Raw genomic sequence first — 144,179 nt, 5'->3', positions numbered from 1 at the left:
TATTGATAATATTAGTTATGGTGTCATGGATGTGTAAATTTCATGCAATGACACCAATGTCATAAACCCAACCACAATGGTGGGTATAAATCAGCATAGCCTTACATGGACAGAGATGCTCAATGTAACAATGATGTATCATTAATGATGTATTGAAGAAATATGTACACTAGTTGATCGAGACAATCAAAACCCTAATCATCTGAACCGACCTACTTAGAGAGTGAAGATAATCTATAAGATTATGAGCCAAGTAGAATCATGTAGCGATAGAGTGGACACTTGTTACATAACTTCCTAATTAGCAAGTGTGATTTCTACACTAAGTTAATGCATTTAGAGGATAGTTGCATCTAAATTCAAGGTCTAATAAGGAAAATCAAACTCTTATACTAGGCCTCACATAGCATCCATTAAAGTGATCGTAAAAAAGGAGATGCCATCACCAAAAATTCCAAATACTAAGTAGAATAATGGGTTATCCATGTCCAAGAATTCTGATTTTAATCACAACAATGTGGCCACCACGTACAAATAATTATTTATGGGAGTTAGTTATGTAAGAATTTATTATTGAATATTATTATTAAAAATAAATTTTAGATTTTATGTATTAATGACACTATTTATTAATTATCAAAAATAATATTTTTTTTAAATGAATATATTTTTTTAAATTTATTCTAATATGTATAAATTTATTGTTTAAATTTTAAATTCATTTTCTTTAGTTTGTTGTGTGTTTGTGAGTTCTTTTTGTGAGATATAGTACTTTGCAAATAGAGATCCTCTTTCTCTTCTATCTTCTTTTAGTTTGTGTTTTCTTTTATTGACATGGAGAACACAACTTTTCATATTTTTGTAGCAAGTTTAGAGAGTGATCCTATTATTAGGACTGTGGAGGGACGTTTTTTAGTACTAAACTTGATGATTATGTTCGAATGTTATGTACTCATTCTGGATTGAAAGCTTTTGTAATCAAACCACAAGATGATGGTGTAAATTATCTTATATCTATCCAGTCAACTAGACTCGTTGAAGAGGAACCATGGTATATCTTTGATAAAGATATAACAACAAAATACCTTGTTGTTCCAATAATAGGAGAGTCAAGCAACACTACAATAAGAACACTAAAGTAACACTACAGCAAGCACACCAAAGCAAGTCATTATTGATCTTACAATAAAAGATTCTCCCACAGGCACACCCTATCAGAAGAGTGTGGTCAAATACTTATTATTTGAGGAATCTCATGCAGGTATTCTTCATAGAATGTTATTGGGTGGAAGCATATTAACCTTCTCAAAATAGCATGTCCATGGGAATTACTTACAAGCATTTAATGTTCTTCTTATAGGAAAGAAAGTTTTTGAGTTGTCTATTTACTTAAATCCAAAATTATTCAAACAGAGTGAAAAGTTTTTTGGACCCCTTGTGCATCCTGTAGTGCCTCCTTCAAGATAAGGTGTTACCTTTGGAGCTATGTTCTCCATGCTTGAGAGAGAGAGAGGGAGGGAAAGAGAGAGAGGGAGGGAGAGATCAGTATGGGTGCCTCAGCAGCATTCAAGGTTCTTAAGAAGAGTGAGAGAGAGAGAGAGAGAGAGAGCTAAACCCTAAACCTAAGGAGCTTCTCTCCTCCCTTAGGACCTAGGATTGATCTGTTTGTGTGCTAGAGAGAGAGAGAGAGAGAGAGAGAGAGTAGTGACTGTAGCACCAGCTAGAGAGGGACGACGTGGGTAACGTCGTAAAACAGGAAAAGCTTTTTTAAACTACTCTCCCTCCATGTTCCAAATATTAAATTAAAGTATACAAGTGGGTGGACAAACACACTCCGAGCGATGACTGAAACCAAGCAGGAAACATCTTTGAGCAAGTCCCATAAGATCCAATGCAACGGCTGAGAGAGGAGCACCAACCAGATAATGAAGATGATCATCACAAAAACAAAATGCATCAATGGCAACTGGATTTACTCCCTTCCCATTAGCCTATTACGGCATCAAAGTAATTGTACCAATGGAATGGGAGCCAAGCAGAGTATTCAATCAGAGAAGTCCACAAGAAAATTGTTAAAAACTAGTAACCTGATGTATAGCTAGCACATAACAGTTGCCACTCTTGAACAGTAATCATATTACATCTAGTCATAGGTTGAAATAATAAAACACAGTCTTTGTAACCATGGATAAATATGAAACAATCATCTCAACTCTCAGCTTTCTAATGCTCCTTATCATTCATAAAATATAAAACACTCATGCATAACGTCGCAAACAAAATTTTGAATAGTGAAGAAACTGAAAGAGAGTAACAATTTCAGAGATCATTTGCATTCAATAGTTCCATTCTCCAAAAATGTCCAACAACACAAGAGAGTTAGTTATAAAAGAATCAACTCTGTTAATTCTAGCCATACTACAATGAAATCTTGAGTCCAAAAGATCCTTATTGCCAAATCCATGTATTCATCCTTCCTTGCAGCATTCCCACTAAAATAAGTTACACTTCCATACATTTATGAGAGAGAGAGAGAGAGAGAGAGAGAGAGAGAGAGAGAGAGAGAGAGATGCGAAAGCAAATAATTTACAAAATTTATAAAGTATGTTGTGAATCGTGAGATGCAAGGTTAAGATACATACAACAACATGCACACTCTCCTAGTCGTCTCGGTACCATACCCATCCTCTCCCTATTAATTTTTTTTATAAAAATAAATAAATTAGTAAGCTTAAAACTTTCACATTTTGTGCTATTAAAACTAAGTGTAGGATGTAGGACATATTGCCCATGAACCAAAGAGAGGCAACTCGTCCACTTCCCTTACCTCCCTCTTCTTCTTCCCTTGCCATGGTCATGGCTGCCCACTCTAAAGGATCGACTATGGCCACGGATTTCTAGTTTGGAGGATCAACCATGGCCATGACATATTCAATAGGGTCCTAGAGCTAGAGATTTGAGGATTGAAGATTGTTGGTTCTAGAGGAAAATTTGAGGGTCTAGAGAACAAGAATCAGGCAAAGGTCAGCAAGAAGCAATTAGCTGAATCAGATTATAGTCAGGTAGTGGACAACTAAGAGTTGGTTACGGTTAGTTTAGGTCAGCAGGTTGTCAAAGAAGGTCAGCTAAGGAGATAAGGTTAAAGATCAGGGTTGTTCAGAGTCATATCTAACATAAGAAGACATTTTAGAGGATCGGTTGATTCAAGTTGATGAGGGTAAGGTGTCAAACTATATCAGCAAAGATTCGGAGGATAGTTGAAGGTCAGCTAAAGTGAAATAAGTGATTGTAGTGTTCAATCTTTGTAGGATCTGAAGTGTTTGAAGGTCCATGAGTGTCAAGGGACACAGAGGTAAGGAGATCTGAATCAGCTGAATCACTTTTGTCACACCTGAGTCAAATAAGAGAGAGTAGAGGACAACTGATATATTCAATAGGGTCCTAGAGCTAGAGATTTAAAGATTGACGATTGCTGGTTTTGGAGGAAAATTCGAGGGTCTGGAGGACAAGAATCTGATAGAGATCAACAGGGTCAGCAGTTATCTGAATCAGATTACATTCAGGTAGTGCTCAGCTGAGAGTTACTTGGGGTCAGTTTAGGTCAATAGGTCATCAAAGAAGGTCAATTGAGGAGATAGGGGTGAAGATCAGGTCGTTCAAAGTCATATCTGACATAAGAAGACATCACCTAGAGCAGGTTTTTATCGTCGCTCGAGTTTGGGGCTTTCTCGGTTATGTTCGCTCGATGTCTTGTAACACTCGATGCACGACTGTAGAGAAGCCATTTGTTTTTTTGGAATGTTAGTAGAAGGCACAATTCCACTGGGAGACATTGAACCAAATTGAGTGGCCTTGGCTAGTTTCTCAGGTCAAAACAATTACTATGGTACAAGTATATGTGGTTTGGCCAAATCTATGTTTATAAGTGGGTCATTTGATTGAAGTACTGTATACAATATATTGTTCTTACCATTACAACATTACAAGTGCATCAAGAAAGTCCTGGTTGTGCAAGCATCAAGGACCTAGAATCGCGTACCATCATCAGACAATATGAGGTTGCAAAAAAGAGACAATAGTGGGAAGAAAACAAGCGTAAGAGGGAGGTTGATGTGTATGAGATTGGTGAAGACAAAAAGCAAAGAATCATCATTAATATGGTGAAGTTTTTCAATGATAGGATAGTAGGCATGGGGACACAACTCACGTATGAAATGTTCGATTGATTTGCACAACATCCTGTGGTGCAAGGGTTATGGGAACAAGTGCAAGGAGTCATCTTAGCCAATGTCCTCAGACATTGGCTACTATATCAAACAGCCAACAAACAAACATGAATTATTTTTAAAGAAGGCCATATTGACTATGGTGATGAACTCAACTCAACACATGCCACTTTCAGAGGTCTCACGAGTCCTTCTGGTGTCTTGGCATAGCTTGCACGCTGCAAGATCATGTGTCCATGCTCAACTTGATCAAGGAAATCAATTGTTCTCATTGGTAGCATGTTGGAAGCAAAACCATATAAGAAAAATTACAAATGAAATGAAAGATCTTATATACTCATTCTGGGAAACTGAGTCACGTGTTTCCCCCAACAAAAAGGATGTTTGCTGAAAGAGAAAAAGAATAAAAAGTTACATCAAGCACCCAGTGTATCTACTTGACGAGTCTCAAGTATTAACTATGCAATCAGGTAGGTGCAATCGATATGGTGCATCATCATGCTGCTTACTAAACAAGCTGCAACTTTTAGCATATGTGAGATAGCGTTTTGTATTACTAATTTTGTGCTAAGTAGTGGCTATCAAAGTATGCTAGCGAGCACTTCTTACTCACTGCTAATTGCTAGTTAGCATCTATTGGTAACTACTTATTAGCACATGCATACTGGTAACTACTTATTAGCACATGCATACTGGTAACTACTATTAGCACATGCATACTGGTAACTACTTATTAGCACATGCATACCTCTAATATATGCTTGCTAACACCTACAAACCATAACTTATTACTAGCAAAGACATTGGTAATCACTAATCAGCACTTGAGAATTGCTAACATATGCTAGATAGAATCTTTAAACTATAGTTGTATACTAATTAGCACCTACAAAACTCTGTGAGTTAGCATCTTCAAACTTCAAGTACATGCTAGTTAGCACTTACAGAACACTGCTAGCTAAACCTTATTTTTTTAGAGAAATTTAAGTAGCATTGAAGGAGCATCGTAATGCTTCTAACTATAACATGCATCTTCTAGCATATGTAAGATAGCACTTTGTACTACTTATATTGTGCCAAATAGCACCATTAAAGCATGCTAGCTAGCGCTTGTGACTCACTACTAATTGCTAGGTAGCATCTACTACTAGCTTCTAGCTAGTATATGTACACCACTAATATATGCATGCTAGCACCTGTAAGGCACTGCTAATTAGTAGCAGATACATTGCCAAGGACTAGTTAGCACCTGCTAGTTATTAGCATATGCTAGTTATAGCACCTATTTGCACTACTATTTGCAGGGATTATTGGATGGTGGTAGTTAGCACTTGCTAGACTATGAAAAATACTAGTTTGCCTCTTCATATCATTGGTAAATACTATTTCACTCCTACAAATTACTATTTCCTTCTACATTTAGCACCTTCATTGCATGGATACATGGTATTTATTACCGCTCCCCTGATAAAGTTCCCTCCAGCGTTTGTAAGCTCAGGCCATACTAACTCAAATCATCTTTTGGCTACTTTTTTGGTAGGTTGAATTTTTTCATCAATTTAAAGTAGCACATGCAGAGTGCAAGATACAACTAAGATCATTTGAGTTGCTTAAGCCTTTTTTTGTTCATCAAGATTGAGGGATAGGTATACATGTTGCTGTGAATACCACGTCCAAATTTCCTTTTTGAAAGATGCATTGAACCACATGCGCTCTCATAACTTTCGCACATCCACGTAGCGGGATGTCATTGGCAAATGCAAAGTTTGTAGCACTAGGCATAGGTTGTTCAGCCTGAGGCCATACTTTGAAGGCCATCATGCAGTTGTGGGAGTCAATAATCTGCCCAATAATGAAAGAGGACACAACTTTCCATGATAGGAAGTGTCTACTGGGGGAATGCAAAAAGTGTGGTGTAAAGAAGTTGGCATGCTGCCCTTTGGAGGCCAACAAGCAAGATAGAACATAACTGTGAAGTTTTTGAATATGTGGAGGTGGAAGACCAAAAACAAAAAGAAGAGAAAAATGTCATGAATAAGGAGATGTGTTGGCAATTTCAATAATTCCTGAAGGCCAAGCTGAAGTTTTTCATCACGCACAATTATGTTGCTCGATGGAGTAGGCACAACAATTCAAGGAGTGTATTCTTAAATTCCCAGTTGATGTGGTAAAGTGGAATTGTGAGCCTATTAAGCAATGCATGGTATTCGTGGGGTGATGTCATAACCCTCGAGATCCAACAAGACTTGCAACCAGGCAATTGGCATGCTTTTGTGATGCATGCATGCATGGGCATTGGAATATATGTGTCAACAAATATGTGTATGACGATGCTACATATGAAGGCCATCATGATGTGTTAAGCAATGCACTGCGAGAGTTGGTGACACTTTTGTAGTGAATCCAAAAACCGCAACCAATGAAGAGGGTGTAGACTTTTACTTGATTAAGTGTATTGCAGTTAAGCAACATGCTGAAGAGAGCTATGTTGTCATGAGTGGGAAAATTAAATTCCCAAGGGGTCTTATTTCATTGAGGGTCTATACTACAAGAAAATAGAAGATGCTTATTCTTTTAAACTGCTCACTAATATGCCCCTAGTTCACATACTTTTGCACCTTGTGCATTGTATCAAGATACCCATGGAACGGATTCCAAAGAGAAGGAAAATGTACACTATCACTCTAGAAACCTATGAGGCAATTGATAATAGCATCCCCTTTGAAATTGACATGTAACCACCTTCACTATTTAAACATGGTGTTTTTGGAAATTTTGTGTGCATTTATGTACTTGCTGCCTTTTTTTTGTTGTGAAACTTTAACTTATTATGATGAGTTTTGATGACACCTAATACATACTCTACACAGTGTATCTTCTACCATGCTCGCATCAGAAGAACAATGTGTCAAAAAACACATGCAAAACAAATCTGGTAGTGCTGCTAAATACACAGGTAAAACAACAATGTCCCGATACATACAGGCTTAATAGAACCAATAAAGACTGCTAATTAACACATGCACACACTGATGGTGCTGCTAATTAGCACCTGCACACACTACTAACTAACACCTACAAGATAGCACTTAATGGTGCTGCTAATTATCACCTGCACACATTGCTAATTAACACCTAAACAATGCTTAAAGAACACAGTAATTACTAAAAGTGAAAAGGTAGATGGATGAGGATTCCAATACACATTATGATTTGATCAACTTAAAGTATTCACTTTACAAAATCTCCAATGTTTGGAGCATCAGCTACTACAAGGTATGTAGTTGCAAGAACCCCTAGATTGGAGTGCAAAGCATACATATGGTGACCTAGAAGATCAAGCACAAAATAGTTTGGGAAAGGTGTATTGATTACAAAAGGTCACAGGTTCCCCATAGATCTTCCTCGTACCATCGAGCTACTTCACTTTTGGACTTCAGGTCGAGGGCTGCTTTGAAGATTCCTCTTCAAAATGCCTCTACATCTCCTCGTGTAGCTTCCTTTCCCTTTCTTCCCAAGCCAACCTCTTTGCCTGAGCATCTGCCTCCATTTGTCTCCTCCAATTTTCTTGTTTCCTCTTATCCTCTACTTCCCTTATAGATTGTTCAAGTAGGTTGTTCATCATAGCATCTAAGAATTTTTCTTCTCTTGCTTCAAAGGTGTATGTTTTAGTATACTCTTGATTATTGTCACTCTTCTGTAGCCATAAAAATAGCCAAATCTCCAGGTCATCCTTCAAGAAGCATTCTCTTTCCTCTGGGAGTTTCATGGTACATCTGTGGGAGTACTAACCACCCACCTCATTGTGACACACCTTGTAAGTGCTATCGTCGAGTATCAAAGTGTTTTGCTTATTGAACTGAGGGTGGATACGTAAAAAATTCTCAAGCTTTTTAAAGAACACTGGTGTACCTTGCACTGTCCAGCTGGCCTCTACACAATCCTTGCACTGTCCAGCTGGCCTCTACACAATCCTCTTGTGTGAGAAAACCAACAAGCATTTTCCTTTATTGTGGAAATATTACGTCAAGTATACCATAGAGCTTACGTCTCCTACATACGCTCCAAACAAAAACATGGAAGAACTGGATGCACTAATTCAAGAACTCATGGGAATCTTTCTGACAAAGCACATAATGTTGGTGGTTAACTTTATAGTGGACCCGGTCTCACTGCTGTAAGAAGGCTGCTTTACGCTATATTGGGTTTCAACAATACGACACAACAAACCATTGAGGTCTAGAATAATAGCCCTTATTTCATCTTCTTTACACTTGGATACCCATATTGGGTCTGGCAAATAATACTATCCTATGAGGATAACCCCGTCTAAGGAAGCACAAAGAACAGCTTGGGTTCAATTTCTTGCAAACGATCACGACGCTTCTCCAGTTGATGACGCACAATTTGGACCTGCTTGGACATCTGACGCACCCATGCTTTGTGATGATAAGGCAGCTTTTTCATCTAGCCCCACCCCACTGTCAATCAGTGGAATGTCTTCACCTGAAAAAAATCCACAAAACTTTTCTTTCTTATAGGGGCTTGGGGGGGGGGGTGGGCCTCTGTGAGACAAATACTCTAATGCAAACATGAACATTGTACTATTGCAAAAAACATGCAAAAAGAGCATCTTTCAATAGATTAAACTTTTTTAAAAGGTGAAGTAGGTTACAAGGTTTGATTATAAAAGTGTAAGTCGCAAACAAGAAGTGTGGTGATATTTGCCTAACAATGGCAAGTGCAAAACAGGCTTTAAAACAAACATAAGAAATCCCAGCTATGGGAACAATGTCATAATTTTTTGCAAGCACGTGGTTTGCCAGACTTCATTTCATCGTTCGTGAGCACTTATAGAATGGGCTTTGGCTTTTTTTTTTTAAATATGTGTAACCCATGGTGTGTGCACTTCCTTGTCTTTCTTCTTACTTTTCTTGTGCAACAAGTGCTCCAATGGCAAATCATCTCCCACTTCCTTGTTCAAACACGCCTTGTCTTGACCTCCTTTGGTGCTCCCACGCACTTCTGCAAAATAGGTTTGGCCTGTGATGCGGCTCCCACATCCTTGTTCAACTCACGCTTCTCTTAGCCTTTGACCATAAAGGCTTTCTCATTATTCATGAAACGAGTTTGGGTAAGCGAAGCATCTCCCACCTTGTTCTGCTCACCCTTCTCTTCGCCACCTCCTTTCGTGCTATGCTCACCCTTCTCTTTTTCAAGAGGTTTGGGCAGTGAGGTGTCTCGATGCTTGGTCAGCTCTCACCCTTCTCTCTATCTCCTCCTTTAGTTTATGCATTTCATCCCCACAGGTTTTTCTCCCGCCTTTTTGCCACCTCCATCTGTAGCTCAACTTTCCTAGCTCCTACTACCTTCCCTTTCTTCAATGCAACATTTCCTTCTCTTTCTAATATGTCTTTAATCACTTTTGTTGCATGGTCCTTGTCTAGCTCACCACTTTCTATTGCTTCTTTCATACCTATCTACACTTCAGATACAACAACTGCCACAGACTCATTAATATCATCTTCCTATGCATTACCCTATGGCTTGGCTACATCCTACAAATTCCTATTCTCTACACCATGGGCTATGGTCCCACCGCTCTCACTAGATGTACTCCGACCAGCCTCCTCCGCCCTCTTGTCTACGCATGTGCTCTCCTTCAGTTCCTTTCCTACTAGTGATGGCTCCCATTTGTTATCATCATTATTTTCAGAGCTGTCATCTTTGCTATCCTCTCAGCTATCATGTCCATCACTACTATTAGCTTTAATGTTGATTGGTAGTGGAACACGAAGGTCTTTAGTCTTAACAATGGTCCCCTTAGCTGGATGCTCATTGAAGGAGTGAATCCCCACATCATCCTTGACCATTCCACCACTCACATCATCCTTGACCACCAACTTTGAGGCTACCTAGTCTTGCCCATCTATAGATACAATCTCTTGATGCCCTATTCTTTGAGCAATCTTCTCTGTTATTGTATGTTTTGTAGATGAGCAAGGATGATGACCTGCATAGTCAAATAAAACACATTATAGCATTACTCCTTGGAAACACAAGAAGGGGACCTTGTTAAGTAGCATATACAGTAAGAAGATGCTAATTATCACCATAAGAGGAATAGTGCTAATTAATATATACTATAACTTACCATTGAGAGAGATATTATTATATGCTTCTACTAGGCATACATAGAGGTATGTTGGTAGCTAGCTCATAAAGAAAGGTGGGTGCTAGTTAGCACATAATTTATCTTAACCATTGTAGCCACCCTCACTGCCCTGGTCGGGCACCCAAGCTCGTGAATTCCCAAGATCAGGCACCCCCAAGGTCAGGCACCCCAAGCTCGTGAACCCCCAAGATAGGGCACCCCCAAGTCGGCACCCCAAGTTCGTGAACCTCAAGGGTGGGCACCCACCACAAGGCCACCCACTAGTCACAAGGTGGGAATTTTCGACGGCCCCACTCCCCAAGTTTGGCTACCCACTTGACCAACGGGAAGCGGTGCTCACCTACTTGTGCTCGGCATCTCTCACCTAGTCCAATGGCATCTCTTAGTGACCACTTTTAGCACTTGGCTCGTGATGTACCAAGGGGCCATGCCCATTGTATATAGAGAGACTCTAGTGTATTGAAAGGGGATCCCCATGCAATACATGTTTTTGTGCTGTCCCAACTCTTGCCTACTTCGGCCTTGTGTTGTGTGCATGTCACTCTAGGTAGCTCTTGTGTGTATTCCGTTCTTGAGTTTGTGTAAGTGCGTAGTGGAGTGGGACAAAGTTGTCGCCATCTCCCTAGCTCATGCCAACTTTTAAGGGTATACTACCCTAGAGGTGACCCTAGTGAGGACCCTAGCTCGTGCCAACTTTAAGGGTATACTACCCTAGAGAGGACCCTAGTGATCTTGAGTGTGCCGACGCATCGCCAATCGAGTCCACTGCTACAACAGGTACACTAAAAATTTAGCGATCATTCTGGAGACTCTTGTGAGTCATGAGTTCCCAAATTTTTGATTCTGTGGTAGTTCATCATCTCTACATGCCCAATACATGCTCTCACATGAGCTCTAGTTCTATCAGCCCCATCAAGAGTTCCCTCTCTGTCAGGTGCTCAAGCCGGAAGCAACTAGTCAACTTTGTGCCCCCCAGAAGTCCTCCTGCTCCTCTACCTCTACCCATGGCTGCAGTGAATCATGGTCACCCCGGGAACAACCCTCCAACTCCAGAACCCTTGTCAGTGGTGTTGGGCTGAATTAACATCAAGTTTCCCATGTTCAAAGGCTCCACCTCGGAAGATTGAGATGACCACGTGCGGCGCTTCATCTCCATGTGCAAAAGCCGTGTTGTGGAGAGGGAGGTTGGCTCTATTTCCATCCACTCTAGAAAGCTCCGCTGACAAGTGGTTTAGTCTATTTGCAAGTGACTGGCCCACCAACTTGAGGGATACCTGCCTTCGCACCTTCTGGTCGGGTAACTATGAAGACCGAATTCTCCAATACTTGGGAAGATTTCAACTCTTGCCTGAGGAGAGTGTGTCTGAGCTAACGACACGAACAAGGGTCTTGGTCTCCCATCTGCCAACCTACCCCGATGACTTCATGTTCAAGCAAAGGGCCCTGCAAGCCTTGCCTCAATCCACCCAGCAAAAGATCAAAGAAAGTAGGCCTGCACCTACCACCTTACTGGACTTCCAAGAGCTGATATATCTAACCCTCAAATAAGATATATACATATATAGTAGTAGTATATATATGCATATAGTAAAATGGCATGTACGTTTCTTCATAATGGAGAGAAAAAAACGTTTATGGGAGAGAGAGAGAGAGGTATTAACATCGGTAGAATGCAACACGAGGGCATATACGACCAACGGTGGGACTTGAACTCGGGTGGATCATGGCCTTTATAAGGGTCCTCGCACTAGAGAGAGAGAGAGAGAGAGAGAGAGAGAGAGAGAGAGAGAGAGAGAGTAGAATTAGTATAAACAAAATGTTTTTTGTTTTGTTTTAAAGGGGAAAAAATAGAAAAGAGTGAGACAGAAAGAGAGAAAGAGAGAGAAGGGCAATCAACCCACCGGAAGGCGAGGGTTGGCCACTTGTACATATAAATACATATTATCTCTCTCTCTCTCTCTCTCTTCCCATAAATATTTTTTTCTCTCCATTATGAAAAATTATGTATTATATATATGTATATATAAAAGCTTGTGTGTGTTTGTTGTATATATATAAATAGCTAAATATATATGCTACATTAGACAAAAACTTGCATCCATTACAAAAAATAACATACATAGATACTTACAAGCATATTTAAACACCACTATATATTTGGGATATAAATTACAATAAGCAACTAATCTTAGAAATTCTCTTGAGCACCTTGTAGCTCCCCTTCCTTGAATTCAAAATAAGAAACGATCAAATGTTTTTTAACTCCTGCTCAAGAAAAAATAAAATTAGAGAGAGAGAGAGAGAGAGAGAGTGTGCACATGTGTGGTGTCCATATGTGATGCATGCATCCATGTAGCCATGTGTGGATGTGTGAGAGATAGACAAAGAGCAAGTGTGTCTGCGTGTGTAGAGTGTGTGTGTGTGTGTGTGCACCGTGTGTGGTTTGCATATGTGATGCATGCATGCATCACATATGTGTAGAGTGTGTGTGTGTGTGTGTGTGTGTGTGCATGTGTGTGGTTTGCATATGTGATGCATGCATGCATTTGTCCATGTTTGTATGTGTGAGAGATAGAGAGCAAGTGTGTCTGTGTGTGTCACACACACATGCATGCTTTGCTCTCTCTTTTTTTCCGATAAAGGAAATCTCTCTCTCTCTCTCTCTCTCTCTCTCTAAAGAATTAGAAGCATATTTAAACACCACCACATATTTGGGATAGAAATTCCTAAAACAATAAGCAACTAATCATAGTAATTCTCTTGAGCACCTAGTAGCCCCCCTTCCTTGAATTCAAAATAAGCACCAAGAAAAGCTAAACGACGATCAACTCTTTTTTTTTTTCACTCTTGCTTGAGACAAAAATAAAATGCGTGAGAGAGAGAGAGAGAGAGTGTGTGTACGTGTGCGGTGTGCGGTGTGCATATGTGACGACAAACATGCATGCTTGGCTCTCTCTTTTTTTTTTCCGATAAAGGAAATGTCTCTCTCTCTCTCTCTCTCTCTCTCTCTCTCTCTCTCTCTCTCTCTCTCTCACACACACACACACCCCCTTTTTCTATTACTAAAATTTATCTCCTTTTTTGTGTTACAAAAGTACAAAAACTACACACACACGCGCGCACGCACACACACACACGCGTGTGCGTGCGCGCGCGCACACACACACATACATATATATAAGAATACATAGATATATGCATACATAACATAACACATTTATATCATACATAAGTACATAATCCATAACCCACATATATATAATACATAATACATATATGCATACATAAGGCATGCAATGAATACATGTTCCTCTCTCTCTCTCTCTCTCTTACTAAAGATAAAATTTTCTTTTTTCTATTACTCTTTTTTTCTTTTTGTTTCAAACAACATTAATGATATTTGACTTTTATTCAAATACAAAAACACAAAAACTACACACACACGCGCACACACACACACACACACAAGAATACATACATATATGCATACATAACATAACACATATATAACATCCAGAAGTACATAATCTATAATCCACATATATATAATGCATGATATATAAATACATAATCCATAATCCACACGTATATAATACATAATACATAAGTACATAATCCATAATCCACTTATATATAATACATAGTACATATATGCATACATACAAAATATATTTTTTTCCTTTTTCTATTGCTAAAATTTCTCTCTTAATAAACAACGTAAATGATTTTTTTAAGGTATACATTCATGATATTTACCTTTTATTATTCAAATACAAAAACACAAAAACTATATTCATATATATACACATGTAAAAATTCATAAATATTTGCATACGTTTCTTTTTCTTTTTCCATTATGAAATCTCTCTCTCGTGTTGCATTCTACTGATGTTAATACCTCTCTCTCTCTCTTACTATCTCTTTATCCATTATGAAGATCTCTCTCTCTCTCTCTCTTTCCATTAACATTTCTTTTTATTTTTCCATTATGAAAATCTCTCTCTCTCTCTCTCTCTCTCTCTCTCTCTCTCTCTCTCTCTCTCTCTCTCTCTCTCTCTCTCTCTCTCTCTCTCTCTCTCTCTCTCTCTCTCTCTCTCTCTCTCTCTCTCAGCCTGCGCCCAGGTAGGGCTCACACACACACACACACACTCATGTAGGGCTTAAACAAACATGCACCGCGGGTCAAGGCGTTGAGTAAGGCAAGGCGGGCATCTTCTTCTTCAGTACTCCAGCTTCACACCTCACAGGAACTCTTCATGCAGCAAGCACTTTTGCTACAACGTGGAGAGTTCCCTCTAAGATATAGGAATAGTCTCTCTCTTTTTCTAATAAAAGTATAAAGTGTATTTTTTTATATTGTGAAGGTTTATTTTAGGGAGTTCCCCAAGAAGGGGGTGTATTTTATTATAATGCAAGGATTATTTTTAGGGAGTTCCCCAAGAAGGGGGTGTATTTTTTTATATTGCAAGGATTATTTTTAGAGACGAAATTGCCCGAAAACATGCCACTAGCAGTAATTAGTGACATCAATTAAGATTCATCACTATAAATATGTTAATTTTTATTTTTCAAATAGCAAAAAAAAATTACGAGTAGCTTATTTTTTTTTTCTGCTCGACCTCAGATATCTCAAGTATGTATGCTATTGATGTCTGTTGGTTGATTTGATTTTCTTTCTGTTCAAACGGTAGCCGAAGCTCTTCGTTGCCGCTCGTAGTAACGGTTGAGAGAGAGAGAGAGAGAGAGAGAGAGAGAGAGAGAGAGAGAGAGAGAGAGCGCCATATACTGTGTCACTAGGCATAAGCTTCGCTTATGTTGTTGTTGCCCTGTTTAGTTTAAAAAACTGGAGGGTTTTCTTTAAGTACATCCTTCTCATATATGTGTGTGTGTGTGTGTGTGTGAGAGAGAGAGAGAGAGAGAGAGAGAGGGTTTTCTTTAAGTACATCCTTCTCATATATGTGTGTGTGTGTGTGAGAGAGAGAGAGAGAGAGAGAGGGAGAGAGAGATTATGAACGTGTACAAAAGACCCTAAGGGCCTGTGAGATCGAAAAGATGTGATCCATTAGTAAAGTGGATGTCAAGATAACATGAAAAATGAACAAACTAGCCCCTGAAAGAAAATGCAGGGCCAACGTACTACATAGCCCCTATGTGCACAATATAACAGGCAACCACTACTTGTGGCGGTACCTCTCTGCGTTGTTAAAGCAAGTCCTGGATTCAGAGGTAGTGGGTGGAAGGTTTTGGTCTCGGGTCTGGCGACGTCTGGCTCTCTAGAGGACCCGTGCACTCTCTTCACAAGTGCATGGTCCATGGGCCTAGGGGTGCTCACCAGCAGATGTTGATGCTTGGCTCTATCATGGTTCATCTGCCCTAACGGGGCTCATATGCGTGTGTTGGCCGAGGCTCTTTGGTAAGCCTAAGAAGTTGGTGATAGATGTATGTGTGGTGTCTTGTCTTTGGGGTTGCTACCTCAATAGTCTGTCTCTATGGTGCCTCTGCTCTTGTAGGTTTAGTCCTAGGCTCTGTAATGCATCACTTGTGGCAAAGGTCCAAATCCCTCGTTGTAGAGGGAGTGGTAGCATCCACATTCTCAAAGTAAATTGGGCATCTAAGTATACAATGCTCCTTTGACTCTTATCTCCCTGATGTTGCATAGCTTGCACACCCATCTATTATGTGGGATGCCCTTTGCTCTCTCTGTCACAATCCGAAGGTGATGTGACGGCACCTTGAGCTATCGAATGATGATTCTCATGGCATGGGGCATGTGCTTGTGGAGATAAATGGGCCTCTCAATGAATCTATCCTCCATGACTTTCAATAAATGCTCTTTGTAACGTTGAAGCTTTGGGGAATGCTCGGTTGGCTATGTCCGGTTTGTATGAAGTCCGATCAAATATAGACGGATGATGTGGTTGATCTTCTAGAGAGAGAGAGAGAGAGAGAGAGAGAGAACTATATATGTGTGTGTGTGTGTGTGTGTGTGTACACATATATATATATGTGTGTGTGTGTGTCACAAAACCTCTCATTGCTTCTATTTTCTATTGTGCATGTGTGGCATATGGGGCTTGACATGACAATACATGTGTGGCTTATGGAGCCTGACATGATAGTACATGTATGACATATGGAGCTTGACATGGTGTGTTTTCTCCCAAGACTAGCTATCCTGGTGTTCACTCTGTATTTATGTTTTAGGAAGGTTCCGAAAGGATTTTGAATCCCTGAACATTTTACCTGATTGATACAACTGAGGAGATGGGTGTTTCTTCCAGTTTAATTGCATTCATGTGTGTGTGTGTGTCCTTAATTTTATTTTTGGATGACTTGTTTTGTTTGCTTGGACAATGTCTGAGATTACTGCATGTGTTGTCCATGGGACCGGGGATGCCTAGGCACCCCGTGGACGTGTGTGCACACTTGTTTTTGGTCTGACAGGTGGTCTACATGTGTTTTACAAGTGATAAGTGCTCTTGAAACTCAATTGACAGCTTTATGTTTTCACATGCTAATTATTATTGATGCAGGTACACACTCACTTATAAGTGACTGGACAAGTTATAAGCTGTACATATTGGGTAGGATTATTTTAGTACACATGTTGGCCAAAGTATCGGGCATTGGGCATCATATGGGCCTTTTGCTTGTAGGCGCTCCCTTTTGGTCTAGAAAAGCACACGAGTTGCTATTTTTGGCAAAAAGCTCTATTACATGAGAGAGAGGGTGTGTTTGATTAGTGACATGCTTTGGGTTTGGGCATCGTTATCTAGTGGTTGATTGCTTCCAGGTGTGGGGATCTGTTGGTCAACTCCTAGTGGTGCCAGAGGGTTGGTCGACTTTGCCTAGTTGTGCCAGAGGGCTGGTCGACCTGTTTTGCAGTCTCATACCTGCTGGCTGACTTCTCTAGGCATGCAAAACTGTTGGCCGACTTCTCCAAGCATGCAAAACTGTTGGCCGACTCCATCTGAGGGTATCTGGGGACAGGTCGAATATTGGTACAACTCCTTTTGAGCTGGTTGATTTCTTCTTTTGGCTTGGCAGCATTGGAAACAAGCATACAGGGTTGTCTTGGGCTAATGTGGAAATGCTGTGGGAGGCTGTTCATAGTTGTCTTACATGTGCTTAAAGCCGGTAGAGCTTCCCTGTTCTGTATTGGAGCCTCGGATTCAACATATGTTTTATTTGTGTTTTCATCTTGTACTGGAGGATTCAGGTGCATGTCAGTGGAGAATCCCTGGGCACCCATGAGGTTGTATCTGAAGCAAACTCCTTTTTGGTAATCTAACAATAAAGGGAGGACGGGGGGTCAGCTCATCTTCTGGCCCCTAGTGTGGTGTACTGTGTAGAATTGTCTTTCATCTCTCTTTCTTTGTCATGTTTGTGTTTAATCAGGGTTTAAGATAGTTAAGATTTTCGTGTTACAATTGCCCTTCCGTTACATTGGTATCAGAGCTTGGTTTTCTACATAGCTTATGCCTTACATGATGTTGGGTATGCCTGTGAGGAGTCATTATCCATGAAAGAAGGTTGGATTCCGAGGTAGCCCTCGTCTTACTGTCGTACTCTAAAAGGAGTTACCCTTGGTTTAAGCGGCAGTGAGCGTGTAGAAAGACTTCGTGGCCCTCCTATCTGTGCAGGGGCACTGATGCACCCTTGTAGTCTATTCAGTATTATTTTTGGAAAGTTGGTAGGGAGCGGTTTCAGGCCACGGAAATCCTTTTTCTATTTGAAAAACTTGGTAAATACATCATGGCCAGTCAATCAGATCAATTTGTGGAGGATTCTATCACGTGTGTTCGCCGCATGCGGGAAGAGGATAGAGACAGAGACCATGCTAGGGCTTTGGTAGCAAACAATTCACAGCTAGTTGCTAGGGTTGAAGATCAACAGGGCATAAATGCTTTGATGAAGGTGCTTGAAGAGCTTCATGCTTTACAGAGGGACCTTGATGTACAAAGGGTTATTGAGTCGAAGTATCAGGCTAAAGTAGATATAGTTACTTTTGATGCTGTTGTTCAATAGATGGGGGTTGAGAAACCTCGGGAGTTGGCTATTGCATATTTGAAAAGCCGTGGCAATGTTGTCTCCGATGATGAGGGCAAGTGGGTTTTTCACATGGCAATCCCACAGGCAATCCCATGAAGGGACTTTTGATCGCGCAGATGTTATGAGAGGGCATGCAGCAGTTGATATGAGAGGCATGCATCCCGAGGTGATGATGTACATCGGCATGCAACCCGAGTAGATGAAGGGTTTTGTAGCATGCAGCGGAAGTATTCGTAATTAAGGATCTTGTCACACAAATTCTCACACCGCCTTTTGTATCCTGAGTTTCGCGAGTTTAGCAATCCACTTTTATGACTTCAAACTGCACACCGTATGGGTTCCCGAATTACCCACTTAAAGACTCCCTATTCCGTTACCGGAATAGTATTTGCTTTATTACTTTGAAGAGACTGACTGTGGACTGACGATAAGCCAAATGCAAGATCTCTGAGGATCAAGAGTTGGGTTGAATACACGGCTGTAGAAGCACCAATGATGACCAATCTCGAGCCTACGCGCTCTTCCCAATGGAATGAGGGAAGGCTGCAAATATGAGGCTGAGGTAGGGGCTGATTGAGACTGTATGTATGCTGAAAACGCAAGGTGACCTGAAGGGCTGAATGCTGTAGATGCTGCGTTTTGATGAATGAAGGCTGAATGCTCATGCGTTGATGCTCCTACGTGCTGATGGATGAAATGCTGAGGGCTGATATGTTGAATGCTCCAATCGCTTATGCTCCTTGGGCTGAAGGCTCCAAGCGTTGATGGCTTGTTGGCTGAATAATGATATGAATGATGAATGGTGCAAAAGCAAACCTATTTATATGCTCCTAAGTGCTGGTTGGTTGGCTGTGAAGCTGGCCGACCGTAGCTATTTATGCTACACGACTTGTTCATGATAAATAAATGGTATTAAATGCTGAAAATTATGGAAAAAATGCCAGATAAATATTAATAAATATCGTAAAAATACTAGATGTTATTTGAATTCTTTTGTAGTGATCTATATGCAATGGATGAATGACATGCAATATGCAGAGTGCTTTCTAATGCAAACCCTAAGGTTTCTACTGACTCTACATGCATGAATGAATCTCTTCAAGTAGGTTAAGGGACTTGATTGATTGACTGACTCGCTATGGCTGAGGAATGACCTACGCAGCTCATGCTTGACTCATCCTGGACTGAGGATTACAATGGGGTCATGGCGTACGACAATTATTATCCTATAGGATGCTAATACTGTACAATGTTGCACTGATGATGATGAGCCATCTTGTCACCATGCACTACAGTGCAAAGTGCATGTGACATTCCCTCCTACTTAGCTTGGCGGCAAGTTCATGGTTTCCAAGTAGTCTGCCAACAACTGGGGGTACTCTTGAAAGAATTCCTCGTCTAGCCAAACGGCTTCGTGGGTACCTCAATCTCGGAACTTCGTGTAGAACTGACGTATTCTTCGACTGGGACCATGCTTCCAATGATGATGAAGGATCTGCTCAAGCTCGATGACTTCTGCTTCGTCTACCACGTCTGGCTGCTGTTACCACGCAATATCTCCAGCGAGATACACGGCACCATGACCGGGCAATCTAGTAAGTATCTCAACGTATCTCAGGCGAGATAGGTAGAGTTGCTTGACTAGATTGCTCGGTCATGGTGCCATGCCTGCTCATGATGTATATTTAGATCTCGAGCGAGATATGAAAATCGATAAAAAGTTTCTCGAGCGAGAAAATTATATATTTATCATATCTCAACAAGCAAGAGACGAGAATATAAATAATTATATATTTATCATATCTCGAGCAAGATACAAAAATATAAATAATTATATATTTATCATATCTTGGGTGAGATATGTATATCGAAATAATTATATATTTATCATATCTCGGGCGAGATATGTAAATTGAATTAATTATATATTTATTATATTGCAGAGGCAAGATACGTAAGTCGATGCCACGTATCTCACTCGAGATACCTAAACCCTAAAATTCTCAAACTTTTCCCTTTCTTTAATTTTATGTCGTCCTTTCCTCATATTTTTTTGTACTGCTGTCCAGCTGTTCTTTTTGCTATCGCCATCACCAGATCTCGATCATGCTATCGCTAGGATCTGTTGTCAATCTTGCCGAGCTACTGTTGCTACTTTCATTGTTGAACCCACCCTTTTGCCCAGGTAGGCCTAAATCCCTTTCTCTCAAAGAAGAAGATCTCTTTTTTTGTTTTTTTTCGATCAATAATAAGTATATGTATTAATTGAAATCTGAATACCAATTACATCCAAAACTACATGAAAATGCACTAAAACTTGAAGGAAATTACTAGATAATAGATGTCTCTTTGGGAAAGGTAGGCATGCACAACCTTGCAATCTTGTATGCTGAATGGAGTGATTCACATGCACCTATCTTGTAATCATTCATGAGGGATAAAGTGATTCACATGTTTACTTGTGCCAGCAAACTCTCTTGTGTATGCTGAATGGAGTGATTCACATGCACCTATCTTGTAATCATTCATGAGGGATAAAGTGATTCACATGTTTACTTGTGCTAGCAACTCTCTTGTGAAATAAATTACTCTCTTTCTCCTTCATCTCTTAAAATAGTGATAAGTGGAAATTTATTCTATAATATGTTTTATATTAAATTTTTGGATCCATTAAGTATTCTTTTAGGGCTTCAACATGTTGTATCCATGTAGTGTAGGCTTTTAGGGTAGCCTTATAAAATATTCTCTTTTTTGGAAGTATGCTATACATATCTAGTGTATAGCCTTTTAGGGTAGCCTTATAAAATATTCTCTTTTTTGGAAGTATGCTATACACATCTACTAGTGTAGTTATTTGGGATATTTAGGCATATTTTATATGTGTTGAATAATGCAACCAAGGTTTATCTTTATTTCATTCAATGATGTCTAATTTTTAAGCATTTTCACACTCATGTAAGTTGTGTATTTTCAGTTGATATATGTGCTTGTCATTTGTTCCTTCATATTTTTTTGTTTAATGTTTTATGTTTTTTTGTTTAATATTTTACATTTTTTTGTTTAATGTTTTACGTTTTTGTGTTTAATAAGTTTTAGAAGATAAGACATTATTTATAATACACTTTATATCCACCTCAAAAAATACAAATCTCCTTTTGTTTTATGATGTACAAATACTCAAACATGTTTCCTCCAAACCCGAGTGTAGACGTTGGGGCAATACCACTTTTTAAACAACCTTATAGGTTGAGAAAATCTAAGGGGATGAAGAGATTAGATATATTGAAGAGTACTTATGGATAGGGCATTTAGGCCTAGCAAGTCACCACATAGGGAGAACTAGTTCTCCCAGTGGTGGACAATAAGGATATACAAAAGTGTGTGTTGATTATAAAGGACTTAACATATTTAATGTAAAGATTAAATATCCTTTGTTGTGAGGAAGAATGAATTTATTGATTGGCTTTGTTGAGTGTGATACTTCAAAATTTTTGGATATAATGATATGTTACCATCAGTTTAGGTTATTTGAGGGTGATGTCTTTAAGATAGGTCTTAGAACTAGCTATGGGGGAATTACGAGTTTATGGTTTTTACCATTCGGATTTGCCAATGCCTAGCTATTTTCCAATGGCTATCGTGATATGAATGTTAGAAAAGTCTGAGTAGTATTGATCCCATCTCTCTTTAGTGTAGCTGCATCACAAAACTATTGAGAATGAGAGAGAGAGAGAGAGAGAGATGACTTTTCAGTTATGTGGCACCCTGTAGTTTTTATCATGGCTTGAGCCATGTCTAGAGACCATCCCCAAGATGGTCGCACTCTTAGAGGCTTCATGCAGTTAGCTTTGCGGACAGAGAGATCCACATCCTTCCACCATGCATCTTATTGCATCATTGGAGGGCATTCTAGAGACTCTATGTTTCCTTGACAACGTAGAGTCTTTGACAGCATGGCTAGAGACATAGGAGGGTGGACGAGTATGTCACAACTTGTCTCATTCAGAGGTATCCCGATTGCCCTCTACTATCAGAGAGAGAGGACACTACAGCTGTTTGTTCATGAGGATGGGTGAGTCATGACTACAGGGCCGCTTAAGGTGGCTTGGTGTACCCATGCAGCTATGGCAGCCCATATTCTGCCATGATATGTGGCGTATTATGGTGCCTTACCCCATCATGGGATTTTGATCTACTTTGCATAGCAGTTATAAGCAGAGTTCGTGTTGGGGCTCGAGGTAGATTATCATGATTGTCGACCCGATGCTGGCCATGGTGTGGGCTGGCTTCAAGACCATGATAGAAGGCTTGGTGACTAGGCTAGGCATCTCTCCCACCTACACGTCGGACACCTCGTGGATTGGAGATGCTACCATTTGCCAAAGTGCATGAGCGAGGTGTGCAGATCAGTCACCGATTCCATCATGCTACAGAGTCTATTTGACACGCCATGGCTCTCTTATCAGAGCCGACCACCACTAGCACGATATTCTCCCAAACCCTTCTATAGTAATTCAATTATGATGCGTATTTCTACATTCGGGACTTATCCACCTAAATTTTATCCTATAGGGCCCCGCATAGTTTCACACCCAGGCTTCTACTTCAGGCCAGGCTGAGGTGAGAGTTAGGACAACATCACCTTTACCAGCACCCCCTATCCATGTGAGAACATTGTCTAAATTATTTTCTTATTGCTCAAGTATGCTTTCTTGTATTTATCTTAATATTGATCACTTTTACTTTTTAGGATACTGAGCTAGATGAGCTTTGCCCCGACAGGTGTCACAACTCATTGTGGAGTTGGAGGAGTCACACCAGGAGATTGAGCGCGAGAGACAGTTAGTCCTTGAGGTGGACGTGGAGAGACGGATCGCATACTACTATGTGGCACTACATGAGGGAGTGGATGAGACTTGGCAGAGATGCAACTTGCCATGGTGTGATGCAGAGCATTGCTATCTGTTCCCTTTTGCCAAACTCTTTGGTTGCGAGACCACATGTGGACATTGGTACTACAGTTTGTGGAGTTTTCCTCTTCGGCAAATTAGACACTTGGGGGTGGTACACATTAGGGTGCCACCACCAATTTCATCTTTAGTGCCTTTTTTGCTCATTGTTTGGGATGACTGTTAGGTGTCCAACTTGTTGTTGTAGTGTAGACGACTTGTACCCAGGGTCAGCAGAGTAACTATGGATCTTATTTCATGGAGGCCCATCGGTAGCACTAATCATCGACAGGCTATCCTAGATATCATGGTAGATGGATATGTTGCTGAGGATATGCATGAGGATTTTGAGATTCTCGTAGTAGACAAGGATTTATCACCAGAGGAGGAGGAGGCATAGAGAGTATGATGGGACTGCATCGATGAGTTTATATTGTAGGCAAGCAGGTTTCTTTATGCACCCCAATTGGAGCTGTACGTATTAGGTCGGTGGAGAGCAGACTACACGACGTGACCATTTTGCTGCTCGTGTGTATGCTAACCTCCGCTTATGGAAGATGAGGCATGATCATAGAGGCCAGGTGATTGACCAAGAGCTTAGTGATGCTGCTGCTATGGTGAGTCCTCAGCCATGGCAGAGGAGTGTCCTACTCAGAGGACCATTGCAAAAAAAGCGGGTTGTATAGGAGCCGAGGATGAGGTAGTGGCACATCATCCTGGAGCTAATAGGTCCTCTCAGATGAGGATTAGCCATTATGTAAATGTATATTGCATCATGTTTTTGTATCGACTAGTCTACATGCCATTTGTATTTATGACCTCATGTTTCTATGTATGACATCCACCAACTGTATCACATTTTATTTTATATATTGGACTATGTCTTTTGTGATTTTGTATTTCTATAAAGTTTTATATATTGGACTATGTCTTTTGTGATTTTGTATTTCTAAAAAGTTTGTACATGTAAGGTGCCATGCTATTCTTTGCATAGAGGACCCCTTACGTACTATGCAAAAAATAGTGGGTGGCAGCACACTGTCCCGCCCATTCGACGATGGTGGTGAAACTTTTTGAGTGGAGGGGTAGAAGCCCCATGACCCACTTGCAAAGTTTCATCACCCCATCAAACACCGTATGACAATGATGCCCCACCCAAACCCGCTATTTTTTACATAGGGGACCCCTTGGGCAGCACTATGCGAGAAATAGTGGAAGGCAACACAACGTCCCGCCCATCCGGTGTTCAATGGTGGTGAAAGTTTGCGGTAGAGTAGCATCCCCATGGACCCACTCACAAAGTTTCATCACCATCTAATGCGGTAGAGTAGCATCCCCATGACCCACTCACAAAGTTTCATCCCCATCGGTTGGCAACACAAAGTCCCGCTCATCTAGCATCTGATGGTCTCATGAAACTTTGCAAGCAAAGGGATAGGAGCCCCATGGACCCACTCCCAAATTTTCACCACACCATCAAACGTCATATAATACTGATGCCCCACCCAAACTCGCTATTTTTTGCATAGGGGACCCCTTGGGTACTATGCGAAAAATGATCACATAAGACACCTTCCAAATGATATATAAACACCACATAAGACACCTTCCAAATGATCGCCCACCACCACAACAAGAAAAACATCTTGGTCAACCACCTCCAAGAATGAAGGCTAGTGACTCGTTATTAGAATCATGTAGTGACACTTGTGTTTGACCAACCATAAATAGATTATAAATTAAGTAAGGAAAGACAAGCTCGAAACTTGGATGTTCTTGATGCCTTGTACAAAGGGGTTAATGCCAAATTTTATACTCCAGCTTCTTCTAACAATGTGTCTTGTCCATCATGAAGTTCTTTGTCTCCAAAGAATGTATCAATCGTGTTTTCTATCCCTTGTTCTTGTATAATATCCTCCCCTATATATGTATGCATGCCTTGAACCACCGAGTACTCTTCTCTTGGTTCTTCTATGGATGTTGATTGAATTATGTCCCCCTTGTTATGCCTCCCCTCTAATGCCATAATTATACTATCAGATTCGGGTTGTACTTGCATGTGGTCTCTGTATCATCCACATTATAAGTAGACGCAATGATTGAGAGAGAGAGAGAGAGAGTATGTGTGTAAGAAAGCAATATAGGAAAGGGATAAAATTGATTGGTTGTAGTCCTTATTACAAACTAGACTTAAAGGCTAGAGTCCACATAGGTTGCTCCTCATGCCTAGAGTAGCCATAGGTTCATGAAGGAAGCTATGAAAGCTTGGTCAAGAGCTAATATCTCCAAGAAAAGGTAAATTGTATATTATGTCAAAAAGGTAATGAAGGTACCAAATACACATGACATGTGCCTTTTATAGTCCCAAGGACTATGTGCCCCATGTACAAATGACCCTTTTATAGTCCCAAGGACTATGTGCCCCATGTACAAATGACCCTAAGACCCCATGTGCCTAGGCCCATCCCCCCATGTGCATTTGAACCTAAAATTACTTCCTTACAAACCATTCCCTCCGACAATGCTTTTATCCTCAAAACTAAATAAACAACATATAAAAAAGGCTATATATAAAAGGTAAATAAAGAAAAGACCTCTCAGATCAAATGGAAAGCCAAGTAGTCACCTTACCATAACCGTAGATCTTGTGCCACCTACATCAAAAGGGGAAGTCATATCACCCCAAGTTGTAATAAATGTACGCCCACCTGGATCAAACACAAAGTGTCGCCACCCAACTATCGGAAGGTAATCACCAAAATATGCCACCGAGATCAATATCTACAGGATAAAAAATGAATGTGTCATGGTAATAGGATATAAAAATGTCCGTGAACTTATTTCTATCATGTTTACTAACCAACTTCATGGAATTATTTAAAACACATGGATTGCAAAAATAAAAGGGTTTCTTTTTTTGTATTATTAGGTACATAGTTAAGGAAAATTGGGATTTCTAGGATTTTCAATTTCATAAGAATTTATAGACCAAATTACAGTTGTAATGCAAAGCTGTTTGCACTATATTTGGATCAAAGGCTTTAATTAGCCAATGTCTCATTGCTGTCCAAAGTTTTTGGATATGCATTTCTTCACAAACATATAAATGGTGCAATACAATCCATCTTAGGCTCAAAAATCAATTATAACTCCAAAATTTAGGTCTTAATGAAAATTCTAGGTATTTAGCTGTCTTAAAAAAATAAACTTGAGGATTTCTATGGCTAATTAAGCAATCATAGACTAGGACCAAATCTATAACCATACCCATCTTCACTAATAAAGAAATGTCCATGTAATAGATAAATTTATGAGTTTTTATGGTATAAAAATCAATGATTTCCAGCTATGACTACTTCCCAGCAAGTGGCTTGTTTTTGCCAAGGGTTAAATGAACCCTTAGATAAGCAATGAGGCCAAGCACATTACAAGATTCTCTTATACGAGCAAAGCCCCTTTTGAAAGAAATGAGGACTGACAAACCTAAGCATCAAAAGAGATCTTACCCTGAGGCAAATCCTAAAGATCAACCCTACAAGAAACCCCAACATAATTTTCCCTACTACAACAAAGGGCGACAAGGCAACTCTTTTGTCCCCCGCTCGTATGCTGCTTCTTCCAGAGAAGGCCCTCTGTGTTTTGAGTGCAATGAGCCGGGACACTTTAGGGCCAACTGTCCTCCCAAGATGGCAACATCATTTCCCCAAGGTGGCAGAGGAAATCAAGGCCATGGAACCCCTATCCACCAAGGTGCAAGAGGCACGGTGGACATGGCAGAGGCCACAGAGGAGCAGTTGCTAGGACCGCATGTATTATAAGTGAAGAACCAACCTTGGAAATGGCTGAAGAAGAGCGCGCCACCGTCCATGCGGTAGTAGAACACCAAGGTCCGAACAAACAATTTGGTGTAATCCAAAACCCAGCCACTCATCACGGTAAGCCATTTCAGCTTTTGATTGATTGTGGCAGTACCCATTCATTTCTTTCTCCTAGGTGTTTGCAAAAATTAAACTTGGGTCAAAAAACAGCTAGAAGAATGACTGTAGAGTTAGCCAGTGGGAAAGAAGTAGTATCTCGCCACTCTATAGGAAACCTTGATTTTGAGCTGGGTAATGAGCGAACTCATGGCCACTTTAGAGTCTTGCCATTAGGAATTTATGATGGAATCCTTGGGATGGATTGGTTAATTACAAACAAAGATAGCATTCATTGTAACCAGGGGAGTATCACTTTTGAAAATGAGCATAGCCAAGTAATATCCGTTCAAGGGATAACAGGAAAACCTAAATCTAGGGTAGTCAAGGCAAAACATCTTCTCAAGGGAACACGTAAGGGTCAGCAAGTTTTCTTAGTCAAGCTCAACAAAGCCATTGAACCTAGTAAGGAGACATAACCCTCTTGGCTCCAAGAATTCTCTGACATCTTCCCTGACGAGCTTACAGAGCTACCGCCTCCTCGAGAAGTCGATCATGAAATCGAGGTGATCCCTAGGGCTCTCAACCCGTCTCAAAAACGCCCTATAAAATGTCCCTTCCTAAAGCCATTGAACTTAAAGAGCAACTTTCCCAACTCATTGATGAGCAAGGATTCGTACGCCCCAGTAGCTCTCCTTGGGGGGCACCTGTTCTTTTCCAAAAAAAGAAGGACGGAACTCTCCGCCTCTACATAGATTATCGAGGACTAAATCAAGGCACTGTCAAGAATAAGTATCCTATCCCTCGCATCGATGAACTTCTTGACAGGCTTCATGGGGCCAAAGTCTTCTCAAAAATAGATTTAAGGTCTGGTTACTATCAGATCAAAGTCAAGGAAGCAGATATACCCAAGATAGTCTTCAATATCCGTTATGGCCACTATGAGTTTACTGTAATGTCATTCGGGTTAACCAATGCTCCTGTAACCTTCAACCGCCTAATGCAAGATATATTCCATCCTTACTTGGATGAATTTGTGCTTGTTTTCTTTGAGGACATCTTAATCTACTCCAAATCAATGAAAGAGCATGAGGAGCATGTGCGTAGAGTTCTACAATTGTTGTGCAGACACAAACTCTATGCCAAGAAGAGCAAAGGTACTTTCTTTACTCATCAAATTGAGTATCTTGGGTTCATCATCTCCAAAGATAGCATTTTAGTAGACCCCGCCAAGGTCAAAGATATTCTGGAGTGGCCATCCCCTAAATCAGTTCGTGAAGTTCGTGGGTTTTTGGGAATCATGAGATAGTATAGGAATTTTATCAAAGATTATGCCTTGGTAGCTGCACCTTTGATGGATCTTCTTAAGAAGGATTGCAAAATAGTGTGGCTGCCAATCCATCAAAACAAATTTCATCAGCTCAAGGTCATTATTACTTCTGCCCCAATCCTGAAACTTCCTGATTTCACCAAGGAATTTGAAGTGGTTTACTGATGCCAGTAGTCTAGCACTTGGTGGTGTCTTAGGCCAAGAAGGAAGACCAGTCGCTTATACTTCCCGCAAGCTGAAGCAATATGAAGCAAATTATGCCACCCATGATTTGGAGCTCTTAGCAGTTGTCCATTGCCTAAAATTATGGAGACATTATCTCTTGGGGGGCAAATTCCAGCTTGTAACTGACCACAAAAGTCTAAAGTGGATCTTCACCCAGCCTAACCTCAACATGCGGGGCAAAGGAGATGGATTCAAATTCTACAAGAATATGACTTCAATATCAAATTCCGCCCTAGGAAAGATAATGTGGTAGCAGATGCACTTAGCCGCAAATCTTTCTTGAGTGCAATTTCAATGCCAAATAATCCCATACTGGTCAAGGTGGAAGAAGTCTCATCTCATGATCCAAATTATCAGAGGATGATCAAGTTAATAGAAGAAGGGGGAAATTCAGAGAAAGAGAAGAATCTAATCAAGGGATACTCCACTCATGAAGGAAGCCTCTACTTCAATCACAAGCTATGTATCCCTAAGGATCTTGCTTTAAAGAAACTAATCCTCCATGAAGCTCATGATAGTCCTACTGGGGGACACCCAAGCTATGCAAAAACATTAAATGCCATAAGAAGGAGCTTTCATTGGGCAGGCTTAAAAAATGATGTCCTTCGGTACTTGAAGCAATGTCTCTCATGCCAAAGGATCAAAGCTGAAAGGGTCAAGATGCTCGGGAAACTTCAACCCTTGGATATTCCCCAAATGAAGTTAGAGTGCATTAGTATGGATTTTGTCACAAGTCTCCCCACTATTCAAGGAGGATATGACTCCATTCTGGTAGTGGACTTACTTACCAAAGTAGCTCACCTTATACCAGCAAAGAAGACCTTCAAAGCTTCTGATGTTGCTCGAATATTCATCAAGGAAGTCCTCAAATTTCATGGTCTCCCAAAAAGGATAGTAAGTGACCGGGATTCTGACTTCACTTCAAAGTTCTGGCAGTCCTTATTTCAAGCCCTGGGAACTCAACTTTGCTTTAGCATAGCTTATCATCCAGAGACCGATGGCCAGACTGAGAGAGTCAATCAAGTAATTGAAGACATTCTCAGAGCATATTATGGGACGGGAGCCAAGAAGGTGGATTCAATACCTTCCTCTGGTAGAATTTGCCTACAATGCATCTTATCATCAGAGCATAGGAATGTCACCATTCAAAGCACTCTATGGGCAAGAATGCTTGTCTCCTCTAAATTTCTCTGATCTGACCATAAGAGTTGAGGCATCGAGGAAAATGCTCGAAGAGATGGAAGAACAAACCAAGGCAATCTAAAAGGATATTAAAGCTGCCCAAGATTGACAAAAGCATTATGCTGACACCAAGAGGTCTGAAAGGATCTTCAAGGAAGGAGACAAATTTCTTCTACGAGTGCGACCCAAATGACAAGCATTATGCTGTCCACGTACCGCTACGTGGACACCCATGCTACCCCTGACCAGATAAGGTACATGCGTACCACTCCTTTCCCTATTAACCGACATCGTACCTTTCCCCTAGACCCATGCAGGCCACTGATCTACAGCCTTTGTTGCTGGTACACCATTCTTTCATCCTTGCTTTGCGCAGCGCCCGTACCCGTACCCCACAGTTATATAAACCCTCGGGGTGCTCCATGGGCAACACGCATTTCTGCATAGCGTATGCTCTGTTGTGCCGCCGTCTGTCTCTATGCAGTGTACTTGTTGTGGTACAGCCGCCCCTTGCAGCCACCCCTCTCACACCCCCTCATTTGCCCCTTTTCAGATGAGGTAATTTTCCTCTATCCCCCTCTTGCTAAAGGAGGCAATTTTCCTCTATCCCCCTCTTGCTAAGGAGGCAGTGTCCTTAACTCTTCTCCCCCCGTGTGAAGAGACTTACAGCAATCCTCATCCCTTCTCCCCCCCATGTGAAGAGACTTACAGCAACCCTCATCCCTTCTCCCCTCCCGTGTGTGTAGAGACTTACAGCAGCCCTCATCCCTTCTCCCCTTTTGCAAAACGTTTTTGTGTTTAAAGACATCTCACAATTCCCCCCCCCCCCATTTGCATGGACTTTAGTAAAAGGTTTTAGCCTTAAGAGAGGGTTCGTGCGCTACGGTCTTTTGCTCATACGGTGAGCAAACAATCTCAGAATTGAGATCCGACTGAAGCGTTTCGACCGCGATAGGCGAGCCTTACAAGACGACATCCAAGATGGCCCCTTCCCAAAAACGTCTGAATATTACCTCGGGAGGAGCGCGCAATAATGAGATTAGGGAAGATGCTCCCGATGCGACTCCAACCCTCACTTTACAAGCTCCTCAAGGAAATGGTGGCCAGGTTAGCTTGGTTATCTTTTAAAGAAAAAAAATTTTATATTAGTGTTAATAAATGTGTATCTTTTCCTTTTAAAATAATGACATAAAATTGTATGAAGTTACGAATTGTCTGATGCTGTATTCAATAAATTGCATTGAAATTGTTATCTTTAAAGAGTGCAAGTTTTTCCTGGCTTCGACGACGCTAACTCCGTTCCGTGCTTGTGTAGCCGGGCAGCGTCGTTAGCAAAGCTCGGGAGGAATGGCCCAAGGTATCCCTCATACCATTGGGAGAATAAGGTTGGCCGATTGAGGTGAGAGATTATGATGCTGCCTAGTTCGGAGGGCCCAGGCTAGTGCGGTGAATAAGCCCACCCTAGTGTGCAGACATCCCTCTGCAGGAGGATCGAGGAGGATCGAGCAATGGAGCCTGGGAGGGCGACAGGCTGGCTTGAGTCTTCGCCGTCAACAATCGACGATGAGGTGTATGGTCCCGTAGGGTTTTGCCCAACATGTAGAGGCTGGAAGGCCGAATTCTAGATCATCGGTAGTATAAAGGAAAAGAATAAGAAAGCCAGTTTGGCTTGTATGAAATTGATTCATGTATAAACTTTTTTATAAATCTTGTCTTTGGCATTATTGTACTGTGGAAAAAGGCTGTTTTAACAAACCTTGTGAAAAGGGCCTTAATTAAGGAATATGTTTATTTATGTCAAACAGTGTGGTAGGATTAATTAGAAAACAAATTGACATGTGAGTAGGGTGGAAAGTGGGAGGATGGAATGCCCCAACGACACCATCCTACAGACGGCGTGTGGACCCGATTAGTCGGGTAGCTTTCCAACAAATTAAGTGAAAGCCCTACGCTAGATAAATAGGTTCTTGGGCAACTCTATTCTAGAAGACTAGGCCAGCGGCCTGTGCCTTGCATGGATGAGGAAAAAAGCGTTGCCTCTAGAAATCAAGTCTAGTAGTTACCCAATTTATGATCAATTACCCTATGGGTGATTTGATTTTTAGAAGATCACATTCCCCCTGCGAGATAGGACTAGGTCTTACCTATGAATCGTATCCTTGAATCTCTACATAGATGAGGAAAAAAGTGTTGCCTCTAGAAATCAAGTCTAGTAGCTGCCTAATTTATGATCAATTACCCTATGGGTGATTTGATTTTTAGAAGATCACGTTCCCCCTGCGGGATAGGACTAGGTCTTACCTATGAATCGTATCCTTGAATCTCTACATGGTCAAGGTGTCGACGATAAATAGGAAATTTTCTCCAAGTTAAGACTTAGTGGACTATCTTAAGTGTTTCCCCTATGGGGGAACCTTACAAAATCTAACACACATGTTCTGTATAATGTTATGCTTTGCTAATGCATCATGTGAGAGAAAGACAAATATACGCCTATCCTTTTAGGCACTTTGTTTTAGATGAAAGTTTACAAATTTTGAACCATATTTATTACTATAAATGAGAGACTAATTCACACATTTTTAAATATCTCGTAAGGCTTTAGGTGGAATATACAATCATTTTATATAATATTAAACACTATTTTTATGAGTTTCTCACTACATAATCCAAATATAAGCAAGGGTTCATATATGTTGTTTCGTTATCAATGCAATTTTGAAAGTTGAGACCATCACCTTGTCTTCTAACTGAATTGAAATATTTAGATATGAATTCTTGGCTGATTTCTTTAGTGGGAGACATTGATTTTTTAGTATAACTAAATTAAATCACCATATAAGCTCATACTATTGTCATATTTTGGATGTCAAAGACTCAACAACTAAAAATAGATTTTAAGAAGTAAATTTAATTGATTTAATCATTAAAATGCAATATTTTTTTTATCATGGAAATTCTATCTCTCATCTCTTAAATACTATGTAAAGTTTAGGAGAAATATATAATGAATCAAGATCATTTTTTTCTTAGGAACCTACTTTGTAAATTCATAACTTGTTTGGATTATAGTGCTAGATATACCTCTACTTTTGGTGATTTATCAATTCTATTTAAGGTTATTTTTATTATTTTAATAATTTTTAAAGGTTTGCACATTTATGAAGACATGCCTTAGAAGAGAAATGCTAAAATAGCACTCCCGTTCACAAGATAAGAATTTTTTTAGCAAACCCCTGAAAAGACACATTTATGTCTTGTTGAGCTGCTAAACTAGTGTTATTATATCTCATTAAAATTATCAAGTCCAAGAACTAATACTATTGAGAATAGTGAATATAGCTGTTAGGGAGCAAAAGCTTTTGATTTCACTTTCACCTTCTTAAAAGAGCATAGGTGAATATTTTTGGATTTTATCTTTTTTTGAACACTTGTGTATGTATTTTTAAAAGATATTTACCTGTACATTTTTGAGAGGGCCTAAATGTTATTGAAGGATGTTAATGGTTTGTGGACGTCAAAGTTTTTCCTCTCCTCGATCTCATTTCATGGCCAAAAGAGTCCTCGAAATAAAGTTAAGATTAGAGTAAAAGAAATATATTGTGCGAAGGACAGGTAGAAGAGGAGTTTACAAAAAACAAAAAAAAAATGCATATGATAGTCTAGATTTTGAAGTAACTTTTAGATCTAATCATCCATGGCTCATAACATTCTCACTTTTCTACTTGGTCTATAATGGAAGGAAAATAGCCTTGAGTCCAGATTTTGAAGTAACTTTTAGATCTAATCATCCATGGCTCATAACATTCTCACTTTTCTACTTGGTCTATAATGGAAGGAAAATAGCCTTGAGTCCATGCCAGGAGGACAACTCCCCTTAACATTATATGAAAATCAAGTCTTTTCTTTTACCTCATTGTGTTTACCATATTATATACATAAAGATTCTAATTTGGTAATGACAGATTTGAATTTTGAATGGGAGGAGGTACAGCCAACTCGAGTCACAAGGGTGAGGATTATTTTGCAATTAATCACGCTTAAGGTTCTGCATGTAACCATAAAGTAGGCTTGTGAGAAAACTACAATTCTACAATATTCTTTTTCACATGTGCAATCACTGGTTTTCTATATATATATAGATATATATAGAAGTACATCCACCCATGTAACAAGCTTGTCATGTCATCATTGTATGCACATTGCATACACACAATGTGCACATGTGACATGATGTCACTTTCATATCAGGACCAGCACCGACCACGTTAACTGTAAACTTAGTAGAAATTGGGAAAAATATATAGACACGCTCTTTAGGCCCTATGCGTGGATAAAAAATAATTCAAAGATCTGAAGTCTACATGTAGACATATGAAATTTCTTAGTTAAAATGTAAAAAGAGCTTAAATCCATCAAATTTGATAGAATTTGAAAGAAAAAAGCTAGGAGTTTAATCAAGAGAGTCACATCAACAAGCTGCACGTTTTGAGTTCAAATAAAAAAACACTTTTTGTTATCTTTAAAATATGGTCCCAATCTTAGACAAAGATATGGTCAAAATAAAAAAATAGGTGAATCTATTATAATATAGCCAAAACGTGGTCTTTTAGATCCTAAAAGAAGAGAGAGAGAGAGAGAGAGAGAGAGAGAGAGAGAGCTAATATTTTAAAGTTCTTTTTGTACTTCTCCTTGATTCATGGAAGAGAGAGAGAGCCCTTACAGGGCCCCTTTTTGAGTCCATATTTTTCCTGATGCATATATGTTCTTATCTTATTCTTACATGCTACAATGATGTCTATGCAAGAACAAATCCATTCTTGGCTAGACAATGGTGGTAGTGGGATAGACTCCGGTCTACTAAAATTGTCATTTGCATTAGCTAAAACATAAATGGAATTGTAAAAGAAGATTCCCTATGTTGCTAAATGGATGGGTGGGTTGTCATATAGCAATGTGCCTATCTCTATGTGGAAGACATTGATTCTTCCCACCACTGATGCACGAGCTACATTCTGACACTCCTACATATTTGATGGATTTAAAGTTGTAAGAAACTTTTAATGCTTAGCTTTAGAACACAAAACAATTAGCTATTGAACACAAAAAATAAATACTACTTAATGAATCTTAGATCTTATACTTTGATCATTGGGGATGTAGCATTATGTCCTTGTACATATAAACATGTTGCACAAGGACCTCTATTGCACCATTTGGCCTCCTTGTAGAACTCCATGATCCTACATTTCCAATGCTTGTTAGAATCACCAATGTCTTTTTGTTTTACCTATGCTCCTCGAGTACCGGGTGTCTTGTGATTCAATATAACTTCTTGAACCAGTGAGGGATCTAGCTGCCATCAACATCCTTCCTATTGAAAAGCTCCACATTTTCAATGTCGCAGATGTGTTTTCTCTTAGAGCTCATCTACAAAGGGATAACATAACATTATTACCATTTCAATGGGCTTAACAATCTAAATAACTAAAATAAAACTTTAAAAACATGTTGTGAACCATACCTTGAACTCAGTTTTCTTTGTAGTTAAGTTAACAAATAAACCTGTAATTTCTAACAAATGACATCATGGTTAGTATGGTTCCATAACATACAAAATAAAATCAAGAAGTTTATCAGACTATTAAGATGGAAGAAAAAGGAGGCTGAGAGAAAGAAACATACTATATATGTAAGATTCCTCCCCAGCCTCTCAAGATGTCCAGCATCTTCCCCTGTAATCAATCCCCTCTTCAGAAATATAAAAGATCTTATTTCTAACTGTTTTAACCTAGAAAGAGAAAATATTCTAGAGAGAGAATATTCAGATTTTTAATATTTTTGGATAGAAAATTAGCTCATCTTATTAAAATAAGTTCCCCTGAAACAGAAATTCAAAAAGAACTTTCCAATGTGCAATTGAAATTTATTGGAAATGGGTATAAAGGACCTTAGCCTAAGGGTCTAGATTTTCAAAAAATTTTGGATTATGGTCCAATTAAGGTTCCTATGGGCCAATAGCATCAATCCATGTGTAGGGAGGAGATAAATCCAATTTGTAAAAGAAGATACCCAAAAATGAGTAAATGCTCACATAAGATGAAGAGTTGACTATGTACAAGGTTTATTAGTAAGAAACTATGAGTAATATCAAAAATATGAGATATTTTGGGTATAATACCACAACTCCACAATGGACTGTGTGGAGGGAGGCGACCAAAATTGATCGGGGGACCGGAGCCCACTCAATGGTTTTCAACCATTCAAAATCTCATCCTTATCTCCACAATGGACTGTGTGGAGGGAGGCGACCAAAATTGAAAGGAAGAATTCTCTCTCTCTCTCTCTCACTCTCGGTAGCACACACCAAAGCGAATCTGCAGGTAAGCATTTTTCGTTTTTCTTTTGGCGTTGAAGCTTGTCTGCAAAAACACATTTTCGATTGGGTGTAGAGAGAGGTCGCCTGGTGTAGAGCAAGTGGCTGTGTAGAGAAAGATGCCGCTGGAGCATTGCATCGGGTGAGTGCGACTAGAAAACATAACGCGGCTACCTGGTGCTGCCGGCGGCGGCGGCCAGTCCATTAAAGGAGGTGCATATTTCACATGCTTGAATGAGTTTTAAACTCAAAAATAATGTGATATTTTTATCTCTCCTCTCTCTTGAACCAAACCAAATCAAAATGGAACCAAACCGAATCAAAAAGTAACCAAACTAGGTCCAAATCTAGTCCAAATTCAACCAAACTGAATTTGAAAAATTTTAGAATTCAGTTAGCTTTGGTTAGAGATTCCCTCTCCTATAAATAGAACATGAGTCCTTTGAAAAAAATAGAAGAATTTTACTATACTAGAGTTATGCTGAAATAATGCTAATTTCTACTATTCTCTAAAATTCTCTCCAAATTGAAGAAATTGGAGCTTCCCTCTTTCTTCAATCCCCATTAGTGGCTCCATCAACATACTTAACCAATTGATTGGTTGGGGGCCTCTACCGTGAACAAAGAATCAAGCAAATTGTAAGGTAAATGGTGAATTTTGATCTTTTCTATAATTTCTCAATGCTTCTCGCTTCTCAACCCCTCTCAAGCTTGAGAAGCTTAATTGGAATGGTTTTTGAATGCTATTGAAGTTAATTGATGAATGGTAGTGAAGAGTTACATAATTTGATGAATGCTATTGAAGTTAATTGATTAATGATAGTTAAGAATTACATAAATTTCTATTTATGCTTAATTCAAATGGTTTTTATGTAATTTCTCTCTCTCTCACTCAAGAAATGGTCATACTCATGACCCATTCTCAATCCAAATGAAGCTTTTCATAAAGCTTTTCCTTAATCCAAGATTAATCTATGCTTGAGACCAAATTAATGGCTTTTTTCTATGCTTTTAGTTTATGTATTTCATGAATATTGATGATTCAATCCATTATGGATTAAGAATCCAATTAGGGATCATTTTAATTATTTTCTTAATGATAAGCTTTATCCCTTAGAAAAATTAAGATTTATCAGTCATAGCAGCGGAGCTATGGCAAAATTTTTATAAAAATCATGCATAAAATAATTTCATTCAAAGCATGAAAAGAGGACTTCCTACCATATTCTAGGAATTATCATCCTAGATTAATTGAAAGATATTCATTGTAATCATAGAGAAATTGATTTTTATATTATGCTTAATTGGATTTCATGCATAGAGGTATGCATAAAAGATGATTATTTTAATGTAAAAGTGTTACTTTTATCATATTTGGATTTCATGCATAGAGGTATGCATAAAAGATGATTATTTTAATGTAAAAGTGTTACTTTTATCATATTTGGATTTCATGCATAGAGGTATGCATAAAAGATGATTATTTTAATGTAAAAGTGTTACTTTTGTCACAATTGAATTTGGTATGCATAAAAGTTAATTATTTTATTATAAAAGTGTTACTTTTATCATAATTGGATTTCATGCATGGAGGTATGCATAAAAGATATTCTTTTTATACTAAAAGTGTGATTTTCATCATAAATGGATTTTATGCATAACTTAGATGCATAAGAGAAATTCTTTTATTCTAAAAGTGTAATTCCTACCAAATTGAATTTATGCATAAGAAGATGCATAAAAAATTAATTTTTTATTCAAAAGTCTCATTCTCATCTAAATTGAATTTATGCATAGGCAGATGCATGAGAGATTGATTTTACTTTGGAAGTATTAATCTCCTTAAATGGAATTTATGCATAAGTAAATGTGTAAAGAAATCTTATATCAAATATAAGAATTCTCTTGTATTCTATAAATAGATATGAGATGTGATAGGATGTGATAAGAGGTGTATAAGATGTGATAAGAGGTGATAAGATGAATTAAGATGTGATAAGATGTGTATGGGATGAGGTAAGAAGTGTATGTGATAGGATAAGATGTATATGGGTTGTGATAGGGCGAGAATGGATGTGATGTAAAAGATTAGATGTGAAGGCATATGGGGTTATATGAATGGGAATGTGAAAATGGATGTATGTATGTGGATGTGGAGATGGGAGTATGGATGTATGAATGTGAAAATGGATGTATGCATGAAGATGTATATGCATAGATGTGAATGTGGATGTAGATGTGGATGTATAGATGTGAATGGGAATGTAGATGTATATGCATAGATGTGAATGTGAATGTAGATGTGGATGTATAGATGTGAATGGAAATGTGGATGTGAATGTGGATGTAGATGTGGATGTATAGATGTGAATGGGAATGTGGATGTGGATGTATGTATGTATGTATGTGAATGGGAATGTGGATGTGGATGTATGTATGTATGTGAATGTAGATGTGGATGTAGATGTGGATGTATAGATGTGAATGGGAATGTGGATGTGGATGTGGATGTTTGTGAATGTGGATGTAGATGTGGATGTATAGATGTGAATGGGAATGTGGATGTGGATGTATATGAATGTGGATGTAGATGTGGATGTATAGATGTGAATGGGAATGTGGATGTATAGATGTGAATGGGAATGCGGATGTGGATGTATATATGTATGTGGATGTAGATGTGGATGTATAGATGTGAATGGGAATGTGAATGTGGATGTATGTGAATGTGGATGTAGATGTGGATGTATAGATGTGAATGGGAATGTGGATGTGGATGTATGTATGTATGTGGATGTAGATGTGGATGTATAGATGTGAATGGGAATGTGGATGTGGATGTAGATGTGGATGTATAGATGTGAATGGGAATGTGGATGTGGATGTATGTATGTATGTGGATGTGGATGTGGATGTGAATGAGAATGTGGATGTGGATGCATGTGAATGTGGATGTAGATGTGGATGTATAGATGTGAATGGGAATGTGGATGTGGATGTATGAATGAGGACGTGATAATGGATGTATGCATGTAGATGTGGATATATGGATGTGAATATGAATGTGGATGTGGATGTGGATATGGATGTATGGATGTGGATATGGATGTGTATGTATGAATGTAGATATGGGATGTGGATGTATAATTAATGTGTCGTCGATATGAGGAAATGGATGAGAATGAGTACACATTGAATGGAATGTGGAATAAGTAATGTGGACTAAGGAGGGATAATGTGGAAATACGAGAGTTCGATTTAGAAACTGTATTTTGTGACTGTTTGTAAATGACTGTTTTATGTCAAGAATGCTGGGGAAGCATTTTGACCGTCTTGTGGATTAAGGTCATGAAGACCTAACTGTTAAAGTTGCAACTGCTCAATGGAGGACGTCTCGCGTAGCAAGGTCGACCGAGGTCTTGACCAGCCTCGGTTTGATTTAAATGGTGAGCTTCCGGTACGGTGGATGAGGGACCAAGGAAGCGGCCTATGAGTGAAGCGCTAGGTCACCTGCGAAGGATCCTAGAGGGTGCTGACCATACGGTGCTCGGGCTCTGGGTCGCCGAAGATACTCACACGTGCGTCGTGGAAGATATTGGAACAAGGAGTAAGAGTTGTTTTGTGAAACCGGGCATGGATCTGGTTGATTGACCTTGCTGGTCTTCAATGGATGAGTCCATGGCTCTTTATATGGATCTGTTGGTTGATCTTGCTGATCTTCAACGAAAGTCCATCTTGATTTTTATAAGTGATTATATTGCCGAGTATTACGGGCTAGGAACTATTGAAAAGGCCCCTGTGTGGACAAGTGGTGAGCGTTCTAGTTGCCAATGATGCCATAGATACTCTGATGAAGGAATGATGGGAAATTATGAATCAACCGGATAAATTGGAAGATTGTGATCAGTGGTACTATGGTTTCATTAAAGGATTGTTTTAAAGTTAGCTGATGCTAAGAAAAAGGCAATTTCATATTGGGTGTGTAAGTGTTGTGGCTAGTTTTATGTTTGCATGAACTTCCGGCTAGGGGGCCTTGGAACTCTTTTCCTTGGTACCCGGGACAATACCTAACCAAATTCCAAATTGGATCCCATCACTACAGTGGTTGGGCGGTTCGCTAACCCATGGGATCGGATGGGGTTAGGCTGGGCTGATGGATCCGTAAATCGAGACTCAATTTCTGTTACTACGATAGATAAAGTAAATCCCGGATAGTAATTGTTCTATGGATAGGAATCAACGGCTGTGCCTCTTGATGGGGAAAAAAGCGTTGATCCCAATGATCCAAGTGCAAGTTTCTTCCTTGATCTGACCGAGTATCTTTATAGGTGCAATCAGATCAGTTTGATCACTAATGGTCTTGACTACGTTAGAGTAAAAAGTTATCCTGGAGGAATCGCCCGTGCTTTCCGGATAAGGGAAGTTTTTCCGGGTTCGGTTTGGAAAAACCGACGGATTAGTCTTTTGTCCGGATATCCGTGGACGAGGCCCCGAGTGTGGGACCCTGCCTTGCGCATGAAGTGCTACTTCCGCTGCTAGTACCCCGAATCCGTTGCGCGGTGGGAACAGGGATCTCACAGTTGGTATCAGAGCGAATTGGTTAATAAAGATCAACTGAGAAGCCAAAATATATGTCAAAAATTTATCAAGAAGCACAAAAAGGTTGTAATTGTGTGATATAATTCATACAATTTGATATTCAAACTGAAATTCGTAATTTAGTAATTGGGTCTTTAGATGGAAGTACCGCAATTATATAGAATCCCTGACTTTCTTGAGGCCTAGACATGATGGTATTTACCTTATAATTCCAAGGGCCGTGACTACCTGTATATACCGAGAGTATACTGCAGCTCTTTACTGACAGTATATACGAGTAAATCTAAGACTTGAAATTATAAGCGTTAATGCTATCCAGAGGATGATTTCGAATGTGGTTGATATGATTTTTAATTCTGTTTGAGAATTATAAGCGTTAATGCTATCCAGAGGATGATTTCGAATGTGGTTGATATGATTTTTAATTCTGTTTGAGAATTGATGAATTGATTTGGATTCTGATTGAAAAATAATGATCCCTGAAATTTGGTTGAAATGTAATAAGCTGAGCGAAACCTCAATGAGGATGAATGGGACGAGTCCCTGTGATGATATTCATAACTGGAATGATGATAATGATTTCAGCAAATCACTATGAGATTAGTGGATTGTGCTGTCAGATTGCTACTATTAATACTTGACTTGGTGGATCAAGTTAAGGGATGACAAATTGAGAACTTGCTTGACTGAAATCCCCGTGGAGGAATCAGAAAGAAATTTTTTCGATCTAATGGACCATTATCGTGTTAAAGATATGAATGATATGATCTGAATGAATTGTTATTTAATGATATGAATGATATGATCTGAATGAATTGTTATTTAATGATGAGTTCTATATAAGGGTTTATTCCCATATTCTGTTGGGTTGACCAGAATATAAGGAACCCATAATAAATTGGATCTTAAGAAAAAGAGTTATCCTCTACTTTACGAGATGAGGACATCTCGCACTTTTTAAGTGGGGTAGAATGTAAGATTCCTCCCCAGCCTTCGAGGTATGCAGGAGTAAGAACCTCCCTTTCTGATCTTATAATTATTCCCTCTCTAAAATAAAAGAAAAGATTCTGTTTAAAAAGAGAGACCCTTTTCCTAGATTACTTCTCAGGAGCCCACCTGTTTTAAGGATTCAGAACAATGGGATCAGAAGTGAAAATCGGTGTTTTGGATATCAAGGTTTTGGTCTTCATTCGAGTACGACCCAAAAGAAGTTCTTTATCTCTTTGGAAGTATAAGAAATTATCCCCCAGATATTGTGAGCCTTATATGAATTCAAAGAAAGTAGGTGACTTAGCCTACAAGCTTCTTTTACCTCCTCATCTCAAAGTTCATAATGTATTCATGTAAGCCTTATATGAATTCAAAGAAAGTAGGTGACTTAGCCTATGAGCTTCTTTTACCTCCTCATCTCAAAGTTCATAATGTATTCATGTAAGCCTTCTATAGATATATGTGCCAAACCCAAATCATGGAAAGACGGTAAAACTTCAGTGGCAAGATACTGTTGGCTTCTAGGTTACACTAGCTCCTTCCTTTATATAAGTCGTAACTTTTACTTGTCGCTCGCAGTAATCTTACTTCCATCGATCTGCTTTCTTCTTGATCTCTCTTATGGCTTGGCAGCAAGACTTAATATTATCCATGATGATTTCTCACCTTCAAGACGCAAGCGAGTCTGTGAAGAAAGATTTTATAGAACTGTATGAGCGCTCACTTTTCCCTCACTTGGGAACTTCTGTAGCTCAGACCAAATGGCGGACCTATCGAGACATAACTAGGGTAACACCGTGGGGTCAGCAACACTTTCGTAACAATGTCCGCTTGGCCATGGTTATTGAAGCTTTGGGTTTGGGTCCCCGATACTACTGTGTGATGAGATCAAGGCATGGTGGATTTTCTGAGCGGGTCTTCTTACTAGCATGTTTTCTTCCTCACCAGAAGATATGCCTTTATCCCGTTTTTGGCTTGCCTCTCAGAGGTCCTTTTAATAGGTCACCTCATACCAATGAGATAGGTGCTGCAATAACCAGCCGAATTATTCCCATAGATGAGTTACCTTATACGTGTGCAGCTTGTGAATGGTGCTTTTGTGACCACATGATGGACGGACTTATGGAATTGTAAAGAGTTCTTCTATCTTTACTGTATATATTCCAAGAATGAATAAAGTTGAAATCTTGTTCTTGTCTTGAATCTTACTCTCTTTGAGACTTTTCTTGGTGGTTAATCTTAATTAAATTTGTTCTCTAAGTCTCATATTCGTGCATCTTGTGAAATTACCCCCAGTTTGCGAGATGAGGACATCTCGTGTTTTTCAAGTGGGAGAGAATGTAAGATTCCTCCCCAACCTCTCAAGATATCCAGCATCTTCCCCTGTAATCAATCCCCTCTTCAGAAATATAAAAGATCTTATTTCTAACTGTTTTAACCTAGAAAGAGAAAATATTCTAGAGAGAGAATATTCAGATTTTTAATATTTTTGGATAGAAAATTAGCTCATCTTATTAAAATAAGTTCCCCTGAAACAGAAATTCAAAAAGAACTTTCCAATGTGCAATTGGAATTTATTGGAAATGGGTATAAAGGACCTTAGCCTAAGGGTCTAGATTTTCAGAAATTTTTGGATTATGGTCCAATTAAGGTTCCTATGGGCCAATAGCATCAATCCATGTGTAGGGAGGAGATAAATCCAATTTGTAAAAGAAGATACCCAAAAATGAGTAAATGCTCACATAAGATGAAGAGTTGACTATGTACAAGGTTTATTAGTAAGAAACTATGAGTAATATCAAAAATATGAGATATTTTGGGTATAATGATTCCATTTTGACACATATGTAAGGAAGGGGAGTCCATTAAAGGAGGTGCATATTTCACATGCTTGAATGAGTTTTAAACTCAAAAATAATGTGATATTTTTATCTCTCCTCTCTCTTGAACCAAACCAAATCAAAATGGAACCAAACCGAATCAAAAAGTAACCAAACTAGGTCCAAATCTAGTCCAAATTCAACCAAACTGAATTTGGAAAATTCTAGAATTCAGTTAGCTTTGGTTAGAGATTCCCTCTCCTATAAATAGAACATGAGTCCTTTGAAAAAAATAGAAGAATTTTACTATACTAGAGTTATGCTGAAATAATGCTAATTTCTACTATTCTCTAAAATTCTCTCCAAATTGAAGAAATTGGAGCTTCCCTCTTTCTTCAATCCCCATTAGTGGCTCCATCAACATACTTAACCAATTGATTGGTTGGGGGCCTCTACCGTGAACAAAGAATCAAGCAAATTGTAAGGTAAATGGTGAATTTTGATCTTTTCTATAATTTCTCAATGCTTCTCGCTTCTCAACCCCTCTCAAGCTTGAGAAGCTTAATTGGAATGGTTTTTGAATGCTATTGAAATTAATTGATGAATGGTAGTGAAGAGTTACATAATTTGATGAATGCTATTGAAGTTAATTGATTAATGATAGTTAAGAATTACATAAATTTCTATTTATGCTTAATTCAAATGGTTTTTATGTAATTTCTCTCTCTCTCACTCAAGAAATGGTCATACTCATGACCCATTCTCAATCCAAATGAAGCTTTTCATAAAGCTTTTCCTTAATCCAAGATTAATCTATGCTTGAGACCAAATTAATGACTTTTTTCTATGCTTTTAGTTTATGTACTTCATGAATATTGATGATTCAATCCATTATGGATTAAGGATCCAATTAGGGATCATTTTAATTATTTTCTTAATGATAAGCTTTATCCCTTAGAAAAATTGAGATTTATCAGTCATAGTAGCGGAGCTATGGCAAAATTTTTATAAAAATCACGCATAAAATAATTTCATTCAAAGCATGAAAAGAGGACTTCCTACCATATTCTAGGAATTATCATCCTAGATTAATTGAAAGATATTCATTGTAATCATAGAGAAATTGATTTTTATATTATGCTTAATTGGATTTCATGCATAGAGGTATGCATAAAAGTTGATTATTTTAATGTAAAAGTGTTACTTTTATCATATTTGGATTTCATGCATAGAGGTATGCATAAAAGATGATTATTTTAATGTAAAAGTGTTACTTTTATCATATTTGGATTTCATGCATAGAGGTATGCATAAAAGATGATTATTTTAATGTAAAAGTGTTACTTTTGTCACAATTGAATTTGGTATGCATAAAAGTTGATTATTTTATTATAAAAGTGTTACTTTTATCATAATTGGATTTCATGCATTGAGGTATGCATAAAAGATATTCTTTTTATACTAAAAGTGTGATTTTTATCATAAATGGATTTTATGCATAACTTAGATGCATAAGAGAAATTCTTTTATTCTAAAAGTGTAGTTCCTACCAAATTGAATTTATGCATAAGAAGATGCATAAAAATTTGATTTTTTATTCAAAAGTGTCATTCTCATCTAAATTGAATTTATGCATAGGCAGATGCATAAGAGATTGATTTTACTTCGAAAGTATTAATCTCCTTAAATGGAATTTATGCATAAGTAAATGTGTAAAGAAATCTTATATCAAATATAAGAATTCTCTTGTATTCTATAAATAGATATGAGATGTGATAGGATGTGATAAGAGGTGTATAAGATGTGATAAGAGGTGATAAGATGAATTAAGATGTGATAAGATGTGTATGGGATGAGGCAAGAAGTGTATGTGATAGGATAAGATGTATATGGGTTGTGATAGGGCGAGAATGGATGTGATGTAAAAGATTAGATGTGAAGGCATATGGGGTTATATGAATGGGAATATGGAAATGGATGTATGTATGTGGATGTGGAGATGGGAACTCGTATGGATGTATGAATGTGAAAATGGATGTATGCATGAAGATGTATATGCATAGATGTGAATGTGGATGTAGATGTGGATGTATAGATGTGAATGGGAATGTAGATGTATATGCATAGATGTGAATGTGAATGTAGATGTGGATGTATAGATGTGAATGGGAATGTGGATGTGAATGTGGATGTAGATGTGGATGTATAGATGTGAATGGAATGTGGATGTGGATGTATGTATGTATGTATGTGAATGGGAATGTGGATGTGGATGTATGTATATATGTGGATGTAGACGTGGATGTAGATGTGGATGTATAGATGTGAATGGGAATGTGGATGTGGATGTGGATGTATGTGAATGTGGATGTAGATGTGGATGTATAGATGTGAATGGGAATGTGGATGTGGATGTATATGAATGTGGATGTAGATGTGGATGTATAGATGTGAATGGGAATGTGGATGTGGATGTATGTGAATGTGGATGTAGATGTGGATGTATAGATGTGAATGGGAATGCGGATGTGGATGTATATATGTATGTGGATGTAGATGTGGATGTATAGATGTGAATGGGAATGTGGATGTGGATGTATGTGAATGTGGATGTAGATGTGGATGTATAGATGTGAATGGGAATGCGGATGTGGATGTATGTATGTATGTGGATGTAGATGTGGATGTATAGATGTGAATGGGAATGTGGATGTGGATGTATGTGAATGTGGATGTAGATATGGATGTATAGATGTGAATGGAAATGTGGATGTGGATGTATGTGAATGTGGATGTAGATGTGGATGTATAGATGTGAATGGAAATGTGGATGTGGATGTATGTATGTATGTGGATGTAGATGTGGATGTGAATGGGAATGTGGATGTGGATGCATGTGAATGTGGATGTAGATGTGGATGTATAGATGTGAATGGGAATGTGGATGTGGATGTATGTATGTATGTGGATGTGGATGTATGAATGAGGACGTGATAATGGATGTATGCATGTAGATGTGGATATATGGATGTGAATATGAATGTGGATGTGGATGTGGATATGGATGTATGGATGTGGATATGGATGTGTATGTATGAATGTAGATATGGGATGTGGATGTATAAATGAGGATGTGAAAATGGAGGTATGCATGTAGATGTGGATGTATGGATGTGGATGTATGGATGTGGATATGGATGTGTATGTATGAATGTGGATATGGGATGTGGATGTATAAATGAGGATGTGAAAATGGATGTATGCATGTAAATGTGGATGTATGGATGTGAATGTGAATGTGTGTGAATTAATGTGTCGTCGATATGAGGAAATGGATGAGAATGAGTACACATTGAATGGAATGTGGAATAAGTAATGTGGACTAAGGAGGGATAATGTGGAAAGACGAGAGTTCGATTTAGAAACTGTATTTTGTGATTGTTTGTAAATGACTGTATTATGTCAAGAATGCTGGGGAAGCATTTTGACCGTCTTGTGGATTAAGGTCATGAAGGCCTAACTGTTAAAGTTGCAACTGCTCAATGGAGGACGTCTCGCGTAGCAAGGTCGACCGAGGTCTTGACCAGCCTCGGTTCGATTTAAATGGTAAGCTTCCGGTACGGTGGATGAGGGACCAAGGAAGCGGCCTATGAGTGAAGCGCTAGGTCACCTGCGAAGGATCCTAGAGGGTGCTGACCATACGGTGCTCGGGCTCTGGGTCGCCGAAGATACTCACACGTGCGTCGTGGAAGATATTGGAACAAGGAGTAAGAGTTGTTTTGTGAAACCGGGCATGGATCTGGTTGATTGACCTTGCTGGTCTTCAATGGATGAGTCCATGGCTCTTTATATGGATCTGTTGGTTGATCTTACTGATCTTCAACGAGAGTCCATCTTGATTTTTATAAGTGATTATATTTAGTAGCTTTGATGACAGCATGGTTTGAAGAACCATGCGTTGTTTTTTCAAGATCTCACCATTTCCTCAACAAACAGCTTCCCAAAATACAATCTCTTGAGATTGGTGAGGTCCTCTTGAAATCTATCTAGAAAATGTATTTTATACTTATCTATTATTTTTTGCAAGGACTGCCACACCTTGTGCGCCAATCTCGTGCCATATGACTTCTCTTCTTAGAGCCAATCCCTAAATAAACTTGCATTTGTTGCATTGCCATTGAAATTTTTATTAATAAAAATTCCAATGCTTTTTATATATCAAGAAAATAGAGGAAGTAAGTACTGCTTTCTCTTTGGGATTTGTAAGTCCTTAAGCCTCTTCAAATCTCCATCAATTAAAATATCTAAAATCTTTACTTTATGGTCATTTGATAATGAGCTAGATGCTAAGCTATGTAGCCTATCCTCCATCAAACAATCTGGTTTCTCATCTCAATTTACTTGCACTAGTCGTATGTAACACACCACCAAAATCAAACCGCAACATTAAAACCATAATATGTCGTTGCCTACCAAAAAGATAAAGAGGGAAGAGTGTAGGCTTTCTTACTCAACGAAACCTTCTCCTTGTGTAAGGTTTGCTATCACAGCTAGCCGTCTAGTAGCATGCCTCCATTTTCTCTCATCTTTATAAAATGCAGTTCTCCATTTGTCTTTGAACTCATTTACAAACAAGGTATCTACTAGGGGGTCAATCTCTCGGGTGGCTCTATGAGGTACCCATCCTATTATTCCTAGGTTACTACATTAATTTGATAATATATAAATGTTAATCATATATTAAAAATGTTAGAAGATAGAATATTGTACCTGGAATACTATTTGGAATAGTTCTAAAAGCTCACAATTGTACCAGGATGGGTGACCCTTTTTTTTCTACATCGAGGCATGCCTCTCCATCCATGCCTTGTTCATCGCCCTTGTGTGCTTCATAATTGTTTCTTTATTTGTCAATCCAAATGTCCTAACAAGGCACACTTTGTACACAAGAGACAATGAAACATAGTCCACTTCAATCATCTTATGGTGGCAAACAAATTATGAGTTATAAAGAAAGATAAAACATACATCACTTTTGATACAACCTTCTTGAATACTAGAGTTAGTACAAACCTAATTAGTCCTAAAACTATGTTAAAAACTTAACACCGTATTCAAAAAGTTAGAAATTTAAGATGACTCACACTTACTAATCTCCTCCATCCATGCCACAATGTGATGATTGCCATCCAACATATAAAACATCTGCCCACTTTGTATCTTTGATCACATTCTCAAACTCCTCATTTTTCATTCGTCGTATGTCATCCCATGTAGTAACATCATCCTGCGATACTTCTCTAACACGATTATGGGATGAGGAGATAGAGAAAATGAACCTGCATCGATTGGAAACATAGCCATTTGTGTAGAATTCCCTTGCTAGCTTCTTGTACCTAAACTGCAGTCTTCATATAGAGGTTAGGCACAGGTCTGCACAAGGGAATAGGTGGCAAACGAGTGGATTTCTTCACCTGCAATGTATACACAAAGGTTGTGCTTTGCCACTAATGAAAAAACCTTATGCAGGATTACTTAAAAAGTGGATAACAATTATCTTTACTCTGTTTAGATTGTCTTGCAGGAGTTCTAGTCACAAATGAGTTGCATGTAGTGGTCTTCATTCTCGCCTTCTTTTTCAGTTCCCTCTTCCACCTCTTCTACTTCCCTTGTTTCTTTCATGGATTTCAAAGAAGCATCTTTTTTTGTAGACTTAGAAGATCGACTTAGATTTCTTCGTGGAGGATCCCAATCATATCTTCTTCTTCTTGCACTGTTTTCCTCCTCTTCTTCGTGCTTGTTACTTCTTGGCTTGCTTATCTGGTAGCAGTGCTCTTTAAGCGTTGTACATGCTTTGGAGATTTAATTACATGTTGGGTTTCTATTGAATGTGGATAAATCTAAATACAATGACATATACAAGATAAATTAATCTCAGTAAAACCAAAAAAATAAGCATAATTGCAAAGGTAACAATAGACAATAGATATAAAAACTCTTACGCAATCTCTTTTGGTGACCATACAATGATGTAGCCTTTTCTTTGATTTAATGTGAGGTTATCACCATCTTCAAGGGGAAAAGGAAGGGGTACTTCTCCCACTTTGACATCTTCAATCGGTACGCCAACACACCCAGGCGGCAAAGGAATTCCATGGATGGTATCAACAGTGGTGTTTACATATAACACAGTGCCAATAGCTACTTTCGTACCATTGAACATTAAAAATACACGCGTCCCTTTTTCGAGTTGGGAGGCGCCATGTAGAAAAGAAAAAAGAGCAAGAGAAGAGAAACAAAAGAGAGAAAGGTTAGTGGCACAAGAAAGATAAGAGAGAGAAAAGTAGGAGATTGCTAAATAAAATAGAAAGAAATGAGATTGAAAGAGAAAAGAAAGGAACAAGCAAACAAAGTGAACAATAAATAGAGAGATCAAAAAAAGAAAGAGAAAACAAAAAGAAAAAACAAAGAGATATAAATATAGGAAAAAAATAGACTTTTAGGGTAAAGAGACAAAACAAATTTTTAAGGTTTTTGATTTTTTTAAAAAGAGAGAAAAAGACAAGAAATAGAAAAGCAAAGAAAAGGAAAGAAAGAGAATAAAAAATTAGAAAAAGAAGTTAAAAAGAAGAGATAAAGAGAGAAAGAGAAAGAGGAGGGGTTGCATAGAGACAGAGAGACAGACATACGGCAGAGGCAAAGGAGAGGTGAAGAAGAGAGAGAGAGGAGGACGAGGCAAGAGAGTGAGGGAAAGCCTCATTTAGGGTTGTGAGGTGGGCGAGAGAGAGAGAGAGAGAGGGTATAGTGAGGTGATTGCCCTTAGTGAGGGGGGCTCCACCCCCTCATCTCGCTAATAAGGGCATCACCCCCTCACTAATAAGGGCGAGATCGCCCCCTTAGTGAGGGGGGCGATTGCCCTGGTCCCCCTTCTCACTAAGAGTGACTTGGTTCGCCCTTAGTGAAGGGGTTCGAGTTGCCCTTAGTGAGGGCGAGATCGCCCCCTTAGTGAGGGGGGCGATCGCCCTGGTCCCCTTTCTCACTAAGAGTGACTTGGTTCGCCCTTAGTGAAGGGGTTCGAGTTGCCCTTAGTGAGGGGGTTCGAGTTGCCCTTAGTGAGGGGGGTCAACCCCCTCACTAAGGGTGACCCGGTTCACCTCCCTCATTAATAATGTTGATTTTGTAAATTAAAATTTTATTAATTATAGTTATTTAATTAAAATATCAAGGATAAAATAATATTATTTATAATTATAATAATTTATATTATTTATTGATAATATTAGTTATGGTGTCATGGATGTGTAAATTTCATGCAATGACACCAATGTCATAAACCCAACCACAATGGTGGGTATAAATCAGCATAGCCTTACATGGACAGAGATGCTCAATGTAACAATGATGTATCATTAATGATGTATTGAAGAAATATGTACACTAGTTGATCGAGACAATCAAAACCCTAATCATCTGAACCGACCTACTTAGAGAGTGAAGATAATCTATAAGATTATGAGCCAAGTAGAATCATGTAGCGATAGAGTGGACACTTGTTACATAACTTCCTAATTAGCAAGTGTGATTTCTACACTAAGTTAATGCATTTAGAGGATAGTTGCATCTAAATTCAAGGTCTAATAAGGAAAATCAAACTCTTATACTAGGCCTCACATAGCATCCATTAAAGTGATCGTAAAAAAGGAGATGCCATCACCAAAAATTCCAAATACTAAGTAGAATAATGGGTTATCCATGTCCAAGAATTCTGATTTTAATCACAACAATGTGGCCACCACGTACAAATAATTATTTATGGGAGTTAGTTATGTAAGAATTTATTATTGAATATTATTATTAAAAATAAATTTTAGATTTTATGTATTAATGACACTATTTATTAATTATCAAAAATAATATTTTTTTTAAATGAATATATTTTTTTAAATTTATTCTAATATGTATAAATTTATTGTTTAAATTTTAAATTCATTTTCTTTAGTTTGTTGTGTGTTTGTGAGTTCTTTTTGTGAGATATAGTACTTTGCAAATAGAGATCCTCTTTCTCTTCTATCTTCTTTTAGTTTGTGTTTTCTTTTATTGACATGGAGAACACAACTTTTCATATTTTTGTAGCAAGTTTAGAGAGTGATCCTATTATTAGGACTGTGGAGGGACGTTTTTTAGTACTAAACTTGATGATTATGTTCGAATGTTATGTACTCATTCTGGATTGAAAGCTTTTGTAATCAAACCACAAGATGATGGTGTAAATTATCTTATATCTATCCAGTCAACTAGACTCGTTGAAGAGGAACCATGGTATATCTTTGATAAAGATATAACAACAAAATACCTTGTTGTTCCAATAATAGGAGAGTCAAGCAACACTACAATAAGAACACTAAAGTAACACTACAGCAAGCACACCAAAGCAAGTCATTATTGATCTTACAATAAAAGATTCTCCCACAGGCACACCCTATCAGAAGAGTGTGGTCAAATACTTATTATTTGAGGAATCTCATGCAGGTATTCTTCATAGAATGTTATTGGGTGGAAGCATATTAACCTTCTCAAAATAGCATGTCCATGGGAATTACTTACAAGCATTTAATGTTCTTCTTATAGGAAAGAAAGTTTTTGAGTTGTCTATTTACTTAAATCCAAAATTATTCAAACAGAGTGAAAAGTTTTTTGGACCCCTTGTGCATCCTGTAGTGCCTCCTTCAAGATAAGGTGTTACCTTTGGAGCTATGTTCTCCATGCTTGAGAGAGAGAGAGGGAGGGAAAGAGAGAGAGGGAGGGAGAGATCAGTATGGGTGCCTCAGTAGCATTCAAGGTTCTTAAGAAGAGTGAGAGAGAGAGAGAGAGAGAGAGCTAAACCCTAAACCTAAGGAGCTTCTCTCCTCCCTTAGGACCTAGGATTGATCTGTTTGTGTGCTAGAGAGAGAGAGAGAGAGAGAGAGAGAGAGTAGTGACTGTAGCACCAGCTAGAGAGGGACGACGTGGGTAACGTCGTAAAACAGGAAAAGCTTTTTTAAACTACTCTCCCTCCATGTTCCAAATATTAAATTAAAGTATACAATTGGGTGGACAAACACACTCCGAGCGATGACTGAAACCAAGCAGGAAACATCTTTGAGCAAGTCCCATAAGATCCAATGCAACGGCTGAGAGAGGAGCACCAACCAGATAATGAAGATGATCATCACAAAAACAAAATGCATCAATGGCAACTGGATTTACTCCCTTCCCATTAGCCTATTACGGCATCAAAGTAATTGTACCAATGGAATGGGAGCCAAGCAGAGTATTCAATCAGAGAAGTCCACAAGAAAATTGTTAAAAACTAGTAACCTGATGTATAGCTAGCACATAACAGTTGCCACTCTTGAACAGTAATCATATTACATCTAGTCATAGGTTGAAATAATAAAACACAGTCTTTGTAACCATGGATAAATATGAAACAATCATCTCAACTCTCAGCTTTCTAATGCTCCTTATCATTCATAAAATATAAAACACTCATGCATAACGTCGCAAACAAAATTTTGAATAGTGAAGAAACTGAAAGAGAGTAACAATTTCAGAGATCATTTGCATTCAATAGTTCCATTCTCCAAAAATGTCCAACAACACAAGAGAGTTAGTTATAAAAGAATCAACTCTGTTAATTCTAGCCATACTACAATGAAATCTTGAGTCCAAAAGATCCTTATTGCCAAATCCATGTATTCATCCTTCCTTGCAGCATTCCCACTAAAATAAGTTACACTTCCATACATTTATGAGAGAGAGAGAGAGAGAGAGAGAGAGAGAGAGAGAGAGATGCGAAAGCAAATAATTTACAAAATTTATAAAGTATGTTGTGAATCGTGAGATGCAAGGTTAAGATACATACAACAACATGCACACTCTCCTAGTCGTCTCGGTACCATACCCATCCTCTCCCTATTAATTTTTTTTATAAAAATAAATAAATTAGTAAGCTTAAAACTTTCACATTTTGTGCTATTAAAACTAAGTGTAGGATGTAGGACATATTGCCCATGAACCAAAGAGAGGCAACTCGTCCACTTCCCTTACCTCCCTCTTCTTCTTCCCTTGCCATGGTCATGGCTGCCCACTCTAAAGGATCGACTATGGCCACGGATTTCTAGTTTGGAGGATCAACCATGGCCATGACATATTCAATAGGGTCCTAGAGCTAGAGATTTGAGGATTGAAGATTGTTGGTTCTAGAGGAAAATTTGAGGGTCTAGAGAACAAGAATCAGGCAAAGGTCAGCAAGAAGCAATTAGCTGAATCAGATTATAGTCAGGTAGTGGACAACTAAGAGTTGGTTGCGGTTAGTTTAGGTCAGCAGGTTGTCAAAGAAGGTCAGCTAAGGAGATAGGGTTAAAGATCAGGGTTGTTCAGAGTCATATCTAACATAAGAAGACATTTTAGAGGATCGGTTGATTCAAGTTGATGAGGGTAAGGTGTCAAACTATATCAGCAAAGATTCGGAGGATAGTTGAAGGTCAGCTAAAGTGAAATAAGTGATTGTAGTGTTCAATCTTTGTAGGATCTGAAGTGTTTGAAGGTCCATGAGTGTCAAGGGACACAGAGGTAAGGAGATCTGAATCAGCTGAATCACTTTTGTCACACCTGAGTCAAATAAGAGAGAGTAGAGGACAACTGATATATTCAATAGGGTCCTAGAGCTAGAGATTTAAAGATTGACGATTGCTGGTTTTGGAGGAAAATTCGAGGGTCTGGAGGACAAGAATCTGATAGAGATCAACAGGGTCAGCAGTTATCTGAATCAGATTACATTCAGGTAGTGCTCAGCTGAGAGTTACTTGGGGTCAGTTTAGGTCAATAGGTCATCAAAGAAGGTCAATTGAGGAGATAGGGGTGAAGATCAGGTCGTTCAAAGTCATATCTGACATAAGAAGACATCACCTAGAGCAGGTTTTTATCGTCGCTCGAGTTTGGGGCTTTCTCGGTTATGTTCGCTCGATGTCTTGTAACACTCGATGCACGACTGTAGAGAAGCCATTTGTTTTTTTGGAATGTTAGTAGAAGGCACAATTCCACTGGGAGACATTGAACCAAATTGAGTGGCCTTGACTAGTTTCTCAGGTCAAAACAATTACTATGGTACAAGTATATGTGGTTTGGCCAAATCTATGTTTATAAGTGGGTCATTTGATTGAAGTACTGTATACAATATATTGTTCTTACCATTACAACATTACAAGTGCATCAAGAAAGTCCTGGTTGTGCAAGCATCAAGGACCTAGAATCGCGTACCATCATCAGACAATATGAGGTTGCAAAAAAGAGACAATAGTGGGAAGAAAACAAGCGTAAGAGGGAGGTTGATGTGTATGAGATTGGTGAAGACAAAAAGCAAAGAATCATCATTAATATGGTGAAGTTTTTCAATGATAGGATAGTAGGCATGGGGACACAACTCACGTATGAAATGTTCGATTGATTTGCACAACATCCTGTGGTGCAAGGGTTATGGGAACAAGTGCAAGGAGCCATCTTAGCCAATGTCCTCAGACATTGGCTACTATATCAAACAGCCAACAAACAAACATGAATTATTTTTAAAGAAGGCCATATTGACTATGGTGATGAACTCAACTCAACACATGCCACTTTCAGAGGTCTCACGAGTCCTTCTGGTGTCTTGGCATAGCTTGCACGCTGCAAGATCATGTGTCCATGCTCAACTTGATCAAGGAAATCAATTGTTCTCATTGGTAGCATGTTGGAAGCAAAACCATATAAGAAAAATTACAAATGAAATGAAAGATCTTATATACTCATTCTGGGAAACTGAGTCACGTGTTTCCCCCAACAAAAAGGATGTTTGCTGAAAGAGAAAAAGAATAAAAAGTTACATCAAGCACCCAGTGTATCTACTTGACGAGTCTCAAGTATTAACTATGCAATCAGGTAGGTGCAATCGATATGGTGCATCATAATGCTGCTTACTAAACAAGCTGCAACTTTTAGCATATGTGAGATAGCGTTTTGTATTACTAATTTTGTGCTAAGTAGTGGCTATCAAAGTATGCTAGCGAGCACTTCTTACTCACTGCTAATTGCTAGTTAGCATCTATTGGTAACTACTTATTAGCACATGCATACTGGTAACTACTTATTAGCACATGCATACTGGTAACTACTATTAGCACATGCATACTGGTAACTACTTATTAGCACATGCATACCTCTAATATATGCTTGCTAACACCTACAAACCATAACTTATTACTAGCAAAGACATTGGTAATCACTAATCAGCACTTGAGAATTGCTAACATATGCTAGATAGAATCTTTAAACTATAGTTGTATACTAATTAGCACCTACAAAACTCTGTGAGTTAGCATCTTCAAACTTCAAGTACATGCTAGTTAGCACTTACAGAACACTGCTAGCTAAACCTTATTTTTTTAGAGAAATTTAAGTAGCATTGAAGGAGCATCGTAATGCTTCTAACTATAACATGCATCTTCTAGCATATGTAAGATAGCACTTTGTACTACTTATATTGTGCCAAATAGCACCATTAAAGCATGCTAGCTAGCGCTTGTGACTCACTACTAATTGCTAGGTAGCATCTACTACTAGCTTCTAGCTAGTATATGTACACCACTAATATATGCATGCTAGCACCTGTAAGGCACTGCTAATTAGTAGCAGATACATTGCCAAGGACTAGTTAGCACCTGCTAGTTATTAGCATATGCTAGTTATAGCACCTATTTGCACTACTATTTGCAGGGATTATTGGATGGTGGTAGTTAGCACTTGCTAGACTATGAAAAATACTAGTTTGCCTCTTCATATCATTGGTAAATACTATTTCACTCCTACAAATTACTATTTCCTTCTACATTTAGCACCTTCATTGCATGGATACATGGTATTTATTACCGCTCCCCTGATAAAGTTCCCTCCAGCGTTTGTAAGCTCAGGCCATACTAACTCAAATCATCTTTTGGCTACTTTTTTGGTAGGTTGAATTTTTTCATCAATTTAAAGTAGCACATGCAGAGTGCAAGATACAACTAAGATCATTTGAGTTGCTTAAGCCTTTTTTTGTTCATCAAGATTGAGGGATCGGTATACATGTTGCTGTGAATACCACGTCCAAATTTCCTTTTTGAAAGATGCATTGAACCACATGCGCTCTCATAACTTTCGCACATCCACGTAGCGGGATGTCATTGGCAAATGCAAAGTTTGTAGCACTAGGCATAGGTTGTTCAGCCTGAGGCCATACTTTGAAGGCCATCATGCAGTTGTGGGAGTCAATAATCTGCCCAATAATGAAAGAGGACACAACTTTCCATGATAGGAAGTGTCTACTGGGGGAATGCAAAAAGTGTGGTGTAAAGAAGTTGGCATGCTGCCCTTTGGAGGCCAACAAGCAAGATAGAACATAACTGTGAAGTTTTTGAATATGTGGAGGTGGAAGACCAAAAACAAAAAGAAGAGAAAAATGTCATGAATAAGGAGATGTGTTGGCAATTTCAATAATTCCTGAAGGCCAAGCTGAAGTTTTTCATCACGCACAATTATGTTGCTCGATGGAGTAGGCACAACAATTCAAGGAGTGTATTCTTAAATTCCCAGTTGATGTGGTAAAGTGGAATTGTGAGCCTATTAAGCAATGCATGGTATTCGTGGGGTGATGTCATAACCCTCGAGATCCAACAAGACTTGCAACCAGGCAATTGGCATGCTTTTGTGATGCATGCATGCATGGGCATTGGAATATATGTGTCAACAAATATGTGTATGACGATGCTACATATGAAGGCCATCATGATGTGTTAAGCAATGCACTGCGAGAGTTGGTGACACTTTTGTAGTGAATCCAAAAACCGCAACCAATGAAGAGGGTGTAGACTTTTACTTGATTAAGTGTATTGCAGTTAAGCAACATGCTGAAGAGAGCTATGTTGTCATGAGTGGGAAAATTAAATTCCCAAGGGGTCTTATTTCATTGAGGGTCTATACTACAAGAAAATAGAAGATGCTTATTCTTTTAAACTGCTCACTAATATGCCCCTAGTTCACATACTTTTGCACCTTGTGCATTGTATCAAGATACCCATGGAACGGATTCCAAAGAGAAGGAAAATGTACACTATCACTCTAGAAACCTATGAGGCAATTGATAATAGCATCCCCTTTGAAATTGACATGTAACCACCTTCACTATTTAAACATGGTGTTTTTGGAAATTTTGTGTGCATTTATGTACTTGCTGCCTTTTTTTTGTTGTGAAACTTTAACTTATTATGATGAGTTTTGATGACACCTAATACATACTCTACACAGTGTATCTTCTACCATGCTCGCATCAGAAGAACAATGTGTCAAAAAACACATGCAAAACAAATCTGGTAGTGCTGCTAAATACACAGGTAAAACAACAATGTCCCGATACATACAGGCTTAATAGAACCAATAAAGACTGCTAATTAACACATGCACACACTGATGGTGCTGCTAATTAGCACCTGCACACACTACTAACTAACACCTACAAGATAGCACTTAATGGTGCTGCTAATTATCACCTGCACACATTGCTAATTAACACCTAAACAATGCTTAAAGAACACAGTAATTACTAAAAGTGAAAAGGTAGATGGATGAGGATTCCAATACACATTATGATTTGATCAACTTAAAGTATTCACTTTACAAAATCTCCAATGTTTGGAGCATCAGCTACTACAAGGTATGTAGTTGCAAGAACCCCTAGATTGGAGTGCAAAGCATACATACGGTGACCTAGAAGATCAAGCACAAAATAGTTTGGGAAAGGTGTATTGATTACAAAAGGTCACAGGTTCCCCATAGATCTTCCTCGTACCATCGAGCTACTTCACTTTTGGACTTCAGGTCGAGGGCTGCTTTGAAGATTCCTCTTCAAAATGCCTCTACATCTCCTCGTGTAGCTTCCTTTCCCTTTCTTCCCAAGCCAACCTCTTTGCCTGAGCATCTGCCTCCATTTGTCTCCTCCAATTTTCTTGTTTCCTCTTATCCTCTACTTCCCTTATAGATTGTTCAAGTAGGTTGTTCATCATAGCATCTAAGAATTTTTCTTCTCTGGCTTCAAAGGTGTATGTTTTAGTATACTCTTGATTATTGTCACTCTTCTGTAGCCATAAAAATAGCCAAATCTCCAGGTCATCCTTCAAGAAGCATTCTCTTTCCTCTGGGAGTTTCATGGTACATCTGTGGGAGTACTAACCACCCACCTCATTGTGACACACCTTGTAAGTGCTATCGTCGAGTATCAAAGTGTTTTGCTTATTGAACTGAGGGTGGATACGTAAAAAATTCTCAAGCTTTTTAAAGAACACTGGTGTACCTTGCACTGTCCAGCTGGCCTCTACACAATCCTTGCACTGTCCAGCTGGCCTCTACACAATCCTCTTGTGTGAGAAAACCAACAAGCATTTTCCTTTATTGTGGAAATATTACGTCAAGTATACCATAGAGCTTACGTCTCCTACATACGCTCCAAACAAAAACATGGAAGAACTGGATGCACTAATTCAAGAACTCATGGGAATCTTTCTAACAAAGCACATAATGTTGGTGGTTAACTTTATAGTGGACCCGGTCTCACTGCTGTAAGAAGGCTGCTTTACGCTATATTGGGTTTCAACAATACGACACAACAAACCATTGAGGTCTAGAATAATAGCCCTTATTTCATCTTCTTTACACTTGGATACCCATATTGGGTCTGGCAAATAATACTATCCTATGAGGATAACCCCGTCTAAGGAAAGCACAAAGAACAGCTTGGGTTCAATTTCTTGCAAACGATCACGACGCTTCTCCAGTTGATGACGCACAATTTGGACCTGCTTGGACATCTGACGCACCCATGCTTTGTGATGATAAGGCAGCTTTTTCATCTAGCCCCACCCCACTGTCAATCACTGGAATGTCTTCACCTGAAAAAAATCCACAAAACTTTTCTTTCTTATAGGGGCTTGGGGGGGGTGGGCCTCTGTGAGACAAATACTCTAATGCAAACATGAACATTGTACTATTGCAAAAAACATGCAAAAAGAGCATCTTTCAATAGATTAAACTTTTTTAAAAGGTGAAGTAGGTTACAAGGTTTGATTATAAAAGTGTAAGTCGCAAACAAGAAATGTGGTGATATTTGCCTAACAATGGCAAGTGCAAAACAGGCTTTAAAACAAACATAAGAAATCCCAGCTATGGGAACAATGTCATAATTTTTTGCAAGCACGTGGTTTGCCAGACTTCATTTCATCGTTCGTGAGCACTTATAGAATGGGCTTTGGCTTTTTTTTTTTAAATATGTGTAACCCATGGTGTGTGCACTTCCTTGTCTTTCTTCTTACTTTTCTTGTGCAACAAGTGCTCCAATGGCAAATCATCTCCCACTTCCTTGTTCAAACACGCCTTGTCTTGACCTCCTTTGGTGCTCCCACGCACTTCTGCAAAATAGGTTTGGCCTGTGATGCGGCTCCCACATCCTTGTTCAACTCACGCTTCTCTTAGCCTTTGACCATAAAGGCTTTCTCATTATTCATGAAACGAGTTTGGGTAAGCGAAGCATCTCCCACCTTGTTCTGCTCACCCTTCTCTTCGCCACCTCCTTTCGTGCTATGCTCACCCTTCTCTTTTCAAGAGGTTTGGGCAGTGAGGTGTCTCGATGCTTGGTCAGCTCTCACCCTTCTCTCTATCTCCTCCTTTAGTTTATGCATTTCATCCCCACAGGTTTTTCTCCCGCCTTTTTGCCACCTCCATCTGTAGCTCAACTTTCCTAGCTCCTACTACCTTCCCTTTCTTCAATGCAACATTTCCTTCTCTTTCTAATATGTCTTTAATCACTTTTGCTGCATGGTCCTTGTCTAGCTCACCACTTTCTATTGCTTCTTTCATACCTATCTACACTTCAGATACAACAACTGCCACAGACTCATTAATATCATCTTCCTATGCATTACCCTATGGCTTGGCTACATCCTACAAATTCCTATTCTCTACACCATGGGCTATGGTCCCACCGCTCTCACTAGATGTACTCCGACCAGCCTCCTCCGCCCTCTTGTCTACGCATGTGCTCTCCTTCAGTTCCTTTCCTACTAGTGATGGCTCCCATTTGTTATCATCATTATTTTCAGAGCTGTCATCTTTGCTATCCTCTCAGCTATCATGTCCATCACTACTATTAGCTTTAATGTTGATTGGTAGTGGAACACGAAGGTCTTTAGTCTTAACAGTGGTCCCCTTAGCTGGATGCTCATTGAAGGAGTGAATCCCCACATCATCCTTGACCATTCCACCACTCACATCATCCTTGACCACCAACTTTGAGGCTACCTAGTCTTGCCCATCTATAGATACAATCTCTTGATGCCCTATTCTTTGAGCAATCTTCTCTGTTATTGTATGTTTTGTAGATGAGCAAGGATGATGACCTGCATAGTCAAATAAAACACATTATAGCATTACTCCTTGGAAACACAAGAAGGGGACCTTGTTAAGTAGCATATACAGTAAGAAGATGCTAATTATCACCATAAGAGGAATAGTGCTAATTAATATATACTATAACTTACCATTGAGAGAGATATTATTATATGCTTCTACTAGGCATACATAGAGGTATGTTGGTAGCTAGCTCATAAAGAAAGGTGGGTGCTAGTTAGCACATAATTTATCTTAACCATTGTAGCCACCCTCACTGCCCTGGTCGGGCACCCAAGCTCGTGAATTCCCAAGATCAGGCACCCCCAAGGTCAGGCACCCCAAGCTCGTGAACCCCCAAGATAGGGCACCCCCAAGTCGGCACCCCAAGTTCGTGAACCTCAAGGGTGGGCACCCACCACAAGGCCACCCACTAGTCACAAGGTGGGAATTTTCGACGGCCCCACTCCCCAAGTTTGGCTACCCACTTGACCAACGGGAAGCGGTGCTCACCTACTTGTGCTCGGCATCTCTCACCTAGTCCAATGGCATCTCTTAGTGACCACTTTTAGCACTTGGCTCGTGATGTACCAAGGGGCCATGCCCATTGTATATAGAGAGACTCTAGTGTATTGAAAGGGGATCCCCATGCAATACATGTTTTTGTGCTGTCCCAACTCTTGCCTACTTCGGCCTTGTGTTGTGTGCATGTCACTCTAGGTAGCTCTTGTGTGTATTCCGTTCTTGAGTTTGTGTAAGTGCGTAGTGGAGTGGGACAAAGTTGTCGCCATCTCCCTAGCTCATGCCAACTTTTAAGGGTATACTACCCTAGAGGTGACCCTAGTGAGGACCCTAGCTCGTGCCAACTTTTAAGGGTATACTACCCTAGAGAGGACCCTAGTGATCTTGAGTGTGCCGACGCATCGCCAATCGAGTCCACTGCTACAACAGGTACACTAAAAATTTAGCGATCATTCTGGAGACTCTTGTGAGTCATGAGTTCCCAAATTTTTGATTCTGTGGTAGTTCATCATCTCTACATGCCCAATACATGCTCTCACATGAGCTCTAGTTCTATCAGCCCCATCAAGAGTTCCCTCTCTGTCAGGTGCTCAAGCCGGAAGCAACTAGTCAACTTTGTGCCCCCCAGAAGTCCTCCTGCTCCTCTACCTCTACCCATGGCTGCAGTGAATCATGGTCACCCCGGGAACAACCCTCCAACTCCAGAACCCTTGTCAGTGGTGTTGGGCTGAATTAACATCAAGTTTCCCATGTTCAAAGGCTCCACCTCGGAAGATTGAGATGACCACGTGCGGCGCTTCATCTCCATGTGCAAAAGCCGTGTTGTGGAGAGGGAGGTTGGCTCTATTTCCATCCACTCTAGAAAGCTCCGCTGACAAGTGGTTTAGTCTATTTGCAAGTGACTGGCCCACCAACTTGAGGGATACCTGCCTTCGCACCTTCTGGTCGGGTAACTATGAAGACCGAATTCTCCAATACTTGGGAAGATTTCAACTCTTGCCTGAGGAGAGTGTGTCTGAGCTAACGACACGAACAAGGGTCTTGGTCTCCCATCTGCCAACCTACCCCGATGACTTCATGTTCAAGCAAAGGGCCCTGCAAGCCTTGCCTCAATCCACCCAGCAAAAGATCAAAGAAAGTAGGCCTGCACCTACCACCTTACTGGACTTCCAAGAGCTGATATATCTAACCCTCAAATAAGATATATACATATATAGTAGTAGTATATATATGCATATAGTAAAATGGCATGTACGTTTCTTCATAATGGAGAGAAAAAAACGTTTATGGAGAGAGAGAGAGAGGTATTAACATCAGTAGAATGCAACACGAGGGCATATACGACCAACGGTGGGACTTGAACTCGGGTGGATCATGGCCTTTATAAGGGTCCTCGCACTAGAGAGAGAGAGAGAGAGAGAGAGAGTAGAATTAGTATAAACAAAATGTTTTTTGTTTTGTTTTAAAGGGGAAAAAATAGAAAAGAGTGAGACAGAAAGAGAGAGAGAGAGAGAAGGGCAATCAACCCACCGGAAGGCGAGGGTTGGCCACTTGTACATATAAATACATATTATCTCTCTCTCTCTCTCTCTCTCTCTCTCTCTCTTCCCATAAATATTTTTTTCTCTCCATTATGAAAAATTATGTATTATATATATGTATATATATAAGCTTGTGTGTGTTTGTTGTATATATATATAAATAGCTAAATATATATGCTACATTAGACAAAAACTTGCATCCATTACAAAAAATAACATACATAGATACTTAGAAGCATATTTAAACACCACTATATATTTGGGATATAAATTACAATAAGCAACTAATCTTAGAAATTCTCTTGAGCACCTTGTAGCTCCCCTTCCTTGAATTCAAAATAAGAAACGATCAAATGTTTTTTTAACTCCTGCTCAAGAAAAAAATAAAATTAGAGAGAGAGAGAGAGAGAGAGAGTGTGCACATGTGTGGTGTCCATATGTGATGCATGCATCCATGTAGCCATGTGTGGATGTGTGAGAGATAGACAAAGAGCAAGTGTGTCTGCGTGTGTAGAGTGTGTGTGTGTGTGTGCACGTGTGTGGTTTGCATATGTGATGCATGCATGCATCACATATGTGTAGAGTGTGTGTGTGTGTGTGTGTGTGTGCATGTGTGTGGTTTGCATATGTGATGCATGCATGCATTTGTCCATGTTTGTATGTGTGAGAGATAGAGAGCAAGTGTGTCTGTGTGTGTCACACACACATGCATGCTTTGCTCTCTCTTTTTTTTCCGATAAAGGAAATCTCTCTCTCTCTCTCTCTCTCTCTCTCTAAAGAATTAGAAGCATATTTAAACACCACCACATATTTGGGATAGAAATTCCTAAAACAATAAGCAACTAATCATAGTAATTCTCTTGAGCACCTAGTAGCCCCCCTTCCTTGAATTCAAAATAAGCACCAAGAAAAGCTAAACAACGATCAACTCTTTTTTTTTTTCACTCTTGCTTGAGACAAAAATAAAATGCGTGAGAGAGAGAGAGAGAGAGTGTGTGTACGTGTGCGGTGTGCGGTGTGCATATGTGACGACAAACATGCATGCTTGGCTCTCTCTTTTTTTTTTCCGATAAAGGAAATGTCTCTCTCTCTCTCTCTCTCTCTCTCTCACACACACACACACACACACACACACACACACACACCCCCTTTTTCTATTACTAAAATTTATCTCCTTTTTTGTGTTACAAAAGTACAAAAACTACACACACACGCGCGCACGCACACACACACATACATATATATAAGAATACATAGATATATGCATACATAACATAACACATTTATATCATACATAAGTACATAATCCATAACCCACATATATATAATACATAATACATATATGCATACATAAGGCATGCAATGAATACATGTTCCTCTCTCTCTCTCTCTCTCTTACTAAAGATAAAATTTTCTTTTTTCTATTACTCTTTTTTTCTTTTTGTTTCAAACAACATTAATGATATTTGACTTTTATTCAAATACAAAAACACAAAAACTACACACACACGCGCGCACACACACACACACACAAGAATACATACATTTATGCATACATAACATAACACATATATAACATCCAGAAGTACATAATCTATACTCCACATATATATAATGCATGATATATAAATACATAATCCATAATCCACACGTATATAATACATAATACATAAGTACATAATCCATAATCCACTTATATATAATACATAGTACATATATGCATACATACAAAATATATTTTTTTCCTTTTTTTATTGCTAAAATTTCTCTCTTAATAAACAACGTAAATGATTTTTTTAAGGTATACATTCATGATATTTACCTTTTATTATTCAAATACAAAAACACAAAAACTATATTCATATATATACACATGTAAAAATTCATAAATATTTGCATATGTTTCTTTTTCTTTTTCCATTATGAAATCTCTCTCTCGTGTTGCATTCTACTGATGTTAATACCTCTCTCTCTCTCTCTTACTATCTCTTTATCCATTATGAAGATCTCTCTCTCTCTCTCTCTTTCCATTAACATTTCTTTTTATTTTTCCATTATGAAAATCTCTCTCTCTCTCTCTCTCTCTCTCTCTCAGCCTGCGCCCAGGTAGGGCTCACACACACACACACACACTCATGTAGGGCTTAAACAAACATGCACCGCGGGTCAAGGCGTTGAGTAAGGCAAGGCGGGCATCTTCTTCTTCAGTGCTCCAGCTTCACACCTCACAGGAACTCTTCATGCAGCAAGCACTTTTGCTACAACGTGGAGAGTTCCCTCTAAGATATAGGAATATTCTCTCTCTTTTTCTAATAAAAGTATAAAGTGTATTTTTTTATATTGTGAAGGTTTATTTTAGGGAGTTCCCCAAGAAGGGGGTGTATTTTATTATAATGCAAGGATTATTTTTAGGGAGTTCCCCAAGAAGGGGGTGTATTTTTTTATATTGCAAGGATTATTTTTAGAGACGAAATTGCCCGAAAACATGCCACTAGCAGTAATTAGTGACATCAATTAAGATTCATCACTATAAATATGTTAATTTTTGTTTTTCAAATAGCAAAAAAAAATTACGAGTAGCTTATTTTTTTTTTCTGCTCGACCTCAGATATCTCAAGTATGTATGCTATTGATGTCTGTTGGTTGATTTGATTTTCTTTCTGTTCAAACGGTAGCCGAAGCTCTTCGTTGCCGCTCGTAGTTACGGTTGAGAGAGAGAGAGAGAGAGAGAGAGAGAGAGCGCCATATACTGTGTCACTAGGCATAAGCTTCGCTTATGTTGTTGTTGCCCTGTTTAGTTTAAAAAACTGGAGGGTTTTCTTTAAGTACATCCTTCTCATATATGTGTGTGTGTGTGTGTGAGAGAGAGAGAGAGAGAGAGAGGGTTTTCTTTAAGTACATCCTTCTCATATATGTGTGTGTGTGTGTGAGAGAGAGAGAGAGAGAGAGAGGGAGAGAGAGATTATGAACGTGTACAAAAGACCCTAAGGGCCTGTGAGATCGAAAAGATGTGATCCATTAGTAAAGTGGATGTCAAGATAACATGAAAAATGAACAAACTAGCCCCTGAAAGAAAATGCAGGGCCAACGTACTACATAGCCCCTATGTGCACAATATAACAGGCAACCACTACTTGTGGCGGTACCTCTCTGCGTTGTTAAAGCAAGTCCTGGATTCAGAGGTAGTGGGTGGAAGGTTTTGGTCTCGGGTCTGGCGACGTCTGGCTCTCTAGAGGACCCGTGCACTCTCTTCACAAGTGCATGGTCCATGGGCCTAGGGGTGCTCACCAGCAGATGTTGATGCTTGGCTCTATCATGGTTCATCTGCCCTAACGGGGCTCATATGCGTGTGTTGGCCGAGGCTCTTTGGTAAGCCTAAGAAGTTGGTGATAGATGTATGTGTGGTGTCTTGTCTTTGGGGTTGCTACCTCAATAGTCTGTCTCTATGGTGCCTCTGCTCTTGTAGGTTTAGTCCTAGGCTCTGTAATGCATCACTTGTGGCAAAGGTCCAAATCCCTCGTTGTAGAGGGAGTGGTAGCATCCACATTCTCAAAGTAAATTGGGCATCTAAGTATACAATGCTCCTTTGACTCTTATCTCCCTGATGTTGCATAGCTTGCACACCCATCTATTATGTGGGATGCCCTTTGCTCTCTCTGTCACAATCCGAAGGTGATGTGACGGCACCTTGAGCTATCGAATGATGATTCTCATGGCATGGGGCATGTGCTTGTGGAGATAAATGGGCCTCTCAATGAATCTATCCTCCATGACTTTCAATAAATGCTCTTTGTAACGTTGAAGCTTTGGGGAATGCTCGGTTGGCTATGTCCGGTTTGTATGAAGTCCGATCAAATATAGACGGATGATGTGGTTGATCTTCTAGAGAGAGAGAGAGAGAGAGAGAGAGAGAGAGAGAGAGAGAACTATATATGTGTGTGTGTGTGTGTGTGTACACATATATATATATGTGTGTGTGTGTGTCACAAAACCTCTCATTGCTTCTATTTTCTATTGTGCATGTGTGGCATATGGGGCTTGACATGACAATACATGTGTGGCTTATGGAGCCTGACATGATAGTACATGTATGACATATGGAGCTTGACATGGTGTGTTTTCTCCCAAGACTAGCTATCCTGGTGTTCACTCTGTATTTATGTTTTAGGAAGGTTCCGAAAGGATTTTGAATCCCTGAACATTTTACCTGATTGATACAACTGAGGAGATGGGTGTTTCTTCCAGTTTAATTGCATTCATGTGTGTGTGTGTGTCCTTAATTTTATTTTTGGATGACTTGTTTTGTTTGCTTGGACAATGTCTGAGATTACTGCATGTGTTGTCCATGGGACCGGGGATGCCTAGGCACCCCGTGGACGTGTGTGCACACTTGTTTTTGGTCTGACAGGTGGTCTACATGTGTTTTACAAGTGATAAGTGCTCTTGAAACTCAATTGACAGCTTTATGTTTTCACATGCTAATTATTATTGATGCAGGTACACACTCACTTATAAGTGACTGGACAAGTTATAAGCTGTACATATTGGGTAGGATTATTTTAGTACACATGTTGGCCAAAGTATCGGGCATTGGGCATCATATGGGCCTTTTGCTTGTAGGCGCTCCCTTTTGGTCTAGAAAAGCACACGAGTTGCTATTTTTGGCAAAAAGCTCTATTACATGAGAGAGAGGGTGTGTTTGATTAGTGACATGCTTTGGGTTTGGGCATCGTTATCTAGTGGTTGATTGCTTCCAGGTGTGGGGATCTGTTGGTCAACTCCTAGTGGTGCCAGAGGGTTGGTCGACTTTGCCTAGTTGTGCCAGAGGGCTGGTCGACCTGTTTTGCAGTCTCATACCTGCTGGCTGACTTCTCTAGGCATGCAAAACTGTTGGCCGACTTCTCCAAGCATGCAAAACTGTTGGCCGACTCCATCTGAGGGTATCTGGGGACAGGTCGAATATTGGTACAACTCCTTTTGAGCTGGTTGATTTCTTCTTTTGGCTTGGCAGCATTGGAAACAAGCATACAGGGTTGTCTTGGGCTAATGTGGAAATGCTGTGGGAGGCTGTTCATAGTTGTCTTACATGTGCTTAAAGCCGGTAGAGCTTCCCTGTTCTGTATTGGAGCCTCGGATTCAACATATGTTTTATTTGTGTTTTCATCTTGTACTGGAGGATTCAGGTGCATGTCAGTGGAGAATCCCTGGGCACCCATGAGGTTGTATCTGAAGCAAACTCCTTTTTGGTAATCTAACAATAAAGGGAGGACGGGGGGTCAGCTCATCTTCTGGCCCCTAGTGTGGTGTACTGTGTAGAATTGTCTTTCATCTCTCTTTCTTTGTCATGTTTGTGTTTAATCAGGGTTTAAGATAGTTAAGATTTTCGTGTTACAATTGCCCTTCCGTTACATTGGTATCAGAGCTTGGTTTTCTACATAGCTTATGCCTTACATGATGTTGGGTATGCCTGTGAGGAGTCATTATCCATGAAAGAAGGTTGGATTCCGAGGTAGCCCTCGTCTTACTGTCGTACTCTAAAAGGAGTTACCCTTGGTTTAAGCGGCAGTGAGCGTGTAGAAAGACTTCGTGGCCCTCCTATCTGTGCAGGGGCACTGATGCACCCTTGTAGTCTATTCAGTATTATTTTTGGAAAGTTGGTAGGGAGCGGTTTCAGGCCACGGAAATCCTTTTTCTATTTGAAAAACTTGGTAAATACATCATGGCCAGTCAATCAGATCAATTTGTGGAGGATTCTATCACGTGTGTTCGCCGCATGCGGGAAGAGGATAGAGACAGAGACCATGCTGGGGCTTTGGTAGCAAACAATTCACAGCTAGTTGCTAGGGTTGAAGATCAACAGGGCATAAATGCTTTGATGAAGGTGCTTGAAGAGCTTCATGCTTTACAGAGGGACCTTGATGTACAAAGGGTTATTGAGTCGAAGTATCAGGCTAAAGTAGATATAGTTACTTTTGATGCTGTTGTTCAATAGATGGGGGTTGAGAAACCTCGGGAGTTGGCTATTGCATATTTGAAAAGCCGTGGCAATGTTGTCTCCGATGATGAGGGCAAGTGGGTTTTTCACATGGCAATCCCACAGGCAATCCCATGAAGGGACTTTTGATCGCGCAGATGTTATGAGAGGGCATGCAGCAGTTGATATGAGAGGCATGCATCCCGAGGTGATGATGTACATCGGCATGCAACCCGAGTAGATGAAGGGTTTTGTAGCATGCAGCGGAAGTATTCGTAATTAAGGATCTTGTCACACAAATTCTCACACCGCCTTTTGTATCCTGAGTTTCGCGAGTTTAGCAATCCACTTTTATGACTTCAAACTGCACACCGTATGGGTTCCCGAATTACCCACTTAAAGACTCCCTATTCCGTTACCGGAATAGTATTTGCTTTATTACTTTGAAGAGACTGACTGTGGACTGACGATAAGCCAAATGCAAGATCTCTGAGGATCAAGAGTTGGGTTGAATACACGGCTGTAGAAGCACCAATGATGACCAATCTCGAGCCTACGCGCTATTCCCAATGGAATGAGGGAAGGCTGCAAATATGAGGCTGAGGTAGGGGCTGATTGAGACTGTATGTATGCTGAAAACGCAAGGTGACCTGAAGGGCTGAATGCTGTAGATGCTGCGTTTTGATGAATGAAGGCTGAATGCTCATGCGTTGATGCTCCTACGTGCTGATGGATGAAATGCTGAGGGCTGATATGTTGAATGCTCCAATCGCTTATGCTCCTTGGGCTGAAGGCTCCAAGCGTTGATGGCTTGTTGGCTGAATAATGATATGAATGATGAATGGTGCAAAAGCAAACCTATTTATATGCTCCTAAGTGCTGGTTGGTTGGCTGTGAAGCTGGCCGACCGTAGCTATTTATGCTACACGACTTGTTCATGATAAATAAATGGTATTAAATGCTGAAAATTATGGAAAAAATGCCAGATAAATATTAATAAATATCGTAAAAATACTAGATGTTATTTGAATTCTTTTGTAGTGATCTATATGCAATGGATGAATGACATGCAATATGCAGAGTGCTTTCTAATGCAAACCCTAAGGTTTCTACTAACTCTACATGCATGAATGAATCTCTTCAAGTAGGTTAAGGGACTTGATTGATTGACTGACTCGCTATGGCTGAGGAATGACCTACGCAGCTCATGCTTGACTCATCCTGGACTGAGGATTACAATGGGGTCATGGCGTACGACAATTATTATCCTATAGGATGCTAATACTGTACAATGTTGCACTGATGATGATGAGCCATCTTGTCACCATGCACTACAGTGCAAAGTGCATGTGACATTCCCTCCTACTTAGCTTGGCGGCAAGTTCATGGTTTCCAAGTAGTCTGCCAACAACTGGGGGTACTCTTGAAAGAATTCCTCGTCTAGCCAAACGGCTTCGTGGGTACCTCAATCTCGGAACTTCGTGTAGAACTGACGTATTCTTCGACTGGGACCATGCTTCCAATGATGATGAAGGATCTGCTCAAGCTCGATGACTTCTGCTTCGTCTACCACGTCTGGCTGCTGTTCATCTGAAACATCAAACACTTTTGGTTCAATATATGGTTTAAGCTAAGAAACATGGAAAACATCATGCATCGTCCAACTGTCAGGTAACTTCAACTTCATGGAGACATCACTTATCTTTTTAACTATTGGAAAAGGTCCAAAACTACGGAAAGAAAGCTTGGGACAACGTTTGCTCACTTGTTTCAATCTCTGTTTCATGATGTGCAGATAGACCCAATCTCCTTCCTTAAAGTGGACATCTCGTCTAGACTTATTTGCCTGTCTGCTATGAGCTTCTTGTGCTTTGGTCAAGCGGTCAAGCGGTCTTATTTGCCTGTCTGCTATAAGCTTCCTGTGCTTTGGTCAAGCGGTCTTTAACTGATTCAATGATTTCGAAAAATGCTTTCGTCGTTTTGTTAGCCTCAAGAGATGGAGACACCAATCTCGTCAAAAGAGGAGAAACGGCGACCAAAGGTTGCTTCATATGAAGTCCGTCTGACACTGGATGAATGAGTATCGTTCAAGATGGCTTGGATGAATGGAAGATAATGTTCCCATTTGGACTGTTGGTCATGACAATATGACTTGAGAACATCAAAGACCAACTGGTTATAGATTTCTGTCTGGCCATTTGTCTGTGGATGGAATGCACTAGACAACTGTAACTTGGTTTCAAAGTTTTCGAATAATGCCCTCCAAAAATGTGAGGTGAACTTGGAATCCTTGTCTGATGTAATGGTGCTAGGCAAACCACAAATGGGGTACCAATGTTTGAGAAAAAGACGGGCTACGTTCTCAGCTGTAGCCGTATCCTTGCAAAGGATGAGCATGTAGAATTTACTGAAGCGATCCACAATGGTAAAACACTGAGTGTTACGTGATTCGGTGGATGTTGGTAGAGGCCCTACAAAGTCCATAAATATGTCGATGAAAGGTCCGTCGAGGATAGGAAAAGGTTGAAGTAACCCAGTCTTCTTTTTATGTTGAACCTTAACTTTTTGACAAATCTTACAGGCTTGAACATGTGAGTATACATCACGCCTCTTTTTTGGCCAATAAAAGGACCGTTCTAATTTCTCGAGGGTACTATTGATATCTCTATGTCCTCCAACTAAGGAGTCACGGGCATCATGGAGAAGAGCTGATCGCTTTTTCCGAATGACACAGAGGCGGTTCATGAAGAATAACCAACCGTTCTGCACTGAATAATGGCCAGGCTCGGAAGTGAGGGCCAAATTGTACTGAGTACCAAACTCAGGGGAGTCGACATACTGGTCTTTCATGCTATCTAAGTACTTTCCTGTGATTTCGAGAATGGTAGACTCCTGCATTGCCTGGATGTTGGCCTTTCGACTAAGAGCATTTGCAACTGGGTTATGGTTACCAGGGATGTACTCGATCATTTCTCCAAATTGTTGGAAGAGTTGACTCCACCTGGCTTGCTGATCACTCCACTGGGCACTTGCCATGGTTTGAAGCCACTTAAGTGCTTGGTGGTTTGTTTTGACTGTGAAGACTTTGTCCATAAAGGAAAGGCTTCCAATGCTTGAGCGCTGTGATCACACCCAAAAGCTCTTTGTCGTCATAAACGGAATAATTCTTTTCGGTGACATCCAATTTCTACCGTAGTAGGCTACGGGTCTATTGTCCTACTGGAGAACACCTATGGCTACATTGCTTGCATCGGTAATGACCTCAAAAGGTTCATTCCAAGATGCTAACTTCAAAATAGGCGCTTCTGAGGCAGCTTTCTGGAGTGCACGAAATGCATCAAGTGCCTTGCTTGTGACTGAGACTTTTTATTTACTAGTCTTCACCCCCTTGAGCAAGTCGGTGAGAGGTGCTGCCAGGTTGGAAAACTGGTGAACATGGGTGCTGTAGGCTTGACAAAGACCTACGAAAGAACGGATCTCTTGGGCGGTCTGAGGGACGTTCCAATCCAAGATCTCTTGAACCTTTGAGGGGTCCAATCGAATCCCATTGGAACCGATGATATAGCCCAAGTATTAAACCGCTTTAACGTCGAAGATAGACTTTTTGGCGTTTATGTAGAGCCCATTATCTCGCAAAAGTCACAAGACTTTCTCCACATCTTTCTCATGTTGCTCCGCAGTGGCTGGGAATACAAGTATGTCATCAAGAAAGATGAAGACACACTTACCAATGAGGATTGTGAAAATCCTAGACATCATTTTATTGAAGGTTGCGGGTGCATTGGTAAGCCCAAAAGGCATGACTACGAACTCGTAGTGACCACGCTCTATCTGGAAAGCTGTTTTTGGAATGTCAGCTTCGAAAATGGTAACCACTCTTGAGGTCGATCTTAGTGAAAAATTTTGCACCGTCTAAACGCTCCAAAATGTACTCAATCCTTGGCATAGGAAACTTATTCTTAATGATGACTTTATTCAATGCCCTGTAGTCTACACAAAGGCGTGCAGACTTGTCCTTCTTTTGGACAAATAGGATGGGTGCAACAAATGGTGAGGAAGAAGGCCGAACGAATCCGGCTCGGAAGAGCTTAGATAACTGTCTTTCTAGCTCGCCCTCTAAAGTCTTGGAAAGATGTTAGGGGAACTTGCTAGGAGGTTCTGATCCAGGAACCAAGTCGATATGATGGTCCTCAGGACGTGATGGAGGGAGATTGGGCGGAAGATCGTCCCTAAGCATAATGTCCTAATGTCTAGACAGGAGGTTTGCCAACCGTGGGATTGAAGATGAGATAGTTGCTACCCGATGAGGTAGAGGTTGTCTGAGCACGAACATAAAGTAGTGCCCCTTCCGCTCCCTTGCGGATAGCTCGTCGGGCCTGGAGGTGCGAAATCAATGGAATGCCAATAATGCTTCTATCCCCGTGAATCATGACGGGCTCAGGAAAACCTTTACTGATAGTAAAAGTATCATGCCTCCCAATCGAGAATAGGCTCATATTGACGAAACCACTGGATTGCTAAGATCATGCCACACCCCAAAAGAGGCGAGATGTGTATGTGTGTGAATCCATCCTTAGGTGTGGATAGGATAAGTGTGCCATGTGTCACTTGTCTAGTGTGTGTGAGATTTCTATGGGTTAAAAGATAAGGCTACATGCCTGTAAAAGCAATGTACTTGGTGAAGGTTATCATATCAATCAATGGAGTAATCATTGATTCATGCAATCACTCTCTCTACATCTCTAGATGTATAGATCTTTAGATCTTTTCTCACTTTTTTTCTATTACACACCACTGACATTTGTACTTCATCACCAGATTATTGTAACTTTTGGTCTCATAGGTCATTTTGGCCTTTCGAAGACGTTAATACAGATTTCATCTCTCTCTCTCTCTCTCAGTCTCGCAGACAGCTCTCCTGACAGCATAAGCTTGCTCACTTCAACTGGTTTTGCGTAGGGCGGGCTGTCTTTAGAGCTTTAGAAGCTTGATGCCTTTCTCTAGAGAGAACGGAGAACCGGCTGATCTCCACTGCAGTGTGGGATTGAGGTAGTTGCTCGAATGCTTGTGCTCGTGCCTGCATAAATCTGAGATGGCTGTGTATGAGCACAAACGCTGCTTTTATAAAGGAAGTAGCACCCCATGAAGTAGGTTGGCCAGCCTTACAGACTTTGTAGTAGCAGTTCATTGGCAATGACATGGTTGCTAACATTTGCATGGACCCTTGCAAGTGCAATGTAAATGAGGGAAAATGCTTCTTCTTTAGTGGGGGCAAGAGTAAACAATGCATGTGAGAAGGGAGATTTGTGTCGATGAATTGTGTAAGATCTCTTTATGTGGTTCGGCCTATCAATGTAAATGCATGATTGACTGTATGAGAATAAATTTGTTTTTGGACATGGACATTGCTTGGATTTAAATACGTTCAGATTTGTTTACGAGACACCATGGGAATTATGGCACATGCACGCACACACATAGACTAACTAATGGGTAGATGGAATTGATGGCTGGAAGCTCTTGTTTTTCTTGGATAATAACTTGTAATTTCCATTGATATATATTTCTTGCATTTGACTTTTGAAAGTAAATTGGAAAAAAAGAAAGTTGAAGCGAAAAAAGATTTTGACAGAATTTCACAATCATAATAACTAAATTTTGTGTATTTCTGTTTCTATCATGTTAGATCGTAGTCATGGCAGATGAAGTCATAGAGGCTGGAAGCAGATCTGCGGACTCTAAAGATTTGCAGCAGCAAAGTAAAGCTCTAGACTCTCTTACTGATCATGTTGAAGATCGACAGCTAGATTCAAACCGGGTTCAACAGGTACACATTTACAACCTCATGAATATTCATATTTTCGCAAGAAACAAAAAGTCAAGAATCTAACAATTATGATCTTATAGAAAGAAAGATTTTTTATGTGCACAGAGCTATAGATTGGCATGGGGGCCGCATGTGTTTGCATGTTTGTGTAAAGGGAGAAGAAGGAAATTTAGATGCATCTGCATAAGTCGTCGATTTTTTACTTGTTAGTGTTTACCTTTGCATATCCCGATCTATTGACAGTACTTTTTATATTGAGTCTCCCGTTTCTTTAAACAGATCGACAACCCTACCTTCAATTGAAATGTGCAAGTAATTGCTAATGCACTAGCTCTTTCTGGGTAGTTTAAGAATCAATGTTCATTTAGGCCAACACACTATACAAGTGTGATTCAATGTTCATTTAGGCCAACACACTATACAAGTGTAATTCAAGCCTTGGCCAAAGACAGTCCCACTATCTGCCATAACTTCCCCAAGAAAAATATCAGATCATCTTTGGAATGTAGTGTGTCACATGCATAATTTACCATGTGTCATGGCTAATGCGGGACGTGCAAGGCAAATCACCCTCGATGGTTGAGCACAAAAGCATTGTACCAAAATAGTGCTGGCTCATCTTTGGTCCCTTACAGAGCACTCATGACAACAGCATACGTGTGACAAATTGCGAGTAGATTGTGATCTGCTGACTAAGAATGAATCAAGGAGATTTGGGCAGCAGTTTGTTGTCTGCACATGCTGCTGATCATGCATGCACAAAAACTGTCTTTTCGTTGGCATGCATCATATGTGGTCCCATAGTGATGGGAAACAGGAAAGGAATCATAGAGGGACATGACATTTTTAAGGGGGATTGAAATGGGAATATGCTACATCAGCAAGGGACATGCAAAATAAAGGGGAGGTGGGAGAGGAAGAGGGAGAGAAGAAACACATAGGGAAAAGGAGATTAGTGAGAAGAAAGAACAAAAGAGATGGTAATATTGGCCTGAACTTGATGATTTCCAAAGGGAAACGGCAGGGTTGTCAAGGGACGTGCCCCCCCCCCCCTCCCTCCCCCAACACACACACACACGTTAAAAAAATAAAATAAAAACCCAGTGTTCTATTACCAAGGAGCAATGCACATGGGGAGGATGTAGGTCACAGAGAGGTCACCCAATGAGAAAGCTAGAAACAATGGAAAAAAATCTCAAACTGTCGGATATCAATACCCTCTAGTTGTCGACAATCATGTAGGGACTGGCGAAGATTGGCACGAAAGAAAGCATAAGCATCTAGAGAAGGCTGTCGAAACATAATATGGTTCGTAATCATGAAAGTGTCAAATCCAACCATGCAAGATGGCAAAACACCAAAAATCCAGAAGAGTTTTCCTCCTTTGAAGGATGGAAAACGTCCTCGGAGATTGTAAGTGCTTGCAAGAAAGTCTTGGACTCTGTGCAATGCCAAAGAAGATGCGGAACGGATTTTGCACGTTGTCCACATCCACAACACTAGAGATATGTGTTTTGCTAGAAAAGTGGAAACTGGAAGTATTCCCACAAGGCATCTCCATAAGAATAGACGTTGTTTGAGAGGCAGCTTACAACCCTAGATTAGTTAAAGCCTTTGCTTCCACCATTTAGTATTCTTATGCATTCTCCATAAAGTATTAGCATGAGGCTGGATCGAAGCAACAATTTGTACACATTACTTGCCAAAAGCACATCCAATCGAAGAGGAATGGTATGACCAACAAGTTGCCAATCATGAAGTCTGTCTTGATCATCCAGGGGTGGGATGGGTTCAAAAGGCCACAGCAATGTAGCAACAATTTGTACACATTACTTGCCGAAAGCGCATCCAATCAAAGAGGATTGGTATGACCAACAAGTTGCCAATCATGAAGTCTGTCTTGATCATCCAAGGGTGGGATGGGTTCAAAAGGCCACAACAGTGTAGTAATAGTTTTCCACACTTGCCTACGATACATACCCAAGTTATATTTCAGACAGGCTTATGGGAAAGTCAACAAAAATCCTTTATCTGTTACGACATCCACCACAATGTTAATTCCAATGGAGGCCAAAAAGCAAGCATTTTGTGGTTCCTATCGTGCAAGTGGTTGAGGAAACACCGAAGACCAATGAATGCTTTCCAATCGAAGAGAATTCCCAGTCAGTGCATCTCTACCATGCCATTGAATAGAAGACAAGGCTGATTTCCAATCACGAAGAAGGGAAGATGTATAAGGGCATGTGAGAATTTTTCCTTCAAACTTACTAAGCGCTGCTTCCCAGTGAGAAATGTGCCAATTGCCATAAGCTCTAGTCTTGATAGAAGCACACATGTCTGCAAGCATTATGGCCCATGGTTGTCTAAGTTGAAAAAAAGTGGGAATCATGGTGGCCTTTCTTGCCAAGAGATGATATTGCAAATCAAATATATTTAGTTCACCATGCATTTTAGGTGTGCTGACCAAATATCGTCCTAGAAGACGTAGTGCTCTTGTATGATGCTTGGTCTTCCACAACAATTCCAAGGCAAAACTAGTTTCATGCCAAATCAACAACGGCAAGTAAAATTGCACATAGGCCATAATGATCGATTGAACAATTTTGAGACGCACATGTAAAGGCCATGTAGAAAGCCTCCAATATGCTAGCTTGGCCTTCAATTTGTTCAATATCTAGTGAATGGCATCTTGCGTAAACATATGCCATGCCAGTGAATATCCCAAATATCTAACCAGGTGGTCTGGTGAAATAATTAGTCCTGACTATAACAGTGCGTGCTAGTCTCACAAGAAGTCAACGGAAGCAATTTAGACTTAGAAAAGTTGATATAAAGTTCAGTTGCTTTACCAAATAATTTCAAAGTTCTCATAATGCACTTGAGATCATTTGGATAATTTTTGGGCATAACAAAGAATCATCTACATAAGCTTGGGCCACAAAATGCGAACCATTGGTAGACCATGTAATTGCCCATGTGCAGTAAGACATCCATATACATCAAAAGTGGTTGTGTGGCAATCGCATGCAGTAATGTACTAAGAGGGCATAGAGGAGATAACAATGTGGTGTTCTTGGGACACAAAGCTGTGTGTAACCTCTATGCTAAGAGGTCCAGAGGATTGGCAGATTGGACTTGCAGACATACGAGCCATGAATGGCCATGTTGTAATCATTTAAACTTTTCCATTGAAATTGAATAAAGAAATACCAAAAGGGGCGCCAAGCTTTGGGGCCAACATGTGTCGTTCTCTTTCATGTGTTGGAGCACTCTAGCTCCTATTTATTTGTTTTTATTGGCTGGACTACAATTGGATTGGGTGACTGCTAGTCATAGTTGTTTCTTGTACCGGTACGAATGGGTTCGTATCGTATGGTTCGTATGGTACGATATCGTATGGTACAAGTCCCCCCCATTTTTTTTTTCCTTTTATTTTTTCTTTCCAAATGCTTTAAAAAAATATAGAAACCTTGCTTCACGAAGATCCCAAATGCTCGCAATACTTCGCAACTTTCGTGTCCACTCAGTATTTCATATGGGGTTGTTGAGAGACCTAAAAAATCTGGCGAGGTAGACTGGTAGTGTACACTTGATTGGTAGGATGAGAGAATCTTGCTACATCACTTGGAGATCCTTGGTATAGGGAGGCTAGACAGTTAGATTCTCAAGTTATGTACGAGGGAAAAGATTTGGACATGGCCATTTTGATCTAGAGAGGAGTCCCTAAACATATCACCCCAGATGCACTGCTCGTATTTGTGCAAGGATGGTCTCTTAGTCATAAACGCTACACTGGGAGACCTTTGGTATTGCATTACCCATCCAGGTTCTTTTTTTGAGACAATCGGGAAATCCAATTGAGAGACACATATCCATGTTCTGGTTCCTCAAGCACTGTAGACTCCTCTCCTTCCCTCCCAACCTTCCCTCACATTCAAGCTTGAAGCTCCATAGGTTGTAAGTGTAAAAAATAAAAACCGTACTTTATCGTACGGTATCTGTTCATATCGTACCAAAAATTCCCGTACGGTATCGTATCGTATTTTCGTAACGTGACTGTTAGAAGTCATCTCCTGTCTATTTTTATACATCAGGGCCTTTGTTGTGGGTGTGCCCGCCCTTATGAGGTGTTTTCCCATTTTTCCCCACTCTCCGTATTTTCCCCCTATTTTTTTCCATTATTTTGTGGCTTGGGAGGCAGCCCTGAGATGGCAGGAGGACCCAGTAGCTGGCCGACTGATGGCACTGGTCCACGACTCCATTTAGGTGATGGCCGACTGCTCACAGCTGGCCGACTGGCTGCATATGCTGGTCGTGGAGTTTCAAGACCAGTCGGCTGCCTTTAGCACAGGCCGACTGGGTATATGGGGCCATATAAAATGGCCCCCAGCCCCCCATTCCATTTTGTATCATACTCGGGATCTTCTTGTGTATATAGAGCAGAGTTACACGCCTCTATCTCTGTCTCTCTTGTGCTGTGATTTTCTGCACTGCGTTTTGCTCTTGTGTTCCCAGATCTGGTCATCATCTCCGCTGCGTATTCTGACATGGTATCAGAGCCTAGGCTCTAGATAGTTCTTGGGATTTGTGTGAGCAAGAGGGGGACTGCTGTGTTGCTGATTGGTGGACCGTACGGGACTGTTCGGGAAGAGGAGAAGCAAGAGGACGGCGGGCTGATTTGCTGGACAGCCACTTGCAAGTGTTAGTTCTTCTTTGTTCCCACCCACCCACCCTTTTCAGAGTACATCCCCGCAATGGCAGATCTGTTTGAGATGGCCGAGAGGCATGTGAAGATCCCGACACTCCCCACGTTCCCGGTGGACCGTCAGTTGGACGGGAGCAACTACGGCATATGGAAGGTTATGATGGAATCTGTTCTGGAGTCTTACGACCTCGCCGATTTCGTCGTCGTTGGGATTCCACGGCCAGAAGTAGAGGAAGGGGAGTTACCGTCGATCCGAAAGGACCGGGAGGCTCAGACACAGATGTGGGATTGTGTTAACGCCAGGGTCCGTTCGTTTATCTTTCTCAACTGCACACCGCAGGTAATCAGTCATGTAAAGCATATGACGCTGGCCAGAGGTATATGGCAGCATTTGGCCTCTCTTTACAACAGGGTATCGCCCATGAAGAGGAGGATCTCCTTGGAAGTGCAGATGCGGGTTATGAACCCTGCAAAGTCGTCGACGATGCGGGAGCATATTAACAAGGTGCAGGCTCTTCAGCAGGAAGTTCTTCAGGCTGGGAGGGAAGGAGATATCGTCAGAGGACATGGCCATAACGTTGCTGTCGCACTTGCCCTCTCAGTACTCAGCATTTTACTCGTCTTTGATTACCAGTGGCAGGCTCAGCACCATCACGTGGGAGGAGCTTGTGCTCATGGTCCTGGACCAGGAGGAACGATTTACGAACCCTCCTCAGGGTGGAGGTTCGGAGGCCTTAACTGGCCAACGGTCAAAAGGCAGTAACACGGGCAAAGGGAAGGCTTCGTCGGAGAAGTCTTTTGAGAAGAAGTCCGTTACTGACCGTGAGAAACTAAAGGCAGAGAGCGGCAAGAAAGGCCACTATTGGAGGTAGTGTCCCAAGCAGAAGACCGAGAAGGGTGAAGATTCCTCAGCAGCAATCATGAAGACTCCGGCTTTTGTGCATCTGGAGGTGGTGGACACTGCTGTTTCATTTTCTTCAGGCAGGGAGGAGATTGGAGGACTCTCCGCAACGGATACTCGGGAGTGGTTCTAGACAGTGGTGCTTCCAGGCACATGACTCCTTCCCGCTCTGGTTGACAGGATCTTTGCAAGCTTTCTGGTCACATTCTTACTGGGGATACATCCACTATCCCAGTTCACAGCGTGAGGGCAGGATGAAGATAGTTCTCGATGGCAGAGGGGGGAAGCGTTCCTCCCAGGGGTTGTATGTTCCGTCACTTGGTTTTCATCTGTTGTCAGTGCATCAGGTTTGCAAGACTGGCGTACGGGTGGAGTTTGATGAGCATTTTGTTGCTCTCCGGGACAAAGCAACAGGCCACGTAGTTTGGGAAGGTGGAGTGGAGAATAGAGTTTACAAGCTTTCAGCACTCTCTCCCCCAGGTCCTCAGGTTTGTGATGAGTGGCACTCTGGTATTGGCCACTTGAGTGTGGATATGCTGCAGGTGCAGGCTTTCCAGGACCAGATGGTGGATAGCTTGCCAGTTAGATGGCAGCAGTTGGCAGGAACTCTCCAGTACTGATGTTGGTGGTTCTTGTGTTCGTCAATGAGAGGAAACTGAACAGGTCACTTATGCTCTGATGTCTCGTCGTATTCGGGACAAAGAACCTCTAGTAGATGAGGATGTTCTTTCCATAGGGACCTTTCGGAAAGCCAGGCAGGTGGCAGTTGATTACTTGCAGAAGGAGGTGCATACTCCAAGCTTTGTGGTTCCGGATTCAGAGGGGGTGGTTGACAGGTTTCAGAAGGCCTTGCGTGGTCTTCAACAGGTTTCCAGGACTTGTTCTTGCACCGTAACAGGTGTTGATCCTTGTGAGCAGTGTGATGCCTCTCTGACTCGGAAGCAGAATGGTTCCTTGATCTGGTTGATGGACACCAGATTGGACAGGAGCTTCCTGATGAGGCCGTTGAGCTCATGGTTGCGGATGACTCTTTGGGAGGCAGGATTGTGTTTCCTGTGGTTTCTGCGGCATGCGAAGGATCATGGACTCTTGTACACAGGAGGGGGATTGTTGGATGGAGTCCGACTCCACGGTTGGAGTGACTCAGTTTGGGGAGGAGATCTGGACACGAGGAGATCTACTTCAGGCCCAGGAGCAGTTTTTTGGAGCAGTACGAGAGGCAGAGTACCGGGCTGTTTGTGATGCTGCTTGTGAGGTGGTGAAGAGGTTGCATTGCAGGTTTGGGCTTCCACTGGAGGAACCCATGGTCATCCAGGGGCACTTTGTTCGTGAACAGATCGTTGCTGATGACAAGAGTTCTGTTCGACGGAGGACAGTACGGTGGACCTCTTCACGAAGTCGCTATCTCAGGATTTGCTCAGGCGGCACCCCAGCTCCCTGTGGTTGGTTTCATAGCCAGGAGCTGAGAGGGGGTGTTAGAAGTCATCTCCTGTCTATTTTTATACACCAGGGCCTTTGTTGTTGGTGTGCCCGCCCTTATGAGGTGTTTTCCCATTTTTTCCCACTCTCTGTATTTTTCCCTTATTTTTTCCCATTATTCTGTGGCTTGGGAGGCAGCCCTGAGATGGCAGGAGGACCCAGTAGTAGCTGGCTGACTGATGGCACTGGTCCACGACTCCATTTAGGTGATGGCCGACTGTTCACAGCTGGCCGACTGGCTGCATATGCTGGTCATGGAGTTTCAGGACCAGTCCGCTGCCTTTAGCACAGGCCGATTGGGTATATGGGGCCATATAAAATGGCCCCCAGCCCCCCATTCCATTTTGTATCATACTCGGGATCTTCTTGTGTATATAGAGCAGAGTTACACGCCTCTATCTCTCCCTCTCTTGTGTTGTGATTTTCTGCAGTGCGTTTTGCTCGTGTTCCCAGATCTGGTCATCATCTCCGCTGCGTATTCTGACAGTGACAACTATGCTGCTAGTCTGCCGCACTTTGGTATCTACCAGAGGCCGGTTTGGAGCACTCTAGCTCCTATTTATTTGTTTTTATTGGCTGGAATACAATTGGATTGGGTGACTGCTAGTCTACCGCAGTTTGGTTTCTACCAGAGGCCAGTTTCAAGGTTCTGTTGTCGGGACCATCATCAACTTTCTTAAGGGGGTGAGCTCGTGGTTGTTTCGAGGAAAGCCATTGCTGAAAATTTCAGCAAGATGTCAGACTCTGAAGATGACTATGTTTATGATGATGAGGAAGAGCAGGAGACCACTCCTGAGAGGACTGAATTTGAGGATGTACTTGCAGGAGAACAGGCTGCAGAAGATGCACGATATGAGGATGTAACGCAACCAGAAGACATGCCAAGTAAAGAGGAAGATGATGCCTAGTTTAAAGCTCGTTTGGCAGGGGCAGTGGATGTGTTTATGCAGCTCACGCAAAGTGAGAAGTTTGCTGAATTTATGAGAGCCCCTTCTAAGCCTAAGAAGAAGAAGAAAGTGTGTTCTAGGAACCTACCTAAGGGCAATAGTGGTGCCTTCCCACAGGATCCTGCTTTTGGACAGTTTCCTAACATGCAAAACACTAATGGTGCAAACCCACAGAGTTCCTTTTTCGGACAGCCACCTATTCCGCAACAATCTATGCATCCAGGCTATTTTGGTGGTGGTTCCGTGTTCCAATCTATGACTGGGGGTTACCCTCAGGGAGGCATGGGAATGCAAGGGAATTTTGGAGCTAATTTTCAGCTTGGTATGCAAGGCAATATGTATGGTGGTATGCAGTCTGGAATGCAAGGGAATATGTATGGGGACATGCAGCCCGAAATGCAAGGAAACATGTATGGGGGCATGCAGCCCGGTATGCATAGTGGTATGTTTGGAAACATGGGAGGATCAGCACGATTGCATGGTGTGGAAACTGGCAATGTTGACCCTATGATGGGCATGAATGCAGGGGGTAGTAATCTTGTGAGGCCACTTCCTTACGATAATCTAACGCCTATGGGTAAGGCGAAGGATTATAAGGAAGGGGAACCTGCAGTAAAATTTGACACATTCAGTGGGGCCAAAGACAAGCTCAAGGCACTTACCTTTTTAGAGCAGTTTGATGTTGCTTTTTTCTGGTGGAAATTACACGGAATCCTCGTAAGTGAGAAAAGCTGCGACTTTTCTCAAGGGCAATGCATTGCAGTGGTGGTCCACTCTTCTGTTGCAGGGCATAGCACCATCTAACAATTTAAACAGGTGTTCTCTTCCGTGTGGCTCACATCTACATTTGAGGTGGAACCGTGGATGTAATGACAGCATGGCATAAGTTGGATGCATCGAAATGTGAGAGTCTTGAGGATTACAACAAGAAGTTTTGGGAAGCTTTACTCCTAGTAGTGCCATTGTCTGAGCAGGTTGAGAAGTATTGTTGTGGGTTGTCCAAGGAAGTGCGTGACTATTGCATAAAGACTCGAGTAACAAATATGTCGCAGCAAATGATAGAGAATGCCATGACGGCAAATGCGTTACTCACTGGAGTTTCATTTGGATTTAAGGGCAGCAAAAGCACAAGCAAGAAAACTGAAAAGTCAGGTCATGCTTCGCGTGATGCAACAGTGCCTGCAGAGAAGCGGTATAAGAAGTTACCAATGCCCATGAGAACTCCTGAGGAGAGACAGGCTTTGATGGATGCTAAGAAATGCTTTTTCTGTACCGAAGAGAGACATATGTCTTTCAATTGTTCCAAGCGTAAGTCCCAAAAGGACTCTGACACTCAAGTCTAAGAAAGCAAAGCCTTCTACAGGGTTCTTGATCTTGTTAGGGAACAGCTAGGTGGTGAGGAGACTGAGTTGTGCAGGGCATGGGGCAAAGTTAGAGATTAGAATGCTTTGATTTTCTTTGACACAGGTGCTAGAGCCAACTTTATCTCACTAGATTTGGGCTGGCAGATTGGGGATCTGTGCAGAGGAGATGGGGCCTTTATATAAGGCTAATATGGCTTGTCTTGGGTATGCAAAACCCGTTACCCCTATTATTGGGAAGCTAAGGCTTCATGTGCAGGGTTATGTGGACAATGAGGAGTTCTTTATCATGCCACTTGATGGGTGTGATGTTTGGTTGGGTATGCCATGATGTCATAGAGTACATGCGGTGGTGAATACGTACAACATGAAGATTACTTTGACTCATAGAGGGAAAGAGCATATTTTGGATGTAAAGGTTAAAGGGGAATCTATTCCTATTGTATCGGCTTCGGCCATTTCATCCGTAATGAAAAAGCATCTTTCCACATACTTGGTTTTTGTAAAGGATGCAAAAGATGAGGAGTCTAAATCTAATTTGTCTATGTTAGATAAAGATAGGACTGATTTCCTACGTGAGTACCAAGATTTCTTTTCCGAGTCATTGCCAGGAGAACTTCCTCCGGAAAGGCTAGAAGATCATGCTATTCATCTTATTCTGGGGAGTATCCCACCAATAGACCGCCGTACCGTGTTAGTGCAGCCCAACAAGAGGAAATTATGAGCCAGGTAGAGGAGTTGTTGAAAAAGGGGTTGATTTAGCCTAGCTCGTCACCCTTTTGCTCACCTGTGCTCTTAGTGCAAAAGAAAGATGGTTCTTGTAGATGTGTGAATATTACAGGGCGCTAAACAAGCATAGGTTGGTCATAAATGGCAAGAAGAGTGAGTTCTTCTTAGAAGAGAGACACTTCTTGAAGCATATCGTGTCTAAAGATGGAGTCCGTATGGATCCTTCGAAAGTGGAAGCAATTCTGAATTGGCCAGATTTGAGGACCGTGCATGATGTACGCAGCTTTTTAGGATTGTGTTCCTATTACAGGCAGTACATACGGTATTTTGCTGAGATTGCTTCGTCCCTTCATGCTTTAACAAAGAAGGGAACTCCGTTTCGATGGGCTGATCGAGAAATTGCAGCCTTTAAAAAGCTTAAAGAAAAGCTTACTTTGGATCCCGTATTGATATTACCGGATCTCCGAAAAGCTTTTGTTGTCCAGTGTGATGCATGTGCGAACATCATTGGGAAAGTTCTCATGCAGGAAGGACATGTGATAGCCTATGAGAGTTGTATATTACAGAATGCCGAGAAGCATTTACAAGCTTATGAGAAAGAGATGTTGGCTATAATTCATGCTCTTTCTACATGGAAACACTATTTGCTTGGGGCTGATTTCACTGTGCAGACAGATCATCAGACCTTGCGTTATTTCCTCACGCAAACTAAACTTTCTGAGAAGCATATGAGATGGGCCAACTTTTTGTCTATGTTCCACTTTCATATTGTACATGTGGAAGGCAAAAAGAATGTTGTGGCAGATGCTTTGTCATGCAAGCCACATGTCTCAGCAGTTTCACTTGTTTATCATCATGAGCTTGATGAGATGAAAGAGCAGTATGCCCAGGATGAGGATTTTGGCAGGGTCTATGATCAGATGTCTGAGGGTCAGCGGCATGATCATTATACTCTCAAGGATGGCTTTTTGTTGATGCATGGTAGACTGTGTGTTACCAGGCAGTTACGGCTCAAGGTTATGATTGAAAGTCATGCTCCACCGTATGTAGGTCATAGAGGCATTGATGCTACGGTAAAGGCAGTTGAGGCTTTCTTTTATTGGCTGACCATGAGAAGAGATGTTGATGCTTCTGTTAGGCAATACATCGTATGTCAGAAGGTGAAGTATGACCGTCAGAAGACACCAGGGTTACTTCAGCCTTTACCTATTCCAGATAGACCATGGGAGAGCATTGCCATGGATTTTATATTTGATCTTCCGAGGACACAAACGGGGAATGATGGCATTTGGACTATCATATGCAGGTTCAGTAAGCAGGCTCATTTCATTCACGTGCGTAAGAAGATCAAAGTTGATCACATGGTGAAGTTGTTCATGGCGAACATCTTCAAGTATCATGGCATCATAGTTACCACGGAACGGGAACGTTCCGGGAACGTCGGATGCTGGAACAGGAGCGGGAACGGGAACGGGAGCGGATCGGGAACGTCGCGGAACGCCACGTCATATGACATGTCAGCATATGACATAAAATGACAAAACATTTAAAATATCCAAGATTAAACTTTAAAGTCTTAAACATTAAAAATTTGAAGAGTCCAGACTCCAAATAGAAACTGAAAAGAAAGTACATCGCATGTGGATATATAGAAATTGAAAAAGAAAGTACATCACATGACAAGTACAAAACTAGCCTCAAGGGCCAAGGTAACTGGTGAGTCAAAGACTAGTCATCAGCAAGTGGGATCTCATCCTCCTGTCCAGGCTGTCCCTCAATCTGCTCATCCTCATGCTGCTCCACATCATCCTCTCCCTCTGGCTGATCCTCACCATCATTGTCATCAAGATCAAGGCAAAATCCAATAAATGGCTCTGGAGTACACTCAGCCCTGAACTTGTTAAGCAAACGCAAGTTTGCATTAACAAATACAAGGTCATTTGCCTTCTGGACACCAAGCCTGTTCCTCTTCTTGCTTGCAATGTTCCCAAAACTGCTCCATTGGCGAGGAGCTAGCACCCTGGCTAAGCACTCGAATGGCCAATCGTGTATCTGTCCCATAATCCTCCCACCACCGTGCACTGGATATCTTGAACCTATCATTCTGTGCATCCTGCAAAGCGAAGAGGCCTCTCTTTTGTCGATAGAAGGAAAGGTCTTCACGAACCCTCCTCCTATCATCTGCACTGGGTACAAGCTTCCTCAAGATATCCTCCCAACCCTGCACAACCTCTGCATTTGTCTCTTGTCCTTTGCCTTGAAATTCTGGATCCACCACAAATGCAGCAGCCTCTAATGCAGAGTGATACTCTGTCCACCTGCCTGTCGCAAGACGAGATAGCTCCTGTCTCCTACCCCCATCCAAAGCCTGTAGAGATAGGATTCTCTCAATCATCCTGTCCATCCCCTCATACACCTTGCCAATGCAAGGCTCATCTCCATCAAGAAGCCTCAACATAAGAATGATTGGCCGCACAACCTGCAACAATACCTCAACAGTGTCCCAAAAAGTGTCATCAAGAACTATGGACTTGCATCGAATACCTGCCACTGAGGTACGCTCTCGCCATGCATCCCACTCCTCACAAACTACAAGCTGCCTCAAATGATTCTTCACTTCAAAAAGATGCTTTAGCATAAGGAAATTATATGCAAAGCGTGTATCTGAATACTTTAAGAGATCCTTTGGGGATCTCTGTCGAAATGCAGCCAAAATGTAGTGGTGGCGAGTGATAAATGAAACAATGTGATTGCCCATTTCAATAGAAGGCTCCACCCACTGCATCTTACCAATATCTTTGAGGAGATTGTTGAGTCCATGTGACATGCAAGGAGTGAAGCAAATATGTGGGTACCTATCCTCAATGATCCTCCCTGCTGCCCTGTTTGAGTTCTCTCCATCAGAAACAAACTGGATGATATTATTGGGACCCACGTAATCAATGGCTTCACTCCAAATATTTGCCAATCTCTCTGCAATTTTGCCCGCCTCTGAATTGTCAATATCTTTAATAAAAAAGCTACATCCTCTGGAGTACGCAAGGATACCCTGAATGGAGCGGCTCCTAGTGTCACTCCAACCATCACCCATGATAGTGACGCCACATCTACGCCATACATCCTGAATGGGTCCCAAGGCATCCTCTATGGCCGTCCTCTCTGTGGCTAGAAGTGTAGTGCGCAATGCCTCGGATGAGGGTGGAGCATAGCCAGGTCCGAAAGAAGCAATCTCCTTCACCATATCTGCAAAGTATGGGTTGCGGGCCTTTACCAAAGGAACATCTGCAGCATAAAAAAACCATGCCACTGATGCATCTACTTGTGCCCTCCTCCCAGGGTGCCATGATGCCACAAGACTAGCCTGCACTGGACCTCGTGAAGCCTGGGTCTGGGAAGCATTTGTTCCATGTGCGGATGGCTGTGGAGCAGCCCCAAATAATGGGGTAGATGCACTTGCTGAAGATGCCAGGCCTGCAGGTGTAGCTGATGATGATGTACCTCGAGGATCGAGAACAGAGGGCCGACTCCCTGCTGCATTAAGTCTATCTGCAAGTGCCTGCAATCGTATGATATTTGCTCCTGACACTGTAGGGCAAATAGAAATGCCTTTGTCTCTAACCCCCAACAAATGGGCTCGCACACGATCCGTGCCTCCAGTCTTAATGGATCCACAAAAGTGGCACTTCCACTTGCGTGACCACCCTCCTCTTGCACTATCATATCTGGACACAAGATCCACCTCATTCCACCAGGGGGATCTGTTTTCTGCATCTATGCCACGAGGAGGTGCCATTGAAATTGATAAATGGCTGAAAATTAAAAAAACATGCAAAATGCCCTTGCATGAGACATAAGTAAAGTGTCCACAAAGTGGAAAAAAACGCAGCTAACTAGAATCTCCAAAATCCAATGTTCATTGCGTCAAATTTTAAATCTTACTTGCTCAAGACTCGAGTGCCACCTGAGCAAAAGAAGGGGCCAACTTGCCAAGGCCCAAGAGGAGGGGCCAAGAGGAGGTAGGGAGAGTGTGCACTGTGGGGCAGCCAAGGCTCAAGGTAGGGAGACTGTGGGGCAGCCAAGAGGAAGGGTGGGGTAGTAGGTGGAATGAAGAGTGTGGGGCAGCCAAGGGGGCAGCCAAGAGGAAGGGTGGAGTGGTAGGGAGAGCACTCAAGCAGCAGGCTCAGCCAACAAAACAGGCGCAGCAGCGAAAAAGAGCCGTATGCTGGATAAAAACTGCCGCTGGTGACTTAGCGAAAGTGCACTTTTTTCGTTACGCCCGGAACATGCGTTTCGCCCTAGCGTTCCGGCGTTCCGACACACGTTCCGCCACGTTCCCCGACAATTGCGCCGTTCCGGCTCCCGTTTCCACGTTCCGGGCACGCCTTGCGCTTCGGAGCGGCGTTCCGGCGTTCCAGGAAGGCGGAACGCCGTTCCGCGGTAACTATGCATGGCATGCCTTTGTCTATCATTAGTGACCGTGATCCATAGATGACGAGTTTATTTTGGAGAGGGTTGTTTGACAACATGGATACAACTCTCAACAACAATGGGAAAAGTATCTTCCTTTGGTTGTGTTCGCTTATAACAACACCATCCATACCTCGACGGGCAAGGCTCCTTTTGAGATTGTGGAAGGAGGGAAAGAATGTACCACCCATTTTGCACACAAAGGATAAGATCTTTGAGGCTGACCAATATGTGGAGAACATGGATGAAGCTTATAGGAGAGTTAAGTTGGCACTCCAAAAAACTGAGCAAAAGCAAAAGAAGGCAACATAACGTCACAGACGTGCATTAGAGTTTGAATTGGGCGACTGGGTTCTTTTGCAATTTGAGAAAGCTAGGCTCAAAAAGATGAAGGGTAAAGAGCGCCTATTCCCTAGTTGAGCATGCGCTATTATGAACCTTTTTAGGTATTGGAAAAGATTGGTTAGGTGGCCTATCAGTTGAAGCTACCAGATCACTGGAGGATTCACAATGCATTTCATGTGAGTCTACTTAGACCTTTCCGTGGGGATGTGCCTGAGGATGTATCAAATGAGGCTCAACCGGAAGTGGAGGAACTTGATGAGGTTCTTATTCCCGAGCAGATACTGGCACATAAGGAAAGAAAGGTACGAGGTAAACTTTCCCGTCGCTATCTTGTGAAGTTCAAGAACTATTCACCGATGGATGCGAAGTGGATGGTGGAGGGTGACTTAGCAGATTCACCTCAGATATTGTAGCTTTATCTCGATGCCTTTGAGTTGGAGCCGACTCTTGCTACGGCTCATTCAGGTTCAGCAGAGCATAGGTATGGAGCATTGCCTAATGCTCAAGAGGGGGGTAGCACCTCCGCTCCCTTGATACAGACAGGCTCAGATGTCATCTAGAGGTCGCTTGGTGCAGCTTTTGTCTCACCCGAAGGTACTGACAGCTGACAGTACATCTACTTATGGGACTTCTATGCTATATATGCACTAGTCACATTGGATGTTGTGGTTGTGTATGGTTCAGAGTGGTATATTACTACACCATTGGTTTGTAGTGAATGTTGTGATTGGGACGCTGATCTTGTCATATTGTACATTTCACTTTTAGTTGAATCACATGGTTGATATCTTAGTGTATTGGGCAGCCTTCGTTATCGGTGTGGTTCCGCTTTGGATGTCTTGCTGTATCACCAGAATGCAATCGAGGATGCTTGCCATTTTTCAAGAGGGGGGTATGTCATGACCCTGTGAAATGGGTGCAGCATAAGTGTGAGCATGGTGGTCGGTGAACAAGATAAATATTTTAAGGTTCATACTTGGGTGGCTGGACAAAAAGGAAACATGCGTGGACAACCCCAAGTGTGAAGGGGACAAAGGAATTAAAGTTCAAAAGGTTTTATAACCTTGGGTGGCCCCTAGGAAGGTTTTAAAACCTTGAGTGGCCCCTAGGCTATTTATGGGGGGCTACTTTACTTTTGGAGCACACGCCTCTCTCTTTCTCTCTCATGCTTTTTGGGGAAGAGGGGCTGGCGGGCAGTGCTGAAGGCTGGCTTTGGAAAAAAAAAACCCTACAGAAGGGGAGGAACTGGCTGATGCTACAGGCGCATGTGCTTTGTACTCTCTCTCTCTTTGGCGACAGTCTGGCTGCAAGGAAAGTTGGCTAGATTGCTCACGGGCTGGACAAAGGGGCAGGGGCGATAGCGTGCTGGCGGGCTGTTTGCAGGCAGCACACACAAGTTGAATAGCAGGGTTGGTGGGTTGTTTACAGGCAGCGCACAAAAGTTGAACAGCAGGGGCGGTGGGCTGCTTGTAGGCGGCGCGCAGAAGCTGAACCGCTTATTCTCTCTGTCTCCCTCTCTTGCTTGGAAAGCTGGATGCATTCGGGTAGACTGTAGGCAGCACAGTCGACAGTTTCTCTCTCTTTTTCTCTCTCTTTGGGGGAAGGTGGCACAGGGATTGCAGGTTTCTCTCTCTCTCTCTTTATGAGCAGGTGGGACTGCAAGTAGTGTATAATCAGGTCTCTCTTTTCACTGGCTCATGTCTGTCTCGGAGTTGTTTATCTGGCCCTTTGTGAGAGGAAGGGTTTGACAGTTCAGAGGGTGGAAACAGGGCAAGATTGTGGACTGATTTGGAAGAGTTTGTGGACTGTTTTCATGGTTGAGTTTGTGGCTATGTGCATGGTTCAGTCAGATGCATATTCAAGGCCTCATGGATGCACTGACTTAGCAGATTAGAGGAGATAACAACGTGATGTTCTTGGGACACAAAGCTGTGTGTAACGTCTATGCTAAGAGGTCCAGAGGATTGGCAGATTGGACTTGCAGACATACGAGCCATGAATGGCCATGTTGTAATCATTTAAACTTTTCCATTGAAATTGAATAAAGAAATACCGAAAGGGGCGCCAAGCTTTGGGGCCAACATGTGTCGTTCTCTTTCATGTGTTGGAGCACTCGAGCTCCTATTTATTTGTTTTTATTGGGTGGACTACAATTGGATTGGGTGACTGCTAGTCTACCGCACTTTGGTTGAGCTCGCCATCTTGCTTCCTATGGCCTGATTCTCCAAGCTCCATGTGAGCCAAGGATTAACAGTGAGTGACAATGTCCGTGAGGCGCAAGTCCCCCAAGTGATGAGAGAGCTCTATCACTTGTTCATGAATTGTGGAGATAGACTCCGGACTCCACTCTCGCTGTGCTGCTACATATAGAGGGAAGGTGCCACATGCACTCTGCACTCAATGCATGGTGACAAACTGGCTCATCATCAGCAGTGCAACATTTATACATTATTAGAACCCAGTAGGATGATATTTGTCGTACGCCGTGACCCCATTGTATATCCACAGTCCAAGATAAGTTAGGCACGAGCTACGTAGGTCATTCCTCAGCCTTAGCGGGTCAGTCAATCAGTCAAGTCCCTTAACCCACTTGGAGAGAATCATTCATGCATGTAGAGTCAGTAGAAGCCTTAGGGTTTGCATCCAGAAAACACTCTGCATTTTGCATAACATGCATTCGTATGCCTCTGCATCATTTAGAACATCCCAGAAGCCTTAGGGAATTTACTAGGATTTATCTGGTATTTTTTTTCCATATTTTATGGTATTTATTTAGCATTTAATGTCATTTATAAACATAAAGTTTATTAAATAAATGACCAGCCAACTTGACCAGCTTGCATAGGGCTTGGACATTCATTCAGTCTTCAGAAGCTAGGCGCCTCTCATCCTCAGCCTTAGGAGCATCCATGCCTGCAGCCATAGACTCATCCAGCCCCTTGGAGCTTCTGCGTTTGCTTCTCCAGCCCCTTGAGAACCTGCGTTTCTGCTTCAGTCAGCCCTAGCAGTCCAACGCAACAGTACAACATCCCTTGTACTCCAACGCAGCAGATTTAGCAGTGCCATACAGCAGTACAGTCCCTTTAGACTATAGGCCCAGCCATCTGTACCCTAACGCAGCAGTTCTGTCCTTTCAGCCTACAGGCGCCTGCATACAGCACTCTTTCAGGCCCCAGTTCAGTAGATACCCTCTGTGTTTGAGCATAGATCACCACCAGCAGGTATTCAGGTCAGTTCAGTCCTGCGTTTGCAGTTCTAGAGCAGTTTACCTTGCGTATTCAGCCCTACAGCAGTGCCTCCGCCCTCTGTGCATCATCCATACATGCTACAGTCATCTGGTGAAGGTAACATATCATTCATAAGCATTTTCAGCATGTTTACATAGCTTAGAACAGTCCACCGCAGTCCTTTCTCAGCCTTAGGTGTGCAGCCCTTCCTCATGCCCTTGGGAAGAGTGCATAGGCTCGAGATCAGTTCATCGAGGTGTTTCTACAGCCGTGTACAGTTCAGCCAGGCTTCCGATCCTGCGAGATCTTGCGTTTGGCTTATCTACAGTCCACAGTCATTCTCTGTAAAGTATTAAAGCAAATACTATCTTGTTATCAGGATAGGGGGCCCTTCATTGGGTAATTTGGGACCCAATCTGGTGTACAGCTCTCATATATCTCTCTCTCTCATCTCTTTAAAGTTTGAAGTATTAAAATGGATTGCTAAACTCACGAAACTCAGGATACAGAAGATGGTGTGAGCATTTGTGTGACAAGATCCTCCAATACAAAGACTTCCGCTGCATATTACAGAAGGAGAACATTGCACATTGCACCACTCTCAAGAGTGGCCAGTCTGGATCGATGAAATATGACACTGACTCAGAGAGGGGCCGAAGTCTCTGCAAAGGCACCCGCATGCACCGATAGGCATTTGAAGAAGTTGTAGTCCGTAGGCTGCCCTATGACTCAGGGTAAAACCGGTCTATGGACACATAAAGGCTCAACCCTCAATTCATGAGTTGTAGGGCAAGGGAGTGCACCACAAATGCTGGTTTTCCTGCAACAATCCACCATAATGGCTGCAAATGAGCCTCATTCAGCCCAAATTCCCACGCTTCCCTCTTCTCAATGTGGAAAATGCACATAAATTTGACACTTGGCACATTGTTAAGCCTTTTCCACATGCAATCTTCCAAGCTAAAAATCTCCTGACTGGTTCACATTCTCACAACAGTCCTTTGTCAGCTTTTGGTCCCCTTGACATTCCGCACAAACTGACGCGAACACTTTTCAATTCCGACACTGCCAAAAATAGCAGTTCCCTAGATTTTAGGGATGATGTCATCTGCATTCCTTCTGGTCTCCTGACCATCTTTGACCACTATGGTCACTTCAGAATTTGCTTAGAATTCAAGATACATTCACATTTCGGTGGCGGCCACTTACTAGTGTAAACTGGCCTATACCCTCATTCAGTGGCCATGTCCTGGACACTGTCATTCATCTTTCAGTGCAATTCTCAGGCTTAGCCAACCACTGGTCCAAAGTCCCACTGGTTGACCCATTCCGACATTGCAATGGCCCAAGCCCTTCCAAGAGATCCCGGGGGAAAGCAACAGCAACCAAAGAGAAAGAAAAGAAAAATATATATTTATAAAGAAATGTAAATAAGGAAAACAACTGCAAAAAGTTTCACCTCCTGGTGACATACCCCCCTCTTGAAAGAAGCAAGCGACCTCGGTTGCAAGTCCACATGCAAACGGATGACACAGGACGATCACAAGATTCCCCAGGTGAGTAGTGTCATCGCATGTATCTCCTGCCAATGGATGACACGGGGCGATGATAGGAATTCCCCACTACCATTTGTGCCATCGCAGGTTCAAGCCTTTCAAATACATGTTTCCGGATGCAACACAGGGCGATAGCATATATCTTGTACTATTAGTGTCACAACATGTAAATCATTCATTTGAAGCGTAACAGATACAACTTCAAAGCACTGAAAGTTCATTCATTGATTAAGTCATTGACAACAAATGTCAAAACTGTACATTGCCAAACATATAATACAAATGTACAGGTCATTCAGAATTCAGCTTCAAAAAGCTAACAGGAAGGCTTCCTTGTAAAGTTGCATCAAGTGAGGTGAATCAGCCAGTTCAACCTCATCCATCCATTTAGCATCCATTGGTGAATAATTTTTGAATTTCACCAAGTATCTTCTTGCAACTTGTCCTTTCACTTTTCTGTCTTTATGGGCCAGAATCTGCTCAGGAACCAGAATTTCATCCAATTCCTCCACTTCAGGCTGTTCCTCTGGCACCATATCTTCTGGCACATTGCCAATAAAAAGTCTCAACAGGCTCACATGGAATGCATTGTGGATTTTCCAAGTGTCTGGCAATTTCAGCATGTATGCCACATCACTGATCTTCTCTGAGACTTGGAAAGGACCATAATATCGCATACTGAGCTTAGGAAACAGACGTTCCTTGCCCTTTCTTTTTCTCAGTCGTGCCTTTTCAAAGCGCAATAAGACCCAGTCATTCTCTTTAAACAAAAGCTCTCGACGATGCATGTCAGCAGCTCTTTTCTGCTTAGCTTGTGACTTTTCTAAGGCATATTTGACCTTCTTATACGCTTCTTGCCATCCCTCAACATACCGATCTGCTTCAAATATCTTATCCTTTGTCTGCAAAATGGGAGGTACTTTCTTGCCACCTTCAACAATTTCAAAAGGCGCCTTGCCAGTAGAGGAATGCACTGTATTGTTGTAAGCATACTCTACTAATGGCAAATAATGCTCCCAAGCTGCCTTATGTTCTGACACACAACATTTCATTAGATCCAAGACAGTAGAGTTAGCCTCTTCAGACTGCCCATCAGTTTGAGGATGAAAAGAAGATGAGAATTTCAAGGTCGTGCCCATATTCTCAAACAATGCTTTCCAAAACAAGCTAGTCATCCTTGGGTCTCTGTCACTGACAATAGACTGTGGCATACCATGGTATTTAAAGATATTTTGCATAAAAATCTTAACCATGTGCTCTGGTTTAATCTTCTTTCTAATAGGAATGAAGTGTGCCTGCTTGCTGAATCAGCATATAATAGTCCAGATTCCATCATTCCCTGTCGTTGTCCTTGGAAGATAAAAAATGAAGTCCATGGCAATACTTTCCCATGGTCTCTCTGGAATAGGCAGTGGTTGCAATAACCCAGGTGCCTTCTGTCTGTCAAACTTGACTTTCTGGCATACTAGGCAAGATCTGACATAAGCATCAAGATCACGTCTCAAAGCTGGCCAATAAAAGAAAGTCTCAACCGCTTTCACTGTAGCATTAATGCCTCGATGTCCAGCATACGGTGGAGCATGACTTTCTAGCATTACTTTCGGCCTTAACTGCTTAGTCACACATAGCTTTCCATGCATCATGAGAAAGCTGTCTTTCAAAACATAGTGATCATGATGTTGATTATTCATTAGCTGCGCATAGATTCTGGAAAAATCTTCATCACTGGCATACTGCTCTTTCATATCATCCAATTCCTGGCGATAAGAAATAGAAACAGCTGACACTTGTGGTTTGCGAGACAATGCATCTGCAACCACATTCTTCTTGCCTTCCACATGCACTATCTGAAAATGGAACATTCACAGAAAATTTGCCCAGCGCATGTGTTTCTCTGACAACTTTGCCTGTGTGAGAAAGTATCTGAGCGTCTGATGATCCGTTTGCACAACAAAATCAGCAAGTGGCAGGAGCATTTGTCAATCCAAAGGGCATGACTAAGAACTCATAGAGACCAAATGTAGTGCGAAATGCGGTCTTGTGCACATCCTCGGGTCTGATTCTAATCTGATGGTACCCACTCTTCAAATCTATCCTGCTAAACATTTCTGCTCCTTGCAAACGGTCAAGAATATCATCTATGCGCGGAATCGGAAATCTATTCTTGATCGTGTTCTTGTTCAAGGCTCTGTAGTCAATACACATTCGCCATGAACCGTCTTTCTTTTGTACTAGTAACACAGGTGAACAAAACGGGGAACTACTGGGCTGAATTAGTCCCTTCTCTAACAGCTCATTAACCTGTGTCATAATCTCTTTCTGCTGGGCTGCACTAACCCTGTACGGTGGCCTATTGGGCGGACTAGACCCTGGAATAAGATCTATAGCATGATCCTCTGGCCTCTCAGGGGGTAACTCTCTTGGTAAAGACTCTGAAAAACAGTCTCTGAACGTATCCAAGAAAGCTTTTCTACCTTCGTCTAATGTAGATAAATCAGTTTCAACTTCATTCACTTGCTTTGCAAAAACCAAGTACGTAGAAAGATGATTTTTCATTACTGAAGTTATGGCAGAAGTGTCTCTATGTACAATTGTGATTTTCCTGTTAAAAGCATCCAACACTGCATGTTTCCTATGACACCATGGAATTCCCAACAGGACATCACATCCTTCCAAGGGCATGATAAGAAACTCCTCTGTGTCCACATAACTCTGTATATGCATGCGAAGTTTGCCAAGTATAGGAGTGACAGGAACTGAATGCCCAGGGCATGCCAAATCAGCGTGTCCAACTGGTCCCATCTCTTCAACACGAATTCCCAACTTGGCTGCCAATGCCGGTGAAATAAAGTTGGCTCGAGCACCAGGGTCAAAGAAAATCAGCACTGTAGCATCTCTGATTTTACCCCATGCTCTGCACAATTCTGTAGCATTATCACATGGCTGGTCACCAACCATGTCAGATACCAATCCTGCACTCGGCATTGTCTTCTTCTTGAGTGGCCCTTCTTTATCCTCGGCATCTTTTGCTGGCTGTTGTGGACATTTTGGAGCCATATGCCCTTTCTGTTCACAGATGAAACATTTCCTAGCTGGCATCAATGCCTTTCTCTCTTCAAATGACTTGCCATATAGTGGCCTCTTCTGTCCTTTGCCTTGACCAGCACTTTTCTGAGGCTGTGACTGCCAAGTCTTCTTCTCAAATGGCTTCTTTCCATAGAATGGTCTAGGTGGGAAATCCCTCTTCACAACTGGTTCCTGTTTGCCTTGAGGTTCCTTGTTCACTGTGCTCTTAAAGCCACGTGAACCTCCCTGTAGCAATGCATTAGCCATGTTTGCATTCTCAATGAGCTGAGTCATATTAGAAACATTGGTCTTAATGCAATAATCCCTAATTTCTTTGGGCAAACCACAGCAATACTTTTCTATTTGCTCTGACAATGGCACTGTTCTGTAGGAAGTTACTGGCAAGAGTGCATCCCAAAACTTCTTATTATACTCTTCCAAATTTACACAGTTGGCTGCATCAAGTTTGTGCCATGCTGTCATAACATCCACTTCAAAAGTATTTGTAAGCCAGGCAAAAGAGAACTGCTGCTTAAACTGAACCCATGTAGCAGGTGCTTGTCCTTGCATCAACAGTGAAGTCCACCACTGCAATGCATTGCCTTTCAAGAAAGTAGCAGCCTTCCGCACCTTAGAAGACTCTGTAAAGTTACCCCCAGTGTATGCTGCATCAAACTGCTGAATAAAAGTCAGCGCTTTCAATTTGTCTTGCATCCCACTGAAAGTCTCAAACTTTACTGCTTGACCTCCTTCTTTGTAATCCTTTTGCACCTTTTCTGCATCAGTCCTTATTGCTCTTTGTCCACTAGGTTGAGAAAATTTAGCCACACTGACAGGTGCTGCGGGCCCCAAAGCTGGACTAAAATAAGTTTGAAATCCGGGCTGCACACCTATATTGGCATAAAGAGGGTTCACAGCTTCCATAGGCATCATTCCTGGTGACCCTCTTGACATCAGTCCTGGCAAAACTGTGGGCGGCCTAGCCATGGCCTGGAAAACAGACCCACCACCAAAATAGCCAGGCTGGGAAGCAACGAATGGAGGAATGGTCGGCATGACCCTTTGCACATTACTTTCCTGGCCATTAAATGCATGTACCTGTGCCTGTGTAACATGCTGCACTGGATCAGCTGCCACTGCTGGTGTCTGCTCTACATGCTGTGGCATCCTTGGCATTTGTTCCTGTGCCCTCTCATCTGCATGCTGAGATGATTCAGCCTGGGAATCCCCTGTCCTTGACTGCAAATACCTCTTCATCCTGGGATTCTTCACCAACTTTTCAAAGGTACCAACCATGCTTAGGAGCTGCGCATGAAATAAATCCTCTTGTTCCTGTTCTTCCTCTAACAAGGCTGGATGTACTACTGGCTCCGTCCGAGCAGAGGCTGACACCTGGGCACCTGTCACCTCTATATGCTGTCTGCGAGTAGAAGAGGAACTCTCTTCGGCAGGGAGCTTGCCTTTCCCTTTGTCTGTCATACTGTCAACTGAAAGTTTAAGGGAACCTGTATCCAAAGAAAGAGACCGTTACACTAGTAATCAATTGTACCTCACTATGTGTGTCTCCTGTTCACCCAATCCAATCCGTGTCCGGGCTCTTGCAGAAAAGAGGACCCTATCCCGGCAATGGAACCATAAAACCGGTCTATGGACACATAAAGCGGTAGTTCATTCACAAATAACCTGGACTTACTCAGACACACAATCACAGAATCCTCGCTTCCTCGCTCAACAACACATTGGCCCCGAAGTCCGGCGCCCCTTGCGGTATTTCTTTATTGTTAAAAGGTTGGAAAATACAAAGCACAAGTGCAACAAAGCACTCTACTTGCATCAGCTGAGTTTTACAAATTCTGGGAGAAATTTGCCAGCATAACTGCATTAAAACTGTTCCATAACATCTCAAAATGAGTCCCAACTGACAGGCTCACTTCCATAGGCATCAGGCTACCCAATGGAGTCCAAAACATCACAATTCAGCTTGCTGTAATTTTCTGCACAGACCTGTTTTCAGCTCTGTTTTCAGCCCAAAACAACCCTTGTACTATCCTGGAAGACTTTAACAAAGTCTTACTGCATTTTGGCATTAATTGGGCAACATAACAGCCCAAAAACAGCACCTAAACAGTGCTGAAACAGCATTTTATTGAAGAGGTTATTACCCTCTTCCGTCCCTGTTTTGGTGTAGGAACTAACTACACCGGTTCCTGTTCAAGGAGGCAACTAGCCTTTGCATATAAGCATGAAATTCACACAACTGTACCTGATTTTATCTGATGAGAGCATTTCCATAGTCTGCAAGAGAGAGAAAGAGAGAGAGAGGCTGTGGGGAGCAAGCTCAACCCTCAATTCATGAGTTGTAGGGCAAGGGTGTGCACCACAAATGCTGGTTTTCCTGCAACAATCCACCATAATGGCTGCAAATGAGCCTCATTCAGCCCAAATTCCCACGCTTCCCTCTTCTTAATGTGGAAAATGCACATAAATTTGACACTTGGCACATTTTTAAGCCTTTTCCACATGCAATCTTCCAAGCTAAAAATCTCTTGACTGGTTCACATTCTCACAACAGTCCTTTGTCAGCTTTTGGTCCCCTTGACATTCCGCACAAACTGACACGAACAATTTTCAATTCCGACACTGCCAAAAATAGCAGTTCCCTAGATTTTAGGGATGATGTCATCTGCATTCCTTCTGGTCTCCTGACCATCTTTGACCACTATGGTCACTTCAGAATTTGCTTAGAATTCAAGATGCATTCACATTTCGGTGGCGGCTACTTACTAGTGTAAACTGGCATATACCCTCATTCAGTGGCCATGTCCTGGACACTGTCATTCATCTTTCAGTGCAGTTCTCAGGCTTAGCCAACCACTGGTCCAAAGTCCCACTGGTTGACCCATTCTGATATTGCAATGGCCCAAGCCCTTCCAAGAGATCCCAGGGGAAAGCAACAGCAACCAAAGAGAAAGAAAAGAAAAATATATATTTATAAAGAAATGTAAATAAGGAAAACAACTGCAAAAAGTTTCACCTCCTGGTGACACAGGGGGATCACCTGGAGACTGCGGGGGTAGGGCTCTCACCAAGGAAGTGACAACCGTCGTCGTTACAGGCTCCGGGAAGTGATGGATCAGTTTGTGGATGGTACCTGAATGGCGGCACCTCCGAGGTAAGTGCTCTTGGTGGATGGAACCCAAATGGCGGCTCATGTGAGAGTCAAGGGTTCTTGGTAGTCGGCAGAGTACTTTGAAGAGGCCGCCTGCGGGGGGGGGGTGTAGGGGTAAGTGGGCTCCAGAGGGGAGGATAGGGTAGAGGCTAGGGGTGGGGGCGGGTGCCGGAGGGGGATGTGGGGGGCGGGAGAAATCAGGAAGACTGGTACCGGGGACCGGTCTTTAAGCTGGACCCGACGCTAGGTCTCTCTAGGGGGTGGGTGGGACCTCCACTCCTGACGGGTGATCTTGAGATAAATGCTCGAGGGTTGAAACGGTTCTCCGACACGATCTTTTCTGTGTGGGGCTTGTTGTACTGTCTTGCCTTGGCGGCGGTGTGCTGCTCTGGTTGGGTGTCGGTGCTGCCTCTCCGCCCAGTCGTCTGCCACCTACCCCCATCCTTGTCATCAGGGGTAGGGTATTGGGGCTCTGTCTTGCCAGAGGGGGGAGGTGGTGCTGGGGTGCTCGGTCCTCCCTTGCAGTGTTGGGGCTCTGTCTTCACCTCAGGGGTAGGGTGTTGGAGCTCTGTCTTGCCGGAGGGGGGAGGTGGTGCTGGGGTGCTCGGTCCTCCCTCTTCACCTTGCGGGGGGAAGGGGCTGGACTGGCATGCGGAGCTCGCCTAGATTGGTGACGAGGGAAAGCTCTTGATCCATCTGACGGCAATTGAATGGCTGTCCACCCGCTGAAGGATGGGGTCCCCCCGGAGGCATCGAAGAGAGATGACGTGCGGTACTGTCCCCGGTGAGGAAATCCCAATGCAAAGTGAAGGGATCCCATCCACACACACCGACATCGAGGCGACTATCATTGGGGATTCTAGCACTTGCCCTAACTTTCTTCCAATGACGGAGAGAAGTGGAAGGTACTCCTTGAGGCCTGGAAAATAGATTGTGATCGGGAATCTGGATACTCCAACAAGAGGGTTGGAGGCAGGATCAGCTGTGCTGCCAACGTGCGAAAAAACACTTGGGCCATGCGCAACGCAACAGGGCTCGGCTGAAGCAGGCGGTCCGAAGCTGCTGGGGTGTCAAACTCCATCTGGTAGTAGCTGCACCCGAGGGTGTGGATATCTATGATCTTGCCTGGCTGGCCTGGAGCAAGTCATGAAGCTGGCTGTGCGCTGGGTGGCTACCCACAATGTTGCATACAAGTGTTAGAGGCTTCGAGGGAGGCTACTGTTGATGCTAGGGGCTGGAGGTCCGCTTTAGAGAAAAGGCAAGGGGCCTTGGTGAGGGATGACGGAGCGGCTGCCATGGAGTCCTCCTGAAAGGGGTAAAGACCAAAGGAAGCCGACACCTGCCGAAAGAAAAACAGCCTGAGCGCAAAAGAAACCTGCTGAGAGGGGGGGGGGGGGGGGGGGGGGGCAGAGAGGCGGGGCGCGAGGAGGAAGGAAAGGTGAATGAGGGCCACACTCAGGAGGAAGGGAGGAGGTGACGAAGAGGTAGGAGAGGGCAGAGAGGAAGGGCGGCAGGAGGGAAGCGAAGGAGGAGGTGGAGGCAAGTTGGAGGCAACGGCGCACAGGAGGCAGAGGGGGGCAGATGGGCAGAGAACGGGTGCACAGGTGGCGAGCAGAAGGGCGGGAGGCAGGGACACACAGGAGGCAAGGTGCAGGCAGAAGGCAGAAGGCAGCTTGCAGGAGGATGGAAGTGCACAAGAGGAGGGGAAGGCGAAGGCCTCAGGCCTACTGTAACAAAGAGCCCAGAAGGTGTTACAGTATGTCCAACCCTACTTTTCTGGCATCTTGGAGGCACAGGCATGCAGATGCATTCTGTGCTCTTGTTGTTCACATTTCAAATAGCGTGCTAACCATGGTACAACATTTATCTCTTGCTTAACTGAGAAGCTTGGAGACGGGGAGATGGCACAACAGTTCTTGACAAGGATCGGACCACATGGTGGAAATCGGCATGACTCGATGGTCTGTAAGGGCATTGCTCCCCAAGTACGACAGCTTGGTAACATCCTTGAACATAGGACTTCAACCCACACCTCTCACTTTTGAGTTGTTCAGCTCCATCTTAGTGGAGGAGTTGAGAATGACAGTGTGCAATGATGGAGATTCTGCTTTCTCAACCACACAAAAGGAAAAGGTAAAGACTTGGCATTCTCTTCTTAATTAAAGAAAATGCTACTATACTGCAATAAGGAGCATGTAGCCAAAGGGTGCAGGAAGTAGGCTGATGCTAAAAATGGCACTCTAAAGAGCTATGAGTCTGTCAATGTTGCTTACATAACATAGTTTGAGCTCTTCTTTGCCATGGAAGAGATTCAGGTGGAAGCTGCTCATGTGTCCACGCACAGTGATACTTGGATCGTGATAGTGGTGCATCTTGGCATATGACCAGCCATAAGGATTGGTATTTCATCCTTTGGCCTATGGGAGTAAACATAAAGGCGGTGGTCGGCAACAATGCAAAATGTCATGTCAAGGGCATAGGTATAATTCCATTCTTTTCTAGAGAAAGTTCTATTAATGAAGCAGCTGTCAGATGTTCTTTATGTTTCAGATCTGAGCAAAATCGTTTCGGTAATAACCGATTGTGACTTGCGAGTTCTCTTTAACATAGAAGAGGCAGTCACCATGGATTGTCAAGACAAGATTTTGAGACGGATCATTAGAGGAAACAATATATATGAGCTTTCAATGCTCGTATCCCAAGCCAATGTGGGAGCTAGCAGGTTGTGGTATGATTGCTTTGGCCATCTTCATACTCTTTCACTTGCGAGTTCTCTTTAACATCATCTTGGAATGTCAAGACAAGATTGTGAGATGGATCATTAGTAGAAACAATTTGTATGAGCTTTGATGTGGGAGCCAGGAGGTTATGGCATGACTGCTTTGGCCACCTCAATCTTCATACTCTTTCATAGATGCAAAAAAGGGGATGGTACTGCTGACGACATACCAAAAATTTGTGAAGCTTGCATGATGGGCAAGCAACATCAAGGAAAAATCACAGGCTGTTGGTAATTTTCAAGAATGGCTTGCAATGGTCGAAGCAAAAACATGCATGAAGGTGAAGAAACTAAGGACAGTTCAGGGAGGCGAATTGGAGCATGGAATTCAATGATAGCTTACCATGGCTCATACTTACCGGGAAATTGTGAAGATGGCTCGAAGTATGCTCAAAGGGAAGGTCTGTCCAAGTTCTTTTTGGGCCCAAGCAATAAATGCAACCGTTTACATCCTAGAAATGATAGTTGCCTAGAAAACAAATTGCACCAATAGACTCATTGGCAGATGATACCATATATCTTTTGACCTTAACTTCTCACGTGTTAGAGTAGTACATCGCGTTGGATATTATCGTGAGACCATGCAAGAAAGTCGAACTTTCATTTCTGTTTGATTTGTGATGGTGAAACTTTTGGAGCCACCCCACCCATCAATGACAAGAAGCTAGGACCGCCTGTGATCTGCATAGCGTACTACTAAGGCTGAATTGATATGTCTGAGATTGATTCATCATAGAATTTGTCTCTACATTGTACAAAAGCTTGGCATGTCGAATGTTGCGATGCAAGCCCAATCTTTGGTAATGTGATAAACTTTAGTGTATCTTGCATCATAAGCATTGTTAGTCTTGTGTATTTTGTAGGCCATGGCATCCATTGCAGAAGATGCAGTTGCGGACAGGAATGCACAACGGTTGAGGTAACTTGGAATCCTGTCTGATTAACAGTTGTCTAAATGTATTGCTCATCATGAAATACCCTTATTATATCCAGGTTTTTACTATTATTTGACTGGTTTTAACGTTTTAATTTTACAAAGTGCTCATGTGATGGTATACTGTGTGGTTCGTAGCCGAAACAATCATCATTGTTTATTTTGTAACAGAGAGAAAGAGCTGGCGTCCGTGAAGATTAATGCTGCAGATGTGGAAGTGATTGCCAATGAACTCGAGGTAGTCTTTGTTCTATAACGCAGTTGCAGCTGTGTGCTGTTTTTGAATGCATATTTGACAAATGTCCTGTTTTCCAACAGCTTGACAAAAAAGTGGCAGAATGTACACTACGAGAGCACAAGGGTGACGCTGTGGCTGCTATACGGTCCTTGCTACATTAGAGGTCTGTGTATTTGAGCATTGAATCTAAAGCAGCTTGGGAAATGGCATAGTGATGGTTTACACCATGGCTGGTTTGGGGTGAAATAACATACTCTCTCATATGGCTTAAGAATTAATGCCCCTTAGGAAGCCTTGTAAAATGACAACAACTTTTTGGATGGTGGGTGTCGAGCATACATTAAGTTTTTGAAACTGTAAAATCATGCAGTCTTACTTTTCCTGCATTGCAAAATGTTAGCTTATGAATTGGCTTCTTCTTGTAGTAACTATCATGGATTTTTTATTTTTAAATGTTAGCTTCGTGATAAGTAATATACTTCCATTCCTTAATGATGCCTTTTCACGTTACTAAGGTCCTCTATCCCAAATCATATAATCTTAGCACAGTTTGCAGTACGTCTAATAATGCACATAGATGTATCATTTCAGTTGCTGACTGTGTCTTCTCCATGGAATTAGCTGCTGAGGGTGACAGTGATTGCTTGTAATTCATGGACTACTGACTTTACAATACAACCATTCAAGAGCAGCCATATTGACCCGACACGAGCAAATAGAATTATGGAAGATCCTTGGCTGCTTTACATAGGTTAAACTTGACGCACTCCCATCCAAATTAAGTCTATATAGAGACCACTTTGTCGCACTTACAAAGGAGGGTCTAGCACATGAATCTCTTTGTACTAGTGGGTTTAAATGAGTTCATTTCCCAAGGGTGGTTTGAAAACACCATTATACCCATTCACAAGTTAGGGGGCCCCATGAACCCAAAAAATGACAACCATTATGGTAAGACATTTCATAACAAAAATAGTTGATTAAGTAGTAGAGGCACATCTTATGGTTGGGTAGGGAGAAACGATGCATGCGAGGGGCTAGTCAAGGTCACATCTTCACACTTTAGGTCAATATTGAGGAAAAGAGAGAAGTTATATTGCTACATTGTGAGCTTTTGCAAGGCTTTCAATAGAATTCCATGAGCTAGATTAATTGATTGGCTGAGATAGTTTAGAAGATGTCATTTGGGTAAAAGAATCACACTATAGTGTTCATTTAAGCATAGAGCAAGGACTTTGACAACCATGTGGGGCACATTCTGGTTAAGAAAGGATGCCCTCTTTCCTTTTAACCATTTTGTTTTGGTCTCTATAAAGACAAACCAGAAAAGTTCATTTATAGAAATGATGGCAAAGCATCCACTCCACTTTAGTAGTTGAGATGGTAAAATGAAAAAAAATGAATAAGGTGGATCAAACAAAGTGAGAGCCATTATAATTGTGATTCAAAATGGATGACTTTGCATTCATTTAAGACATCTTTAAACAGGCAACTACAAGATTGTTTAATCCATAATCATCCTCCTAATCTCACGCAGCCTCTCCTACAACTTCTCTTCCTTGCATAACTCCACCTTCTCGTAGATTCCTTCTCCACCTCATGGATTATGTCACTTCTAACCTCTGCACGCTACCTTAAACAAGTAGGCATTGCTGAACAAAGCTTACCCACCCCCCTGCCCCCTTTTAAAAGAAAGACAAATTGGGGGTTTTTACAAAAAAAACACACTTAACTTTGCTACGCATCTATGACTAGCATGCTTGTTTTTGAGATGAGCCGCCACTGGTGTTGTGAATGAAATTGTCTGCTCTGTTGGAGCAGAGGAATTCGACCATTCTTCTAAGCTACTAAGCTGTGCAATGTGCTACTAAAAAATATTAAACATCTGACAGAACAACAAGTGAGCATCAACGAGAAAAGACAGTGGAGCTTGGCCCTAGCTATGATACCAAAATGAAAAAAAATGGAGAATCAAACAAAGCTAAGGCCATTAGATTCGTGTTTTGAAATGCATGACTTGTTTTACATTGATTTGCTAAATTAAAGATGGTTTAAACCCTAATCAACCTTCCAATCTCACTCCACCTCTCTTGCAATTTCTCTTCCTAGAATCACTCCACTTCTCCTGCAATTTCTCTTCGTACAATCACTCCACCTCCTTATGGATTCCTTCTCCACCTCATGCATTATGTCCATCATTAATTTGACCCTTCCAACCTTTGCACACTACCTTAAACAATTTGGCATTGCTAAAAAAAACCTTAATTTCCAGTAGGTAGTCTCTATTCTATTCCAAACACATGATATAGCACTACTATCACACATGATAGAAGGTTCTTAGAGACACTTGAATACATGACACTTTTTTCAAGAAACAAGACTTGCATATTAACCTTGGTAAGACAAAGGTCAAGATCTTCCAAGAGTTATCAACAAGAAAGACAATTTCACACTTGAGAGTCATGAAGTTAAAGTAGTGATGGAATACATGTACATAGGATACGTAATTTTAGGCTCAAAACTTCTCATAAAACTAGAAGTAGAAGCAAAATTGAGTAGCACACATTAAAAACAAAGTTTCTCAAATTCGCAAGAGAGCCCATTGATTGGTGATGCACATGCGTAATACATGAATTGGATAGAACCTCTTCACAAAAGATTGCTTGATTCTATTTCAATTCAATAGGTAGTCTCTACTCTATTCCAAGCACATGATATAGCACTACTATCACACACGATAGAAGGTTCTTAGAGACACTTGAATACATGACACTTTTTTCAAGAAACAAGACTTGCATATTAACCTTGGTAAGACAGGTATTCCAAGACTTATCAACAAGAAAGACAATTTCACACTTGAGAGTCATGAAGTTAAAGTAGTGATGGAATACATGTATATAGGATATGCAATTTTAGGCTCAAAACTTCTCATAAAACTAGAAGAAAGTGCAAAATTGAGTAGCACATATTAAAAACAAAGTTTCTCAAATGTGCAAGAGAGCCCATTGATTGGTGATGCACATGCGTAATACATGAATTGGATAGGACCTCTTCACAAAGGATCGCTTGATTCTATTTCAGTTCGATCAGTCGATTCTACTTCAACAATCGTCCAATCCAAGACTTCAATCATGCCTGATTCTACTATAGTTTGATCGCTCGATTCAACTTATACAATCTTCTGATCCATGACTTCAATTGTTCGATTCTACTCTGTAGCTTGATCACTCGATTCTACTTCAACAATTGTCTGATCCAGGACTTCAATCGTCCGATTCAATTGCATATTTTCTGACTGACAGATCGGTCATTAGCATATGGTGACTTCATTTCAAGCTATTTTCAAAATCTCTCTTTCTCATATTCAATAGTAGTCCAAGTATGCCCATCCAATGATTTGTCTGGTATTCTTTCAAAAGAAGACAAGTTAGATGAGGGAAAATACTCCCTTATGAAGTTTCATCATGGTCAGAAATGTCCTTATTGCTAAGGGTTGTTAGCGGTGAAGCACCTTGCCCTAGCACAATTGCTTATATGACTCCTCAATGGGGCCAGGGCCAACAAACCTAGCCACATGCCTCCCAAATTACTGCTGAGATCAGAGAAGATGGGATTCAAATGATATACAAGCTTTGGCATTAATTGCTTTGTCTCTGTTAAAAGAGTAATTGTTTCGCTTATTCGTTCTTGCAAAACATTTAAACTTTCTTGGGAACGACACTTTAGAGACTATGTATCATGCTAAAAATGATGCCCGAGTTGCTTTTCTCAAAAGGCAACTTGATAATGAGAAAATGCAGGAGAAGGGATCCATGAATGAACACTTAACCAAGTTGCAAGACTTAAGAGAGAACAAATTTTCAACATTAATGAGATCATTCCTGATAAGGAAATGATAAACATCACCCTTAACTCTTTGCATGAATCTTATTTGGGGTTCAATACTTCCCTCTGACTTTCTTTGAGAGGCAATGTAAACCCTCTTACCTACTAGGAGCTTGCTAGCTTATTGTTGCAGGAGAAGCAAGTCAAAAAACAATGCATTTGTTAGTTCTAGCAGTGACCAAGGACAAAGGTAAGAAGTTCCAATGAAAGAAGAATTCAAACAAGTCTTCTGAGGCTAAGTATGATTCCAAGAAGCCAAAGAAGGTTTCTTGCCGGTATTGCAAGTAAGCCTAGCCATGCACTTGAACAATATTGTAAGTTATAGGCTAAAGAAAAGTAGAAAAAGAAATCTAATAAAGGTTCTACCAAATTTTTCCTAAATAACTAGAGTGCTAGAAAGAGGAATTTGCGAATGTTGTCCTTGAAGACTTCTCACTTATGGCTATTTGTAGCTTTAATCCTAATCATGATTTATGCCTCAGTGCAAGTGTCTCTGATGGTTGGTTTCTTGACAGTGGTGCCTCTAAGCACATTAATTCTAAAAGAAGTTTAGTAAAAAATATGGAGTCTGTAAATTGGTCACACAGTTATGTGTGCGAATAATGCCTCCTATCCAGTCAAAGGTATTGGTGAGATTTTCCTTGCTTCTAATAGTGAGAATCTTTGTCTTTAAAATGTACTTGTTGCTTGAGGTATAAAGAAAAATCTACTTTCATTCCGCACTCTAGTAAGAGGGGGCCTTAATGTTAAATTTGTATATCATAAATGCATTGTCCATTGATAGAGAACATGACAAGCAAATTGTGCTTATTGGAACTCTTAGCCATGGTTTGTACAAACTAGACATGTATGACAAGTGTGATGATACTTGTCTAGCAAACACTTCAAATGCAATGAAAGATGCCCAGTTATGGCATGCTAGGTTTGGCCATACATCTATTGGTGAATTGATGTCTTTTTAGAAACATGGGATATTAGAGGACCTGTCTCAACTTCATTCCCCACCTAATTATATTTGTGAAGGAGATATCCTTGGCAAACTCTCTCACCAACCTTTCCCAAACAATGCAGCAGATAGAGCTGACCACAAATTGCAGCAGCTCATACATTGTAATTTGTGTGATTCGATGCAAACTTCATCTTTGGGAGAAAATATTTACTTTATGACCTTCATTGATGATTGCAGCAAAGTTGGCTGGTCTATCACCAAAGCATCAAAATACAGGTTGCTGATATGCAAAAACATAACACGCGCAGTTAAAAAAAAGAAAAGTTTTTAAAAAAGTGGCATGGTGTTGATGATGTGGCGATGGCGATGTGGCACTGACACGTGGTAGGATAGTAGCGCAAGGTCATCTTTCAGGCTTTGAATGATGTGTTTTTTGTAAGCAAAAGATTAAAAGCTTTTTAAATACTAAAAAGAGGAGCTTTTATTATTAAAAAGACACTTTTTGGACTATAAGTGAGTTTTAAAGCGCATTTCTCAAGTGCATTTTGTTAGAATACATGAATCTAGGGTAGCTCATAGTAAGTGATCAAGGCCATAATGAAATATTAAGAAAATACTAATACAAGATTAAGATAAAGATTAATCAATGACACAATGATTAAGGCACAAACTCAATAATCTCATTACAATAATCAAGGTTCATACACCCATATTTATAGCCTTGGGAAGGGCTCCAATCCATGCTTTGTGTGCACCCTAGTGCCAACCATGTGCTCATAAATGCTCACACTACATGTGCTTCCTTGCACTTTCCATGTGCTACTTTTTCGACCTTTGACTTCACCTTTTACAAATGACCAAACAAATCAACCTTTGCTTTTGTACCCTTAGTCTATTCCTCTTTCTAATGTGCATGCTCCTCCTCTTTCTCTATTCATGTTGCACCCTCACACATTGCATTTCTCAACACCTCCCCTCATTGTGAAGAGGGTTTAATACCTAACATGTAGTGACATGACCTACACTCCATGCTCATATGGTTGGAGCGGTCCATCTAGGTTGCTCTATGAGCTAAAATGTTGGCTTTGTCTTAACACTTTACACACTAGGAGAGGGGTTACAACTAAGAGTTAGGAGCCATGCTATTTCTTTACTAGCATCCTTGCCAGAGGCTTTTAGCTTGTTCCTTTTGCTTGTGGTGGACGACTCAGTGGGGCTCTTTTCCATTTCATTCTTGACAGCTCTTTCCTTGCCCTCACACACTTACTCCATGCGTGCTCATTTGGCTGTGTTTCATCAAGGGTTACATTTTTTTCAATTCTTGGTTGTGAATTTGCATGCTCATATTGACGGCATTTACATATTTTTGGTGAAAACATTTTGTCGATTATGATGACTTTGTTGATGGTGGTGTTTTTGTTGCTAATTCTCATGCTCATGTTATAAAAAATGTGGCTTTAAATACTTATTTTGATTGAGATGCACATTCTTGGTATCACCCATGTGAATAGACTCTTGTTTCACCCAATTTTTAAAAAACTCTAATGTTATTAGACCCTTAGGTTTCCTAAAAAAAGAAAATCTTATCTTCCTCTCGATTTTCAATGGCGAGGCGAGAAGGTTGTCTTCGCATTCCTTGCTCTCTTCAGTTGCCGCTGCAGGTTGCCTTCGTAAATAGTGGACGTTTCTTTAAGCTCTCTCTCATTCTTCTCATGCAGCAGGCAGCGCAATCTATCTCCACTTCTTGACTTACCTTGTTTAGCCTTTTGGTTGTGCCACTGCTCCGGTAGCCCTCTTGGCCAAGGAGTCTCTCATGGCTGCCAACATCATCCAAGTGGAAAGCCCTCCACCCCAATTCGATGGCCTACTTGTACTGAGAATGCAGATCAGTCTTGCGACACAGATCTGCCACCATTAGAGGATTGTTTCTAAATACAGCCTCTCCCCTCAAATTTAGAGCCTTCTCTGGTACTCCATGTTGCTATCGAACTGTTGATATGGTGTTTTTCTTTAGATTCTTTCCCTTTTCTATGCAATAATACTTCTATGTGAGCTGTGGACTACAGTTGTTGCTTTATGTTCCCCTTCTCTCTCTTCCTTTGCAGACTGATTGTTGCTACAGGTTTGAATACATCTTCTTCGCCCACGACCTCTTATCTCTTGTAGTGCTTTGACGTTGCTTCTTATAGCACTAGCGTTTTCTTTACTGCTTTTCGACTAGGTGCTAAGGATGCTTATCAATGCAGCTCAATTCTGAATGTGCTGATTTCTTGCAAGAATCTTCTCAATCTTTTTGCCACACAAAGCTCCTTGTACAGAGGAGTTAGTATATCCAATAATGGAATTCAACAAACACATCTATGTACTAATTCCATGGTCACTTTTTTCTCACAGAGGTTTTTCCAATGGCCATCCATGTGTCAATGGACATCTTAGGGTTAGCTAGTATACGAGTGACCACATCCATTGTTTAGGGTTGGTGCTCATTTGTAATTTCTTCTTTGTACTTGCATAGAGGTTCATCTTTCTCCCCTTTGAGCTAGTCATTCTACCTCACACTCTACACCCTCATGTTCTTTTCTTTCAGCATTGTTTGTGTGAGAGTTTGGCTCTATTCTAAGCTAACAATGTTGTCGACCACTCTATTGGTTAATACGGTTTCACCTGTCCGACCTACCGTAAGGTGCTTTGCCATATTAAGTGCTTGAATGGTCACTTGTAAGATGGTGCTGGAAGATATAAAGTAGCTTTAACAACACTTATTATCAAATAGTGAAAGTACAAACTTAGCGTACATAGTTGCTTAAGATTAGAGGTCGGTCCATTTTTAAGTTTGGCCAGCCTGGAGTAAAAACTCGTCATTTGTAGTGATAGAGACCACATCATTTTTAAGTTTGGCTAGCCTAGTATGAAAACTAGTCATTTCTATATGTGATTTTTGACAACAAGCAAGATATGCATTCCCTTGCAATAGTTTTCTTGTGAGCTCTCCTTCTTTCCTCTTCTTGCTTACTTGTATGCTTTTGAATTGCTGCTGTCGAGGACTAGCGTACCTTTGTATTTTCGTCCATTCCTGCTGTCGAGGACTAGCGTACCTTTGTATTTTCGTCCATTCTAAGCCATTGGGATCACCCAATATTGCCCAATGTTTGATTAGGAGTCACACTCCAAAAAACACATGGTTTTGGAGCATTGGATGTGTTTTGTTGTGTTTGATTTTGATTTGGTGTTTATTTTGATTTTGATTTGGTGTTTATTTTACATTAGGGCATTGTCCTTTATCTATTGGTAGGGAAAAACCTTGTTTTTTGGTGATTTACATAAATTTAGAACCTCAGAGGCTTAGATTTTATTGCTTTGATCCAAGAATTAGCTTAGTAATTATGATTAGGAGTGGACTCTACTCCCAAAACATGAGCATTGAGCTCCATTAGGTCAAATTAAAGTGAAATTATCAATTTTCATTCATGCATTTCATAAAATTTTCATTGTTTGTTTATGCATTATGAAATTGGTAGAGTAAAAGCATGCAAACCATTTAAAAATAAATTTTAAAAACTTAATTAGTTATGTCACAACCATTAATTACAATTAAGATATCGCATTCTATTAAGTCCAAAAAATCATAAAACCATCAAAAACTAGGTTAAACCAACTCTCGGGTAGGGGACGAGAGCATAGAGTCCCACATAAAAAGACGTGAATCTAGACATGTGAGCATGGAGATGTGAGCCGTGAGCCTAGACATGTGAGCTGTGAGTTTGGACATGTAAGCTTGAGCACATGAACGTGTAGATGTAAGCCTAGAGAGGTGAGCCAATAGGTAGGTATACCTAATATAATATGGACCAAATATTAATGCCATAAAAACCCGTATGGACACACCTACCCATGTCCTTGGAAGATTTTCTTATTATATAATACCACCTACAAATTCCAAGCTATACCTAATATAATATGGACCAAAAATTATAGCCATAAAGACCTGTACAGATACACCTACCCATGTCCTTAGAAGAGTTTCTTATTATAATTTCTGTACCAGCTACAAATTCCACGAAAATTTTTTGTCTGTCATATTTATTGGAAAATTAATGTATAATTAATACTTAATAAGTGCACACGAATCCTGTCATAAGCCCAGTTCCTAAATTTTGGTGCCCTAGGTAGTTCTATTTCATACAAGGAAAGTTCTGAGTCATATTTATACAAAAAAGGTATGAGCTTACATACGTGAACTTGGACACGTGAATCTGCATACATGAGATATGAGCCAAGGGACTCTTTTTTATCACTCGTGCTATTAAGTTAATGCTATATAGCAGTATATTGTGTTGTAAAGCAGTTAAGGAGCACTATATAGCACTGTATAACAATCGATGAGTGCTTAATTACAATGAGTGACTATTATATAGGATGTAGTAAATGTAGTATAATGCTATATAGCCTTGTCACTAACTGCTTCAAGCACTCACATCATAGACTATTATATAGTGCTATATAGCCTTGTCACTAACTGCTTCAAGCACTTATCACTCTCTCATATATTGTTATAAAGTGCTATATATCATTCTCTCATTGCTTTACAATACTATCAATATATAGCACTGTATAAAAATCGATGAGTGCTTAATTACAATGAGTTATATAGGATGTAGTAAATGTTATATAGTGCTATATAGCCTTGTCACTAACTGCTTTATAGCACTCATCACTAACTGCTTCAAGAAGAATTCAAACTACTATAAAGTCTTATATAGCATTACCTCACTACTTTATAATACTATATACTACTATATAACAATCAGCCTCTTTAAGAACACATCATATAGTGTTGTAAAGCAGTGAGGAATTGATTTACAATACTATATACTACTATATAGAAATCACCCTTTGCTATAACATATCATATAGTGTTGTAAAGTAGTGAAGAAGTGTTATATAACACTTGATAGCAGTCTATGAGTGCTATCAAGCCTTTGCTATAACATATCATATAGTGTTGTAAAGTAGTGAAGAAGTGTTATATAACACTTGATAGCAGTCTAAGACCTTTGTAAATCACCCTTTGCCCTTTGTAAATCACCCTTTGCTATAACATATCATATAGTGTTGTAAAGTAGTGAAGAAGTGTTATATAACACTTGATAGCAGTCTATGAGTGCTTAATAGTAGTGCATGGCTACTATATAGTAGGAAGTAAGTGCTTTATTATGCTACTTAGCTATGATAAATCATTGTAAAGAAGCTACTACTACACAGCAGGTCAATGAGTGCTTCATAGCAGTGTGACTGATGACTACTAAATAGCACGGTGTAAGTGCCTTATGGTGCTATCTAACTCCTTAGCATTCACTACTATTAGGACTTATTAATTGCTACAAAACATTATGTATAGCATTCTGTAACAACTTTACAACACTATTTATAAAAATCATTACATATAGCATTCCCTAATAGCACAACACTATATATAGCAATATAATATTATAAAGTAGTCACGGAGTGCTATATAGAAAATGAGAGAGAGCTATGGATGAAAGAAGAGAGTCAAGAAATGGTGGGAAATGAAAGAGAGAAAAAAACTCTTGGATGCCATAGAATGTTGCTATGAATAGGTTTCTAAGGAGAGAGAGCAGAAAGAAGAGGGAGAAGAAATGGTCAAAAATGAGAGAGAGAGAGAGAGAGAGAGAGAGAGAGAGAGAGAGAGAGAGAGAGAGAGAGAGAGGTAGTGTGGGGATGGGAGGGAGGAGAGGGATGAAACCTTTTCCCCTCCAAAAATCATGAATCGGGGGGGGGGGGGGGGGGGGGGGGGGGGGGGGGGGGGGGGGGCTATTTGCATAATGATAGAAAAGTCAAATCCAAGTAGTGGGCCAAAAACTTAGGTAGCACTAGGCTCCAAATAGAGGGATAAGAGGGCACTTTTTAGGTTAGTTACATGGTGGAATCACTTAATAAAGGGATCATTTCACCCTTAATTAATTAACTTAATCACTCTCTCAAGACATTCCTTATAATGCCCATGTTTTTTCCACATTGGCCCTAATGCTCCAGTTGCTCTGGAAAAGTTTTGTATGTCATCAAGTTGTAATGTGGTGCTAGTTTGGAGGCCTTCTAATAGTTGTGGTTCATAAGTATCATGTAATATGGATACATTTCAACCACTTTGAGCTAATGAAACACCACATATGTTATGTCAAGGGTATGTAACGGCAAAATAATACAATTTTTGGTCAATCAATCTTTTTTATAGATAATTTTGACCACTTCAAGATGGTGAGGCTTTAGCCTTCAGAATCAGGTGACATAATCTCTATGGTTAAGTCTTCAATATGTAAAATTGATTGGATTAAGTTGCTAAAGCTTCTAAGTCGTTTAAACCTTTGATAAAATTGATTTGATTAAGTTGTTTAAGCTTTCAAGTAGTTCAAATTTTTGGTAAATGGTTACAAAAGAAGTCTTGTAAGATTTTCATGACTTGGTTAAGCTAGATGAGGTGGTGGAGGCTTCTGATATAGTTCAAACCTTTGATAAATGGTTATAAAAGAAGTCTTGTAAGATTTTCATGACTTGGTTAAGCCAGATGAGGTGGTGGAGCCTTCTGATACAATTGGAATAAGTAGGAAAGGATATCATGCCATCTCCAAGCTTTTCTTCAAGTAGCTCAAGCCTCGGCAGTTCTAAAACTTGTCAAAAAATCCATATTGTGTTCACTATGTTGTGCCAACACAAGCTTTTTGATAAGTTCTATAGGAAAACTTATATGAAAATCTATATTGTGTTCACCAGGCTGTGCCAGCACACACACGTGCAATTGAAAAAGTAGAAGCATCAATATGAACCTCTCAATGATGTAGATAATGTAAAGATGTAATTTTCAAAAGGACTCAAAAATCCTTTGCAAGGGCTATCATCAATGAGGAATCAATGAAAACTGTGTGACTTGTATTCCACTGTGAGAAATAACCTTTACACAAATTCCATACCTTTAACAATGGTGTAAACATTGCTTGAACTCCCATCTTATCATGCCTATACAACTTCTTTCTATCATATTTATTTGTATTATCATGGATGAAGCATTCTTCCTATCCCACCATAATGAAGAAGGAATATTCTTAGTTTGCTTGGTGTTTCAAAGTGTTAATGATACACGGCATTATTTTGTAATGATGTAGACCATATTCCACATAATGAAGAAGATATATTCTCATTTTGTTTGGTGTTTCAAAGTGTTAATGATACACTTGACATTATTTTGTAATGATGTAGACCATATTCCATCATGGAGGAATGTTAGACCTTTCAGTTACAACATTTAGAAATTCAATGCATCCTTCATTGTTCAGGAACCATTGTTTGTATCTTTGTATCATTGATGAAGCATTCTTCCTATCCCCATATAATGAAGAAGAAATATTCTTGGTTTGCTTGGTGGTGCACTTGACATTATTCTGTAATATTATAGACCATATTCTACCCATGGAATGTTATAGACTATATTCTAACATGGTGCCTTTTTGTGAGATCCCTACCCCTCTATTTACACAATAATCTGGCAGCAAAACTACACTAAGGATTAGAGGAACTTACTCGGGGCCTCATATCACAATGTCCCAATGCTTAGCTATCCCAATAGCTCTCCAAGGTCTAATTGGAAAATCCTTACGTGAGGAAATGTATATGATTCCACTAGGTGTTGCCCTTTATAATTCTCATAAGAAAGTCACATCGAGTGGCTCCTCGAGGCTCAACAAGATGTCAAAACTCCTCGATTAATGAAGGTAGCTTCTCTATCCTTTTCATAACTCTAAATCTAATTTATTCTCCCTAAGTTAACTCATTCTAAGATATAATTTGGTTTCTTTTTTTTGAAAAGTACCTACAAGCTTGTGTCCACCTTGTCACCCACTTTCCAGAGTTTGATTCTTTTCTACTTAGACCAATCACATAGATTCAGCCTAGCCCGTCTAATCCCATGGGTCTAGCCTTCTACTTGACCACCAAGGGGGCCTATGAAACCGGTGTGAACTCACACACCCATGATTGTAATTTCCATTTAACTTACACGCACCACTTAGTAGAGTTCACACACACACTCCTCTAAAAATAATTCTTTTTATAAAAACAAATCATAATAGATTTTTCACATAACATCTATAAGTTTCATGTGTCCATAAAACAATAATCATAATAAAATATCACTAAGTAACAAATCATAGTGTCACAACATCATCATAATATCTCATTGCATCACAAACCATGATTATGATCCTCAAATAAGAGGACATGCTTAATGGCTTGGATATCTATTGTGTGGACCAACGTATGGAGGAGCCCACATGTCTCACATCCACCATAATTTGAAATCACACTATCCTAATAGTCATTTCTACCATTTGTCGCCTATCCTAGAAGGTAGCACACTCCATTACCCGCGTTAGGGGCCATGTATGTCTAGTCCCATACCTAGCCACCAAGAACCACCCGACTTGAATCACGCGAAGCCGCTTCCTTGTCCATCACACTAATCATGCTAGGAGCATACCTACGTTTGACCGAGGGGTCAAGGTCGTAGAGGACCACCTTTGTGTGACACACCTCGTGAGATGAAATCCACATGGTAATTTATGAACCTATGTGATACATTCATAAGCTTCCATAAACAAACAACACATATATATCACATGAATATATCATCCAAATAGTTGTTTTAGAGATGAATTCCAGCAATATACATCATACACATATATATCACATGAATACAATGTCCAAACAGTTATTTCAAGACGCGATTTTAAGAAACATATATCAGACACATATATATCACATGAATACAATGTCCAAACAGTTATTTCAAGACGTGATTTTAAGAAACATACATCATACACATATATATCACATGAATACAATGTCCAAACAGAAAGACGTGATTTTAAGAAACATACATCAGACACATAACTAATGTAATGTAAATCATTGCAAGTTCGACGGGACATCATAGCTCTCAGTTAAAACCGCAAACAAGTTAAAAGCCTCCATTTTCAGGTATCCTTGGTGAGGTCTTCAAGCTATCTAGCACACACACTCAACACACCACATGCATTTGGACCACAAGCATTCTCATAGGCATACATACCACAAACAAGCAAGAGGGTAAGAAATTAAGAGACGAAGAAAGTTGCACAAGAGAAATCGTTGTCCCCCCTTGGAACCTATGAGACATGGAGATTCCACCTCTAGTGTTTTACCACCTCAATCAGGAACCTATGAGACACGAAAATTCCACCTCTTGCGTATTACCACCTCAATTAGGAACCTCAACCACCTCACAAGGAACCTATGAGACACAAATATTCCACCTCTAGTGTTTTACCACCTCAACCACCTTACCAAGGAACTTATGAGACAGAGATTCCACCTCTAGTGTTACCACCTCAACCAGCCCTGCCAAGACTCTTTGAGACTGAGCCTATCATAGAGAACCTCCTAACCCTTTAGATTCTATGTGGAATATCCTGACTCAATGGTTAGAAGCCCACAAGGAGTGAGCACCTTGTGGCCCAGCTAGGACACTTGATACTAGACAACATTAATGCAAATACTATTAGGACCTTATTACCAAGCAAGGGATATCAATGCACCAATGTGAGCTACCTTAGCATTCTTCATATGTTAAGACACTCATAGAGTGGCTAACTTCCCAATGAGAACCATCTTAGATGTCGCCACCACTGGATAGATGGTGTACAAAATGCTGCATGATCATTTGATTAGTGAGACTTCCCTCTTAAGCTAGAAAATCCAAATCCTTGAATGAATGCACCATTAGATTGGGAATTATAAGTGTAATGTGATCGTCGTCTTCTTTGGATGAAGAAAAGGAAGTTCCATTTGAAGGTTGTGAGACACGGGCTCAAGCTAAGCAATTGTAAGATCACGTAGCTATGTCCATGACATTATCGGTATCAAAATCCCCTAAGAGAAAAAAGGAAAAAGAAGAAGCAGGGAACGTAACAAAGGAAAAGGGAATAACATTGGCAACAAACTAAACTAATTAGACCAAGGACTTCCTAGAGTCCAAAGGGAGTGAAAGAAACCAAAGAGAAGATCCAACAGACCTTCTAGGGTATTTTGAGGTTGAGGATATTCCTAATTCCTCCACTTAAGTCACCTTAAATGAAGACTACAAAACCTAGATGGGCCAATCCTAAAACTTATAGAATAGAAGAACTTTGGGACAAAGCCCAAAAATCATCACAAGCTCATAGAGATGAGAGGTGCATAAAAATCAAAGATCCAAAGGATGATCTTAGCGATATTAAAATTAAAGATATTCCACAACCTATGATTCAAATCACTATGGATAAGGCATAAGGGGGATGAAAAGTAGTGATGAACCAATGTTGATGGATCAAATGTATGAACTCTTAGAAATGGCCAAGAAGGCAATGGGGAAGGATGATACAAGCCAAGACCTAAACATGATGAACCTCTTCCAAAGGAACTACAAGAATACCATAATCTAAGAGAGGAGATCTTGAGGCTAAGAAAATCAAAGAAAGTAGTGCAACAGATCCAACTAGAAATAGAGGGACCTATCTTGTTGTGTGTCCACACAAAATTCCTACACCGGGACTTTTAGAGCTAGTCTTAGAAGTATATCCCATGAAGGTAGTGTCTCAAGACAAGAATAAAAAAAAGATAGACTATTGAAAGGCCACTCCAAATAATAATTAAAAACTCAAGAAGCACTAAATGATCTTAAAACAAAGAAGAATTCCATAACAAACCCTTAGAGCCCAAAGAAGATGCAAAAAGCTGAGAGCATTAGATGATCACATAACAAAACATAACAAACCTTAGAGCCTAGAGAAGATGCAAAAGCTGAGAGCATTACATGATCACATCTTGAGGGAACGAATGATTCACAAGAGGCAACTTGCACTCAGGGAATCAATGCTAGAAGAGAACACAAAAGGGAATGTGTCTAAATGGGCATGGGTGTGACGACACAAAAAGAAACTCATTATAGAGTCCATGATTTTGTGTCACGATACAAAAAGAAAATCATTATATAGACCATACATTTGTGTCATGACACAAAAAGAAACTCATTATAGAGACCATGACATAAAAAAAACTCTTTTTGTGTCATGACACAAAAATAAATGCATTACAAACACCATGCCTTTGTACATCAACTTAGATGAGATGAGTTTGTGACCATCGACAATATTGATATAAGGCCAGAGATTTAAAAAAGAAACGAGTGCCTTGAGAGAAATCCTCTCTTCCCCTAATATGACTAACCAGAGACCTAAAATAAAGTCCATCAATGGATGAGAAATTAGCCTAAACCATTAGGGGACTTAAATGAGAGCAACCCCCCCCCCCCCCCAAAAAGGAAAACCCAAGGAAATTGTACAAAGACATACACGTTAGTATAGTGGGTAAGTATTTTGAAGGTGAAATGAATGCTACCATTCTAATCAAAGTAATGAATGCCACTACAATCCTAGATCGCGGAGCAGGAATGAGCATAGCCACCAAAGATATGTGGCAAAGATGGGGGAGTATGCCCCTCAAAACTTCAAAGATTTTCCTTAAATTACTCGATGGAAACTTAGGAACACCCATATAGGAATTCTAAAACAGGTACAAGTGATGTCATGTGGCATAGCCTATGGGCATATGGTTGTTGCTATTGTTGTAAAATCTAGAAGGCCCACAAATTACGATGTGATTCTTGGATACTCATTTATGCGTAAAATGATGTTAATCTATATATTGGGAAGAGATGGCATCTACCTCCGATGAATTAGGGTTTGATATACGGAAGCACATTCAAAAATTGTAAACACGTGTCATGTGAATGGACATAGTTGTAAAAAGTGTGAGCATGAGGAAGAAACTTCCATCGCTTGCATGAGGAGGAAAATTCCATCACTTTGCTAGACCTTGATGAGGAGAAAAATTGGATGCATATGCTGGCTACAATAATTTCTACTTGTCCAAGAACCACAAGAACCTAGTTTTGTGATAAACATATAAATGACAGCACATTTCAATCATAATTATAGCTTCCATAGAGTCTCAAAAACAAAAGGGGTTTCATCACCTAAAAGTTGAGTAATGATAAATACAAAGGGAAAAGAAATGTCTTCCAAGGAGGACATAATCATCCCGCTTAGAGGTGTTAGCATTAGTGCAGGCTTCAAGCCCAAGCTATGCCTAGAGATGGGTAGATGATGTTGAGAAGGATGAGAAAGTGTTAGCAGAACACTAGGCACTCCTCTTATAATACCTTTGAAAGGAGAAAATCTCTCCAAAAAAAACTAAAAAAAGCAATCCAGATTAGAACTACTCGATGATGAAGAACATTATTTGCAATAATAATGCATCATAGCTTGGAGAGCGCCACCGAGGAATTATGTTCTCATGGTGGAAGGATCTCCAAAGAAGTCAAGCTTTGATGCCTTGAAATTAATATCCTTAGATTGCTAAACCCCTAGAATATATGATAATCCCAAGGATTCAACATCAATTGGCTCCAAAAGGACATTCAAGTTTGGATGGAGAAGATGAAGCAAAGCTATACAAGAGAGATAAATCAAAGAAGAATCCCAAAGGGTTAGTTTCGAGGATAGGGACCAAGAAAGGGTACTAGGGAGGCAAGTCCCCCCACATTTCAGGAACTACAAGATTGAAAATAGAAAGTTGTGTGCACCAAGAACAAAAAGAGAGACCAAAGAAACCAGATGTGTCTTATTGATGGACTCCAAAATGCTAAACAAATTAACCTAGCACAGGGAAGAGCTAGATGTGTCTTATGATGCACTTGAGGATGCTAAACAAATTGACCTAGCATAGCTTAGGGAAGAACCTAAAAAGGTTTGGATCTCTACAGACTCTCCCACCAAGGAGGAAATCAAATTAACAAAGCTACTCAAGGAATATAGAGATGTGTTCACTTGGAGTTATTGAGATGTTATAGGAGTCCATCCAAAAGTCTGCAAGCACACGATTCCACTTCATCTCATCTATAAAAGAAGAATGGTAAGATCCACATATACGTGAACTTGAAAAAGGTAAAGGTGAGGGACCATTATCCATTATCATACACTAAACATGTGCTCAAAAGAGTACATGTTTAGTGAGAGACCCCATTACCCATCATTATACACTAAACATATGCTCAAAAGAGTATATAAAAAAGAAGCTTATATCTTCTTAGACGGGTTTTTGGTTGATAAGAAAGTGGATAAGATCAAGCCCAGCAACACACGATAGATATTATGTGGAGATAGATACATATAGCAAAAAACTTATGGATTGCTTTTTCTAAAAATAAGACTTAACAAGTGCCTTTCTCCTCTCACACCATATGAGATAGAGTTGATCTCTTTATAGCTTATAGGCTAGGGTTTGATACACACAAACCTTATCTCAACATGAGATGGTTTTCTACACACACATACACACACACACACACACCCCCCTTATCTCAACATGAGCATACAACAATTTCAACACCCCGCCTCAATGCTAACCATGGGACATGGGAAGGCATTAGACATACTCATACACCAAAAACAAAGAGAAAAGCCTTTATAACATAGTCTTGTACAAGAATTAGCTTGTGAGTTACAATGTGTGCTTATTACAACACTACTCCCTCATTTTAGGAGTAGAGGTATTGGATACAAAGTTTCCCGCCTCTTGTTTTAGAGGCATGTTGTCGACACCTTGAAGTAGTGTGCCCTTGCTCTCCACACTTACTACATTTGAGCTAATGGGAATACCTTTTGAAACATTGATCGACCATATGCCCTTTTTTGTTACAATAAGAGCATTTAATGTTATGCTTTATGACAAGAGTCTCATTTCACGTAGTAGGAGAAATCGATGTAGATCCTCCATTCTTCACACAACGTAGTCATTGATCTTCTTCAAGGAGAGCCGCCTCGATGCCTTCGAAGGTAGGGTTGGGAAGGTGCTTTAGGGTGGTGACGAGGTTAGAGAACTCATCGGGCATTGCCTTGAGAAGAACCGCCCCACGGTGTTCTCCTCTTTGATTCTTGCATCAATGCTTATAAGTTGTCCCATTATGCTCTTCATGTTGCTTATGAAGCCTCCAAGGGACTCTCCACTCTTCATTTCAATGCTAAAAAATTTCACCTTGAGAGAGATACAAGAGTGCTTGCCCTTTGCTCCATACAACTTTGCCATCTCATCCCACGTTACCTTAGCCACATGATGGATGAGCTTTTTGTCCATATTTAAAGCTATAATGAACTGAGCTCGTTCACCATCTTCCACAACTTTGGAATCATCAAATCCACCACCTTCGTGTCTTTCACCAAGGGCACAAACCTTTGTCCATGAGAGCATTGGACTTGCCAAGTGTGAAACTCTTCTCCATCGAACTTGTCAGTGTGACATATGTATCTTTCGGCATGATGATGATGGGAAGGTAGGAGAGGTCTTACTACTTGCCTTATGGAATGGTAAGAGCAATGTCTAGCTCCTTTACAACCGGATGTTCCAAAACAAGAGAGAAAAAACAAAGCTTAATTATTGCAAAAGCTTTACAACCGGATGTCCCAAAACAAGAGAGAAAAAACAAAGCTTAATTATTGCAAAAGCAAATGCTTGAAGAATCGCTATGAACACACTCTTATTGAAGACCTTTTACACACACAAAAAGGGGAAAAAAATTAAGGCTAATGGTTAATCCTTACATGCTGGTGGAGATGGCACGCAGTGTGCATTCTCAACGGGGTGATGAATAGCTTTAGAAGGTGGCGATGACGTGGCTTATCGACAGTGCTAATGTAGGCGATGCTCAGCTGCTGCTGGTGACTGAGGCGAGCCGCGGGTACATGACGACGAGAAGGCAGTTGGCGACTAGAAAAGAAGTGCAAAGGCTTGTTAAGCCTTTTAATAAGGTTTATAAGCTTTATATTAGGGCTTTAGAGCCATTGCCACCGCATAGAGGATGAGTTTTGGAACCCAGCGCAACAGATGTTTACCTCCTCATCAGCAACAAGCAGCGCGCTCTGTAGTAGAAAAATGGGCTTGTGGAAGAAGCATTGCAGTGTCTTACATTAATGCAAGGATAGGGAGTCTCACCAAATGCAGTCACCTTTGTTTGTTGTGGCTTGAAAGCTTGTGGCAGCTTGGGAGCCGTAGACAAGGCACAAGAGATACAAGCCGAGGTTGAAAGAAAGGGGTTGTCCGAAAGAAATGTTTTTGTTGGCAGTGCCTTAGTGGACCTGTATACCAAATTTGGCCTCTTTGAAAAAGCATAAGAAGTGTTTAATAGACTTCCTCTCCGTAATGTAGTCTAATGGACTATTTTAGTTGCTGGTTATGCTTAGCATGGATATTGTGAGGAAGCTTTTAACTATTTTGAACAGATGAAATTAGAAGGTATTTCTCCAAACGCATCTACACTTGTTTGCATCCTGAACGCTTTTACAAGCCTAGGTGCCACGGAAAAGGGAGAAGAACTACATAGGGAAATTGAAAGAAAGGGGTTATGGAAGAGCGAAGTCTTGTGCACTACCTTGGTTAATCTATATGCCAACTGTGGCATGCTCGACAAAACACAACAAGTATTTGACATGCTACCAGTGCGAGATGTTGTCTCTTGAACCGTGCTGCCTCTGTTGGTTATGCCCAACATGGCCATAGTGAAGAAGCTCTCAAGTAGTTTGAAGGAATACAACCAGAGGGTACTTCTCCAAACTCCTTCACCTTCATTGTAGTTTAAACACTTGCAGCACTCTAAAAGCGGACCTAAGAACTAACCTGCTTGCAATCATGAATAACTCCCCAAGCTTAGGTAGAAAGGTAGCTCAATGTGCCAATGTTGGCTTATCACATTGGGAACAGTTGCATTAGTCACTGCTCTTCAAGTGCCGACTAGGTGGTCCGCAACCACGTAAGTGCCGGGTCTTGACTAACACTGACACTTTTAGCGATCCTGCTGGGGAATTGTTATGCCAAGAAGGGGAGTATGAAGGTAGAGGCTAGTTGTAAGGTTAGTCATACACAACACGTTTGAATAGAAAAGCTATTTGGGGTAGATCAAGAGAGGAAGTTTCCACGTACTTATGTCGAGTATGTTCACAAGGGAGTCATAGAAGTGCAATAGACAGTGCATTGAAAATGAAGAAAGCTCAAATACAACATGCGGTACCGTCGCAGACAGTCCAAAAGCTGCAAGGAGTGAAGGGCGACCGCATCATCCAAGAAGATTACTGAAAGGAATTTCGCGCTAGTAAGAAATGTAAAATCAGGAACCTCTCAGAAATCAAGAGGGAGAGCACCAGGAGCTTCAAAACAAGAGACATGAAGATCAAGAAGAAGAAGAACCAGTAGCTATGGGAAAAGGATGTCTCTCAAATACGCAAAGTTTAAGGGCAAGAGTGAGGAGGATTTAGATGCTCACATCTTCGCCTTTGAGACCACATTCTTGGCCACCCGAGCTCCATTGCTGCACAAAAGACAGAGTACTTTATGACAACTGTGGGTAGCAAGGCCACCAGAGCTGGCACGCACAATATGGTCTGGAGCACTTCCAGACATTTGAAAAATTAAAGAAAGCTTCAAGAGAGACAAGACCATCACAAAAGTATTGGAAAAGCTGAAGAGGTTGACTCCTCAGAAGAAGAGGCCAATAGAGGATTATGCAGTAGAATTCTGAGCACTACTAATGCATTTGAATCAACCCAACAAACCTGCCCCAACCACACTGAGCCAGTGGTTTGTGAGAGGACTATGGAAAAATCTCAGGACGGTGGTAGACTTGTATGATTTAGAGACACTCACCTTTGAACAAGTGGTGGTGGTGGGAGGCAACCAGAGCTGAGGAGATCTTGAAGCAGACAAGCAAAGACCCCAAGTAGAAAAAGAAAGACAAAAGAAAGGAGGAAGAAACTTCTAAGTTGGATTCTAGAGAAGACACCTCAGAATCAGATTCTAGTTAGGAGTTGGATGTTGAAGAGCGAAAGCCCCGAAAGAAGAAAGGTAGGAAGAAGGCACTAGATATTTAAGAAGAACTGAAGGCCGCCCTAGCCAATCTTGTCGAAGGACATACAGAATCTGGATTGAGATCGGAAGTCTGGTGCATGAAGTGTAATAACCAAGGTCATACAAAGAAAGAGTGCTAGATGAAAAGCACGTAGTAGCCATGTGTTATCTACGGAAGGAGCAACCAGACAACTCACGCGTGTTTTTACAACACTCAAAACAGGAATCCAAGAGTAGTGGAAAGGTAGCAGCGTCAACCGCAATAGATTCTAGCTGTTAACTAAGTCACCACCGGGCCTCAAAATAACATACCATATGGAAGAGGAGATAGAAGATTCGAACAGAGGGGAGTCGAGCTGATATGCTACTACTGCAGAGCCCCAAGGCATAGATAAAATTATTGTCCCATATTACAACGCCATCAGCAGGAACTGCAAAAGGCAAGGCCGCAAAGAGAGGCAAACCCAATAAAAACTTATGCAGGAGTCAATATGGTGAAATTGACCAATGGGCAGGAAAACAACAAGAAAAGCCACTAGTAGTGATGGTTGCGACGCCAAGCTCCAAAGGACTTGTCAAGATGGTGACATGCAAGAACTCCAAGCCGGAACAACGGTAGAAACCAGAACAGTGGGCAAGGCAACAGAGGGTTCAAGAGCAAATCACCAAGTTGGTGCAGAGTGTGCAAGGAATGGTGCGAACAATACAGGAAAGCCCGTTCCTAAGTGAGCATGTTGACACGGATTTGGATAGGACAAGCTTGGTCAAGAACAGGCAAGAAGCTACTATACAACGATAAGATGATTGAAGAAAGTATATCGAAGTGCCAATTGGAGCCCATTAAAGCCCAGAGTAATGGAAGCATCCTACAAGAAAATGAAAAGAAATCTGGAGTATACCCGGATAGGAAAACTCACAAGGGAAGGTCAGGAAAAAGAAAGAGAAGCAAAGGAGGAAGAAGTAAAAGTGTACAGAGGCCAGAGTATCCCCACTAACAGCACCAACCCCGTGAAGGAATACGACTTGTGGGAGGATCTCAGAAAGATGAAGCTGAATATCACATTGGACAAAATGCTGAATGTGGTTCCCAATTATAGGCAAAAGCTGCTCCAAGCCACAGAGTGCATCTTCTTCATCATTGTCCTCGTAATTATTGTTTTCATTTACATGATCCGCAACATGTTTGTCAGCATCACCACCTTCATCTTTGCTTGCAACATCCTTTTCTTGGTTGACAAAAGCGTCATAAAGAACCCCTTGCTCACCGGGGTGAAAGGGTGTGCATATGGTGATATAGAGAAGAAGAGGTCTTCTTCTTTACCTTTGGATCAACCCGAGGATATGCATGCTTAATGATAACAGGATCATAAGCTAGGTTATCACAGCCAGACTTCAAAATTATAGCATACAAGGGCTTGATTAAAGAGATCTGCCAATTATCACGATCATGCAAGACATGCATAGAGCTCAGTAACTTGAATTTTTCAGCAGAAAAGGGACAGAAGTCACCATCATATTTTACTTCATTTGCGGGCAGGAGGTTGCTCGTTTCTTTGTAATTTTTAGTCCTTCAATTTGCAGGTCGGTGTCTGCACTTCATTGCTGGAAGCACCATCGTAGTCATCTTTTCCTTTGTGCCCTTCATGTTTGGGCTGTTGCAGGTTAATTTTTGCAACTCCTTGACTTGGCAGGAGAGCACCTTTGCCTTTCTCTTCTTCATTTACGGATGTTGCAAGAGCTCTGTTAACTTGCCTTTTGTGGTCGAATTCATCATCGCCATCTTCTCGGTCATTGTGTCCTCCGTGTGGGGGGCATAAAATCATTGTTTGCTTCATCATCATCACATCAGCATCAGTGTTGCCATCATCAAGCAGCAAGAGGAGCCCAGGGCGAGTCCTCACAGGCCGCAACGAAAGCCCATGGGATACCATGAGGAAAACCTCAGCTCCCCCTACATTAGAGTTGCAGCAGGCAAGCATACCTGTTTCTTTCACACAGAACGCATAGGAGCTATCTATTCATTACTTGAGATACAATATGTACAACTGCTGGGCGGTTACATGCGTTGCATGGCTGTGGGGGGTGGACATTTGACATGTGGCAAGACCTTATTGGTCTTATATCACAACAACATAGGTAGAGAAGAGAAGCCATTGTGAATAATTGTGAAAAATTTGAAGAAATTAAGGAGGAAGAACGAGTTGGTGAAGTAAGGCCAAGAGTAGAGAGAGGGTTTATGGCAGCATGAAGACCATGGTGCTTGGTGGTTCGCAGGGATGGACAACAGTAGCTACCAAAGCCATCAAGGCGAAGACATTGAAAGTACAAGGAGATAATCGGATTACAAGGGCCATAAGATCCAACAGGAAGAATGTGAGAACAGACAATCCAAGCATTTGCATTGAATGATATCTTAAAGATAATATGAGTCTAATTATAAAGCAAACTCCACTATCTACATCTATCACTACTACATAGTTCTTCTTTTGTATATGTTTATGAAGGATCTTTTTATTAATTCTCTTAGAGTGTAGTTTTTTATTAATTCTCTTAGAGTGTAGTTTTTTATGGGTCAAGTGTGAGCTTCTCTTTAATATAAGCTCTAGATCATTGTGTGTATGCTTCAATTCATGTGTGAAAGAGTGGGGAAGTGAAAGATAGTATATACATTACATGCCTCCTTTAAGAAAGCCAAGAATGAGGGTAGTTTTAATTGCAACTAGTATGCTTCATAGCCTTATCCGCCTGTACAAGTGTGCTCGAAAAAACATGAAGTTGACTTCATACTAACACACAATATTCAAAGATATAACCTTGTTTAAAATCAATAAATCTTTTGCCAAATTCTGAGATGTCAAGATATCGTTGCTGATTGAGCATGTTGTAAAGACAAACTTACGTATTCAAGAAAGATCTGAGTACATACAATAGTAGTTGGTACAATGTGTCGGATGTCCTTTTAAGTTGTTATAGACTTTGTCAATTGTTGTTTCTTTTACTGTTATTTGTTGTTTGTTGCTCTAATCCTCTTGGTATAACTATGCTTGTAGTTGAATGCAAAATGAGAATGTGAAATTCTCGTGGAAGGGTTCCTAGGCTAGGTAGTGGTTCACCTGTTGTTGTTGTTGGCTTCTAGTTTTTCTACTTGTCATCACTTAGTTGTTTGGTGCAGCTGTTCATATATGAGCATAGCTTGGTATAGTTCAGAAATCCGTTGATATATGTTACTAGTTGATCTCCAGTCAAGTTTTCCAATCACATTTGGTCTGTTATGTAGCATGATGGGCTTGACTTTCGTTTGGGTTGTCGAGTGGTTGTTACATTTTTCTCTAATAATTCAAATTATTGCATGTTAAAAATGTTTTGATGTTACTGTTGGAAACGTGGTACATTGTTATATTAATGATTGCATGAATGATTGTGTTCAAAAAACATACCTTGTTGTTGTCCATAGCTGTTGTTGTTGACGACTTTGGTGTGTGGACCTAGTTGACGTATAAGAATATAAGTTAACTGACAATAAATGAACAAAAAGTAATGGGTGTAGATCATTATTACAATGCAGAATCCAATTATGTGCATGTGGTATAGTGAGTATTGTGTTCAAACAAAGAAAAATGATATATAATGCTTGCATTGTACTTAAATTTAGGATTGTTCAAGTCTCGGATGAACATTTCGAGCATGGGCAACTATAGGATCTTCAAATGTCGATGTTCTATGATATGTGATAACACCACATACGCTAGTCCAAGTGCAAATGCTTCTTTTATCATGAGGAGGAATTTTTTTAAGAGTGTTGCTCCTTGTGCCTTATGTCCTATAATGGTATATGCTAATGTTAATGATGGGAATATGGATTTGTGGTACCACATATCATTGACGGCCCTTCCAGCATGCTTCATACGACGTATTGTCATTGTGCATTGTGCTACGTCAATTTTGACGTGTATTGTTGTAACTATTCCGTTATGATATTCAAGTATTTCCTCTATGCTGCATGATGCCCCGTTTTCTACTCTAATTTATGTATTTCGTTGAAGTTGATATCGCCAATTTAGTGTTGCAGGCAAGTTCATCGAGGCCAATGGTTTTCAAGATGATGGTGACTATATCTTTTTTTGAGTACAAATTTGTGAGCGTTACGTCATTGTAGTCTTCCTTATGAGTGCAAAGGATAGTGGTCTAGTTGTCAATGCACTGTTCTATACCATCCTCTTGTACTATGCACTCAGAAAGAGTTCTTTGAATCTCTAATTTTGTTGGTTTCTTGTGGCGTATTGCTTGGAGGAATTCAAGCAAGGGGATATCCTTAGCATGGTGCATAGAGAACATCATGTTGTGCATTGATGCATGTGCAATGTGGGCCGAATGGGTAATCTGGCATGTCGTGCATAGGTCAATTGAATGCTTGCATACTAGTGGGAGTTGTGCCAAATCCCCCTGAAGAGGAGAAGTAACTTGTCCTTGAAAGGGCTCAGAAGTGTATCGTTTGTGATGTTAACAATTCGACAGACAACCATGTCAAATGTCATTTTAGTTAGCATCGGCATCTCGTCAATGATGATTAGGTTGTCTTCTTTGATTTTTATAAACCTTTCATCTATTTGGTGTATAGACAGTGGGTATTGCTAATATCTTGTTGAGATTTTGAATTGGTAATGGATTGTTGTAGCATTATTGCTAAGACCTGTAGCTGCAGCTCTAGTAGACGATGCTATTAATATGACACTTTTGTTCTCTTTTATGAGTTGGCATGTCAAATATTTTATGTGAAAACTCTTTCTACTCCCGATGTTCCTGTTATGATGTGTAGCCCACTCCATGTAATTGCCAATTGCCTGTAGATTGTTGCTTGCTCTGATGTGAGTGCTACATTTTGAACTTTGAAAAACTCATGGAGCATGAACAATATTTTGTTCCGATTGTGTTCCTTATTGGTCATGGGCTCTACATTTGCTGTTGTCAGAGGGTTTTCATGATTCAACGTAGCTTTTTGCTGCATTAAATTGAGCATGTGGCCCATTTAGTCAGAAAGTAGCATGTTCCATTGTGTGTACTCCCTTACGTACATTTCAAGATCTTCCTCTAATAATACAAGATGGCGTAGTTGGCATTCCACAAAGTATGACAATTACCTAGGGGATTCACTCTTATAAAACTTATGATATCACGTGAGTGTACAAGAGGGGTTTTTTTTGAAATGAGGCATAAGCTTATAAGGTAGGGGTAAGGCCATGTATTTAGGTGAATATTAAATCTTAAATTTAAGTTAGGGGGAGGGGGCCTCGTGGGGGAGGGGGGGATGAGCAGGGGTATAGCAACATTGAGGATATGTCACAATAATGATTCAAGTAGGTTGTGGTGATTTACATTGATGATTTTCTATTACTTAACATATGTTTCTTGGTAGCATGCATGAAGTACTTATGTTTGCTACTATAAGGTTCAAAGTAACATACTTTAATCTAAGCAGAGGGAGTGTGTAAATGCTAGAGAAAAAACATAGATATAAGGAACGAGGGTAACATAGTCATTTTTAAAGGTACCTTATAAAGCTTAAATAGGGGGGCGTTATCATTTTATTAGATCATATATAGGGCATTTTCTTAAGGTTCATGCACGTAGGTGACGTCCCCTTTATTATTAGTGAATCCCCAGGGACGATGTGTTTTCTAGAAACAATAGCTCTGATTCATTCGTAAAGGCCGTTGTTCGAAGTAAGATGTTGAAGAAGAAATTTATGTTTGGTGGCCTAGATGATATTCTGTGAATCCAACAAGACTTTGCATTCTCTTACAACATTGTTGTATGTATCATGCAACTGGTTTTCTGTTGATCTAAGTTGTCTTTGTCAAATTTTTATGTTTTGTGCTTGTTGCAAAAAGTGATGTTCTCCAAGCTGGTCGTGCACAGTACAAATCAATAGGATGCATGACAATGTTCTGTTTGCATGAAACCAACGTTTGTCATAGCTTCAGTGGTGATGAGTCTATGTGTTTCTCACTATCGCTCTTTGTGATTATTGGTATTTGAAGGAAACTCAAGGTTGCTTCTGTAGTTGATGTCGGTTTTCGACATCCGCTGATGAGATTTAACTTCACTTTGTCGAGGCCTTGTAGTCCAAGCCTTGTAGCATCCTCTCTATTGAAATATTCAATGTTCCTAGTGGCTCAGTTTTCATTGCGTACTTCAATAGATAGTGCGAGATAAAAAGAGTTTTTCACTCTTTGTATATCCATGTGTGCACTCCATAGCAATAATGTAGTTGGGTAATATGGCACCACATTACAATGTTCCATTAGGAAAAATTTAGACTATGAAATGGGCCTTATAAGAAATCTTAATTTTTAGTAATCTTTTGATTAAAAACGCTAATTTTGATCCCATAGTGGGAGACAAAGCAAATGATTCTCCTATTTTTTATAGACTTTTTAGGTCCTACCATCTACATTTTATCCACTCTCTCACTAGCTTTTCGTACTTTTATAGTCTATAGTTTTGGAATATTTTAACCCACTACTTTTAGATGCAAGTTGCATCACCATTCCCAAGGTTTTAATTTTCGTCCATAAAAAGAACCCAAAAATTGACTTTTTTAAAAAAATATTTTTTTGATTTTTTCCATCAAATTTTTTTTCCTTATATATATATAAACCCAAAAAGTGAATTTTTTATATCATTTCTTAGTCATAACTACCTCATAACAATCTTGTCATATCTTTCTAACTTCTATGATATCTAATGATTGCAAGATGCATTCTAATATTTTATACCAAAAATAGAAGAGAGTTTATTGAGTCCTCTTAAAAAATGACTTTTTGATATTTTTCACATTCTAATGTATTTTTATGTAAAACTTTCCTCCCATATATATATATATATATATATATATATATATACACACATTAAAAATTTTATTTTTTAATGTCATTTTCAAACCATAACTCCCAAATATACATCAATTCAAAAAACCTATTTTTTAATGTCTTTAAGGATGCAAGTTGCATCACCATTTTCAAGAGTTTAATTTTCGGCCATAAGGGTACCCAAAAATTTAACTTTTTAAAAAATTTTATTATTTTTATAAAAAAACTCTCCTTATACATATATATACCCAAAAAGTGAATTTCTTATGTTGTTTCGTAGTCATAACTTCCTCAAAATCTTCACTCTTGTCATATCTTCCTAACTTCTATGCTATCTAATGATTACAAGATGCATTCTAATATTTATATCCCAAAATAGAAGGAAGTTTTTGAGGTTACTAAAATAATGACTTTTTGATACTTTTCACATTTTAGTATATTTTCATGTAAACTTTCCTCACTATATATATATATATATATATAGAAAAGTTTATTTTTTTAATGTCATTTTCAAACCAATACTCATTTTAAAGCAAGAAATCCAATCATTGTAAGGTTGCACTATTCTTCATCTATTTTTTTATACCAAAATAAGAAGGTCGTTTTTAAAGGCCATTAAAAAATTCACTTGTAGATATTTTTCATATTTTGATGTATTCTCATGTAAAACTTTTTCCTAAAAAATATATAAGCTCAAAATTGAATTTTACTTATCATTTTGAGATAAAAAACCACCCCACTCCTTTCATTCTTATCATATCTCTTTATCATGACTAGAATCTTTATTTTTGGAGTGTCAAAAATGGTTTTTTTAGAGAGATATATTATTAATATATATTTCTCTAGGATCATTACAAATGTTAGAATATTATTTCTAATTTAAATCTCTTTTTTAATCCTCTATTAATCTTATTTTTCTGTTATCTTGAATTAGGCATGCCTTTAGATGATATTACAAATGATAGAAAACGTAAAGTAGGCATTCACATTCGTATAGATGAAGATTATGCACTAGTAAAACGTCCATATATTAGGAAACCATTACCTAATTCAACCATGTCCACCCTAAGAAATGAGGGGAAAAAGAATGTTGATCGTTGGGTGGATGGGAATCTATTCCCTATGATCCTTTGACCTTGTATAGTTCACCATTTTGTGACTTGACTAGTTTTGTTCGATATGTAGGTGACTTGACTAGTTTTGTTTGATATGTAGGTGATGGGGAAAATGGGCTCTCAGGTTATTGTAAAAGACTTTCTATTAGTGGTGGTCTTCATAACCAGTACTTACACTCAATTAATTCAAGTCTTCAATCAAGTATAGAAGATTTGAAAAAACATTCACATGACCTAGATATGAAAAATAAGGAACAAGAAATACTCAAAAGAGATAAATTGTCTAGGTTACAAAAGAAAAATAAGGAGGTTGAAGCACACACCAATTGGTGCACGTGAGCGTAAACGAAAGCTTTCTAATATTGAAAATCTTTCGGTAAGGCGGCGCGAGGAAACGGAGGGTCGTGGTGTGGCAACAAGGTATGTTTCCATGGAATTTTTTGTTTGTATTTTTTATGTATGTGTTAATTTAAAGGTTTTTCTTGATAGATCTAATGGTGGTTTCGTTATGTCCCAAGAATTTCTTAGTTGATGCATCTAGTGTGGGAGATACTATGCACGTTTCAAAGCTTGCATGAAGAATAAAGAGATAACATCAATCATCCGTGATCCAAATTACAAGAGGGTCCTTGAGGTGGTTACAAAGGACATTATGCAAGACATCAAGGGGCTTATTAGTGCAAGGGATGTATAAGATGCATGTGATGAAGCTGGCATTACTCGGTCGTCGCTCGCAAGGGTTACGAGGGAATTTATGGAGTCATCAAAGGAGCTCTTCGTGCCCGAGGGATTCGAGGGCACTTTCTTCCTCCTTCCTACAAAGTATCATTAGAAAAGAAGGCAAGCAATGCAGATGTTGAATCAATCCTTGGTGAGTATATTCATGTAGAAGGAACAATAGTTTTAGATCCTAAGTCCAAGGATAGGCTTGAAGTACAGTACAACACATACAACAACCTCTTTGTAGACCTAAAGAACCTTCAATGACATATAATCCGATTCTATAAGGTTTCACATCAAGGTTGGGTTTGAGCATTTATCGTTTAACTTACAAATTTCCCTTATCAATGACATGAATTACTTGTGTTGTTTGGCTTTGTTTATGTGTGTTGTAGAATCAGAGGGAGTCTTATCGCTTATACTGAAGTTGGATGAGGCTCAACTAGTAAAATGGAAAAGATTGGAATGAATGGGAGTCTTATTGCTTATCGCTTATACTGAAGTTGGATGAGGCTCAACTAGTAAAATGAAAAAGATTGGAACGAATGGGAGTCACATATATGAATGAAGCAATGACATATGCAAAGGACAAGGATAAAATCCCTTCTTTTAGTGTTCAATCTAAGAAGGATAATTGGTGGCTTGGAGCCTTTAAGGTTCCAAAGGAGAACACTGAGATGTTGAATTGGATGCTTCAACAATGCCCTCAAATTCTAGAAGCCATCAAACAACTGATGAGTGAATGGGGAGAAGCTTGAAGTGGATGGTGTGGGATCTTTTCGTGTGGATTGGCATCTAGGTGGTGATTTGAAGACCATAAAATGCATGTGTAATTGTGACAATAGTGCACAATGCCTCCATCTGTGTCCATTGTGCATGAAGTATCAATTCTCAAGCCAAAGAGCGAGGATGAGCTCTAATGGGTGGAGGAGGGGATCTTATCTTCCGATTTAGATGCAACACCCAATAGGGATACAAAGGATCCAAACTGGGAACCAATTATTCCTTTCCCAATGGAAAGTATACACTTTTGCACATTGCATGCCATGGTAAGGATTTTCGATAGGTTGCTTAAGCTTCACATTGACTATGCATTCATTATGCAGCCAGCCTTAAAGCAAGTGGAGAATCTTCTCAACTCTCTGGGAGTGCATGGCGGGAATGTAAAGATTGTGAAAGATCTCAAGAAGTCTGGGGCACATCATATTGTTGCTCTCAAAACAAGTGTCAATGAGCGGTGCAAAGGCGAGGCGATTCTACAAAACAAGCGAAAGAAGGTGTGGGCTTACTTTGACAAGGTTGTGTGATAACTATGTTAAAGAGCACAACTCAAGAAGAACAAAGTGTGTTCAAAATAGATGTGACAGAATTCATCAAACTTGTTAGTGAGATACCTCCATTACATATTACATGGTAAGATATTCTCATCTTAATTATCGCTGTTCATTAATTACCATTGTAATTGCTTACTAAAATTTCATAAATTAAACATTTGTCTTCATAATTTCTTACTTGGACATTTTTTCCTAGCACTTGTATATGCACATGGACCGTTTTTTCTACAAAAATACGGGTCCTTCGATATGTTCAGCACCCAAGGCATGGAAAAATCACATTAATCAGCCAAAGGAGTGTACTTTAAGAATACTCAACATGGTTGAGGTAAGACACGTAGCAATTATCTTGTGGATATGTTTAATTGGTTCTATCGCAACAATCTTGCAAGAAATGTTACCAAGGAAAAGGCTCGAATGTTAGCAATTGCTAAAGCCGCATGACTCAAAAAGAAGGAGGAAAACATAGAGAAGTGGAATGGAAGTTCAAGAGCAGCAGTCCATGTTGCATCGCGTGCCACAATGGCAAGACACGACAGACGTTCGGTTAAACATGTCTAATTTGGTGGTTTTGTAATTTTTGGCCGGTTTCAGACTATCTAAACACATTACTTTATATAAAGGTGTAATAGTCTCATTCATTCTCATTTCTATATTTTGACTTCACTTTTTGCCATGGCTCGCACAAAAAACACTGCATGTAAGCATCCACCATCACCTCATCATTCTCCACCGCCACCTCCACCTCCCTCTCCCCCTCATCCAGACACCACTGACCGGGCCACCACCAGTGACCCTGATCGAGAGACATGGAGTGATGTTGACCCTGATCGAGTGCCATGGAGTGATGTTGACCCTGATCGAGTGCCATGGGGTGATATTCCTATCCCCCCAATACGTTACACAACTGGGGGGAAGAGCTTGTATATCGAGGCATGGGTCTATTACCAACACGAGAAGAGGTGGAAGCGGCAACAGTAGCAGCACACCTGACGGAGCTCCATCATCCTCTCGGTGTAAACGTGCATGAGATTGGAGTGCTCATGCACGTCCTCCTCAACCACCCACAAGAAACCCTCCTCCTTGTGCCCCCAAGAGGAAACAATGCAATGGCATGGCAACTCTATAGGAGATTCGGAGGTTCCAAAAGAGTGTCGACCTCCTCATACCTGAGAGCTCCTTTTGCACGTTTTGTCAAAGAGATACTATACGATTTTGGGGGCCGAGATAAGAGGATGCAAAGCCTTGCCTTGGCTGCAATCCAAGAAGCAGCGGAGGCATTTTTGGTCACCATGTTTGAGGATTCTAACCTATGTGCAATCCATGCAAAGCGGGTCACAATCATGTGTAAAGACATGAAGGTGGCACACACCATTCGACGTGATAACGTCTGAATATTCCCCCTTATTATGTACATGATTGGACAATGTAAAACTTCACTTAATATATTCTTTTTTTTGTGATTCTCAAGTTTTCCATCAAGGCCTTTATTGCATGTGTATCTGTATCAAAATTGTATCAAAAAAATCTAAATGTATTTGATTTGTATATTTCATTTGCAAGGGTCATTTGTATATTTCACTTGCTAGTATGTATAGTTTGAAGGCTTAGAAAAGTTAAAAAAACCCCCAACTTGAACAGGGTGACTTTTTCCCAAACAGGAAGCCTATCTGGGCAAAAATCGTACTGTTCAGGTTGTTGGGGGTCTTTTTGCCTTTATAAACCTTCCTCTCAACCATATGTATCAATATTTTTTTATTTTAATATTATTTAGTTGTAAATTTCTTGGTGATAGCAAGGCTACTATCAAAAAACCTTATCCAATCCCCCTTGTCAGTGTAGAAACTCACTTAGAATTTGTTGGGATCAATTTCTGAATGTAAAAGAATGAATATTTTTAATTTATGTCTAAGGGGATCAGTTTCTAAAGGGTCATAGCAACACCTAGAGCTTGAACCTCCTCCTCTGTGTAAATTTTCACCAACCATGAAATGGGATTCAATTCATAAAATGGGGTTCAATTTTTCAAAGTATCTTTTAAGCACCTTGGATACATACAGATACTGAAGTGTCAGTTCACAATTTTACATGGTGTCCATGTACTCAAATCATAGATTTAGGCATGGAGTGAGCATGGGTGATTAGAGGTGTCTATGAAGACAAAGTAGAGATATAGGCATGTGTTAAGCATGGATGATATATGGAGGATCATAAAGGCAACTTCATGCTGATGTTCACTATACCACCACATTCATATTATTGATGAATCCATGTACAATTTGGTGATTTAAATCTTATAGAATTAAATTATCAAAGTGAGCCCTATTTGTATCATACATTGCAAACATTGCAAGAATATAAAGTCTTTTGAGAGAACTATCTATATCATACATTGCAAGCATGTATCATTTGAAGGCCTATAAAAGCAAAAAAGCCCCAACTTGAACAGGGCGACTTTTGCCCAAATAAGAAGCCTGTTTGGGCAAAAGTCGCCCTGTTCAAGTTGGGGATTTTTTACTTTTCTAGGCCTTCAAATGATACATGCTTGCAATGTATCATATAGAAAGTTCTCAAAATATGCTTCCAATGTCAGGGGACAGTGCAACATTTTACCATTTTACTTTGAACTCTAAATAACTAGGTGATGTCAAGGCCAGTGTGAAGGCACCACATTTTCCATTTTATTGGTAGCTCATCATGGGAAAAGTGTATTTACCTATGGTTCACATTAATCAAACTCTCTCCTTTCATGTATAAGAACTCTCTCATCATGTAAAAGGGTATCTTTTATGATCTTAATACTACTTTGTAGGGCACTATATATCTTTAATTTTAAGCATGTAGTTTTTAGCAAGGCCTATATGAATGTTTATACATGACAATTGAAGGATGACAATTGAAGGCTAGAAAATGCAAAAGGAGCCCCAACCTGAATAGGGTGACTTTTTTCCCAGACAGCAAGCCTATCTGGGCAAAAGTCGCCCTGTTCAGGTTGGGGCTATTTTTATATTTGGTGGCCTCCAATTGTTATGTACAAGCATTCACATACACATACACATAGGCCTTGCTTAGAGCTGAGTGTTGTCTAAATCAGACTACACACTCATTGTGGTCAGAGAGGACAGGGGGGGACATCATGGGAAGTTGGCCCAAATTAATCACTACTGATACCACATAATAAACATGCATGGCAATCCAGCATTATCCATAATGTCTCTCTCTCTCTCTCTCTCTCTCTCTCTCTCTCTCTCTCTCTCTCTCTCTCTCTCTCTCTCATATCATGGCTAGATAGGACAAAACTACACACCCATTGTGGTTAGAGAGGACAGGGGACATCTAGGAAGTTGGCCCAAATTAATCACTACTGATACTACAAACTAAACATGCATGCAATCCAGTGTTATAAACAATGGCTCTCTCTCTCTCTCTCTCTCTCTCTCTCTCATATCATGGAAACTTACATTATTCAAACTTTATGTATAGAAAAACCCACTTGTATTAATAAAAAGGAGTTACATTGATTGTCTTTAACAAAGTAGTAGTGTTGAACACATTATCTACGATAATTTTCTAGGCTAACTTATAATGTTCTTGAGATGCCTAGCTACAATCTTGCACCTCTTCTTGCTTGCTAAGTGGAAGGGTCCCCGACAATATGGCATTAATGACACAATCTAGGTCCTTTTGACCAATACTCTCGCAAATGCAGTGTGTGCAAGCACTTTATAAGCGTAACCCCCTTGGAAGGTAGCGTACGTTGTAGCCTTGTTGAGCACTATCTTGTTAACGTTTCTTGGAATTGTTGACAAGCATATGACCTTGCTAAGTACTTTGAGGGCTAACATGTAGAAGCTTGCCATGGGGATGAATGCATTGTGCACCACAACAAGGTGTTGAGGTGCAATACGACCCATGTAATGGGCCAACGCAGCATCTCTTCCAAAACCCTCGCGCGTGTGCCACCTTTACATTGAGCCCAAGCATCTACAAAGACTATATGTTGCACACAAGAAAGAGGATTAGTGGAATTCTAGTAGTATTATCAATTATATTTATTAGATTCATACATAATTTATCTTACCGTGTGTTTATCAGAGCCAACCACCTCAGGCTTGCAAATGTCAATGGAGGACTTGTGTTCCTCCAATGACACTAATGTAGCATCCTCAAACTCTTTGACATGCCATTAGGGTCCACCAAGACATGTTGTGAGCCCTTCCCCACTATGACAATAAAGTTAGAACTCAAGCAAGATCAACAACCATTACGGATGCGTGACATATGGTCCACCGAGACATGTTGTGAGCCCTTCCCCACTATGACAATAAAGTTGAAACTCAAGCAAGATCAACAACCATCTGCTGATTCTTCCGGTTGTGTAGGGTTTGTTTACCAGATATAAAATAGCTTGATGGTCTACGAAGAAGATAAATTTGGACACCAGAAGATAATGGCAAAACTTCTTGACCTTGTAAACCATAGCTAATCCTTTCCTTAGTGGTGGTAGAATTTTGTTCGGCCTCGTTGAGTTGGCGACGGCCGGCAAAGTTGATGGTGGGGAAATCCATCTTATGTTCATCGGGTTGGGGCCAGCATACACCCAACTGCAAAGGCGGAGGCATCAATATGGACATGAAAGATGATGTCCCAGTTGGGGGACCTCATAATAGGAGCACTTGCCAAGGCTTTCTTTAGGGTGCTATATGCATGTTGGCATTCCTCTGTCCACTCAAAGAGGATCAAGAGTCCGTAAAGGGGGTGAGCAATATCAGCATACATGAAAATGAAATGCCAATAATAGCCAACGTGTTCCATGAAGTGCTGGACTCCCTTAAAGTTGGGTGGTGGGGGAAGCTCAAGGATGAGCTACGCCTTGCAGATTCCTTGTTTGGAGACAATATGTCCTAGGATATCTCCATTCCTAACCCAGAACTGACATTTGAGAGGGTTCAATGAAATATGATAGAGCCTACATCTTTCTAGCACCTTCCGTAAACATTTGAGATGTGCTTTCCATGTGGAATCGACACAAAGGTTATCCATAAAGACCTCAAGGAATTTTTGAAGATACTTCTTGTAGGCCATGCACATCAAACAACACTGGAAGGTGCCATGGGCATTGGGTCATCCTAAAAGGCATGACGTGGTATGTATAAGTTTCCCATTAAGTAAAGGCACTCAGCCCACCAGCTCCGCCACCACCTATTGTTTCCCCAACCAGCACTAACTCTAGCCATGGCACGGCTAACCCCTGAAATGTTAAGGATAGCCACGGAAATAGGGAGGGGTCTAGCTAGCATCATGCCCCCAGCACCAGCCCAGCTTGCATAAGGGCCTAGGCAAGAGCGGAACAAGCCCACTAACATCTCTAATCTAATCACTAAGTTTGATGGGACTGGAGACCCCATACCGCACTTAGAGATGTTTAATCAAATTTGTGAAGCATTCGGCCATGTGGATGACCAAGCCAAGGTGAGTGCCTTTGGCTTCACCCTAGATGGCAAAGCCAACCAATGGTTGAAGAGACAGAAGATAAGGCCACCTTCAAAGCCTTGAAAGAAGCCTTCAAGGTTGGATACTCTCGTCAAGGAACCAGATGGAGTCCCATTGAGCAGTTACACAATGTCAAACAAAATGATGGTGAAACCATTCGGGATTACATCAACAGGGTAATATATCTCCACTCTTGTTGTAGTGTGCCAACAGAGACAAGTTCTCTAACAAAAGGCTAATTGGAAGATTTCAAGAAGGCCTAGATGATTTTCCCTTACATAATTCTTTGTATGCCTTGGCCATACCTCCTTCTTCGAGCAATGCTACAGGAGTGCTATGGACTTCAAGGATAACTTCAAGGGAAAGCGTTCCTAAGAACTTCATGAGGGTACATTGGAAGCCTCATTCAAAAACCACCAGCACTAGATCAAGAAAAAGAAAGGAGTCCACCTTGGGACAATAGGTTGAACAACTAGCTTGCATTAAAGCAGCAAATGACCCAACACTGGAGAACCGACCAAGGCCAAAGTGGTGGCCAGCCCCATCTCTACCCTAAGATGGAGCTAATGTGGTGTCCGATTTGTCGAGCTAATGTGGTGCTCGATTTGTCGAGCTAACCATACTAGCACGGAGTGTCCACATCTGTGACCTCATCCTACCCTCTACTGCACATACTGCCAAAGATGGGTTAGTCATGAAATCACAAACTACTATCAGGAAAGGGCTGCGCAAGCTTCAGCCTTGCCAGCAAACCCAAGGCAATTGCTAGCCTTGCCACAACACTTGCACTTCACAATGCACCTCAACTAGGCCAAGAAGTGGCCCAACAATGAATCCTTAGGGTACTAGTAGAGATGCCCTTACCACCCCCAACACTCCCACCTCAACCCCCATTACCACGAGTCACACATGTTCATCAGCTAACCTTGATGAAATTTTTTGAAGAAGGGGACAAGGGGGAAGTTGCTGAAGGACCCACTTACGAGCCTCTTGAAACAAACAATCCACCCTCCCAGATTTTTAGCCACTATGTGATGGAGGGTGACCAGATGTTCCCTATATACCTAGCTACCCCAATTCCACTGGGACGGGACATGAATACTGTGGCTAAATGACCACCCATGTAATGTTACCATTGCATAGGACCTCACGGAGTAGCTAAGTGTCCAATCTAAAAAAGGATGGCAAATACCTCCATAGGCACTTCCACACTAACCCCTTCTGAGGATTGTTTGCTGAGAGTAGCAGGCACAACAGGAAAAGCTCATGAAGCTAATCCCAGCACCAGCATTAACTTGCTATGAGTGTGTAAGAGACAGCTTCATCCATATGGTCCCTCTCAACGTGGTGACCAGATTACAGAACAGACAAAGGGTTGCAGCTCACGTTGTAGTACAAGCATCGACCTTGCAAAACCAGGGACATGCAAAAGTTTTATCTCAAAAGAATGTCCCAAAACAAGAGCACGCAACTAGATGCTTGCAAAATAAGACCATGAAAATCAGCAAATAGATCATTAAAAGTGGTTTGGAAGATGACACAACTACCCATGCATCAACCTCTTCATCTGAAGAGGAACATCTGCTACTTCAGCCACCCATTCCAAGGAGCCAATTGACTCTAACCAGCTCCCTAGAAAGCTAGCTGAATACCCTAATCCCATCAAGGAAAAGGAAAGGCTA

At 40.6% G+C, this 144,179-nt stretch overlaps 2 protein-coding genes across 5 annotated transcripts; one reads left to right on the top strand and one right to left on the bottom strand.

The window, feature by feature from the left end:
• Positions 1-65,883: 65,883 nt before the first annotated feature.
• Positions 65,884-105,512, top strand: LOC147603817 (DNA-binding enhancer protein-like protein). 3 transcript variants are annotated; one of them, XM_086796166.1, is made up of 5 exons: positions 65,884-66,005; positions 75,049-75,189; positions 104,784-104,839; positions 105,026-105,092; positions 105,173-105,512. In XM_086796166.1, exons 2-5 carry the CDS (start codon positions 75,058-75,060, stop codon positions 105,251-105,253), a joined length of 336 nt encoding a protein of 111 aa, XP_086652292.1. In that variant the 5' UTR covers positions 65,884-66,005; positions 75,049-75,057; the 3' UTR covers positions 105,254-105,512. The 3 variants fall into 3 exon arrangements, with proteins under 3 accessions (XP_086652292.1, XP_086652291.1, XP_086652293.1); XM_086796165.1 differs by lacking the exon at positions 65,884-66,005 and adding an exon at positions 67,387-67,500; XM_086796167.1 differs by lacking the exon at positions 65,884-66,005 and adding an exon at positions 74,273-74,411.
• A 12,412-nt stretch (positions 105,513-117,924) lies between these two features.
• LOC147603816 (uncharacterized) lies at positions 117,925-129,024 on the bottom strand. Of its 2 annotated transcripts, none has more exons than XM_086796237.1 (3): positions 128,476-129,024; positions 118,352-118,474; positions 117,925-118,305 (listed from the first exon to the last, which is right to left on the bottom strand). In XM_086796237.1, the coding sequence occupies exon 1, from the start codon at positions 128,943-128,945 to the stop codon at positions 128,529-128,531; it is 417 nt and encodes a 138-aa protein (XP_086652363.1). In that variant the 5' UTR covers positions 128,946-129,024; the 3' UTR covers positions 117,925-118,305; positions 118,352-118,474; positions 128,476-128,528. The 2 variants fall into 2 exon arrangements, with proteins under 2 accessions (XP_086652363.1, XP_086652362.1); XM_086796236.1 differs by having other exon boundaries at positions 117,927-118,305; positions 118,352-118,562.
• Between the last annotated feature and the right edge of the window lie 15,155 nt (positions 129,025-144,179).

The sequence above is a fragment of the Cibotium barometz genome, chromosome 63, assembly GCF_041138505.1.
Source record: "Cibotium barometz isolate CiBa-2024 chromosome 63, ASM4113850v1, whole genome shotgun sequence".
Classification (NCBI taxonomy): Eukaryota; Viridiplantae; Streptophyta; class Polypodiopsida; order Cyatheales; family Cibotiaceae; genus Cibotium; species Cibotium barometz.
The sequence above is the reverse complement of the archived record's forward strand: the minus strand, read 5'-3'. Positions and strand labels throughout refer to the sequence as shown.

Coding starts and splice junctions, on each gene's coding strand:
- LOC147603817 (XM_086796165.1), top strand. Junction 75,190..104,783: donor ATTCAAACCGGGTTCAACAG/GTACACATTTAC, acceptor TGTATTTTGTAG/GCCATGGCATCCATTGCAGA. Junction 104,840..105,025: donor AGGAATGCACAACGGTTGAG/GTAACTTGGAAT, acceptor ATTTTGTAACAG/AGAGAAAGAGCTGGCGTCCG.
- LOC147603816 (XM_086796237.1), bottom strand. CDS start 128,945: ATGCTTGCCTGCTGCAACTCTAATGTAGGGGGAGCTGAGGTTTTCCTC.